The sequence below is a fragment of the Salmo trutta genome, chromosome 39, assembly GCF_901001165.1.
Source record: "Salmo trutta chromosome 39, fSalTru1.1, whole genome shotgun sequence".
In the NCBI taxonomy this organism is placed as follows: domain Eukaryota; kingdom Metazoa; phylum Chordata; class Actinopteri; order Salmoniformes; family Salmonidae; genus Salmo; species Salmo trutta.
In genome coordinates, this window is record NC_042995.1 from 17,206,485 (window position 1) to 17,348,536 (window position 142,052).

Sequence of the window (142,052 nt, forward strand, 5' to 3'; positions counted from 1 at the left end):
TTTAGAATAGATCAACACTTGCTTGTGCTAATCACAACTTTAGGATAATAGAGGATGTGGGAGGGGCTTAGGCTTTCTGTGATAGGAAATTATCAGCATAAATAATCAAGCAAAATCATCAGCCCTCACCTGTTTTGGAAACTAGACTGTCTCTCCTTGTGTGTGTGCAGGCTTTGGTTCCACCCTGGCACTAAATCATCTGGTTCAACTAATAAACTCATCATGGTAGTCAGTCTGGACCTTGGCTATTTGAATAAGTTAGTACTGGGCTGGCTTTGAACATCAGCCTGTTCACATCCCGTAGCCTTTCAGGACTGGAGTTGAAGACCCTCCTCAGCTCAACCTGATTCCCCTGACCTGCTGAACTCACATGGCCCTGTTGCGTGTGGGTTTTGTTTTCTCCGGGAACCAAGAATAATCTGTAATGTCCTCCTCAAGAATGTTAGACGCAAGTCGACAGGAGGCCTCTCGAGGTCATGTTAACCTGCTCCAGTCTGTCGGTCAGGGCCACTGTGTCCATTGGGGATATCAAACCTCTCTTTGAGCAGAGTGTGAGTAACAGGCGCGGAACACAAATCCTTTTTCCAGAGGCCACAGATGAAGTGAGCTGACTGAGGGTCATCTGTTGGAAACATTATATTTCTCTTTAGACCTATTTCGTTTTATGTAGCAGCCATTTTATTCTTATAACATTTTTTTTTAATAATAATTGTGCATGGGGTGGAAAGGGATGGTTGATCAGGTATAATCATTTGCATTTGTGGGTGTATGTGTGCTTGTGTGTGCATGCCTATCTATCTGTGTTGACAGTACGCTCTCTCTAATATACAGTGAAGCCGTAAAAAGGCCACTGTCTGTCTGATGGTGGGGAGATGTAAAGTTCTGGCTCCAGCGTAGCTCAGTAGTTACATTGTATTTATAGCCTCAGATCAAGTGGTCCGGCCCACCTCAACTCTCTGTCTGCTCTGACTCCTCTAGCAAGGGACACACAGGCTGAGGCTGCTGCACTCACAGGTAGGAGGACACTTCTCTCTCTGCTCCGGCTCTGGTCCACTGTTCTGGTAACTGGTCTACTGGTCTACTTTCTTTTGTACACTTCCTTTGGTTATTCTAGACATCTGCTTGTTGACTTCTATCCGTTCCACTGCTCTCCATCTCACTTGCTAACTTGCAGCCGCTCACACGGCTGAGGCTGAGCTGCAGATGCTTATTCAGGCTAGAGATTGTTCTCTTTGGCAGCAAATTAGCTTTTTGGATTTGTGGAACGTCGCGATGCTTCAGAGCTAACCCTCTCATCCTTTTATTTTGGAATTAGGTGGTTGGTGTTTGTTTGATACATTTTGTTTCAGATTAGTTTCAAATACTTTGATAAATACAGCTATCGGTAGCTATCAGTAACTACCCACTGGGCACACATGGGTTGAATCAACGTTGTTTCCACGTCATTTCTTTGAAATGACGTGGCACCAACATGGAATATATGGTTTTTTTGACGTCTGTGCGCAGTGGGTATGATTAAAAATGTCTATTTGGAAGTTCGTTTCAGAAGGCCTTGGCAGTGGTCTCCCCGGCAGATTCTGAAAGTTTAAAGTGCTATCTACAGTTTCAAATGAATAATTCAATAGCAGTGCATAGATAGAATACAAGCAGAGGACTTTCCACATCAGGCCACAACCTCTCAACCCTCTTAGATTTCAGATTAAACTCCAAACAGGCCTGGAATGGGGGCCCTTTTGCACATTCTTTGACTTGCGACGATGTGAAGTGGTACGAGATGGACTGAAAGCTGAAGAGTAGTCTTTGAAAACAAAGAGCGGCTGAATGCAGGAATCAGTGCCGTGTGGCTGGATGAAATGAGATGGAGGTTTGGGTGGGCTGGGCAGTTGTCTGAAGGGACCCTTTTTTTGAAGTGGGGATGGCCCTCCATGGTAGGGGCCCTGGAGTCACTCATCATGGTCTTTTATTAGCCATGGTGTCATGGTAGTGTTATGACAATTTGTATGCCCTGTAAGACTCTATGGCCCTGCAATGAGATTATGGCAGACAGGAGCTAAGGGAACAGATGGTGGTCCAGGGACCAATGTTTGGTCTGTAACAGTATAACGATGATAATAGTGATCCATTGTAGAGCTTGAATTAGACAGGAGATTGAGGGGAAATGAGACCTCGTTGGTCTTAATGTATGAATCCATGTACTGTAGTAAAAGGGTCTGAACTACTACTAACGCTTGCCAAAGGTTTTGAGCATGACTCTGATTTGGGAATGGGTGAATTGAGGTCTTTGTTGTGGTAGGGAAATGGGACAGGAAGTCAGCTGGAATTAGATTTGGATTGTTATAGGCTACTGCATGTGACAGTGTGTCACAACTATACTCATGTCTTATTCTGAAAATTGGAAGTATCTACACATCATGACAGAGATCTATCTGCATCTGCCACCCAACACTATTCTGTGATTTTTCTAGACTACGGTGGGGGGAGGGGGGGTCAATGTGCTGGTGAATAAAGACTGCAACGCAGGCTTGATTGAATTTGTCTATTTCTTGAGACTTCAAAGTTTTTCAGTTGTCCTCAACGGATCAAATGAACCTGCAAAACAAGCATAAATACTACTGTGGAACCTAGTATCTGTGAAGTGCATGTCTCTGTTCAGGGGTCACTTCCATCTTCATCACAAAATCACTCAATTCCAATTGTGGAGGTGGAGGAGTTACGTTGAGTGTTGTGGTGTGTGGAGGAGAAGGAGTTACGTTGAGTGTTGTGGTGTGTGTGGAGGAGAAGGAGTTACGTTGAGTGTTGTGGTGTGTGTGGAGGAGAAGGAGTTACGTTGAGTGTTGTGGTGTGTGTGGAGGAGAAGGAGTTACGTTGAGTGTTGTGGTGTGTGTGGAGGAGAAGGAGTTACGTTGAGTGTTGTGGTGTGTGTGGAGGAGAAGGAGTTACGTTGAGTGTTGTGGTGTGTGTGGAGGAGAAGGAGTTACGTTGAGTGTTGTGGTGTGTGTGGAGGAGAAGGAGTTACGTTGAGTGTTGTGGTGTGTGTGGAGGAGAAGGAGTTACGTTGAGTGTTGTGTGTGTGGAGGAGAAGGAGTTACGTTGAGTGTTGTGGTGTGTGGAGGAGAAGGAGTTACGTTGAGTGTTGTGGTGTGTGTGGAGGAGAAGGAGTTACGTTGAGTGTTGTGGTGTGTGGAGGAGAAGGAGTTACGTTGAGTGTTGTGGTGTGTGTGGAGGAGAAGGAGTTACGTTGAGTGTTGTGGTGTGTGTGGAGGAGAAGGAGTTACGTTGAGTGTTGTGGTGTGTGTGGAGGAGAAGGAGTTACGTTGAGTGTTGTGGTGTGTGTGGAGGAGAAGGAGTTACGTTGAGTGTTGTGGTGTGTGTGGAGGAGAAGGAGTTACGTTGAGTGTTGTGGTGTGTGTGGAGGAGAAGGAGTTACGTTGAGTGTTGTGGTGTGTGTGGAGGAGAAGGAGTTACGTTGAGTGTTGTGGTGTGTGTGGAGGAGAAGGAGTTACGTTGAGTGTTGTGGTGTGTGTGGAGGAGAAGGAGTTACGTTGAGTGTTGTGGTGTGTGTGGAGGAGAAGGAGTTACGTTGAGTGTTGTGGTGTGTGGAGGAGAAGGAGTTACGTTGAGTGTGTGGTGTGTGTGGAGGAGAAGGAGTTACGTTGAGTGTTGTGGTGTGTGTGGAGGAGAAGGAGTTACGTTGAGTGTTGTGGTGTGTGTGGAGGAGAAGGAGTTACGTTGAGTGTTGTGGTGTGTGTGGAGGAGAAGGAGTTACGTTGAGTGTTGTGGTGTGTGTGGAGGAGAAGGAGTTACGTTGAGTGTTGTGGTGTGTGTGGAGGAGAAGGAGTTACGTTGAGTGTTGTGGTGTGTGTGGAGGAGAAGGAGTTACGTTGAGTGTTGTGGTGTGTGTGGAGGAGAAGGAGTTACGTTGAGTGTTGTGGTGTGTGTGGAGGAGAAGGAGTTACGTTGAGTGTTGTGGTGTGTGTGGAGGAGAAGGAGTTACGTTGAGTGTTGTGGTGTGTGTGGAGGAGAAGGAGTTACGTTGAGTGTTGTGGTGTGTGGAGGAGAAGGAGTTACGTTGAGTGTTGTGGTGTGTGGAGGAGAAGGAGTTACGTTGAGTGTTGTGGTGTGTGTGGAGGAGAAGGAGTTACGTTGAGTGTTGTGGTGTGTGTGGAGGAGAAGGAGTTACGTTGAGTGTTGTGGTGTGTGGAGGAGAAGGAGTTACGTTGAGTGTTGTGGTGTGTGTGGAGGAGAAGGAGTTACGTTGAGTGTTGTGGTGTGTGGAGGAGAAGGAGTTACGTTGAGTGTTGTGGTGTGTGTGGAGGAGAAGGAGTTACGTTGAGTGTTGTGGTGTGTGTGGAGGAGAAGGAGTTACGTTGAGTGTTGTGGTGTGTGGAGGAGAAGGAGTTACGTTGAGTGTTGTGGTGTGTGTGGAGGAGAAGGAGTTACGTTGAGTGTTGTGGTGTGTGGAGGAGAAGGAGTTACGTTGAGTGTTGTGGTGTGTGTGGAGGAGAAGGAGTTACGTTGAGTGTTGTGGTGTGTGTGGAGGAGAAGGAGTTACGTTGAGTGTTGTGGTGTGTGTGGAGGAGAAGGAGTTACGTTGAGTGTTGTGGTGTGTGTGGAGGAGAAGGAGTTACGTTGAGTGTTGTGGTGTGTGTGGAGGAGAAGGAGTTACGTTGAGTGTTGTGGTGTGTGGAGGAGAAGGAGTTACGTTGAGTGTTGTGGTGTGTGTGGAGGAGAAGGAGTTACGTTGAGTGTTGTGGTGTGTGTGGAGGAGAAGGAGTTACGTTGAGTGTTGTGGTGTGTGGAGGAGAAGGAGTTACGTTGAGTGTTGTGGTGTGTGTGGAGGAGAAGGAGTTACGTTGAGTGTTGTGGTGTGTGGAGGAGAAGGAGTTACGTTGAGTGTTGTGGTGTGTGGAGGAGAAGGAGTTACGTTGAGTGTTGTGGTGTGTGTGGAGGAGAAGGAGTTACGTTGAGTGTTGTGGTGTGTGGAGGAGAAGGAGTTACGTTGAGTGTTGTGGTGTGTGTGGAGGAGAAGGAGTTACGTTGAGTGTTGTGGTGTGTGGAGGAGAAGGAGTTACGTTGAGTGTTGTGGTGTGTGTGGAGGAGAAGGAGTTACGTTGAGTGTTGTGGTGTGTGGAGGAGAAGGAGTTACGTTGAGTGTTGTGGTGTGTGGAGGAGAAGGAGTTACGTTGAGTGTTGTGGTGTGTGGAGGAGAAGGAGTTACGTTGAGTGTTGTGGTGTGTGTGGAGGAGAAGGAGTTACGTTGAGTGTTGTGGTGTGTGTGGAGGAGAAGGAGTTACGTTGAGTGTTGTGGTGTGTGTGGAGGAGAAGGAGTTACGTTGAGTGTTGTGGTGTGTGGAGGAGAAGGAGTTACGTTGAGTGTTGTGGTGTGTGTGGAGGAGAAGGAGTTACGTTGAGTGTTGTGGTGTGTGGAGGAGAAGGAGTTACGTTGAGTGTTGTGGTGTGTGTGGAGGAGAAGGAGTTACGTTGAGTGTTGTGGTGTGTGTGGAGGAGAAGGAGTTACGTTGAGTGTTGTGGTGTGTGTGGAGGAGAAGGAGTTACGTTGAGTGTTGTGGTGTGTGTGGAGGAGAAGGAGTTACGTTGAGTGTTGTGGTGTGTGTGGAGGAGAAGGAGTTACGTTGAGTGTTGTGGTGTGTGTGGAGGAGAAGGAGTTACGTTGAGTGTTGTGGTGTGTGGAGGAGAAGGAGTTACGTTGAGTGTTGTGGTGTGTGGAGGAGAACGAGGAGAAGGAGGAGGAGGAGGTGTGTAGCTCTGTTCTAAACTCCTCTGATTGAGTCAAGGACATCAACGCCAGCTCACCGCCTCACTGCCCCTGCCAACAGCTGCCCCAAATACTTCATCTTGTCATCCTGAGATCGTGGATCATCCAGGTCCATTCCAAAACGGAGAGAGGAGGAAGACAGGGGAGGCACAGAGGGAGAGAGGAGGAAGACAGGGGAGGCACAGAGGGAGAGAGGAGGAAGACAGGGGAGGCACAGAGGGAGAGAGGAGGAATACAGGGGAGGCACAGAGGGAGAGAGGAGGAAGACAGGGGAGGCACAGAGGGAGAGAGGAGGAAGACAGCGGAGGCACAGAGGGAGAGAGGAGGAAGACAGGGGAGGCACAGAGGGAGAGAGGAGGAAGACAGGGGAGGCACAGAGGGAGAGAGGAGGAAGACAGCGGAGGCACATAGGGAGAGAGGAGGAAGACAGGGGAGGCACAGAGGGAGAGAGGAGGAAGACAGGGGAGGCACAGAGGGAGAGAGGAGGAAGACAGGGGAGGCACAGAGGGAGAGAGGAGGAAGACAGGGGAGGCACAGAGGGAGAGAGGAAGAAGACAGGGGAGGCACAGAGGGAGAGAGGAGGAAGACAGGGGCGGCACAGAGGGAGAGAGGAGGAAGCCAGGGGAGGCACAGAGGAAGAGAGGAGGAAGACAGGGGAGGCACAGAGGGAGAGAGGAGGAAGACAGGGGAGGCACAGAGGGAGAGAGGAGGAAGACAGGGGAGGCACAGAGGGAGAGAGGAGGAAGACAGGGGCGGCACAGAGGGAGAGAGGAGGAAGCCAGGGGAGGCACAGAGGAAGAGAGGAGGAAGACAGGGGAGGCACAGAGGGAGAGAGGAGGAAGACAGGGGAGGCACAGAGGGAGAGAGGAGGAAGACAGGGGAGGCACAGAGGGAGAGAGGCCTACAAATATCCACTCCTGTCGTAAACCTCTGCCAGAAACAACCTGTGGAATGAATGCTCCCTATTATAAGAAAGAGATACGCAATGTAATACATCACTACATACCTCTGCTCCTCTGCAGTGCTGTGTTGTGGACTACTGGGTGGCTACCACAGGAGGCTGCTGAGAGGAGGACGGCTCATGATAACGACTGGAACGGAGTAAATGGAATGGCGTCAAACCATGTGTTTGATGTGTTTGATACCATTCCACTGATTCCGCCCCAGTCATTACCACAAGCCCGTCCTCTCCAATTAAGGTGCCACCATAGAAATAGAATTGCTCCAATGTCCTCCGGACCACAGCAATTTGACGGGCCCCTCAAAGTTCATTCTAACTCTATGATCTCTGCAAGGCGTCTGGCTGTCTGTCCAGGACGGAGGGGGGACACAGTGGAACTCACTGCGGATCTCCTGTCCCCACATAGGATCATGAGAGGGATAACCAGGGGTTAGCCAGGGGTTAGCCAGGGCTGAATGGGGAGACAGAGGACAGCTGCGGGGCCAAGAGCAGACTTTGGCACAGCATGCCACCCCTTCTCTCTCCTCCATCTTTAGAGCCTTGAGTCATCTTTCCCCTGTATCCCAGAGCTACACATTGTATTTTACTAGCATAGGCATACCTTGTTGTGCATTGTTCTTACTGTACACCAGCTAGGATTTTTGGACCAAATGCATGATATAAAATTCAACCGTATGAGTACACCTAGCATTTAAATAAGTATTAATTGATACAATAAGCATTTAAGGCAACCCACTGGGCATAGATGTCCATTCAACGTCTATTCCATGTTGGTTCAACGTCATTTCATTGAACCGGTGTGTGCCCAGTGGGAACTATTTACATTTCTGGCTGATTACCACATTCTACCACTTTAAATGTGAAGCTCTTACGCTACAGATGTATCCTCAGCTGATGCAACAGCAGACCTCACTCTCAAAGTCCGCTGATTGAACCACAAAGATACGTTTATTTCAGCTACATTAGTACATTATAGTAAGGCGTGTATGCCGTAGTCTAGTGCATTACGTCATTACATTACAATGACCTTTTGGGCTCATGGTTATTGAGACCAATCCACTATTAAAATACATCACATGCTGATCAAAATCGAATCAAATGTTGTTTGTCGCGTGCGCTGAATACAACAGGGGTAGACCTTACCGTGAAATGCTGAATACAACAGGGGTAGACCTTACCGTGAAATGCTTACTTACAAGAACTTAACCAGCAATGCTGTTTTAAGAAAATGTAGTTAAGAAAATATTTACTAAATAAACTAAAGTTAAAATATATATATATAGTATATATATATACACACCGAGTGCTACTCCAACGAGCAAAGGGAGAGATATAAACACGATAACAGTGAAACCCATTTTTCAGTCAGGGGAAAAACTTCAATTTAAGTCAAATTTTCACTCAGTCTCCCATTGACATAAATGCATGGAAGTTAGGATTCGCCAATCTTTACTTGAAGAAACTGGGTGACTAAATGTTTATGTCCTCTTTTACAGGCAAGAGAGCAAAGGGAGAGATTTGATCCAAAATGGCAGAACGCTTTGACTGCCATTACTGCAAGGAGTCCCTGTTTGGGAGGAAGTATGTGCTCAGGGAAGAGAACCCCTACTGTGTGAAGTGTTATGAGAACCTCTACTCTAACACCTGTGAAGAGTGCAAGATGTCCATTGGCTGCAGCAGCAGGGTAGGTGGACCACTTCCTGAATGTGGTGGTGTAGAGTTTACCAGTACCCACATTTGCTCTTCCATGATAGGTACTATTCCTTCCTATTAGTATTCACTTCATTTCTATGACCCAGGTGTTAAACAGAACTTGGAATTAGAACAGGAGTCGATGGAATTAAAACACAAATACCGCAGATCCAAATCCAGATCCAAATCCAGATCCAGATCCAGATCCAGATCCAGGCACAGTCATTGACCTAGAGGGACACAGGACATACCACTATGCACTGACTCTCAGCATCTTAGCACACATGCACACACACACACACACACACACACACACACACACACACACACACACACACACACACACACACACACACACCTACATCCAAGCTACACACACATCACAACTGCAGCTACCAGACTCTCATTATGACTGCTTAATACTGCACAGTTTAAACACTTGCGCCCCGATCCCTCCTTCCACAATGCACATGTGAATATTGGACTATACATTGTGCCTTCCTGTATTATACTTATATAACGTTTCTTCTATTCTACTGCCATTTACTTTATGTTCATATTCTTATCTTTTATTATTTCTTATCGTTGTTGCATGAAGGAACCTGCAAGTAAGCATTTCGTAGGCCAGTCTATACTACGTGCATCCTGTACATACGACTAATAAAACGTGAAACTTGTAGCTTCAGTTCGCATTCTGACAGGGCCTTGTGTGTTTTCAGCAATTAGTGTCACTTTACATGGTCATTAGTGTCACAGATGAGATGACGGTCACTTCCCCTGGATCGGCCTGGAGGGGGGCTCATCTGTGCCGAATGTCCCTGTCCCCTCTAGCAGCTAGTCAGTCATCCGCCTTAGGCCTCTTTCAGTTTATCTAACCCATAGCTGTGATTGCCACCCCTGCTCCCATTTCCTTATTCAGTCATTCATCTAAATTGGAAGCTAATTAAGCACATGTTGTCACACATCCATTGTCACCATGCCTCCAGCAGATAGGAGTTGAGTTGAGGTCACTGCCATGGCAGACCACTGCCATGGTCACCACAGTGCATGGTCATCTTACCAGACTGGTGGGCCTTAGATTCAGTCAAAACGCCCATGTCCATTGTCCCAGGAGAGGAGGCACCGAGGTGAATGGAGATGCACCTGACCCTCTGTCCCGTCCTCCTTCTTCAGGACCTGTCCTACAAGGACCGCCACTGGCATGACGACTGCTTCCACTGCTTCAAGTGTAGCCGTTCCCTGGTGGACAAGCCCTTCTCCACCAAGGACGACCAGCTGCTCTGCACCGAGTGCTTTTCCAACGAGTACTCCTCCAAGTGCCACGAGTGCAAGAAGAACATCATGCCAGGTAAGGAAATGTCTGGCCTGACAGAGGGGGGGGGGATTCAGTGAATGGGGCTTTCAGCTGGATTTGGTCAGTACACAATCTATTGGTACTGGTAAGGAAACCACTGAAGGGGAAAGAGTTGACAGATTTGCCAGACATCTAACAGAGTTGAGGTTTGAGTGGGATTTGGCTACTAGCAAATCTATTTGGTGCAATCATGGATGCCAAGTTTCTACCTCTGTCACGACTTCCGCCCGAAGTCGGTCCCTCTCCTTGTTCTGGCGGTGTTTGGCGGTCGACATCACCGACCTTCTAGCCATCGCTGATCCATTTTTCATTTTCCATTGGTTTTGTCTTGTCTTCCATCACACCTGGTCCCAATCTCATCAATTACATGTTGTGTATTTTACCCTCTGTTTCCCCTCATGTCCTTGTCGGTGATTGTTTGTTGTATGTATTGGTGTAAGTTATGTTCTGGTGTGCGACGGGTTTTGCATCCTCTTATTTTATTTTGTTTGTTTTGTTTTTCGGAGTTTTTGTATATTCATTAAACTGCTCCGTTTATACCAAGTTCACTCTCCTGCGCCTGACTTCCCTGCCACCAGCACGCACCCATTACAACCTCCTAGGACCTGTGTTAGGAGTTTATGGAATGAATGACGTGGTTGCAGCAGTCAAGCTGGACAGTGGATGGTCTGTCACAGTTTGGTGGAGCCAGCTCACGTACCACTACTGGTATCATTATTCACTGTGTCACACTGGAAGATCAGTCCGTGTGTAACCTGATTTTCCTGTTTCTCTCTCTCTCTCTCTCTCACACACTTTCTCACTCTCTCTCTCTCTCTCTCTCTCTCTCACTCTCACTCTCTCTCATTTTCTCTCTCTCACTTTCTCTCTCTCTCTCTCACTCTCTCTCTCACACTTTCTCTCTCTCACTTTCTCTCTCTCTCACTCTCTCTCACTTTCTCTCTCTCACTTTCTCTCTCTCTCTCTCACTTTCTCTCTCTCTCTCTCACTCTCTCTCTCACACTTTCTCTCTCTCACTTTCTCTCTCTCTCACTCTCTCTCACTTTCTCTCTCTCTCTCACTTTCTCTCTCTCTCTCACACTCTCTCTCACTTTCTCTCTCCCTCTCTCTCTCTCTCACTTTTTCTTTCTCTCTCTCTCTCTCTTTCTCTCTCTCTCTCTCCCTCTCTCTCTTCCTCTCTCTCTCACTTTCTCTCTCTCACTTTCCCTCTCTCTCTTCCTCTCTCTCTCTCACTTTCTCTCTCTTTCTCTCTCAAATTTTTCAAATTCAAATTTCAAATTCAAGCTGCTTTATTGGCATGAAAAACATTGTGTCAATATTGCCAAAGCAACAATGTATACAATATACATTGTAATACAATAACAAATAATAGTATAAAATGGCAGTAAATAATAATACAAAATTTAATATAATAATAACAATAAAATAGTAGTAAAATAATAGTAAAATAGTAGAATGTAATAAATATAAAAATCGAAATATGGAAAATGAATCTATAACTAACTTATAACTAAATAACGGTCATCTTCACCATTACATCAGTACTACAACTACTATCATCATTACCAATACTACTACCACCACCATCACTAAACTGTTACCATTACCATCCATACCACCCCTACTACTACCACCACCATCACTAAACTGCTATCATTACCATTACCACCCATACCACTACTATTTGGAATGATAAACAACAATAATAATAGTAATAACAATAATAGTAATAATAAGTAAGTTACTGCTTACTATGCGATGTTATTATTCAGTGTCCTTCAGGCTATGGCAGGCAAATACATATTTGGCTGCAAGAGGAGCCATTGCTCCTTCGCCCATGAGTATTTTTTGTTTTTCCTCTGGGTTTAATAAGTTCAAATTTGGAATAAATGTAGTCATTTCTGTGAATAATGAATCTCTGGGTGAGGAATATTTATCACAGTAAAGGAGAAAGTGCATCTCTGTCTCTACCTCCCCTGTCGTGCAGTGACCACATACACGCTCCTCTTTGGGTCGCCATGTCTTTTTATGTCTGCCGGTTTCTATTGCCAATCGGTGGTCACTCAGCCTGTACTTGGTAAGGATCTGGCTCTGCCAGGTGGTCACTCAGCCTGTACTTGGTAAGGATCTGTCTCTGCCAGGTGGTCACTCAGCCTGTACTTGGTAAGGATCTGTCTCTGCCAGGTGGTCACTCAGCCTGTACTTGGTAAGGATCTGTCTCTGCCAGGTGGTCACTCAGCCTGTACTTGGTAAGGATCTGTCTCTGCCAGGTGGTCACTCAGCCTGTACTTGGTAAGGATCTGTCTCTGCCAGGTGGTCACTCAGCCTGTACTTGGTAAGGATCTGTCTCTGCCAGGTGGTCACTCAGCCTGTACTTGGTAAGGATCTGTCTCAGCCAGGTGGTCACTCAGCCTGTACTTGGTAAGGATCTGTCTCTGCCAGGTGGTCACTCAGCCTGTACTTGGTAAGGATCTGTCTCTGCCAGGTGGTCACTCAGCCTGTACTTGGTAAGGATCTGTCTCTGCCAGGTGGTCACTCAGCCTGTACTTGGTAAGGATCTGTCTCTGCTTCGTATCTCTGACAGAGTAGAGATAATCAGCCAATTCATATTCTCTGTTTAGGGTCAGATAGCAATTTAGTCGGCTTTGGGATTTTGTTTCGTTTTTCCAATGTTGTAAATATGAGTCCTTTGATTGGTTCATGATTTGGTTTATTTGAATTCTTTCTTTTGAAGCAGTGCTGGTGTCAGCTTGGTTGGTGAGGTCCAACACCAGCTGACTGAGAGGGCTCGTTTCTGGGCTCAGCTCTTGGGTTTGAAGTGCTTTAAATTGCAGACTTGAATTTGTACTTGAATTTAGATGTAGCCAAAATTTTAATGATCTTTTCTGTATTTTCATTATTACTGGAAAGCGGCCCAATTCTGCCCTACATGCATTAGTTGGTGTATTTCTCTGGACTTGTAGGATTTTCCGACAGAATTCTGCATGTAGGGCTTCAATTGGATGTTTGTCCCACATTTTAAAATCCAGTTTATTGAGTGGCCCCCAAACCTCACTTCCGTAAAGAGCAATTGGTAGGATTACACTGTCAAATATTTTGGTCCAAATTCTAATTGGGATGTTGATTTTAAATAATTTCATTTTTATTGCATACAATGCTCTGCGGGCTTTTTCTTTGAGTGCATTCACTGCCATATTAAAGTTTCCCGATGCAGATATGGTCAGACCAAGGTAGGTGTAATTTTTTGTGTGTTCAATGATGGTGTTGTTCAGGGTGAATTTATATTTGTATTTCTGACATCTGTTTTTTTTTGTTGGAAAATCGTGATTTTTGTTTTTTGGAAATTTACTGCCAGGGCCCAATTATGGCAATATTGCTCTAGAATATTAATGTTCTGTTGAAGACCTTCTTTGGTTGGTGATAGAAGTACCAAGTAATCAGCATATAGCAGGTATTTCGCCTCTGTGTCAAATAGTGTGAGTCCTGGGGCTGGAGAATGGTCCGACATGTCTGCTAATTCATTGATATAAATGTTGAAAAGGTTTGGACTCAAACTGCAGCCTTGTCTCACACCTCGACATTGTGAAAATAATTATGTTCTTTGGTTTTTGATTTTTATTGCACATTTGTTTTCTGTGTACATACATTTTATTATGTCATACACCTTACCACCAAGCCCACTTTGGAGAATTTTGTAGAATAGCCCTTCATGCCAAATAGAATCAAATGCTTTTTTAAAGTCAATAAAGCAAGCAAAGATTTTGCCCTCTTTTTTTTGGTGGACGTATTTATTAATTAGTGTGTGTAAGGTGTGTGTATATATGGTCAGTAGTGCGATGGTTAGGGAGAAAGCCAATTTGACATTTACTTATTACATTTTTTTCTTGAAGAAAGGTTTGAATTCTTGAATTCAAAATGCTACAGAAAACCTTTCCCAAGTTACTGTTTACGCAAATTCCCCTGTAATTATTGGGGTCTGATTTGTCTCCACTTTTGTGGATAGGGGAGATGCGCCCCTGGTTCCAGACATCAGGGAAGCAGACAGAAGTTAAAACCATGTTGAACAATTTAAGCACAGCATTTTGCAACTCAGGTGTGCTGTTTTTCAGCATTTCATTTCTGATGTTGTCTAGACCACAAGCCTTCTTTGATTTAATAGATTTGAGCTTTTCATTTAGTTCTTGTTGTGTTATTGGGTAATCTAATGGATTTTGGTTGTTTTTAATGACTGATTCAAGGATGTTCAATTGTTCTTTAATTTCTAATTGGTTCTGTTGTAAGTCTTTTTGTGGGATGTTTTTGTATCAATTATCATAATAAGTTTTCCAAATTCCTACATCTTGTATGGCTAATTATTGTGGCTTTGTTGTGCTTAAATTGTTCCACATGTCCCAGAACTGATTTTGGTCAATTGTGTTTTCAATTTCATCAAGTGTCTTGTTGGTATAATTCAATTTCTTGCGTTTCAGTGTTTGTTTATACTGTTTCAGAGTTTCAAAGTATTCATATCGTAGCTCTGGGTTGTTTTGCTGCTTATGTTTTTCGTTTGACATTTGTCATTTTCTCTCTCTCTCTCTCTCACTTTCTCTCTCTCTCTCTCGCTCTAATTTTCTCTCTCTCTCTCGCACTCAATTCAATTCAATTCAATTCGCTTTATTGGCATGACGTAACAATGTACATATTGCCAAAGCTTATTTTGGATATTTACAATATAAAATAAATAAAAATGACAATCAAAATTATCAACGGGACAACAGTAACAACAATAACCAAGGGTCAAAATAACCATACATTCAACAATAACAATAGCCATACAGTAGAGTACATGTGCAGGTTTATTGGTCTGTCAGACACTGTCCCTCAACTTATGGCAGGCAGCAATGTAGTGCGCTGCCAACACACAGCTCTCTGCGTCCTCCCCAACAGGATGGGTAGCCTATCCTCGTCAGAGAGGTCTTTGAAACCTTGAATAAGGGTTTCAAATTTGGGAAAATGACACTCTCTAATTGTTTTATATTTTTTACATTTTGTCAGGAAATGCAGCTCCGTCTCAGGTTCTGCTGTTGTTCAGTGGTTGCACAGCCTTTCCTCTACAGGGAGCCAGGTTTTCCTGTGTCTACCCTTCTCAATGGCAAGGCTGTATTCACTGAGCCTGTACTTTGTCAAGGTTTTTCAACGGTTTTAATCAGTAACCATGGTCAAATATTTAGCCATGGTGTACTGTCGATTTAGGGCCAGATAGCACTGCATTTTACTTTGTGCTTGTGTTTCCCAATAAGCAACGTCGTTTTGTTTTGACTGTGTTGTAATATGGTTTATTCTGATTGATTGGAGGTTCTGGTCCTGAGGCTTCAGTGTGTTAGTAGAACAGGTTTGTGAACTCAGCCCCAGGACCAGCTGGATGAGGGGACTCTTTTCTTTGCTCAACTCTTGGCATTGCAGGGCTTAGTAATGATATGAGAGGGGGTCACTGTATTTTAGATGTTTCCAAAACTTAATTTCTCTTTTTTGAGTTTTTATTATTAGTGGATATTGGCCTAATTCTGCCCTGCATGCATTGTTTGTAGTTTTCCTCTGGACACGTAGGATAATCTTACAGAACTCTGCATGTAGGGTTTCAATGGGGTGTTTGTCCCATTTGATGAAATCTTGTTTTGCAAGTGGACCCCACACCTCGCTGCCATAAAGTGCAATTGGTTCAATGACATATTCAATTAGTTTTAGCCAAAATTTTAATAGGTATTTCAATTTGAATTTGCTTTTTAATGGCGTAGAATGCCCTGTGTGCTTTCTCTCTCAGTTAATTCACTGCCTCATTAAGGTGTCCAGTTGAGCTTATTTTTAAACCTAAGTAATTGTAGTGTGTACAGTACTCTATATATTTTGTACCAATTGAGAACTTTGGTCTAATTCCCTGAGATCTGGATCTTCTCTGGAAAATCATTATTTTAGTCTTTTTGGGGTTTACTGCCAGGGCCCAGGTCTGGCAGTACTGCTCTAGCAGGTCCAGGCTCTGCTGTAGGCCATGTGCTGTGGGTGTTAGCAGGCATAGGTCATCTGCGAAGAGTAGGCATTTAACTTCTGAATTGTGGAGACTAACACCAGGGGCTGAGGATTTTTCTAGAATAGTGGCCAATTCGTTGATGTAAATATTGAAGAGTGCAGGGCTCAGATTGCAACCCTGACGAAGGCCCCGCCCCTGGTTAAAGAATTCTGTCCTTTTCTTACCAATTTTAATGCTGCACATATTGCCAGTATACATTGATTTAATTATGTCATATGTTTGATTGTCCTTTATAGCTTTTTCTAATCCATTCAACTTCTCAGGAATTTGGCGTTGTTCTGCGTTTGTGTCAATTTGAACGGTGTTGTAGAGTGTTTTCAAATGGGTTGTCCATATGTCACCATTTTGTATCGCTAATTCCTCTTGTTTAGATTTTTTTTGTTTTTCCCAATTTTGCCAGAAGTTATTTGTGTTTATGGACTCCTCAATTAGTGTCAGCTGCTTGCTGTTGTACTGTGCTTTTTTGGTTCTGAGTGTACGTTTATAGAGTTTTAAAGTCTCACAGTAATGAAGGCGTAATTCACCATTATTTGGGTCTCTGTGCTTTTGGTTGATAGTGTTCTAAGTTTTTTCCTTATAATTTTACAATCTGCATCAAACCAGTTGTCATCTGTGATTTTTTTTGTTTTGTTTTTTATCAATTTCAATTGTGCTTCTTTTGCCGTTTGCCTGAATATATAGTTGATGTTTCGTACTGCTAGATTGATGCCTTCTTTACTGTGAGTGAATGTGGTATCCAGAAAGTTATCTAAGAGTGTTTGGATATTTTGGTTCCAGGTTGCTTTCTGGTAATCTTCTGTGCTGTTTTGGGCCCATCTGTATGAATTTCTGATGTTGTACAGCTTACTGGGCTGTGAATGTGTGGTTGTTTCCATGTCTGTTCTTTTGAGGAACAACGTAATTTGGCTGTGATCAGACAGAGGTGTTAGTGGCTTGACAGTGAATGAGCTGAGAGAGAAAGGGTCCATGTCTGTGATCATATAGTCTACTGTACTGTGGCCAAGAGGTGAGCAGTAGGTGAATCTCCCCAAAGAGTCCCCCCGTAACCTACCATTGACAAAGTACAGACCCAGGCTTCTACAGAGCTGCAAAAGATCCCTTCCGTTTTTGTTGACGGTGCTGTCACTGTTGTTTCTATGGGGGAGATTAAGACAGTTAGAAACAGTATGGCCTGTAATAAAGCTGTCCCCTCATGTGCTCGTTAGATCAGGTAGTGTTCCTGTGCACGCATTTGTGTCCCCACAGATGAGCACATTTCCCTGAGCCTGGAAATGGCACGTCTCTTCCTCAAGGGTGGGGAAGATCTCCTCTGAGTAACATGGAGATTCTGAGGGGGGGATATATATTGCGCAAAGGAACACATCTTTTTCTGTCAGTACAAGTTCTTTTTTTTGTTTTAATCAAATGTGATATTTGCCAATTTTGAGGGGATCAATTAGATGTTGTAGTTGGGATTTGTACCAAATGATCAACCCTCCAGAGTCTCTGCCTCTATTGACAGAGCTGTGTTTCTGTGATGGCACAATGACCTCTCTGTAGCCTGTGGGACAGTGAGTGACACTGTCAGCCTTACACCATGTCTCCTGCAGAATGATGACATCAACATCTTTAAGATGTTTGTTGAACTCCAGTGCTAAACTCTTCAGTCCAAAGGTTGATGAGTTTAGGCCCTGAATGTTCCACATGCTAACTGATAGTGATTTCATGTTGCAAAAAGAAAGAATAGCAGTCAGAAATACAGTAACTACTAACTAATAAGTTGTTAAGAGATAAACAGGATATCAGCTAACATTTTTTCTGTTATATATATATATAAATATTCCTATTCATTGAACAAGTAAATTCTAGTACAATAGGTGTGTGTGTGTGTGTGTGTGTGTGTGTGTGTGTGTGTGTGTGTGTGTGTGTGTGTGTGTGTGTGTGTGTGTGTGTGTGTGTGTGTGTGTGTGTGTGTGTGTGTGTGTGTGCATGTGTCCATGTGTGGTTAGTGCAGTTTAGTGCAGATGTATTGGAGGAGCTGTTTAATCTCACTTAATCCTACAGGGTTCTCCTGTCCTCTGACGACCTCTGCATAGCTGCGCTGGTCCTGCTGTTGGGCCCTGTGGAGTGGAGGGGGGCTAGGTCTGGGCCGTGGGGCTTCCTGTCTGGTCTGGTAGAGCTGGTGGTCTGGTGCGGAGTAGTAGGCTGGGCCCGGTCCAGTCTGGCTAAGCCGATGGAAGTGGTGATGCTCTGGTGGTGGGTGGGGCCTGTGGGGTGCGCTGGGTCTGGTGGGGCGTTGAAGGGGTCTGGTGGGGCATTGAAGAGGCCTGGGGCTCCTTGGTGGTGCAGTGGTCTGGTAGGAGTCTCTGGGTGGTCCTCTGTCCAGTGCGGCATGGGATGTTTGTCTACTAAGTGCCACGTCCTTTAGAGAATTGGCAAACATCCCTACTGTCTGCTTCCTCAGGTGGGAGTGGTCGTGCAGATGCTCTGGGGTGATTGTTGGGTGGTGAGTAACGTGTACGTTCGGGAGTAGGCCACACCCTCTGGTGATGTCAGCGTTGACTTTCTGAATGGTACGGGGATGAAAGTCTTTGCGGGGCAGCAGAGTGGAGATGGTGATGTGGGAGTTGGGGAACCACTCAGAGGCCCTCTCTGCTACTCTGTTGACCAGGCTGCCTACTCTCTCCTGCTCCTCTCGCAGGTTGTTGGGGCCGGTGTGAATAATGATGTGGCCTGGTGTGCCAAAGTCAGGCTGGGACAGGATGTGGAGTGCATCCTGTGTTTTTGGGCACCATATTTTGCACACCTTGTGTTGGGGGAAGAGTTTATCTTCTTGGATGAATTTCCCATTTGAGTCAATGAGGATGGCCACCTCAGTGGGTTTTACCAGATTAGGGTGTTTACGGTCTGTGGCTGGAGTACACAGGGCCTGTGTACATGGAGGGGTGTGTGGGGGTGTGTCAGGGGGGGTCAGAGAGCTTCTCTCTGTAGTAGGTGTCTCCATGTGAGCCTCCTTGTTGACTGGGGGTGTGGGTAAAGGGTTGTCGGTATGGGGGGTGGTTGTGGGTAAAGGTGGGTCAGTGGGGTTGTTAGGGGTGGTGAGGGGCTGCAGCTTCTCTCTGGGAGTCTCTACAGTCTGTTATCTGGGCTGCAGCACCCTCTTGATGACAGACAACTCCTTTGCCATCTCCTCCTTTACCTGCACCAGCTCTCTCCTCATGGTGGCCTTTACCTCCTCAAGCGCTGTGGTAAGGCTCTCTGTCAGCTCCTGGACAGAGTTCTTCAGCTGGGTCCTGCACTGGTTGATCTGGTCCTTTAGAAGCTCTGTGTCTGGGCTGGTGGTGGTGTAGCTGGGGGGCTGCTCCTTCAGCTCAGTAACCCATACTTCTAACAGAGCCAGCCTGTCTCTCAACAGGCTGATGGTAGTGTGGTCTTGGCTCTGGTGGTTGTAGGCAGGCAGGGGGGAGGATAGTCCTGCTGTTGGGGTGCCTGAGGTGAGGGGAGAGGTCGGCGTGCTGTCCTTTTCTTTTTTGCTTTCCGCTATCTTCCTTAGGGTGGGGAAGTCCTGCACAAAAGAGCTGAGTGCAGCCTCACTGCCCTGGACCATGATAGTGCTGTTCTGGTACATGTTTACCATCAGAAACCTGTTTTCCTCTCCCTCTTTCTCTCTCTCTCTCACTTTCTCTCTCTCCCTCTCTCTCTCCCTCTCTCTCACTCTCTCTCTCTCATTTTCTCTCTCTCTCATTTTCTCTCTCTCTCCCTCTCTCTCACTTCCCCTCTCTCTCTCTCTCTCTCTCTCTCTCTCTCTCTCTCTCTCTCTCTCTCTCACTTCCTCTCTATCTCCCCCTCTCTATCGCTCTGCTCTTCACCCTCCCCGCTTCCTCCCCTTTCTCTCTCTTCCTCTTTTCTCCTCTCTCGTTTGCAGGCTCTAAGAAGATGGAGCATAAGGGCAACAGCTGGCATGAGCCCTGCTTCACTTGCCAGCGCTGCCAGCAACCAATCGGCACCAAGAACTTCATCCATAAGGACAACAGTAACTACTGTGTGCCCTGTTACGAGAAGCAGTTTGCCATGCAGTGTATCCAATGCAAGAAGGTAATATATATTTATATTTTTTACATTTAACCTTTTTTAACTAGGCAAGTCAGTTTATAATGAAGGCCTACACTGGCCAAACCCAGACGACGCCGGGCCAATTGTGCGCCGCCCTATGGGACTCCCAATCATGGCCAGTTGTGATACAGTCTGGATTCAAACCAGGGTGTCTGTAGTGATGCCTCGAGTACTGAGAAGCAGTGCCTTAGACCGCTGCGCCACTCGGAACCCATATATAACCCACTGTAGTGGGCTGAAATGGAGTGTACTGCATCAGAATGTATGCTTTGGGTGAGTTCTGTGTTAAAATGGATTGCTCTTCTCCAGATTCACATTGATTACCATTCTTTGTCAGCATTTAAAACTGGTTCCTTGTGCATACGAAACAAAGCTTGCGATGAATAGAAGTTCAACTCAATTCAGCTGAACCCGCATTATGCAGTACTTCATTTTCCCATGGTCAAATACCTTCACAGGTATAGATGTTACCTAATTATTGATTGGTGATTGAGCTTGTTACTTCCTGTTTCTATCTCCTGTAGCCAATCACCACTGGCGGGGTGACCTATCGCGATCAGCCGTGGCATAAGGACTGCTTCCTGTGCACCGGTTGTAAGCAGCAGCTGTCTGGCCAGCGGTTCACCTCTCGGGACAACTTTGCCTACTGCCTGAACTGCTTTTGCAACCTGTATGCCAAGAAGTGTGCCTCCTGCACCACCCCTATCAGTGGTACGTATGTTGAACTCTCACTTTGTCTCCCATTGACATCCATGCATGACTAAGTGAATATCTGACATAAGTGGAAGTTATGATTGGCTCCAGAGACTACAGATATGTGTGAAGATGAGCCAATGTGAGTTATCACTCACAACTTCCACTTATGTCAGATATTCACTTAGTCATGCATGGATGTCAATGGGAGACAAAGTGAAAGTTCAACATATGAGGAAGTTAGTATCCACCCCTCTATTTTTAGTTAACTATACACTGTGTGGACAAAACATTAGGAACACCTGCTCTTTCCATGACATACTGACCAGGTGAATCCAGGTGAAAGCTATGATCCCTTATTGATGTCACTTGTTAAATCCACTTCAATCAGTGTAGATGAAGAGGAGGAGACAGGTTAAAGAAGGATTTTTAATCTGTGAGACAATTGAGACATAGATTGTTTGTGTGCCATTCAGAGGGTGAATGGGCAAGACAAAAGATTTAAGTGCCTTTGAACGGGGTATGATAGTAGGTGCCAGTTGCACCGGTTTGAGCGTGTCAATAACTGCAGCGCTGCTGGGTTTTTGATTCCCAACAGTTTCCCGTGTGAATCAAGAATGTATTTCTGATCAATTTGATGTTATTTTAATGGGCAAAAAAATGTGCTTTAAAAAACAAGGACATTTCAAAGTGACCCCAAACTTTTGAATGGTAGTGTAGGTCAACATCTGCTTGGAGCGCTTCCGACACCTTGTAGAGTCCACGCCCCGGCGAATTGAGGCTGTTCTGAGGGCAAAAGGGTTTTCAACTCAATATTAGAAAGGTTTTGTACAATCAGTATCACTAGAACCAGGACTTTTTCCTTAGTGACAATAAAAAACCTGACTGACAAACTCTGGTTCCTCATCCTTTCACGCCATACTCTCCACTTCTATTCACTCCGACTCAAAACATTCCGTAGTAACGACTCCAACTCAAGGTTGCCTTCCTTACAGTGAGGTCACACATTAACTAGTCAGGTTCTGTTGTTATAGAGACATGGCACTCAGCTCATGGGTTTTGAATTCCTTTCAGAAAATGTACTTACTATCTATTAGAGTATTATTACATTGGTGATCCGGAGTAATTTATAAGGAATTTCTCCATCCCTCCCTCTCTGTGCCTGTCTCGTCTTGCTTGTGTAGGTCTGGGTGGCAGCAAGTACATCTTGTTTGAAGAGCGCCAGTGGCACAACAACTGCTTCAACTGCAAGAAGTGCTCAATCTCCCTGGTGGGAAGGGGCTTTCTGATGGCCCGCGATGAGATCATGTGTCCCGAGTGCGGCAAAGACGTCTAAAAGCTGTATGCCAGGATGGATCGTCAAAGCCAGAGAAGGCAAAGATGCAAGAGAATATAGGCCTACTCCTACTAACATTTCATTTATTAGAATTATATATTTATTCAATAATATACGCTTCAGACTAACCAAAAGGGCTTTCTGCATGCACTGGCCTCAGATTGATACAATATGTCGTCTGATGAAATGAGCACAAATTGCGTTAGATTCTAAGAAAGAGATATCATTTTGATGTATTTTAAACAAAATAACAACTTTGTCTGTGGTTTGTTACCATTGAAACGTTTAACTATTGTATTATGTTGTATATGTTAGGATAATCATCCGTGACACATAACTACAACAGGTGTTGTACTTTTCATTAAAGCAGTGAAATCTAATGACAACATGACATGTACCTGCACTCTAAATGTGAAATAAAGTATTTAAAATGCAATTCATTGATAGAATGATGTTTCTGACATTTGATTTTGTTCCAAATCTGTAAAGACACCAATAAATCCCATGGGCTCTGGTCAAAAGTAGTGCACTCCATAGGGGTGACATTTGGGAAGCAGGCCTACAACCCCCTATAGTTCTGAATAGCTTACCTCTGGCTCCATCTAGCGGTACAAGCACCCCTTACGGGGAAAATGGACTCTTGGTCTCTTGAACACTCAAAACCACATAAAGGAGGTATGGGATGTGAACATTAGTGCCTAAGGTCTAGGGTCTGGGCCTGGATCTGTGTGGCTCTTGGCTGCAGGTTAGCGTTTTTCGTCATGAATCTTGTTCTGGAGGCAGCTCTGCAGAGGGGTCACTAGCTGGCACAGCCAAAAAGTCATTAACCCTTAATGCCTAAACCCTAACCTTAAATTACGACCAAAATTTTTACAATTTATTTTTACAATACAGCCAATTATGACTTTGCAGCTGACCTATCTTTGGGGAAATCCCTAATTTCTGCCTCCGTAAATCAATCTCTCAAATGTCTTGGTCTGGGTCTGGACGCTGTGATTTCAGGTGGGGTTGTATGACGAGCTGTCCGTGGTGCTGAAAAGGTTCAGGGTGATGCTGCAGCTTGTTCGGGGTTGCTGTCCATGGTCCTGTACAAGATGTATGGCCTTGGTTTTGAGTGAAGAAAATTGCAATTTTCTGAAATAAATGAAAATTCAAATAACTTACAGAATTATAAATCCAAAAGGCACAAACGTCTTCAAATTGAAGTCAATCTATTGGTTTATTGTAACTGTAATATAAATAATTGTATGTACATGTGTAATGTATATTGGTAGAATATTTCTGTTTTGGGTGTTTTCTTTATAAATAACATATACAACCACATGACCGGATGTACATGGAATGTGCAGCAGGAAATGCTAACCGCATTAGCTGACCATCCATATCGAGGTCTCCACACCCACCGGCACACGAATTGTGTAAGCTAGCTTTTCTAAACATACAATTCCTCTCTGAAAATTGCATTACTCTATGTGCGGTTACCAACATGATATGATAACCTGTTAGCTAGTTGTTCATATGTTAACATTGAGTCGTGCACGCTTGATGGCTTTTGTGGAAAGCTAGCTAGCTAGCTAAAGGATGCTATCCCACTAACTAGCGTGGAACAAAGGTTGTGTGTGCCTCTCCCCTCTGTGTCTGAAACGGGGGATACCCGATTGTCGTGCGGTTTACATGTAGCGAGAACTGTTAGCATAGTTTATCTTGCATTTTTTAACTCACGTTGCAACTATCTTGTCTTTTTATTATACCCCGTCAGCTAATTCTGGAATCATCATCAGCCAAAATGAGTGCTGCTCCCAACCACAGACGGACCAAGCCTGGTGGTAAGCTAGCTTGCTAACGTATTCTAGCCTCTGGCTGTAGTCAGTTAACTGGACATCTGTGCCAACTAATACAACATCCTTGCATTTAAGCAAACTCTCTTGTGTCATAAAGGGCCAGACCTCTAAGCAGAGTATTCCTAAAAAGACCCGAGAGAGTGTGGATTTATCCCTCTGCTTCCACCAAATGTAGCGATTGAGAAATGACTGAGGTGGTGCTTGAACCAGTTACCTTCTGGTTGCAGCGGCAAGTGCACCAGTTACCTCCCTTGCCGCAAATTTCGAGACCTTAGCAGAGGCTATCATATGCTTACATACAGGGAGGCTACACTATATCACTCAATATAGCTTTTACATCTAGGCCATGAATTCTCTAGCCAGCCGGGGCAGTTACATCATCTGCCTGTAAATGCAGGCTTAAGTGCTGGTGACAACACCCATTCAAAACCGAATCATTTTATTACAGGCGTGAAGACAGGCTATCCAGGCCAAGCTCCCTCCAATGGTGTTACGGGACCCACTTCCCAGATCCCCGGGCTGTGCCAGGAAGCCACTGAGGGTGCTCCTGAGGCCAGGACCAGCGGAAGGCGTGTGGGAATATTCGACTCCGACTCCGACTATGTCAAACTTGCCAAAGGAGGGGGACAGAAGGGTAACAGTGTTTTGTGTCATAGCTTTGTGCTGCTTTACAGTAGATGCATGCTTTACACTTCAGTACCTGGTCATTACTATGGCCTCATTGGACACAGATTAGTGTGGCTGTAATAATATTAGCTAGTTGAAATTATAGTGAATTGCTCTGTATATCATGCTCAACTCATTTGGTATTTTGTATTTTATTAGGATCCCCATTAGCTGTTGCGAAAGCCGCAGCGACTCTTCCTGGGGTTACACACAAAACATGAAACGTGACATAATTCATGACATTAATAGACAAAAACAGCTCAAGGACAGAACTACATGCATAGCCTACATATCAATACATACACACAAAACATCTAGGTCAAATAGGGGAGAGGCGTTGAATTCCCACATTGAATTTCCAAAGGAATTGAAAATACTTATTTTCAAAAGAGATGAATCCACGTTTAGTCAAGTTCCTACTTTTAAATACCTCGTGTTATGTGTCCTCCACAGGTTTACTGTGGCATGAGGACAACAAGGAGGATGCTAGGCCGAATAAATCCTACAACTCACCTGATTGGTTCTCAGCTGAATCTCAGCGGTAAGGACCCCACCCCCTGTTGGTTCGTTGGCTCTGTTTGATGAAAATATTATTGGAATGTCTCATTCTCTAAAGTGGGATCATGGAACAATATGTCAGGCCTAACAAAACGTTCTGCATCATGTCATGTCTGTATGTGTCTTGAAAACAGATGAACAGGTGATGTTTAGAATGGTGAAGTTACATCTTGACTCTTGGTGGTGGTGTATCTTTAGTTGTCCAAGCCAGGGTTCGGTTTTGTGCTTTACAGCGGAAGTAAAGCAGCATCCCCTGATGATTGTCAAGGATACGGCAAAAGGCAACCTCTCGCTGCTCCCTTCGGTACTGATGATATTTCAGCCTGGGAAAGGGAGAGTGATAGCTATAAAGAGAAGGTGAATTCAATGGCCCCAACAAACCCCCTAATCACTGACACAGTTGTTATCATTTACTATCATCCCCTCCCTTTATTTATTCATCAGTTCATCTCTTCAGTTGACTCCATCCTTGCGTTCAGTAATGGACTGGGCGGGGACTTCTGTTGAAATTCTTTGCCTTGTTTTTCACCAGTGTACTGTAATAACATTTAATTTGTTTGACTGCCAACCAGTTTGGTCATTATATCTTCACCCATGAATTTACTTGGTCACCCATTTCATTGTTAGAAGTGTCCCATGCGTGTGTATACTTCATACAATGAGTATTCTTGTGCTGGGCCTGACTGACTGGTTTGAACTGGTTGTATTCTTGTGTGCAGAACCCCACCGTCACTGATGCGTCCAGCCAAATGGAGAACATGTCTCTAAACCAAGGTGGTTATATGGAGATCAACAAATACAAGAAGACGTGAGTGCCTGCCTCTATTTTCGACATCCACTGTTTGTTCTGTAATTCAATTTCACTTCACGCTTAATAATACCAATATGCTGAAATATGTGTGTCAGTATGTGATATATTTGTATAACCTTTATAACCCGTGTAATATATATAATTTGTATAATGTTGGAAGTTATAAATTCGACATAACCACTAACACAATTGAATTTCCAACCTCTCAGTCAAAGTGATTTTACTATGGACAGGTCCCATGAGAAGAAAACTGCTCCCGTGAGCATGTCCAAGCTGCTGAGCTTTGGCTACATAGAGGATGAGAAGAAGTCCACCAATGAGGATGACTCCTCAAGTACGACAAATTACTTTGCCTTGTAGTCTTTCACAGACTTTTCCTCAACAAGTATTTTGGAGGAATTAGCAGTAGCGCTATATGTTTATTCTGCTAAATCAAACAATCTTTAATCAAACAATTAAAGTGTTTATTTCATACCATATGGAAATTCTGGACGTATGGGTTGGTTACGGGATTTAATGCATTTTGAATGTATACCATTATTATATATGACCAACCTGTGTGTGTGTGTTGTCTTTCAGGTGTGACCTCTGAACAGACGAGCACCATCGCACCTGAGGATGAGGACCTGGAATAGGGAGGAGAACAGAAGAGGTCCATCTGGGGTAGAAAACAACAGTGGATACACACACCCACACCTGCCATTCACTCTACTGTATGTTCTCTCTCTCGCTCTCTCTCTCTCTCTCTCTCTCTGAGTGACACACTTTCTCTCATTACTGTACATCCCGACTGTTATTATGTTTTGTAATTATGCAACGGTACCATCTCTGTTAATTTATTAATTTTATTGTCTTTTGTTTTATACTCCGTGTAGTGTTGTTCTCAGAACACCGACACAGCTTATTGATGCTTGTCATGTTTATATTATCGTTGTTGAGTTGGAGGATGAATTGTGTGACTATGAAACAGTACTGTACACTGGAGTTTCTATTTGTGGTGTAAAAAATGGTTTTGGTGGTGTGAAGATTGTTTGTGAACAAGGCCTACTGTACGGACACACAAAGGAGACGTTTGTGGCTCACGCTTTTCAGCTCTCGTGTTGAATAGGATCGGAAACCGAGAGCGCTGCCAAAAAAACATGGAAACATGGGTGCTAAGGGATTCACTTGTTATGGGAAGGCAGACATGATTTGGAATGGAAGACAGAAATGCCAATGAATCTACTTTATTCTAAAGAGATGCCCTCCCAGCCAAGATACCAACCTATCTCATACCAGGATATGGTTCAGTGTTATGAAGTTATGGTGGGCATTGATTCCATAGATAGATAGAAACCTTTTGTGATGTTCTAACAACGGTGTCAATTCATTCTACATATTTAGGGAATAGTGGCAATTGTATCATGCAATGATATTGTTTACTCTGAAGTGAAATGGTTTTGCTTTGACGTGAAGGTAGGGCTGGGCGATATGGCCAAATTATATCACTATAGTTTACAACGGTATGGTGGTATTTGACGGTATTTTATGTTCCTGAATAATACAAGATCCAAATATGTTTTATGATGAGTGGATGAGCCTAGAATGGCAACAAATGAGTTATTTTGTTAAGTTATTTTAACAGGCTTTCTCCATGCTGACGGTTTTATTCTCAACCAAACTAGGACAAAAGTGACAGTGAAGTAGTCCAATTTGTTGAACTTTTCAGTTATTTAGCACTTAATAAAAACTTTTTTTTATAGACAACATGTGGATCCATACCGGTATGCCGGTATTCACGCTATATCGCCCAGCCCTATGTGAAGGTACATGTAGCTTGGAGACATGTTCCACTTAGCACAGTAAATACACAGTAATAATCTGCCCTAGTTATTCATTGGTGGAGAGGTCCACTTTATTAACACAGTCAATGTGTGATCCTCATATCTTTCTTAAAGGGATGAGTGCACTGAGGCTATTGAGTGAAAATGTCATTAAAATAAATGAGCATGTGCATGTACCCCTCGTGCTCTTTCTTGATGAAGTGGTAATTAACTACAATGTCAGAACAGTACTAGTGTTAATAATCACGCCTATTGCCTATTAAAACTCTCACATAGCTTCGTGCAGATTATAGAACATAAATAATATCCAATCAAATGAATTCTATTCATATGGCTCAATACATACACCAATAAAATATGATAGCATATTCATTTCAGTCAATATATATTTTGGCAAAAACACCACTTTAAACGTCATCATATCTGTTGATTCAACTATTATTTTGTAAGGTGTTCCCATGGCCCCAGCGAATTACCATATAGATACCTCCGTGTTCAAACCGCATGGTGACGTCACAGATATCCTGGCGGGTGCCACAGAAGTCAATTGCACCGTAGCTGGGTAGATTTTGGACCGCCAAGGTAGATACATAAATATTAATACTGACATTCGCCAATACATGGAATATTAGATGAATCATTTCTGACGGATGAACTAGAAATGTAGTCTTAGCGGCACTGTTTGCAAAATGAAGCTGTCGCGGTCGTATGGAAAATGGATTCCTAACGGACGTATACCCTGAGCAGTACATCAGCAACATCTGGCGGCTAAGGAATCGCACCAGCTCGTGCCTGGTAAGTAAGCAGCTGTTGCAGAATTGTAAATACATGATTCCTATCATTTCAACCTAGGCAGTGTCAGATGATTCACCTTCTCAGTATCCACATGCGCCGTGTTCATTTTCTCTTGCATGTTCACACTTCAAACGTGGGGATTTTGTTTGTTACATTGTATCTATCATGGGTTTATAGCTTCAGTGTATCGTCATACTATCATGCATTGACCTCACCGTCCATTTTCATTGAACTGGCTGCACCAATGCCCAGATGTAATCCAGCAGCAGCTTGCATTGGGAGAGCTGACATACCACTGACAGTGACTGTAGTAATTGTATTGCTGTTGTTACCAGGCTTCTAGTTGAAGTGCTGTGCAGTGCTTCTAAGCCTGTCACATTGGTGGAAGTGCATGCATGCATTGCCAATAGGTCGCAAAATGACATAGCAAGCAATTGAGCTTTCCGTGCACTGCAGTCCTTGTTTGGTTTTAGTGCTGGACAGTAACATATTGTCTGTGTAATGTGTACTGGGCATGTCTTCACAGGGCAGAGAGGGTGGAGGATGCCATCCCCGGAGATGGGAGAGGAGGGGGAAGGGTCTCTGCCGGCCAGAGAGGGACCGAGCGGGCACGGCCAAGCAGACACCAGCACCAACAACCTACTGGCCTCGGTCAAAGAACAGGTGTGTATAGCTCCTCCCGATCCCCCTGTCTCTCCCCATCTCGTTCTAGTTCTGAGTCTGTTTCCCTCCCCTTTTCCCTTCTGCTGTGATGTTATGTATTTAGAGATGCTAGAATTGATCAAGCAGTGTTTTCTGAGACTGTCGCTCAATCCGAATTGTGGGAAAGTGTTGGCAGATAAAGGATTTACAGATGTGCAGTGTAGGATCACTTCTGTCCTCCTCTGAGTGCTAGTACTCAGATTTTTATAGATTTTCGTGTATTTTTTTGTTTAAGAAAAAGTCTTCATTTTTTTGTTGTTGTTGCATAAACTGTATTGCTGCATGAATATGGCAATGCTGTTTTGATGTATTTTGACCCCTAAGGCTTTAGGCTAAGTGTTTTCTAATGGGTTTGTCACTTGAATTCTAGCAGATTTTGTAAAGAGTCAGCAGAAGTACGGGGGGGTCAGCTAACGGTAGTCGTATGATGAGCCGCAGTAATAATCTGTGCAAAATCAGCGTTTTCATAGTGAATAGTGATAGGAGTCCATCAGACGCTGTAGCAAACAGAATGCTGAATGAGCAATTAGCCATTCAGAAATGTGCCAAACCCAGTTAGAGATTTGACAAAATCGTTGGATTCCATGTTAGTGCCAAAAGTCCGGAGAGAACAAGACGTTCTAGTAAGAAGGAAGTCTTCTCCGTCGAATTAGAATGATGGTGTTCTTGTTGTTGTCATGGAATGTTTGGTACCAGTCCATCTCTCATCTCTGTCCTAATCTAGATCTGGAAGTTAAAGCACCAGGCCAGCCAGGCTGGTCCAATCCAGTTACATCCCCCGCCCTGCTGCCCCGCGCGTATTTCACTGAGGTCACTAATGCACTGCGAACTGTTGAAGTTAGACAGCTGTCAGGGAGTGTGTGTGTGTTTATGGGTTTTTCCCCCTGGTATTTATTGTGTGTGTGTGTGTTTACGCCCTGTCTGTGTTTGCTTGTGTGATGTGCTTGGTTGAGCCCAGTAATTCTCTGGTGTGAGTGTGCGTGCGGTGTGTGTGTGTGTGTTGCACTCACTCTGTCTTTGGCTGACATTCCTGTGTGATTGCAGGATTCCAGTGTGTTGCAGAAGTCATCTGGTTCTCTCCAGTGTGTGTACAGTAGACAGGATCTGAGCTCCGGGGTGGACGCCTCTCACTAGACAGAGACACTTTGTGTTTGTGACCCTGTGACAACGGGCAGTCAGTCAGGGACGCCTCCAGTTCACCACTCAGCCGGTACAGTACTAGACACAACCTGGCACTGCTTGGCATGAGAGGAGGGATTATTGGCAGGACCCCATCCTGATAAGAACCCATCGTGTTCAAGCCGGTGGCTGCCTGCCACTGACTGCTTCCAAAAGAGGATGCTTCATCATTTAGCAGTTAGTCTCACCTCAAATCTGTCTAGTCTATATACACATGTTAGACATTTTAGACATGTGTAGCCTTGAAGGGTTTTTAATTGACTTCTTATAATAATGTTGACTTGTAACAGACACATTAAGAAACACCGGTCCCTGTTCAGCGTGAAATCAGACGGATGAATCTGGGTAGCTCTGACCTTAATGCCACAAAGCCTCTTTTGTTGACTTATTCATTTGGACCATAAATATTTTATACGTCAAACGACAAACTGCTCTAAAGGCGTTGCAGAGTGTGCATGCCAAAGGCTGTGTAACTTGGTCATTGTTAACACAGTGGAAGTTGTTGTCAGTCAAAGGAAATGTTCGGCGAGTATGATTCTACCGTTTGTCTCTTCCGTGTTGCCGTAGGAGCTCCAGTTTGAGCGTCTGACCCGGGAGCTGGAGGAGGAGCGTCAGATTGTCGCCAGTCAACTGGAGAGGTGCATGCTGGGAGCTGAGTCGCCTGGCGATGATGATGATGCCAGTAGCAGGTACACACACACACACACACACACACACACACACACACACACACACACACACACACACACACACACACACACACACACACAGACACACACACACACACACACACACACACAGAGCACTGACCCTGTTTCTCTATCAGCATGTCACCTACAATGGAGCTACTGATGATGAGTAGCTACAGTAATGCCTTCATCCAGGCTCACCGAACGTACAACATGCAGCACACACACACACACACAAATACACACACACAAATACACACACAGGATTAAAGTGTAAAGTGTCATGTTGATCTAGCTCTCATCTCCTCTCCATCCCTGTCCTGCCCCACCCCCTTCCCTCCATTATTTGACTACCTTCTCTTCTTTACAGTGACTCGTCAGAGAAGTCCTTTGCTTGGAGATCCACAGGTACAGCTTCTCCCAAATTCATATTGACCCCTATTGAAATCCAATTGTCTAGACACCCATAGGGTTGCCCAATGGAAGCACAAGAACAAGGGCATGTAGCGAGTCCTATCATAACCTGCTTTTGAGGTGAGCTACGTTTGTACCACAGGAGGCTGCTGAGGGGAGGACGGCTCATAATAATGTCTGGAACGGAGCAAATGGAACGGCATCAAACACCTGGAAACCGTGAGCTTGATGTCTTTGATACCATTCCACTTACTCTGCTCCAGTCATTACCACGAGCCCGTTCTCCCCAATTAAGGTGCCACCAACCTCCTGTGATTTTTAAACAATCTTGATAGCGATCACAGGACGGTTGACGTGACGCCATCTTGTTTTCCTCAGTAGATGTGTCTGGTACGGGAGAGCACCGGGCCGCTGTAATGGACAGCTCTCACCAGTCACCCTCCCGTCTCTTCAGAGCTGATCAGGGTCACGGGTCACTCTACCTGCCTGAAGCGGAGAGGGCATCCCTACATGACAGTGAGGGTCTGTTACTTCCTGCATCCTCTTTTTTTCTGTTACTTCCTGTATCCTCTTTTTCATCTGCCGCCTTCTTCATTTTTTTACAGTTCAGATTTAGCATGGAGAATATAGAGTGTTTAGGACTAGATGGAATCTGCCGGGGAGAATTTTTTTACTTGCACGAATGATGACACCGAAAAGGTTTGAAAGTCAAAAGGCAGAAATGCTTTGAAATCCCAAAAAACTGAAAATGCTTTGAAATCAAAAAGCAGAAACTTCTTTGAAGTAAAAAGTAGCTGTGGAATAACATCAAAGTATTTCAGGTACTGCGACACAGTATATAACGTAGCTATGGTTTACTAATGAAATATTACGACAACATCTACAACTAATGTAACAACAGATTTCATTTGGCCATAAAATGCACAATAAACAGTATATCATCCGAAGCGGGCACGTTCCATAACTTAGTGACAATATTTATTTAAATGGGCACTTATCTTTTACATACGGTGGCACGCTGTGTTGATTATGAATGTGTCGATTGCATAAATGCTCATTCAGCTCTGAAATAGACCTAAAGACCAATAAGCTAAACCATTATTCAAACATCATTCTGTCCTCTCTCCCTCCTCTCTTTCTCCTCCCCTCTCTCCTACATCCCCTTCTCCTCTCCTCCCTTCCCCCACTCCCCTCTTTCTCCTCTACCCCTCCCCACGCCTCCCTCTTACAGGATCTGTGGCCCACATGACGTCGTATGCCGATAGTGGCTATCAGGACAGTAGTACGAGTTACTACAGTGTGAGCAGAGAGAACGTGGTTCTGTCAGAGCCCAGACACGTGCTGTCAGGCACCAGGGGAAGCCCCAGTCACGGCAGGAGCTCCCGGGCAGAGGGACAGGCCTCCGCACAGGTAGCTAATATACACTAACCCACCTCTACTGTGAAGAGAGACAACCTATTTATATGCCCACATGTTTATATGATATAACTTTTTAAATGCCTGCCTATTTATATAATATCTTAGTTAACCTACTCAAACTGTATACAACTCTAGGTTAAAGATAACCATAGGTATCAAGGACTGCATTGGCTTTCCTGTGTGTCGTGCCCTGTCCATATCTCTCCCCCACTCACCCTGCTTCCTGCATCCCTCCTGTCCCAGGCCTTAACGTCAGGGCGGGTGATGAGGAGGATGGGCTCTCTCCCCTCCCGGGGCCAGTCTCCTGTGTGTGGTGTGGGGGGCACCGTGTCCCCGTCCCGGGTCTCTCTCCGCACCTCCCAGGGCGGCAGCGCCTACGGCTCACCCATCCTAACCGAGCCCAAACCCCTCGCCAGCATCTTCCCCGTCACCACCATGCCCCCCTCCTCCCCGCCCGGTCCAGGCACCACCCCCTCCTTCCACCGCGCCACCTCTCCTTACTCCCCCACCCACCAGAGGAACGGGAACGGCGACTCTCCTCTCGGGACCCGTCCAGGCAGCGCTAGTCATGCCACCTCACCTCACCAGGCGATGGGGAGTGTCTCCGGTCGCCTGGGGTCTACACTGTCTCTGGTGGAGGGGAGGGGGCTGTCTGACTCTCCTCTGAGGTCCTGTATGACGGCTGTGCCCCAGCACTACGGCTCCACACTGCCCCGCCAGGGGGCTCAGGCTCTCCCCTACGGACATGACGCCTACGGGCTCTATGAGAGGACCGCCCTGCCTCTGTCACGGCCTGACAGCCTCACTGGTTAGTCATACAGCAGGACTCTGCCACGAAACACACCCATGCACACACACACACACACACACACACACACACACACACACACACACACACACACACACACATGCACATGAATTAAAACAATAACAAAGCGTTAACCCTGCCTGTGTTTTGGTAAAAAGCTGAGGGATGGGCCTGGATAAATTTAACCACTCTCAAATTCAAAGCAAGACCTATGTATGCAAGGACTGACCATCCATCAAAATAATAGTTTTAGCCGTGTTTTAAGGCTATACAGCAGGGATCATCAACTAGATTTAGCCGCGGGATGATTTTTTCTTGAGCGGATGGTCAGAGGGCCGGAACATAATTACAAATCATTTGTAGACTGCAAAATGACCGCAAGAAGCCCAAACAGATATAATATTTGACCAAAACATCGTAGTTTCAAACCTTGCTTACATTCGTATACGATCACATATACAGTATCTCTATATGCGTGGGAATACTTTGGAACAGATTTGATATAAAATCCCCTGCAGTCCGCTAGTTGGGGAACGCTGCTATACAGTGTTTATTTACATTTGTTTTGTATAAAAAGTATAAAAAGCTTATATTTTGGGTTCTGATGGGGTAGGCCTAAATCAATCGAACCAAGTTCATGAGGCATTTATATAAGTTATATTCTTCAAGAATCAATGGGTATATACAGTATAATTTATTTATAAGTCCAAAAACTGATGTACCAAGTAAGGATTCTAGCTTTGAAGGGTAATTTTATGCTGGTTAAAGGGTAGGAAAAATATACTTGAAAAAGGGCAAACGTTACCAGTCTCTCTTCTTATTTACGTGCAGAGAACTTGTCTTTCTGAATCGATTTAGCTTTGTTTAGATCCATTGGTTTCTGTGTGAAAGGGATTATATGAACTAAATACTAGATCTGTAGTGTTGCTGACAGTGTGGTGACAGAGAGATGCGTTTGTCCTTTATCCTGAGCCATCCTGCAGCACATCATATCACTGAGCCTACCCTACTGACACACATAGCCCTGTTTTATAAATCCCTTGCTCAGAAGTTAACCATAGGGGCTCTGGGCAAAAGTAGTGCACTACATAGGGAATAGGGTGCCATTTGAGGCGTAGACAGAGTCATTCAGAGCACTGCTCTGCTGTGGGGGTGTTTGGTAAATGACAAAGCATCATGGATTGGTTTCCATCTATTTTACTGGGCCAGAAGAAAGGAGCCTATTGGCAAAGTGAATCAAGTGCGCCCTGGAGAACCATAAAGCATACCCTTTCACAGCTCGTTACGCTGAAGCAGAGTGATGCAGGGGATTCTTGTTGGTCGTAGGCCTATACTGCACAGTACATCTCAATAGGTTGAGCTTTCAAAAGAGGTTCCACAATAGACTGCCACCATCTAAGATGCACGCTATTGTTGTTGTGGTCACTTCAACCAGCATCGTATTTGGGACAAATCATTCGCTAAACCGTAAACCTCATCTAAATCTTATAATGAATAATGGGGTAATTGAGCACGTTGAGGAGACTAAACTGATTGGTGTAACCCTAGATTGTAAACTGTCATGGTCAAAACATATTGATGCAACGCTAGCTAAGATGGGGAGAGGTCTGTCCATGATAAAGCACTGCTCTTTCTTCTTGACATCACAATCAACTACACAAGTCCGACAGGCCGTAGTTTCATCACACCTGGACTACTGCCCAGATGTATGGTCTACTGCTGCAAAGAAGACATGGGCAAATTACAGTTGGCCCAGAACAGAGCAGCACAGCTTAAATGTACACTGAGGGCTAGAATCAAGAACATGCATGTCAATCTTTCCTGGCTCAAAGTAGAGGAGAGACTGACTGCATCACTGCTTGTCTTTGTGTGAGGTAATGACGTGTTGAAAGCACCCAGCTGTCTGTTCAAACAGCTCAGACACCCGTACATACCCCACAAGACATGCCACCAGGGATCTCTTCAGACACCCGTACATACCCCACAAGACATGCCACCAGGGGTCTCTTCAGACACCCGTACATACCCCACAAGACATGCCACCAGGGGTCTCTACAGACACCCGTACATACCCCACAAGACATGCCACCAGGGGTCTCTTCAGACACCCGTACATACCCCACAAGACATGCCACCTGGGGTCTCTTCAGACACCTGTACATACCCCACAAGACATGCCACCAGGGGTCTCTTCAGACACCCGTACATACCCCACAAGACATGCCACCAGGGGTCTCTTCAGACACCCGTACATACCCCACAAGACATGCCACCAGAGGTCTCTTCACACATTGTGCTGTGAGCTGTTGTTTTATTTGTTTTTCTTTATCTGATTTTACTGCTAGCTTGAGTTACCTGATGTGCTAGAGAGTTCCATGTAGTCGTGGTTCTATTTAGTACTGTGTGTTTCTGGACTTGGGGACTGTGAAGAGATTTTATATTGTAATTTGTAATAATAGAGTAGTAATGTAATAATGTCTTGTATGTTGTATTGATTTATTTAGTGATGTAGGCTGTTGTTGTTTTTGTTGTGATGTAACTGTTCTAACCCTGTTTGGACCCCAGGAAGAGTAGCTGCTGCCTTGGTAGTAGCTAATGGGGATCCTAATAAATACTAATCCACTTTCATCAACCTGAACCATGAACATAGATCTACTTTCACACCGTACAGCATCCTATAATTAACCATTCACAACCAACATACGACACAACTGATTACAGATTGCAATATTGTTTTAGATTTAAGGTTGATTTAAGGTTGATTCAGGGTTGATAAAGAAATTCACCCCATTTCTCCACCTTCCATCACTAACAACATTGTCCTCAAAGCCCATCATGACTATTATGTTCCCCTGCTGTGTGTGTGTCCAGGCCTGCACAGCTCCTACGCCACTCACCACAGCCCACTGGACCAGGATATGAGGATGGCCATGTCTCCTGACTGCCACATCACGCCTGTCTACGACGACAGAACCTTCCAAAGCCCCATGTATCACAGCCCCACCCACGCCCACCACGGCTCACACAGCGCTATCTACAGGACACTCAGGGGTACTGCAACACACTACCGGCAGACACAACTACACATGGCTGGGACCATTGGGACCAGAGACTTGCACCGTGTGTTATGACTAGTTTGTAATCTACAGTCAACACGATATTCATATGTGGGCTGTCTTTTCTAAGACACATGGCGATGCAGTTATACAGACTCAAAGTGAGAAGTGTGTGTGTGTGTGTGTGTGTGTGTAGGCTACGCCCCATCCTGAATATATCTGTGTCTTTGTATTCCCAGGTGCGGAGAACCTTCAGCGGACCCTCCAGAGGACCACAAGCCATTGCAGCACCCTGGCGTACCAAAGAAGCAGCTATGGGCTGAACACCGCAGGGTCATACGCAGACCCCTTCAGGGTCTCCCAGCAGGGACAGGGGCCCAATGAGACCTCTTTCTCCAGGCACTCTGGTCTGGTCGACAGGGCTGCCACAAGGTCCCCCTCCATAGACAGTATACAAAAGGATCCTAGGTACAAATACACAACGCACCATCTCACACACACACACACACACACACACGACGGGATGATTACATCCAGACATGTTATTGATGAATTCAAATCAAGTGATGTGTCGTTGATGTTGGAAGCGATAGATTGAAAATTGCTTTTAGACTCACTTTCTTTCCCTCTCACCTTCTCTCTCTCCCTCTATCTCTCTCTCTTTCCCTCCCCCCCGTCTCTCTCCCCCCCTCTCATCTCTCTCCCTCCCCACCCTCCGTAGGGAGTTTGCGTGGCGTGACCCCGATCTCCCTGAGGTGATCCACATGCTGCAGCATCACTTCCCCTCTGTCCAGGCCAACGCTGCAGCCTACCTCCAGCACCTGTGTTACAGAGACAACCGCATCAAAGTGGAGGTAACAGGATGCCTGTCTGTCCCTGTCTGTTTCCTAACCTCTCGGCTGACGTGTGTGATCAGACTATGTGGGGATGGGAAGTCCTTCCCTAGAGAGGATTTGAAAGCACAAACGCATAACCCTTTTCTGCAGTCAAGTGACCAAATCGCTCTCTAGTGGTCTGGGTGGAATGTTATTAACACAATTCACCATTTCATCATTTAAAAAAAAATGTTTTTCTTTTCAGAAAATGTCAAACAGTTTTGTTATGTTTCAGTCTTCTGTGATGTGTATATAAAGTGTAATATTGGGATGCAAACTCAAAATGTAATACATTTAAACTCTATATCTGACATGGTGCAGGGTTTTAAGCCCATAACCACGTGTGTGAGGTGTAAGCTTCTGTTTCACAGTAGATTGATTAAAGACTTCCAAGAATCACTCTGTGACCCTGAGTTATCCCACTGCAGTAACAGGTGAATTAATATAAAGGATAGTATTAAAAACATGAAAATAAACCGGGTGGTTTGAGCCCTGAGTACACACCACGTCGGTAACCACTTTATAGTAGCATTAAGGCACCTCGGTTGTTTGTGGTATATTGCCAATATACCACGGCTAAGGGCTGTATCCGGGCGTGCTGCGTCGCGTCGTGTTAGGGAACAGCCCTTTGGCGTGCTAAATTGGCCATATACCTCACCCCCTTGGGCCTTATTGCTTAAATAACTGTTATTGATTACACCTTTTTTGTCAGCTCCAGGTGTGTCTGACCTTGACCCTCTTCTAACAGGTGTGTCACCTGGGAGGTGTCCAGCACCTGGTGGACCTGCTGGACCACAAGGCTATGGAGGTGCAGAGGAGTTCCTGCGGAGCCCTCAGGAACCTGGTTTATGGCAAGGCTACAGACGACAACAAGGTGGCCCTGAGGAACTCTGGTGGCGTCCCCGCTCTGCTCAGACTGCTGAGGAAGACCACCGACAACGAAGTCAGGGAGCTGGTCACTGGTGCGTCTCTCTTCCTCACGGTCTGTCTGTCTCTGTCTTTTTTTTGCTGTCTGCCTGTTTTTATGACTGTCTAGACCAGGGGTATTCAACTCTGACCCTACGATGTCCGGAGCCTGCTGGTTTTCTGTTCTACCTGATAATTAATTGCACCCACCTGATGTCCCAGGTCTAAATCAGTCCCTGGTTAGCGGGGAACAATGAAAAAAACGTATCGGAACTGGCTTTGAGGTCCAGAGTTGAGTTTGAGAGGTCTAGATCGATCTATATGCCTGCTTGCTGGTACAGTATTTCTTGCCAATCTCTGCATTATCAAGTGAGGGATGACTGGATTCAACCTCATGGCCCCCACCTCAGCACGTGTCCCCTGCTCACTACATCCGCATGCCTATCCCCCTTTACCACTAGGGGTGCTGTGGAACCTGTCGTCGTGCGACGCGGTCAAGATGACCATCATCAGGGACGCTCTGAGCACCCTGACCAACACTGTGGTCATCCCCCACTCCGGCTGGAGCAGCAGCAACTACCGAGAGGAGACCAAGCTCAAGGTCCACTCCTCTCTCCTGCTGCGCAACACTACCGGCTGCCTCAGGTGAGGAGTGAGGAAGTCATCCCTGTCAGAACAGAAGACTGTACACCGCTTTGGATTAAAGCTTCTGCTAAATGGCATTCTTCCTCTCTCTGTGTGTGTGTGTGTGTGTGTGTGTGTGTGTGTGTGTGTGTGTGTGTGTGTGTGTGTGTGTGTGTGTGTGTGTGTGTGGCTGTAAACCTGTATGTATTCTATATGTGGTTGTATTGTTGACCTTTCTACTGTGTTTTGCTACAGGAACCTGAGTTCAGCGGGAGAGGAGGCCAGGGGTCAGCTGAGGTGTTGTGAGGGGCTGGTGAATTCACTTATCTATGTCCTCAAGGCCTGCGTTAGCACCTCTGACTTCGACAGCAAGGTGGGCTTACTATAAGAGTAGTACATTTAGGCCTCACCTGCCTGAACCCCCTCTACTTTATCTTGAATTAGACCAGTCCTCTTCACTCAGTTTCTGCCCATCCATCTCTGCTATCCCAACTTGAAGTTCCTGATCGTACCCCCTGTGTGTGTGTGTGTGTATTGTGTGCGTCACTGAAATGCTTCCCCCTCCTCTCCCAGATTGTGGAGAACTGTGTGTGTACTCTGAGGAACCTGTCCTACCGTCTGGAGATAGAGATGCCCTCGTCTCGCCTGCTGGGGACTCAGGAACTGGATGCCCTGCTGGGCTACGGGTCCCCCAGTAAGGACCTAGACTACCTCTGCTGGGGCAAGAAGAGGAAGAAGAAGAAGAGGGGCTGGCTGGATGATAAGGTGTGTATAGTAGGGGTTATCCGCTTTCCTTGGCTAAGTCACACTCTCACACCTTATGATAAAGGCGCCTGGAAATGTGTTAGAATTAACACAGAACATTAGCTAAGATACACTACGTACACTAAGTATTTGGACACCTGCTCGTCGAACATCTCATTCCAAAATCATGGGCATTAATATGGAGTTGGTCCCTCCATTGCTGCTATAACAGCCTCCACTCTTCTGGGAAGGCTTTCCACTTGATGTTGGAACATTGCTGCGGGGACTTGCTTCCATTCAGCCACAAGAGCATTAGTGAGGTCGGGTACTGATGTTGGGGCCATTACGCCTGGCTCGCAGTAGGCGTTCCAATTCATCCCAAAGGTGTTTGATGGGGTTGAGGTCAGGGCTCTGTGCAGGCCAGTCAAGTTCTTCCACACTGATCTCGACAAACCATTTCTGTATTGACCTCGCTTTGTGCACTGGAGCATTGTCATGCTGAAACAGGAAAGGGCCTTTCCCAAACTGTTGCCACAAAGTTGAAAGTACAGAATCGTCTACAATGTCATTGTATGTTGTAGCGTTAGGATTTCCCTTCATTGGAACTAAGGGGCCTAACCCGAACCATGAAAAACAGCCCCAGACCACTATTCCTCCTCCACCAAACAGAGTCCAAAGGCGGCGAGCTTTACACCACTCCAGCCGACTCTTGGCATTGCGCATGGTGATTTTAGGCTTGTGTGCGGCTGCTTGGCCATGGAAACCCATTTCATGAAGCTCCAGAGGCAGTTTGGAACTCGGTAGTTCGTGTTGCAACAGAGGACAACGTTTCTTCCATTCTGTGGTGTTTCATTCATTATGCTCTTCTTTATGCTTTCAGTGGGACGGCGTGGGACCCATCCCGGGGTTTGGTAAGCCTCCGCGGGGGGCAGAGATGCTGTGGCACCCGGCCGTGGTGAAGCCCTACCTCAGCCTGCTGGCAGAGAGCTCCAACCCTGCCACCCTGGAGGGCTCGGCCGGATCCCTTCAGAACCTCTCCGCTGGAAACTGGAAGGTGCCCCGCTTTGTTTCATTGTAACCTTTGTTTATACAGGTTAGTCTCATTAAGACATCTCATTGAGATCAAATCTATTTCACAAGAGACCAACAGCCCACACCTGACCCTCATGTCTGTTATGCATTGCTGTTTATCTGGTATTACTGTAATGTTACATCAGTATAATGGTACTGTAATAACATAATTGGACTTCCTGGGTAAATAAAGGTGAAATAAAAATCCAATAATCCCTGTGTGCAGTTTTCGGCCTACATCCGTGCAGCGGTGCGCAAGGAGAAGGGGCTTCCTATCCTGGTGGAGCTGCTGAGGATGGACAACGACAGGGTGGTCTGCTCTGTGGCCACCGCTCTGAGGAACATGGCCCTGGACAGCAGGAACAAGGAGCTTATAGGTCAGACACACAAACACGGAAACTCGCTCTCTTTCTCACACGCACACACTTAAGTTCTTCATGCCCCCCGTCTCCCCTCTCAGGAAAGTATGCGATGCGGGATCTGGTGAACCGTCTTCCCGGGGGAAACCCCCCCCTGCTGTCTGACGAGACGGTGGCGTCTGTCTGCTGCACGCTCCACGAAGTCACCAGCAGGAACATGGAGAACGCCAAGGCCCTGGCGGACACGGGGGGCATCGAGAAGCTGGTGGACATCAGTAAGGGCAGGGGGAAGGGGTATTCTATGAAGGTGGTGAAGGCTGCTGCTCAGGTCCTCAACACGCTGTGGCAGTACAGGGACCTGCGGACCCTCTACAAACAGGTCAGATCACTGTGTCTTCGCAAGTTATTGGTTTTGGTATAATCGCTTAACTAATATCAAAAGTTGCAGACTTGGCTCCATTTTACCTTGGAAAAACGGAACTAATCTCTGATTAAATACCTTAATATCCAGTTTTGCAAGGCTGAAATATCACTGTCCTGAGAGCAGCAATTATCTCTGTTGTAGGACGGATGGCACCACGGTCATTTCATCACTCCCGTGTCCACTCTGGAGAGAGACAGGTACAGGTCTCAACCAACCCTGCCTACTAGCACCTTACAGATGTCCCCCGTGCCTCGCCAATCAGGTGAGAGCACTCAACTATCATGTTCAAACTACTCATCAACACACACCACCAATGGACCTTCCCTCCGGGTCTGGTTCCTCTCAAAGTCTGTTCCCTGCCGCTATGCTTCCGTTTGCTCTTTGAGGTCTCTGCCCGGGTTACTGTCAAGCACTTTCTGACAAGTGGTTTCTGAGTCTAATGTTGATTGAATGAATGGAATGTCTTCTCAGGTGGAAGTGCAACGTCCTCTCCTGCCATGTTAGGGATCAGAAGACACAGCTCGAACTACCAGAGGGCTCAGTCATCTATGCAACTCCATACATATTATGGAGACAACAGTTTACATAAAAACCAGTACACAGGTAAGCCATGAGGAAGGTCTTTTTGTTCGCCAGTACGTTTTCCGTGTACATTTTATATATTTTGAATGTTTCACACACACAGCTGAGTTAACAATGCCCCGCGCTTGTATCTTTGTTTTCACTTTCAGGGTCAGAAAAGCAAACACCGTATTTTATCGGGTCCTATTCCTCACCATCAAGAGAGGACTATCCAAGGTCCCAGGTAAGACAAGAATATGTTGTGGTTCTGGCGTCTTAAAGGTCCAATGCAGCCGTTTTTTTTTATCTCAATATCAAATCATTTCTGGGTAACAATAAAGTACTTACTTATTGTTTTCAATTAAATGTGTCAAAAAGAAACAACAATAGCTTCTTAGCAAGAATTTAGCTAGGACTGTCTGAGAGTGGTCTGAGTGGGGAAAACTAGCTATTATTGGCAGAGAGGTTTGGAACCCTCTTTCTTATTGGTCTATTAACTCATTTACCACCCGGTGACATACCGGGCACTCAAACTCCATCTCACCCAAACAGGCTGAAATTTCAGGCGTTCATTTCAAACCGCTCTTATACTAAAAGGGCATTATCATAATTGTTTTCAATTTCACAGTATTATTCCAAACTCATAGTGTGGAAATGTATATAAAGCACAGGAAAATCTCAATTCTGACTGCACTGGGCTTTTAAATTCTCTTTGTTACCTAAAATAAGATTACATAGCCCTATTGTCCTTTATTGGGTGTAGTGGTGCCCACTGAGTTCCCACAGAGCCTTTCTTGTGTTCAAGGGATTAAATGTATCTTAAAAGTTTGGTATTTCATTGTGTTCGGTGGTGTAGTGGATAGTACATTTTTGATTTTGGAAGAGGGTTTACCCACCTTTTCTGGAAAAATGCATTGAAAGTATAGGACAACGGACTGCGATCAGAGATTACCCACCTACATCACTGCTTGTGTCTAATAGTCCCTCCACTCTCATGTAGGACTCATGTCTGTTGTGTTGAAGGGAATGACTTTGTCTTTTGTTTTAACAGCAGGAAGATGTGTTCTACTCCGACGAGCCGGATAGGAATACTTACAACAACTACAGAATGTATCTGTCGTCACCGCAAGGTTACGGGGAGGAGGAGCCTGGGCCTTACCAGGACGAGCCAGAGAACCTGACCTCCACAGAGCGATACAACACCTCCCAATCCAATACCAACGCCACTAACTACGTGGACTTCTACTCCACCACGAGGAGGCCTTCTCAGAAGGCTAACCAGTACACTGGATCCCCTGACTCCTGGGTGTAGGGGTGGAGAAACCATGTAGAAACCATGGACTGACTCATCCGTTTAAGCTACGTCTGTGTGTGTGTGTGTGTGTGTGTGTGTGTGTGTGTGTGTGTGTGTGTGTGTGTGTGTGTGTGTGTGTGTGTGTGTGTGTGAGATGTGAGATGTGAGAGACAGAAAGAACATGTGTGTGTGTGTGTGTGTGTGTGTGTGTGTGTGTGTGTGTGTGTGTGTGTGTGTGTGTGTGTGTGCGCGATGTGAGAGACAGAAAGAACATGAGTGTGTCTGTATGTGTGTGTGTTCTTGTGTGTGTGGTTCCAGTGGGAAAGAGCCTGTTGTTTTCTGGAGTGGTGTGATGTCAGCCAAAGAAGAAAGGTTTGTTGGCTTTATGATGAGGTTGGTTGGATACGAGCCAGGCATCCGCTTGGTTGGAAATGTGGAGAATGGAGAGAGTGCTGAAGAAGTGTTGCCTAAAAATAAACATAAAAGGGATAGTTTACTCAAAATAGAAATTAACATGATGTTCAATATATGTTAGCTGTTATTGATAAACTAAGACAGTTATGGATATAGTAAAGGCTGCAAATATCTCCAAACTAGCTTGGTGAATCGACTACAGCCAAATGGAAAATAATGTGAATTTGGATTTTGAGTCAAATAAATAATTTGTATGTTGGCCAAATATATATCATGAAGTCATATCTGTGAAATGTCAAATAGTATTTGTACAGAGAAATATAAACGTTACACTGTGTTGTTACAGAATGTTACTGTATTCAATGTGTAGACTGTGTATGTATGATATGGTGTCTAGTGACATTTTGATGATTTATTTATTTAAGTGTGTGAATTTCCCCCAAAACGCCCTGATGTAGCTTGTCCAACACTGGCGATCATGTGACATATGGGAGTGTATGAAGATTTAAAAAAGAGTGCATCATAACACTAAAAAAAGATTCAGAAGTTGTGAAAATGAGGCTTGGTGAAATAAATCAGCTGTGGAATGGAATTGCAGTTGTTGGTGATTTTTAATGTATTTTCATTTTGTCATCCAAACGTTCTTCACTCGGAGGGGGCGCGCACCCAGCTCCCAGAAAGCGCACGATAGAGCGTCTTTTCATCAGCTCCACCAACTTCCAGGACGGACCACACAAGCTCCGCTCATGCAATCAACATTCCCATAGCTATGGAGGGAAATGCGTTGTTTTGAAGAAACGTCGACGAACTAAACTTGACTCTTCTTTTTTAACAGGTATATTTTGCTTGTACTGTTACGTGTGAGGTTGTCGGCTGTTTTGTGAGCCAACTTCTAGACGCGTGAAGTGTCGGGGCATGACAAACCGTTACATTGTTTAACGTTACAGTTTACGTAATCGTTCATGTGCCGCGTCAAAGTTATTGCAAGAAAAAAAACGTTTTTTACTGTGTCGTGTATGAATTCATTCGTAAGTAATAGATTAAATAACGGATTTCAGCATGTGCCTCGCATTCGCTTTCAAGTCGAATTGTCTGCTATTCACCTTTGCTAATCTGGAATCCATTTCACATTGAGCTGCTTCCATTCATTTTTTTTACCATTCTCCACATTTCCCTTTCTGTCAGGTTTCATTCCAGACCACTGTGCCCGATGAGGGTACGTTAGGGCTCATTGTAATCCATATCTTCCCATGACTAGTGTTGCCTCATTTAGGAGTATATGGCCATGTTACTGCAATAGCACTTTTTGCAGAGGGAATAATATATTTGTATTGACTATTTTTCACAGAACTCCCTGTGATCAGTTGAACATGTTCAAAGCAGTATTTGGGAGGAATAGGAAAGAAGAGAAGAGGAGCAGGAGGGATCCAGGTAGGAAAGAGAACAAACACCATCTACAACACTGCACCCATTACAGTTTGAGCCAGGTAACTAGACCTCTTTTCACTGACTATAATAGTATCATATGATTTTGTTGATTAAAGGCTGGGTTGAAATTTTTACCAATAGGTAACTGATGGATTTCTGTTTTTTTTTTCTGGGAGCCGTGGGGATGTTTCTGGAATCTGGGTACTATCTCTGTTGTATCAGTCTCAGAGCAGAGATCGTTTCTAGCGAAGTGAGACCGATCCTCGACATTAGTAGCACTCGCCCTAATTGAAGACTGTAGCTACTTGGCTGCTCTGAATTTTTTGTCCCCGGGTGTTTGAGTATAGAGCCATTTCAATTAGCCTCATTATGGAGTGAATGCTGCGTCCCACTGCTGTAAAATCCTCTCAGACCTAAAGTGTGTCACGACAAGTTGGAGTGGGTTAAACAAACAGCCCTGACCCACAAAAAGAAGATACTGAAATGGTAAATAACCTTTTGGGTCATGAGGGATGTACACTGACTATACAAAATAGTAAGAACACATGTTTTTCCATGACAGACTGACCAGGTGAATCCAGGTAAAAGCTATGATCCCTTATTGATGTCACTTGTTAAATCCACTTCAATCAGTTTAGATGAAAGGGAGGAGACAGCTTAAATAAGTATTTCTAAACCTTGAGACAACTGAGACATGGATTGTGTATGTGTGCCATTCAAAGGGGCAAGACAAAATATTTAAGTGCCTTTGAACGGGGTATGCTAGTAGATGTCAGGCGCAACGGTTTGTGTCAAGAACTGCAACGCAGCTGGGTTTTTCACGCTCAATAGTTGCCCGTGTGTATCAAGAATGGTCCACCACCCAAAGAACATCGAGCCAACTTGACACAACTGTGGGAAGCATAGTAGTCCAAATGGGCCTGCATCCCTGCGGAATGCTTTCAACCCCTTGCAGAGTCCATGCCCTGACGAACTGAGGCTGTTCTGAGGGAAAGGGGGTGGTATAGCTTTTTCTTACCAGTTCTAAATCATTTTTGTCAACCCTCTTTATTTTGGTAGGCTATAATCTATTATTCAGATTGATGCTAGACCTCGTGTGCTTCCGCTGTAGGGTCGTGCCTCTTTTCAGTAGTTATGTAGCTACTAGCAAGCTCCATTCTGTGAGGTAACAACAAGGGTGTTGTCAGTATCTCGTAACGTGAGTGTTCACCCCTAGAGAAGTCTGGGGGAAATCAGAAGGCACTGTAGATATATGGGTACAAAGTCTATATATTGCACATGAAATATTTAACGCGTCTAATGTTGACGAGCTACAGAACTCAGAGAAGTGTGTCAGTCTCATCTACCATCTACCATCTACCATTAATGCCTCTAGGTTCTTAGATTTAGTACAAAAGGTGGACTACCATGCTAATAATGGCATGTACATTTTAAATACTTTTCATTGTTTGACATAAAAGTCTGTAAAATCACCAGGAAATCAATCAAGTGATTTTAATGTAGGAAATCTGTTCCCAAGTACTCCCACGCATAAGTAGAGACATATGTGATCGTACCCCAATATAATCAAGGTTTGAAATGATTATTTTGTTGTCTAATACTATATCTGTTTGTAATTATTGCAGTCAGTTTGTAGTGTACAAATTATTTATAACTATGTTCCAGCCATCCGACCATCCGCTCAAAGACAAATTGGCCCACGGCTGAATGTAATTGGCGACCCCTGGTCTAAGCCTATGGCCTTACATTGTGTGAAGCTGACTGTGATTGGGTTAAAAGCCTTGAGAGAGAAAGTTGTTCCCTGACTACATGATGAGCAGCATATGTTTCCCATAAGGCTGTGTGTGTGGCCTGGAGGCTCGCTCAGAGGCATCAGAGAAGGAGAATGGAAACTTTGCAGCACGATTAGGGGCCCTGAGTTTATAACTAATTATAATCAAGTTATAGCAACTCCCTGCCTAGTAATGTTGGTTTTGTCCATAACCTGTAAGTTCTGCTTTTTAAGGCTGTGTGTATCCTTGCAGATTGTCATTCAAATACATTATATAATGTAGATGGCCATCTGTCTCTCTTCTTGTCATCCACGGGAATGAGGTTACTGTATAAACCATGCTACATTTCAATGGGCTGATTTAATGTAATTTTGTTGTAGCATTACATAATACTCCAGCCCCGTTAATGCTGTGTTATTATTACACTCTATGCATCAGGCGTAGTCAGAAACTGCAATGCACACGCACATCATTGCACCTGTGCAGTGATTACATTCAGCATTGAGAGGAGACAAAAGCGGAACACACTTTCCTCAACGACCTGAGCTGCCAGTAGGCCGTCCGCTCTTCAAAGGGCCACTACTAGACTTGAAGAATCGATCCGGTCTCTAATGTAAGGGGTTGTCGTCCACTTATTAATGCTCCAAAACATGTATTTGACGATCCTGTTTAAAGGGATAACCCACCCCCAGAAATAAAAATCATAAAACTCATGTACATTTGTTGAAAGCCTATGTTCTATCAGTAGGTAAATGTTGTTTTTTTTACCCATGATTTAACTTGGAAGTGGTCCATCTGTGAAATCAGGAAGTGGTGTCGGAACGAGTCGTAGCTACATGGTCCGCGTCATTGGAGATAGAGGATAACACACTATCACATTTCATAACGCTTTTTTTGTGCTCAATCTAAACAGTGTAACAAATGATTCAACTCAGTTTCTCTTTCAAGTAGCATCCCACAATGCGCCCTGTCTGTGGGAAAGGTGGGAAAGGGCCAGTGTTGCCATAGCAACATGCTCTGCACTCACTCTAGTCAGAGATGAACTGCAGGTTAAACTCAGTGAGATAGACTCCTGAATTGCTAGTTCAGTTTGTTTAGCCCATTTTACTGATAGCTACCTACTTCACATGCTGATATTGACTTTGGTATTATTGTATGTAGATACGTTTGCTACTTAGCTAGCTAAATAGCCAGCCAGCCCAGTGAGCGTTGCATTGTGGGTTTTGTAGTCGACTTGAGCTGCAACAGATTTCCACTAAGGTTTTCACATGTTGCTTACAACCTTGTTATAACGACAAAATGAAACATTTGTTCACAAAAAATATTGTTTTCACATATTAGTGTTGTTTAACACTGTTAATCATAGGAATTAGTGGTTTGGGGTGGATTGTCCCTATACGTTTCCAGATACACCTTTTGATAGGCCCTATTATTGATTACAGTTTAATTTGTTCTCTCTCGCTCTCTCTCTCTTCTCTTTTCCAACCCCTTTTAATCTCTCTCACCTTTCCCACTATATCTCCCTCTCCTCTTGCTAGCTGTAGTCACTGATTACCACAGCCACAGTATCCAACGAAGGGGTGCTGGTGCTTGGGTGACCCACTACCAGGAGCCTAGCCATGCCCACCCCCCCAACCCCTCTAGGGGCAGGCCGAGGGGGAAGCTGGCTAAGGGCGAGTCCATCTCCCTGCCTTCCTCACCACTGGTCCATCGCCAGTCCTACATAATGCCCTCAGATATGGGCATTAAGTCCCCAGGTACTGTAACAGCCATCCACCAGGCTTTTGTTCTTCTAATGAACACACACACACACACACACACACACACACACACACACAAAAGGAAGGGCACATCTATAGATCATCTGTAAAAAACTAATATACTTTCATCATTCTCTTTTTTGCAGGTCATCTTGTTCTCGTTGCTATGTTCGTTGCTAGCCTAGCGACGAGTCTCGCTCATAGCATATTGATCACATGTTCTGTTCAGTATCTCCCACGTTTCTGACAGGCTCTTGTGTGCTCTTTGTGGAGATTAGGTTATGATTGCTCTGCCTGGTTTTTAAGCCCAGTGTGTTTATAGCACAGCCAGTACATGCCTAATGATTGATTAAGGGCTATTCACACAGCTAGCACTATATTTCCCCTGGGAAATATAGGAGATTATGCTCAAATATCATTGTCAAATGTACATGCTGTCCAGGATACAATACATCAATAACAACAACTCACTGAATCTCCAAGGACTGAAGGCTGGGGAAGTTTAGAAAGCAAATAAACTAAAGTAACTTTGTCTTTAGCTTTTTGAGTGTTTCTTCCATGCGTGATTTCTCAGTGGTAGGCCAGGGCTATGTAGTAACTGTGTTTCTACCTCTTACTCACTGACCCAGCGTAGCTTTGGAAAGGAACTGTTTACCTTTTTTGGAAGATTATGCTTGGATGTCTTCAGCGTTTTAGCTGAGTAACACTAGGGGGCAGTGCAGTGTGCATCAAGCTGAAGCTCTGAGTTTACTGTAATAGTGTGGACCTTTGCCTCACACAGACACACACACACACACACACACACACACTCATGTTGGTGATTTGAGCTGTTATCATCACAGGGATTAGTTTATACTGTACTGCATGTATCTGAGTTCATGTTGGCTCCTCCCAACTGGTGGGAGAAATTCAAATTCCCCACTGCAAATCCCATCTGGAAGAGTTGAATTTCTCTCTCGCTCTCTCTCTCTCTCACTTTCTCCTCCCTTTCTCATTACCCCCATCTCACTCTCTCTGCTGCTCTGACTGAAGGTCTGTACAGGAAGCTGGAGTATGTGGAGAGTCCTTCTTTTCCTGGAGACGCGTTCGCTTTCGCTCTGAACAACAGCAAGACTTCCCAGAGAGGTGAGTGTGAGCGTGTCTGCACAGAGAGTTGTGGATGAGAGATGAGACGAGGGAGGGGAGAGAGAATGATATACAGTACAGTACATTTGGAAAAGGAGGAAGAGAGGTACAGAGGATAGAGAGAACAAATCTTCCATAGTTTTGAGTTCTCTGATTTGGTGCCTGCTGTAATATTTTTCAAATGCACATGTACAGGCGTATTTGTGCGGGTGGATGCATGCGTGCATGCGCACGTGTTTAATTGACCTGCCAAACCTAAGTTGTGCTGAGGGTAACAGTGTAAATGCCAGCCCTACCCTGCACAGCTGTCTATGTGGAGAGGCTGGGGGCTAGTCCTGAGGCGGAGCAGCCTGTCTCCAGCATCCTCATGTCCTCTTGTTGCCAAGCACCACTCTTCTCCCTCTGCTTCTCATAACCAACGGCGACAGCGTGCTGGTGTGTTTACTGTGCGTTTCAATCATTCCGAACCCCCTGACTAGACCTTCCTGGGATTTGTCACGCAGAGGTCAGAGTTAGATTGATGAAGCTTTCAATGTTGTCTGGTTGTTTAAGTTGCGAGGTGTTGTTCTTAATAGTAGCATGGAGGGCTGAATGCTTAGATCCACGGATTATAGCTTCCTGACCTCAGGTGGGGAATCTGTTGAGCACTTAGGCAATGGATGGAGAGTACATCCTCACTCTCTCTCTCTCTCTCTCGCTCATTCTCTCTCTCGCTCTCTCGTTCTCTCCCTCTCCCTCTCTCTCTCTCTCTCTCGCTCATTCTCTCTCTCTCTCTCTGTGTCTCACTCTCACACCCTCCCTCTCACTTTTTCTCTCTCTCCCTCTCGGTTTGTCTTGTTTAGTTTTAGCCACAATTGTGTGATTTGAGGGCAGCTTTTTTTTTTAAACAGTAACCACCATTTTTCACTGCCCACACAGACCCATCGTGTATCTCCAATAACCATTATGAATGTACAGTAAATATAGATCATTATAATATACATTTACTAACCATTTCCTTCTAATGTTTGTGGTAATTTGCAATACTTTTCAATGTGACGTTCTCCATATTTGCTTTTCCATGTACTTTTCTCGTTATGAATTTTAATGAAACCCGAATGGAGCAGAGGTATAATTTGAATATCATATAAGATGATTAGGTTTGCCTTTCAAAACCACCTCAGCAGACTTAAACAAATGAATGATTAGAAATGAATAGCTGTAAAATACATTTGAGTGTATTGAGTGTAGGGTTTGGTAATGACTTTGGTAATGACTTTGGTAATGACTTTGACAGGCCACGTCATTTTTCTCTTTTGCACAAAAACCAAGAATACTCCTGTCGGATAAGAATGATGAGGAATGAATTTCTCCCAGAATTTGAAGGTGTGTTTCCTTGAGGCGGAGGGTGCAGAGCCAGATCTTGTTCTCAGTTTTGGTGGATCTCTGCTTAACCAAAGTGCCTTACCACTGAATCAATGTGGTTCCCACCAACGGAGGCTGCTGAGAGGAGGAAGGCTCATAGTAACGGCTGGAATGGAGTCAGCGGAATGGTATCAACCACATGGAAACCACATGTGATGCCATTCCATTTACTCCGTTCCAGACGTTATTATGAGCCGTCCTCCCCTCACCAGCCTCCACTGGTTTCCACGTCATTTCAACCCAAAAATGTCATGTGACGACGTCGAATCAACGTGGAAAACCGATTGGATTTCCAAAAAGTCATCACCTTAAGGGAAGTTTGTCTTTTTTTCACCCAACTTTTAACCTTAATCTGACGTCATGGTGACTTTGTTTGTTGATTTCACATTGAATTCACGTTAGTTGACAACTCAGCCAAATATAAGTCAAAAGCGTTGAACTGACGTCTGTGCCCAGTGGGTTGAAGTGGGCTAAGATTTGATTGAACAACATTCTGCCAGGAAGAACCAAGGGTGCTCCAGCTCCCAGTCTATTGCGCAACCCAGTGTGGACCAAAACACTTCAGATCCATGTTTTTCACCGGAAGAGAACGTGTATCAGAGTGATCATTTAGAAGGGAGCTGCTAATGTGACAGTTGCTGTGCCTCTGGCTGGTTTACTACTTCACTTCCATTAAGCTGGATAATGGAGGGTGACATTACAGGATTCATTTAGTTCAGGTGATACCCTGTTTTGAGTTCTATCCAAGATGGCACCCGACTACCCTGGCATTGACGGTCTCTTTTTCTTTCCCATTTGTAATGTACACCCTTGAATCAGACTCTGCGTTGAACTCTGGTTATCTGAACGTACAGGAGCCCCAGTCAGACAGTCCAGCCCCGTGTTCCACCAAGCGTCTGTTTGTCCTTCTGTCTCTCTCACTGTCTGTGATTAACAGCTCTGCGTGTGATCTCTGCTGTGTAGGAAAGGTGCTGGTGCCTGCCTTTCGTCTAACCAGTCAGCTCGTTTCATCACCACCCCTTGTCTGAGAGATGGGGGAAGTTGTGACTTTAGGGGAGAGAAGAGAGGAGAGACATGCAATAGTGAGGTGGTAGTGACTGTTTACCCTTATTTGCTTACTGTGTATTGCATCATTTCTACGGTTCATTGGAGAGAACAATGGATTATGTGGAGGCGGGGAGAGGATATCGACAGTGAGAAGGAAAGAATGGGGCGATCCTGAGCGCTTGAGAGAGGGGGAGAGGGAAGGAGGGATACACTCTTAGAAAAAAAACGGTGCACTCTAGAACCTAAAACGGTTCTTCGGCTGTCCCCATAAGAGAACCCTTTGAAGAACCCTTTTTGGTTCCAGGTAGAACCCTTTTGGGTTCCATGTAAAAAACCTTTCCACAGAGAGTTCTACATGGAACCCAAAAGAGTTCTAACTGAAACCAAAAAGGGTTCTACCTGGAACCAAAAAGGGTTCACCTTTGGAACCTTTTTTCCCAAGAGGGATTGAGGGGAGAGATGGATGAGAAGATGTCTAACCCCAGAAGGGTTGAGAGTAACTAACGACTAACAAGTTGTGTCTTGGCCCTCCCACATCCCTTCCCTTCTTCCTCATCTCTCTCAATAGGAGCTCCGTTTCCTAGACATAATCATATTTTCCAACTCACTATTGTATGTAAACAGGATATAGAGGTTCCGTGTTGAACACCCTCTCCTCATTGTCCTCTGCGTCTGTACAGTGGTGTAGATGACCTAGAGGTGAAAGGCATCACGCCCGTCTCAGTGATGTATCGACGCACCCTATTGCTCATCTCAGCCCAATCTGTCCGGGCGGGGCAGCCAGTGCCAAAGACGACGGTGCAAAGGCGCCTACCCTCTGCTGGAGGCCAGGGCTGAGCTGAGCTCATTGAGATTCTACGCCCGTCTCCTAACCGACCGGGAGCGCTGAGCAGGCACACACACACACATATGGACACACACACACACAGAGCTGCTTCAGTCGTGCAGCCAGGGACTGAGAAAGCCACAGCCTCTTCATTGGTAATGAGGCTGCTGCTGCTACTGCTGACCTGTGGATGCATACATTAACCTATCCTCCGTCGGCATAGTATACATAATCCTCCATCCAATCGACGGAGCCAGGTAGGAGGAAAGGCAGGAAGGTGGAACTGAGCTGGACTGAGCTGAACTGAACTGGGCTGAGCTACAGAACGTGTGTGTTTGGTGTGGCCATGTCGTGCTGTTCACAGTGATCCGCTCGTCTGTCATCTCTTTCCATCTGTCCTCCAGAGCTGCACGCGGAGCTCCAGCCCAGCTCCTCCTCCTTCTCAACCCAGGAACTGATGACCAGGCTGGGCTTCTTACTGGGAGAAGGGACCCCAGCCTCGCCTAGCACCCCCATGGAGGACTGGAGGGAAAAGAAGGTATGTGAAATGAGAGATGGTGGGAAGGATGGGTAGAAGGAAGGAGGGAGAGTGACTGAGAAAGTCAGATGTCAGAAATATGAAAAGGAGGCTCGTGTGTATTCTTTGCAGATGAAGTGAGGAGTTTTTGTATCGTTTCTTTAATTAGATTTAAAGGCAATGTTTTGTATGATAACCAAGACTGAGAGTTTGTTTTGGTTGAGCTGCAAATTTAGAAACTACAAGGTAAATGACCAGTGGAAAAGAAAATCCGAGACACTCTTGACTTAATATTTGAAAGCATATACTGTAATGTCATTTTGTTTATGGAATGTGTACGTAAGGTGGTGTCAGTTGAATATCTTGCTTTTAATCTTGTTGCATTGGCTCGCCACATGCTGTTGAGCCTGCAGGAGGTTTATATACTGGACTGAATCATTCTATCACCGTTTGAGCATTGCCCCACTTTCCTAACCTCCTTCCTCCACCTGAGCTCTAGATGAAGCCAGTTTTATGGAGACAATGTGTCGGCTGTGAGCAGTGTACCGTGTCCTGGTTCAGATAAATGATGGGGTGGGAATAGCAGTGAGCTGAACGTTCTCTAACGTTGCAGAAACGCTGGGTGCTGGGGTGAGTTGAGACATGTAGAGTTAGGGTGTTGTTGGAGACATGAAGAAGGATGCAGATATTGGGGTTTGGGGACATTGGGAGGAGAGGGGGATATTGACTCACACAGGCCTGCGCGCACACACACACACACACACACACACACACACACACACACACACACACACACACACACACACACACACACACACACACATACATATACAATGACCTATATACCATACATTAACCTGGGGACAGCTGGAAAGGGGGCCAACAGGGTCTATACCTCTGATAATACTTGTCCATAGACAGAGCTTTAAATAAAACACCTCTTTCTCTCTCTCTTCTCTCTGCCCCCTCTTTCTATCCCCTCTCTCCTCTTTCTCTCTCATCCCTCTCTCTCTCTCTCTCATCCCTCTCTGCCTACCTCTCTCTCTGTCTGTCTGTAATGTAATGTCTCTGGCCAGGCGGTGAGCCCATGCTCCACATTGACCTGCAGCACTACGTCTCCATGCTCAGACAGCCCCTGCTCCACCATGGGTAGTAGCAGTACCGGGGGGCCACCCCCCTGTCTCCCCAATCCCAGCCCAGGTGGGACCCTCCTCAGCCCCAGTCCCTGCCGGAGTCCCAACTCCACGCTTGAGAGCCAGGATAGCGGAATCATAGGTGAGTACTTATATCGACCATCATCACCATAATTGGATCAATTTAAATTCAGATATTTTCTCTGGATTGTATTTTTTTCTCACCTCCTGATAAATAATGGATGTGTGCACATGATTGTGAGATCTACACTACTGGTCAAACGTTTTATAGCACCTACTCATTCAAGGGTTTTTCTTTATTTTTACTATTTTCTACATTGTAGAATAATAGTGAAGACATCAAAACTATGAAATAACACATATGGAATCATGTACTAACCAAAAAAGTGTTAAACAAATCAAAATATATGTTATATTTGATATTCTTCAAATAGGCACCCTTTGCCTTGATGACAGCTTTGCACACTCTTGGCATTCTCTCAACCAGCTTCACCTGGAATGCTTTTCCAATGGTCTTGAAGGAGTTCCCACATATGCTGAGCACTTGTTGGCTGCTTTTCCTTCTCTCTGTAGTCCGACTCATCCCAAACCATCTCAATTTGGTTGAGGTCAGGGGATTGTTGAGGCCAGGTCATCTGATGAAGCTCTCCATCACTCTCCTTCTTGGTAAAATAGCCCTTACACAGCCTAGAGGTGTGTTGGATCATTGTCCTGTTGAAAAACAAATTATAGTCCCACTAAACTAAAAACCAGATGAGATGGTGTATCACTGCAGAATGCTGTGGTTACCATGCTGGTTAAGTGTGCTTTGAATTCTAAATAAATCACTGACAGTGTCACCAGCAAAGCACCCCCACACAATTACACCTCCTCCTCCATGCTTCACGGTGGGAACCACACATGCCCACACCACGTCTCACAAAGACACCGCGGTTGGAACCCAAAATCTCCAGTTTGGACTCCAGACCAAAGGACACATTTCCAAAGGTCTAATGTCCATTGCTCATGTTTCTTGGCCCAAGCAAGTCTCTTCTTATTATTGGTGTCCTTTAGTGGTGGTTTCTTTGCAGCAATTCGACCATGAAGGCCTGATTCACACAGTCTTCTCTGAACAGTTGATGTTGAGATGTCTCTGTTGCTTGAACTCTGTGAAGCATTTATTTGGGCTGCAATTTCTGAAGCTGGTAACTCTAATGAACTTATCCTCTGCAGCAGAGGTAACTCTGAGTCTTCCTTTCCTGTGGCGGTCCTCATGAGAGCCAGTTTCATCATAGCGCTTGATGGTTTTTGCGACTGCACTTGAAGAAACTATTCAAGTGCAAACTATTCCGTATTAACTGACCTTCATGTCTTAAAGTAATGATGGACTGTCATTTCTCTTTGCTTATTTGAGCTGTTCTTGCCAAAATATGGACTTGGTCTTTTAAGAAGAAGAAGAAGAAAAAATATATCGTCCTTACATTTGTCATCTATATATCTCAATAATATACAGTTGAAGTCGGAAGTTTACATACACCTTAGCCAAATACATTTAAACAGTTTTTCACAATTCCTGACATTTAATCCTAATAAAAATTCCCTGTCTTAGGTCAGTTAAGATCACCACTGTATTTTAAGAATGTGAAATGTCAGAATAATAGTAGAGAGAATTATTTATTTCAGCTTTTTTTTCTTTCATCACATTCCCAGTGGGTCAGAAGTTTACATACTCTCAATTAGTATTTGGTAGCATTGCCTTTAAATTGTTTAACTTGGGTCAAATGTTTCAGGTAGCCTTCCACAAGCTCCCCACAATAAGTTGGGTGAATGTTGGCCCATTCCTCCTGACAGAGCTGGTGTAACTGAGTCAGGTTTGTAGGCCTCCTTGCTCGCACACGCTTTTTCAGTTCTTCCCACAAATGTTCTATAGGATTGAGGTCAGGGCTTTGTGATGGCCACTCCAATACCTTGACTTTGTTGTCCTTAAGCCATTTTGTCACAACTTTGGAAGTATGCTTGGGGTCATTGTCCATTTGGAAGACCCATTTGCGACCAAGCTTTAACTTCCTGACTGATGTTTTGAGATGTTGCTTCAATATATCCACAACATTTTCCCTATGATCCCATCTATTTGTGAAGTGCACCAGTCCCTCCTGCAGCAAAGCACCCTCACAACCCGATGCTGCCATCCCTGTGCTTCACGGTTGGGATGGTGTTCTTCGGCTTGCAAGCCTCCCCCTTTTTCCTCCTAACATAATGATGGTCATTATGGCAAAACAGTTATATTTTTGTTTCATCAGACCAGAGGACATTTCTCCAAAAAGTACGATCTTTGTCCCTATGTGCAGTTCCAAACCGTAGTCTGGCTTTTTATGGCGGTTTTGGAGCAGTGGCTTCTTCCTTGCTGAGCAGCTTTTCAGGTTATGTCGATATAGGACTCGTTTTACTATGGATATAGATACTTTTGTACCTGTTTCCTCCAGCATCTTCACAAGGTCCTTCGCTGTTGTTCTGGGATTGATTAGCACTTTTTGCATCAAAGTACGTTCATCTCTAGGAGACAGAACGCGTCTCCTTCCTGAGCGGTATGACGACTGCGTGGTCCCATGGTGTTTATACTTGCGTACTATTGTTTGTACAGATGAACGTGGGACCTTCAGGCATTTGGAAATTGCTCCCAAGGATGAACCAGACTTGAGGAGGTTTTTGAGGTCTTGGCTGATTTCTTTTGATTTTCCAATGATTTTCCCATGTCAAGCAAAGAGGCACTGAGTTTGAAGGTAGGCCTTGAAATACATCCACAGGTACACCTCCAATTGACTCAAATGATGTCAATTAGACTAAAGCCAAAACATAATTTTCTGGAATTTTCCAAGCTGTTTAAAGGCAGTCAACTTAGTGTATGTACACTTCTGACCCACTGGAATTGTGATACAGTAAATTATAAGGGAAATAATCTGTCTGTAAACAATTGTTGGAAAAATGACTTGTGTCATGCACAAAGTAGATGTCCTAACCGACTTGCCAAAACTATAGTTTGTTCACAAGAAATGTGTGGAGTGGTTGAAAAACGAATTTTAATGACTCCAACCTAAGTGTATGTAAACTTCTGACTTCAACTGTATCGCATTACTCTCATTGTCAATAATCCTGATTAAGATAAGGGCCTCAGGACTGACTGAAGAAATAGAGATAGATGATACTTGTTTCACCTTGATTTGAGTTCTCAGTCAAGTCTTTCTATCTCCCAACTCTCTCTCTCTCTTTTTGCCTGTGCCACTTTAGTCGAGGGGCTTTCAGGTCCCTTTTGACAAAACTGGGACGTTGCTGTCTTTGCTGCGTATGGGTCTGGACTATCTAAAATAGGACATCTTTCTCCCTAAATAGAGCTTGTATTTATAGGTAAATACAAAAGGGCAAGGGGTGCACAGTACAAGCGTTTGATTGTGTTGATGTCGATGTGTGACTGATGCCTCGCCACTGTTGATGTGATGGATGATCAGCCTCTTACTCTTTAACTCAATACAGTGTCACTGACAATAACATACCAGACTGGAAAAGTACAGTGAACTGGTCTAAATGACAACTATTCCTAACTTGATCTCATCCCAAAGGCCTTTAGTCAACAGTTTACCCCTGTCTACTCCCTCTGTGCCTCAGCTACCATCACCAGTTCTTCTGAGAATGAGGATCGCGGCGGCTCCACTCTGGATCTGAGCAAAGATGGCAGCCGGAGGGGCGCTGGGCATGGCGGACACAGAGGTGACTACTGCCCTCCCGTCGCCAAGGACGACCTGCCAGGGCCCAGCGAGGCCCCGCCCAGGTCTGAAGTCACCATCCTAGGGGAAGCCACAACTCCGCCCCCAGCCAAGCGGCCCCTCCCACAACGCCACACGCACAGCACTTCTTCCCTTGTGATGCCACGCCCTAACTCTGTGGCAGGTGAGTGGCCATCTCATGCCTCTTGACTGGTGGTGTCTCAATAGTCTCAACTAGTCTCCTTTCCTTGTGTCCTTTCTTCTATGATTACTGGCCTGGTAGTGCATGATAGAAGAAAGCAGTCCAGTCCTTTTACCTTTTAGTGGTGATGAGGGAAAGGAGACGAGGAAAGGAAGCCATGAAAGACAATCAAACAGCTCTACCTTGACCAGGTGTCTAGAACCAATCGTTTTTGTGGTGAAGTTCTCTTTCCTCCGTTCATTTGTGTAGCTACAACAGCTGCAGCTGTTTCTGACCATGTGGTTTCTGTGACGCGGAAGAGCCGTTAGACAGAGCTGCTTTCCGTCTAGTTTCTATCATTAGACGAGGACGGATACGGTACTACGTCTCTGGAGGATGGAGACGGTGAACGCTACCGGCTACAGTATTCCAGGAGGGTTTACCTTGTTATCCTACATCTGTTTCTCCTCTGTGTTTGAGAGAGCAAGAGACAACTTTTCCTTCGTTAGATGTCACTCCATTTGGAGAGCGGGGGGGAGGGCGGCCTCTCAGGGGAGTGGATCCACTGAAATGACTGACAGACTCTTCTGTTGTTAGGGATGCTGCTCGTGAAGAACTTTAATTGCTAGAAATGAGCATGCATGGTATTATTTGTTTAACTAGACCTCACTTTCAGGTTGTGATGGGGGGAAAGAGAGATGGGAGTAACACAGGACATGTTTGGTATCCACGCTCTACATGGATTTCTGTCTGTTATTGTGCTGCAGTGGCCCGAGCATACAGGAAGTGTTATTCCCACGTATGCCTGCTGATTTCAGTACAGCTTGAGAGTTAAGTGGCGCCGTGTGTGAATAGAATGCCGGTATTCCTGTGGTGCTATTGAAAGAGGGTAGACCCACCCCCACCCCCAGAGAGCTCTTGCCATTCAACTGCCGCTGTAGCTTTCATCATGGTGCTCCGAGATTATCATCATACCTAACAACATGTATTTGAGGTGGAAGATTGTGGGAAAGAAAATGTGTACATTGTTTAACAATAACCTGGCCCTGGATTGAATAAGATGTAGGTTGTCTCAGCAGTATAATGGACATGATGGTGTTGGGAGGTGTGATGTGAAGTGTATCTCTGAGCTCAATGGTTCTAACGCTGAACAATAGCCTGGTCCAGCCTCCAACTCCTTTCTCCAAGATCCAGGTGTGACTCACCACTAGACTGGGGACGATGGGGGTGATGTTGGGGTTGTAACGTGGTGTTCCAGTGGGTGAGGTGAAGTTTCCTGGTCCACTTCCACTCCTGTCCTGTGAGCTGGGCAGTACGTGTCACAGAGCAGAGCAACGGGACGTTCCCCTTGTGGTTCCACTCTGAGGAGATTAAAGGTCTCATGTAATGTCAGATTATACGCTAGTACAGGAGGCTAGGCCGCGCACTATGGATTTATGTGCTGTATAAGGTGTAGAGATCAGTCTGAAATGAGAGAGAGAGAGAGAGAGAGAGAGAAAGAAGGAAAGAGACAGAGAGAAAGGAAAGAGAGAAAGAGAAGGAAAGAGACAGAGAGAGAGAGAGAAGGAAAGATACAGAGAGAAAGGAGAGAGAGGAAAGAGACAGAGAGAAAGGGCCCTGGCAGTAAACCCCAAAAAGACTAAAATAATGATTTTCCAGAGAAGATCCAGATCTCAGGGAATTAGACCAAAGTTCTCAATTGGTACAAAATATATAGAGTACTGTACACACTACAATTACTTAGGTTTAAAAATAAGCTCAACTGGACACCTTAATGAGGCAGTGAATGAACTGAGAGAGAAAGCACGCAGGGCATTCTACGCCATTAAAAAGCAAATTCAAATTGAAATACCTATTAAAATTTGGCTAAAACTAATTGAATATGTCATTGAACCAATTGCACTTTATGGCAGCGAGGTGTGGGGTCCACTTGAAAAACAAGATTTCATCAAATGGGACAAACACCCCATTGAAACCCTACATGCAGAGTTTTGTAAGATTCTCCTACGTGTCCAGAGGAAAACTACAAACAATGCATGCAGGGCAGAATTAGGCCAATATCCACTAATTATAAAAACTCAAAAAAGAGCAATTAAGTTTTGGAAACATCTAAAATACAGTGACCCCCTCTCATATCATTACCAAGCCCTGCAATGCCAAGAGCTGAGCAAAGAAAAGAGTCCCCTCATCCAGCTGGTCCTGGGGCTGAGTTCACAAACCTGTTCTACTAACACACTGAAGCCTCAGGACCAGAACATCCAATCAATCAGAATAAACCAAATTACAACACAGTCAAAACAAAACTACATTGCTTATTGGGAAACACAAGCACAAACACAAAGCAAAATGCAGTGCTATCTGGCCCTAAATCGACAGTACACTATGGCTAAATATTTGACCATAGTTACTGATCAAAACCTTAGAAAAACCTTGACAAAGTACAGGCTCAGTGAGCACAGCCTTGCCATTGAGAAGGGTAGACACAGGAAAACCTTGCTCCCTGTAGAGGAAAGGCTGTGCAACCACTGCACAACAGCAGAACCTGAGACGGAGCTGCATTTCCTGACAAAAAGTCAAAAATATAAAACAATTAGAGAGTGTCATTTCCCCAAATTTGAAACCCTTATTCAAGGTTTTAAAGACCTCTCTGATGAGGATAGGCTACCCATCCTGTTGGGGGAGGACGCAGAGAGCTGTGGGTTGGCAGCGCACTACATTGCTGCCTGCCATAAGTTGAGGGACAGTGTCTGACAGACCAATAAACCTGCACATGTCCTCAACTGTATGATTATTGTTATTGTTGAATGTATGGTTATATTGACCGTTGGTTATTGTTGTTACTGTTGTCCCGTTGACCATTTTTGATTCTCATTTTTATTTATTTTTTATATTGTAAATATCCAAAGTAAGCTTTGGCAATATGTACATTGTTACGTCATGCCAATAAAGCGAATTGAATTGAATTGAATTGAAAGGAGAGAGAGAAGGAAAGTGACAGAGAGAAAGGAGAGAGAGAAGGAAAGAGACAGAGAGAAAGGAGAGAGAGGAAAGGGACAGAGAGAAAGGAGAGAGAGAAGGAAAGAGACAGAGAGAAAGGAGAGAGAGGAAAGGGACAGAGAGAAAGGAGAGAGAGAAGGAAAGTGACAGAGAGAAAGGAGAGAGAGAAGGAAAGAGACAGAGAGAAAGGAGAGAGAGAAGGAAAGAGACAGAGAGAAAGGAGAGAGAGAAGGAAAGTGACAGAGAGAAAGGAGAGAGAGAAGGAAAGAGACAGAGAGAAAGGAGAGAGAGGAAAGGGACAGAGAGAAAGGAGAGAGAGAAGGAAAGAGACAGAGAGAAAGGAGAGAGAGAAGGAAAGTGACAGAGAGAAAGGAGAGAGAGAAGGAAAGAGACAGAGAGAAAGGAGAGAGAGAAGGAAAGAGAGAGAGAGCGAGTGAACGGCCACTGAGTTTGTAGTATAGCTCGATCATGACAACTATAGTTCCTTGCCTTGCCACGCGGAACAAAAGGCACTACAAAATAACTTAGAGATGCTTCAATCACAGCTTTACTACAAATAGAGCGATTAAACTTGAACCTAGAAGCCTCAATCCCCATCTAACTCTGGTCCAAGCTACTATACAACAGTTACTGCAGATTCACTAAAACAACATGCACACACCCATATGCCCACACACCCACGCATGTGCGCGCGCACACACACACACACACACAAAACATCTGTATATATCTATCTACAACCTTCCTATCCAGATATTACTGTACTGTTATATCACATCCAGACCCCGACAAGCAGATTGTTTCCTGTAGGAAATGACTGTAATCTAGTTAGCTGCTTCTTTGCCAGAATTCATAAGCCACTTCTATTGGATCTCCTCTCACTCACTCAGAGCAGAGAGAACTAGGTCTGGTGGAGCGGAGCAGAGAGAACTAGGTCTGGTGGAGCGGAGCAGAGAGAACTAGGTCTGGTGGAGCGGAGCAGAGAGAACTAGGCCTGGTGGAGCGGAGCAGAGAGAACTAGGTCTGGTGGAGCGGAGCAGAGAGAACAAGGCCTGGTGGAGCGGAGCAGAGAGAACTAGGTCTGGTGGAGCGGAGCAGAGAGAACTAGGTCTGGTGGAGCAGAGCAGAGAGAACTAGGTCTGGCGGAGCAGAGCAGAGAGAACTAGGCCTGGTGGAGCGGAGCAGAGAGAACTAGGCCTGGTGGAGCGGAGCAGAGAGAACTACGCCTGGTGGAGCGGAGCAGAGAGAACTAGGTCTGGTGGAGCGGAGCAGAGAGAACTAGGTCTGGTGGAGCGGAGCAGAGAGAACTAGGCCTGCTGGAGCGGAGCAGAGAGAACTAGGCCTGGTGGAGCGGAGCAGAGAGAACTAGGCCTGGTGGAGCGGAGCAGAGAGAACTACGCCTGGTGGAGCGGAGCAGAGAGAACTAGGTCTGGTGGAGCGGAGCAGAGAGAACTAGGTCTGGTGGAGCGGAGCAGAGAGAACTAGGTCTGGTGGAGCAGAGAGAACTAGGCCTGGTGGAGCGGAGTAGAGAGAACTACGCCTGGTGGAGCGGAGCAGAGAGAACTAGGTCTGGTGGAGCGGAGCAGAGAGAACTAGGCCTGGTGGAGCGGAGTAGAGAGAACTAGGTCTGGTGGAGCAGAGCAGAGAGAACTAGGTCTGGTGGAGCAGAGTAGAGAGAACTAGGTCTGGTGGAGCAGAGCAGAGAGAACTAGGTCTGGTGGAGCAGAGCAGAGAGAACTAGGCCTGGTGGAGCGGAACAGAGAGCACTAGGTCTGGTGGAGCGGAGCAGAGAGAACTAGACCTGGTGGAGCGGAGCAGAGAGAACTAGGTTGGTGGAGCGGAGCAGAGAGAACTAGGCCTGGTGGAGCGGAGCAGAGAGAACTAGGCCTGTTGGAGCGGAGCAGAGAGAACTAGGCCTGGTGGAGCGGAGTAGAGAGAACTAGGCCTGGTGGAGCGGAGCAGAGAGAACTAGGCCTGGTGGAGCGGAGCAGAGAGAACTAGGCCTGGTGGAGCGGAGCAGAGCAGAGAGAACTAGGCCTGGTGGAGCGGAGCAGAGAGAACTAGGCCTGGTGGAGCGGAGCAGAGAGAATTAGTGAATTAGGATGGAAGACATCAGGTCCTACAGAGCATACATGGACGAGTGTGTATGTCTCATGTTGGTGTACATGTTAAACGGACTTGTCCTTACAAACACAACATTCTGCTACAGAACAGGTGTAATTGGAGCTGGTCTCTGGACCTGACTATGTTCCTGACCTGTAGTGAGCTGTTAATATCCCAGGCTGGATGAGGATTCACTTAGATCATCACCACCATACAACATGTACTGATCTGGTGGTCAACACCCATTTTTATGAGTTGCTGAAGAGTGAGCAAATGAGAGAGACAGAGAAAGAGAGGCAGAAAGAGAGTGGGGGGGACAGGGGACAGAGGAGAAGTAAAATGGAAACCGAGAGTGAGAGGATTTACTATATGATGCTTTCGAGTGTGCATGCATGGTGTGTGTGTGTGTGTGTGTGGGGGGGCTGCAGCTGGCTCTCTGTGTGTGTCTTTGTGTTTTATCCTTGAGCGTCTTTCTCCAGAATATTTGACGTCACAAAACATGGGCAGCATAAGGGGAGAACTATGACCGATTTGTTTCCCGTTTTACTCAAGGACAAGAGTCTTGAATCGCTCTCCCATAAGGCTGAAATACACTACAGGCTACCGGGGTTAACACCCCTACTCTTATGATAAGTACCATGGGATCTTTAGTGACCACAGAGAGTCAGGACACCCGTTTAACGTCCCATCCGAAAGACGGCTCCGTACACAGGGCAATGTCCCCAATCACTGCCCTGGGGCATTGGGATATTTTTTATTTTAGACCAGAATAATGAGTGCCTCCAACACCACTTCCAGTAGCATCTGGTCTTCCATCCAGGGACTGACCAGGACCAACCCTGCTTAGCTTCAGAGGTAAGCCAGCAGTGGGATGCAGGGTGGTATGCTGCTGGCCAATACATTATTTCTGTTCCGCTTTTTTTGTTTTGTTCCTACCACCCGCTCCCCTGGTTGGAGGACCTGGTGGAAAACATACAAATTAAATATTAAATATATATACAGTGCATTCGGAAAGTATTCAGACCGCTTGCCTTTTCCACAAAAATGTTCCTCATCAAAGGTACACAGCTGTCTATATAAGGTCCCACAGTTGACAGTGCATGTCAGAGCAAAAACCAAGCCATGAGGTTGACGGAATTGTCCGTAGAGCTCCGAGACATAATGTGTCAAGGCACAGATCTGGGGAAGGGTACCAAAACATTTTGGCAGCATTGAAGGTTTCCAAGAACACAGTGTCCTCCATCATTCTTAAATGGAAGAAGTTTGGAACCACCAAGACTTCCTAGAGCTGGCCGCCCGGCCAAACTGAGCAATCAGGGGAGAAGGGTCTTGGTCAGGGAGGTGACCAAGAACCAGATGGTCACTCTGACAAAGCTCCAGAGTTCCTCTGTGGAGATTGGATAACCTTCCAGAAGGACCACCATCACTGCAGCACTCCACCAATCAGGCCTTTATGGTAGAGTGGCCAGACGGAAGCCACTTCTCAGTAAAAGGCGCATGACAGTTTGCCAAAAGGCACCTAAAGACTCTCACATGAGAAACAAGATTATCTGGTTTGATGAAACCAAGATTGAACTCTTTGGCATAAATGCCAAGAGTCACGTCTGGAGGAAACCTGGCACCATCCCTACTGTGACGCATGGTGGTGGCAGCATCATGCTGTGGGGATGTTTTTCAGTGGCAGGGACTGGGAGACTAGTCAGAATTGAGGTAGAGATGAACGGAGTAAAGTACAGAGAGATTCTTGATGAAACCTGCTTCAGAGCGCTCAGACTGGGGGCGAAGGTTCACCTTCCAACAGGACAACGATTCTAAGCACACAGCCAAGATTACACAGGAGTGACTTTGGGACAAGTCTCTGAATGTCCTTGAGTGTCCCAGCCAGAGCCTGGACTTGAACCGACTAACATCTCTGGAGAGACCTGAAAATAGCTGTGCAGTGAAGCTCCCCATCCAACCTGACTGAGTTTGAGATGATCTGCAGAGAAGAATAGGAGAAACTCCCCAAATACAGGTTTGCCAAGCTTATAGCATCATACCCAAGAAGACTTGAGGTTGTAATCACTGCCCAAGGTGCTTCAACAAAGTACTGAGTAAAGGGTCTGAATGCTTATGTAAATGTGATATTTCAGTTTTGTATTTTTTATAAATATGCAAACATTTTGAAAAATCGTTTTTTGCTTTGTCATTATGGGGTATTGTGTGTACATTGATGAGGGGAAAAAACTATTTAATCCAATTTCGAACAAGGCAGCAACATAACAAAATGTGGAAAAGTGAAGGGGTCTGAATACTTTCCGAAGGCACTGTACAGCCTCCTACCATTTGTACTGGACTCTAAGTGCATCGTCAAGTCAACCAATCCCTCTAATCTTAATTCCAACCCTCAGATGTCGACAGACAAACCCATCTTTCCCAGTATATTACCATTTTACTATTTCCTTTTGAAATACATTCTTCTATTTTACTTTGACGTCTTAAGAGGGTCTCGAACCTCTCTATTTGTACAATTTCTACCGAGATTGGCCTAAAAGTAAATACTTTAACTAAAAGCATAATCATATTTTCCGTTGATGAATCTTGTTTTTTTTTGGATCTCCTAACAGTACTGTTTCTACATCCATCTGAACACAGACATTTTGACTCAACAACCCTCACCCCATACATTGAGCATTCTTTTTGTGGCGAGAATATTATATAATAGTTTAAATTGAAAAGAACGGATCGATGCGTCAAAATGTTTTGTATAACAGTTCATAAACCCGATGCCGTGGTATTGGGACATCAAAAATCTCATCTCAATTATCTTGAATTATATGCAGAATAGTTGTCAAACCTCTCGACTTTAAGTGAAACTGAAATATTTTACGATGTATACTAGTCATTTTAAGCCATGCATGGTTTTTGACTGGCGGCAGACAAACGAATTCATTCCTTTCTCTTTTGAGTAATTGCCCCTTACATTTTTGTGGCAGAGCTGTGATGATGTTAATTGCTTGTGTAACAAAATTTTACTGTCCTTATTTTCAATGTAATTTCGTATAATTTCTTATATTTTTTGTTACAATAAAATAGTTATTTCCTTCATCAGTACATTGTAGTTTAGCCATGCTATTTGCTGTAATATTTGTTCAGCCTCTTCTGGAGGAGGAAATTGGAACGGTAACCATCTCTGTATGGCTTCATTTCAAAAGGATGATACTTTAAACAGGGTTCCATTGTCAATCCACCAGTAAAGGTTGGTTTTAATCTACATAACGCCAAAGAGACCCTTTTTGAACATTGAATGTGCTTCTCTTAGTAGCCTGCTGGAAAACCAGTTTGGATTTAGATATTATTTTGGTATAATGGAGGCTTTAAGTGAGAGGTTTAATGTCTTAATATTTAATAGTTGTAACCCTTCAAACTCATGTTTGTTATACAAATATGCCTGTTTAACTTTCTTTGGTTTGCCATTAAGGACAAAAAAAATGAAATTCTCTGCTTTTATTCTCCAGAATTAGGCTGTAACGTAACAAAATGTGGAACAAGTCAAGGGGTCTGAATACTTTCCGAAAGCACTGTATATTTTACACAAAGGGTTGTTGTACATTACTTTTACCCATCTTATGAGAGATTCTCAAAAGTTGAAAGAAATCTAGGCACTTATAAACTGATTCTAGATCTGCTGTATCGAATTCTGTCTTCAAATCTGCTATAAAGATTATACCAGGTTTCCATGTATTCTCATAGTCTAATGTTGTCTCCTATATATCTTCCTTTTAAGAATCCCGTCTGAATGTCCGGTAGGACCTTTTTCATTCTATGAGCAATACATTTTGCCAATATTTTTGCGTCGCTACATTGAAGGGCCTCCAATTTTTTGGAGATACTGGGTCTTTGTACTGCCCCCTGGCTCCTGCTTCAGTAGGAGAGAGATCAGTCCCTCTTTTTGTGTGTCTGATAGTTTGTCATTTACAGTATATACGGGTAATTAAAAGATGGTAGTAGTGGATCTCTCAGTAGATATATCTCTATTGGAATGCCAGCGAGACCAGGGGTTTTCCCCGTCTGAAGGGAATCATTTGCCAACCGTAGTTCGTCCTGTGTAATTAGGTCATCACAAGTTTTTTTTTGTTTTTTTTTGGTCGCAGCCAGTTGAACATGATTTTTTTTGGGAGAAGGATTTCACAAAACTCATTGTGAATTGAGATTGTAAGAACTTGACAAGAGAACCTGTGTTTAAAATATTTTACTTAGGCCTCCCGAGTGGCGCAGAGGTCTAAGGCACTGCATCGCATGCAGTGCTAGAGGTGTTACTACAGGCCCGGGTTCATTTCCCGGGCTGTGCCACAACCGGCCGTGGTCGTGAGTCCCATAGGACGGCGCACTGGTTAGGGGAGGGTTTGGCCAGTGGGGCTTTACTTGGCTCATTGTGCTCTAGTGACTCCTTGTGGCGGGCTGGGTGTCTGCGGGCTGACCCTGGTCGCCAGTTAAACAGTGTTTCCTATGACACATTAGTGCGGCTGGCTTCTGGGGTAAGCTGGCGGGTGTTAAGGATCGCCTTTAGGCGGGTCATGTTTCAGAGGACGCATGACTCCACTTTCGCCTCTCCTGAGCCTGTTGGGGAGTTGCAGCGATGAGACAAGATTGAAAATTGGGGAGAAAAACGGGGTAAAATAATAATAATTTTACTTCATTAAAAATCTCCTTTGGTGAGATAAGGATTTCTCCATTGTTTGTAACTATTTTCTGTAGATTATGTTTGGTTGTGTTTCTATATTGACTGTTTAAGGAAAACTAGGTGCATTTGTCGCCGTTCTCCATCAATCAATCAATCACATTTTATTTATAAAGCCCTTTTTACATCAGCCGATGTCACAAAGTGCTATTTGCTCTAAGTGGGTCCGCTGAATCTGTATTGTGCCTGAAGAAATCTGTTATATATTTCCTTTGTTTTTGTTAAGAATGTACTGTCTTCCAATAAACCCTGGTTCAATTTCCAATATCCCCATCCTCGTGGAAAGTCTCTCATAGTTATCTGGAGGGACATAAGTTGATGGTCTGATCGCATTCCATCCTCAATCAATACTTTGTTTACTTTTGGCTCCATGGAAAATAAAAATTATCAATCCGGCTAGCTTGATTAAGCCTCCAAGTATTTTTTACAAGGTCCACATTTTTTATTAGCCTCCAAATATCAGTCAATTCCAACGTGTCCATAATATTCGTGATCACTTTGAGCGTCAGAGGGTGATAGTATGATTGCCTTTACGGTGTGGATGTACATAAAACTGTATTGTTGTCCCCTATCATTAAAATATAATTATTTGTATCTTGGAGACTAATGAGATTATTATACATTTTCTCAAAGAAGTTTGGATCGTCATTATTCGGTCCATATACACTGCTCAAAAAAATAAAGGGAACACTTAAACAACACAATGTAACTCCAAGTCAATCACACTTCTGTGAAATCAAACTGTCCACTTAGGAAGCAACACTGATTGACAATAAATTTCACATGCTGTTGTGCAAATGGAATAGACAACAGGTGGAAATTATAGGCAATTAGCAAGACACCCCCAATAAAGGAGTGGTTCTGCAGGTGGGGACCACAGACCACTTCTCAGTTCCTATGCTTCCTGCCTGATGTTTTGGTCAATTTTGAATGCTGGCGGTGCTTTCACTCTAGTGGTAGCATGAGACGGAGTCTACAACCCACACAAGTGGCTCAGGTAGTGCAGCTCATCCAGGATGGCACATCAATGCGAGCTGTGGCAAGAAGGTTTGCTGTGTCTGTCAGCGTAGTGTCCAGAGCATGGAGGCGCTACCAGGAGACAGGCCAGTACATCAGGAGACGTGGAGGAGGCCGTAGGAGGGCAACAACCCAGCAGCAGGACCGCTACCTCTGCCTTTGTGCAAGGAGGAGCAGGAGAAGCACTGCCAGAGCCCTGCAAAATGACCTCCAGCAGGCCACAAATGTGCATGTGTTTGCTCAAACGGTCAGAAACAGACTCCATGAGGGTGGTATGAGGGCCCGACGTCCACAGGTGGGGGTTGTGCTTACAGCCCAACACCGTGCAGGACGTTTGGCATTTGCCAGAGAACACCAAGATTGGCAAATTCGCCACTGGCGCCCTGTGCTCTTCACAGATGAAAGCAGGTTCACACTGAGCACGTGACAGACGTGACAGAGTCTGGAGACGCCGTGGAGAACGTTCTGCTGCCTGCAACATCCTCCAGCATGACCGGTTTGGCGGTGGGTCAGTCATGGTGTGGGGTGGCATTTCTTTGGGGGGCCGCACAGCCCTCCATGTGCTCGCCAGAGGTAGCCTGACTGCCATTAGGTACCGAGATGAGATCCTCAGACCCCTTGTGAGACCATATGCTGGTGCGGTTGGCCCTGGGTTCCTCCTAATGCAAGACAATGCTAGACCTCATGTGGCTGGAGTGTGTCAGCAGTTCCTGCAAGAGGAAGGCATTGATGCTATGGACTGGCCCGCCCGTTCCCCAGACCTGAATCCAATTGAGCACATCTGGGACATCATGTCTCGCTCCATCCACCAACGCCACGTTGCACCACAGACTGTCCAGGAGTTGGCGGATGCTTTAGTCCAGGTCTGGGAGGAGATCCCTCAGGAGACCATCCGCCACCTCATCAGGAGCATGCCCAGGCGTTGTAGGGAGGTCATACAGGCACGTGGAGGCCACACACACTACTGAGCCTCATTTTGACTTGTTTTAAGGACATTACATCAAAGTTGGATCAGCCTGTAGTGTGGTTTTCCACTTTAATTTTGAGTGTGACTCCAAATCCAGACCTCCATGGGTTGATAAATTGGATTTCCATTGATTATTTTTGTGTGATTTTGTTGTCAGCACATTCAACTATGTAAAGAAAAAAGTATTTAATAAGATTATTTCTTTCATTCAGATCTAGGATGTGTTGTTTAAGAGTTCCCTTTATTTTTTTGAGCAGTGTATATTTATGAGCCACATCTGTTTATCATCAAGTAGTACATTCAAAGCAATCCATCTTCCTTGAGGATCCATTTTAACGGATTGCACCTCGGGATCTACAATGTTTTTCAGTAGGATTAGAACACCTTTTGAATTGCTTAGCCCATGACAGAAAAAGATTTGACCATCCTACACTTTTTTCCCAGGCCACTTCGTCAGAAGATATTGAACGAGTTTCCTGTAAACAATAAATATGGTAATCCTTCACTTTTAGCCAGTTCTATCCTACCCTGTCTTTCTAAGGTCTTCGAAAGCCAAGTTAATAAACAGATTACCGACCATTTCGAATCCCACCGTACCTTCTCTGCTATGCAATCTGGTTCCAGAGCTGGTCATGGGTGCACCTCAGCCACGCTCAAGGTCCTAAACGTCATCATAACCACCATCGATAAGAGACATTACTCTGCAGCCGTATTCATCGACCTGGCCAAGGCTTTCGACTCTGTCAATCACCACATTCTTATTGGCAGACTCGACAGCCTTGGTTTCTCAAATGATTGCCTCGCCTTACCAACTACTTCTCTGATAGAGTTCAGTGTGTCAAATCAGAGGGCCTGTTGTCCGGACCTCTGGCAGTCTCTATGGGTGTGCCACAGGGTTCAATTCTCGGGCCGACTCTCTTCTCTGTATACATCAATGATGTCGCTCTTGCTGCTGGTGAGTCTCTGATCCACCTCTACGCAGACGACACCATTCTGTATACTTCTGGCCCCTCTTTGGACACTGTGTTAACTAACCTCCAGATGAGCTTCAATGCCATACAACTCTCCTTCCGTGGCCTCCAACTGCTCTTAAATGCAAGTAAAACTAAATGCATGCTATTCAATTGATCACTGCCCGCACCTGCTCGCCCGTCCAGCATCACTACTCTGGACGGCTCTGACTTAGAATACATGGACAACTACAAATACCTAGGTGTCTGGTTAGACTGTAAACTCTCCTTCCAGACTCACATTAAGCATCTCCAATCCAAAATTAAATCTAGAATCGGCTTCCTACATCGCAACAAAGCATCCTTCACTCATGCTGCCAAACATACCCTCGTAAAACTGACCATCCTACCGATCCTCGACTTCGGTGATGTCATCTATAAAATAGCCTTCAACACTCTACTCAACAAACTGAATGCAGTCTATCACAGTGCCATCCATTTTGTCACCAAAGCCCCATACACTACCCACCATTGCGACCTGTACGCTCTCGTTGGCTGGCCCTCGCTTCATACTCGTCGCCAAACCCACTGGCTACAGGTTATCTACAAGTCTCTGCTAGGTAAAGCCCCACCTTATCTCAGCTCACTGGTCACCATAGCAGCACCCACTCGTAGCACGCGCTCCAGCAAGTATATCTCGCTGGTCACCCCCAAAGCCAATTCCTCCTTTGGTCGTCTTTCCTTCCAGTTCTCTGCTGCCAATGACTGGAACGAACTGCAAAAATCTCTGAAGCTGGAGACTCATATCTCCCTCACTAGCTTTAAGCACCAGCTGTCAGAGCAGCTCACAGATCACTGCACCTGTACATAGCCCATCTGTAAACAGCCCATCTATCTACCTACCTCATCACCATACTGTATTTATTTATTTAGCTCCTTTGCACCCCAGTATCTCTACTTACACATTCATCTTCTGCACATCTACCATTCCAGTGTTTAATTGTTATATTGTAATTACTTCGCCACCATGGCCTATTTATTGCCTTAATTTACCTAATTTGCACTCACTGTATATAGACTTTTTGTTTTCTTTTGTTCTACTGTATGTTTTGTTTATTCCATGTGTAACTCTGTGTTGTTGTATGTGTCGAATTGCTATGCTTTATCTTGGCCAGATCGCAGTTGCAAATGAGAACTTGTTCTCAACTAGCCTACCTGGTTAAATAAAGGTGACATAAATAAATAAATGTGAAAACTGCTCTTCTTTTCCTAGTATCATCCAAACCATTAGAATTATAGCTAGCTGCAATTCAATTAATCAATTACCATGATAGGTTACATGTCAATTACCATGATAGGTTACATGTCAATTACCATGATAGGTTACATGTCAATTACCATGATAGGTTACATGTCAATTACCATGATAGGTTACATGTCAATTACCATGATAGGTTACATGTCAATTACCATGATAGGTTACATTTCAATTACCATGATAGGTTACATGTCAATTACCATGATAGGTTACATGTCAATTACCATGATAGGTTACATGTCAATTACCATGATAGGTTACATGTCAATTACCATGATAGGTTACATGTCAATTACCATGATAGGTTACATGTCAATTACCATGATAGGTTACATGTAAATTACCATGATAGGTTACATGTCAATTACCATGATAGGTTACATGTCAATTACCATGATAGGTTACATGTCAATTACCATGATAGGTTACATGTCAATTACCATGATAGGTTACATTTCAATTACCATGATAGGTTACATGTCAATTACCATGATAGGTTACATGTCAATTACCATGATAGGTTACATGTCAATTACCATGATAGGTTACATTTCAATTACCATGATAGGTTACATGTCAATTACCATGATAGGTTACATGTTAAGACACTTACCACTATCCTTACCACTTTTATGAAATACTTGTTGTCACAAACGTTTAAAGGAGCAACCAAGGCGCAGCGTGAGTTGAGTTCCACATGCTTTATTATATATTGAAACTGCCAAAACAATAAACAAACATAAAACAAACGTGAAAGCCGTAGTGCTAAACACACTAACACAAACAATATCCCACAACCCAGGTGGGAACAATGGAGAACTTAAGTATGATCCCCAATTAGAGACAACGAACATCAGCTGCCTCTAATTGGGAGCCATACCAAGAGCACCAACATAGAAATGAAAAGACTAGAACACCCCCTAGTCACGCCCTGACCTACAACACCATAGAGAACCAAGGGCTCTCTATGGTCAGGGCGTGACACTTATCCATGCTTACCAGTACCACCAGAATCAATACCTGTCGATTATCCACATTTGTACCATGACAGACGGTACATACATACTGTAGCTCCAATTTCCCTCCCGAAAAAATCTTCCCCCATCCCAGGTAGGGATGTAATCCCTGTGACTGGCAGACCACCCCTATACACATGGATCCTAGAACCCATAAGAAATTGGGACCCATTCTTTGAAAAGAGCACGAAGTGCCACAACCAGCTTAGCAGCACTAAGCAGTTCTAACCCTGCCTCAGTTGTACTGTATAACTTTTGTGTTTGTATTTATTTTTTCTGAATACCTTCATTTCTTTCACATTAGACGGACAGTATGCATAGTAATGTAGGCACTTCCTCCAAAAGGATAGCTACCTCTGACAAAGCAACCGGCAGTAGAACATGTATATTTAGAGGAAGCCGATATTATTTGATGTTATAGCTTGAGATTCCATCCCATCCTTATTATCAACACCCTATAGCCTCGATTGTGGGATGCATACACCCCCCCCACACACACATCTCTACACCTCTCCCCTTCCACTCGTACATTCACCTACAAACACACACACACACACACACACACACACACACACATACACCACACACACAGACACAACTTTAAGCTCATGCACACGAGTCTCCGACGGACCCTCAACACAGTTTTGTGTCTAGTCCTGGCTGATGGAGCCCGGAAACCCCCCTCCCCCTCAACACACGCACGCTGTTCCCCAGAGGAGACCCTTCTTCCCACGGCACTTCTATGCAGTCAGACCGCTAAGATTGATGCTGTGCGGCCAGGACAACAGTATTACTCCCTGCATGTCCACATGCGACCCCTGACCCCCACGGGTTACTGCAGCCAGTATTGCCATCGCTGGTACTACCTGGGAGGAGGTCCCCACCAGAATTCCCCCGGCTAGATATGAGGTTATCAAGGTTCTCTTTGCGGCTTTGAAAATGTCCTTGTATTTTATGATCACCCATATGGGGCTTAGTTGGAACCTCTCGCATTTAACGATTCGGTCGGGCCAAATCGCAGTGACCTAGTAATCGGTATAGTACACACACCTGGCGGCACCTCCACGGCAGTATAAAAATCTGTCTATATTTGCTGGGCAGCTTTGTGTATGTGTAGGCCTAGTGAGGAAATCAACATGGCAACCGAGGAAGCATAACAATGTACATACAAAGAGCGCAGCGTCTGTGCGGGAGGGCTACTGATGATGAGGGAAGATGAGGAGGACCGGAGGAGAGCTTTGATAGCTTTCTAATTCGAGAATTGATTTTAATGAGAGAAAAAAATGTGTTGCCCATAATGAAGCTATTTTTCATTGTTATTGACCTCGCAATAAGCCAGATTTCAGTAAATTACATAACTTACATTACGTTGAAGCGGCAATGTAATACTTTCAACATGGGTGCTGAAAATAGGCTGATTTGAGAAAACCTCATTCATTTAAACAGTCTTCATTTAAAATGAGGGCTTTGTGTTGAAACCAATTTCTTCCTATTTAAGAAATAGGAGGTTGGCCAACCTGTTTGACAGACCAAATTATAGGCCAATTCCTTCAGTCATCATTCTCTCCTTAAATATCTCTGTGTCAGCGAAGGGCTTGGGGTGTTAAGTTAAAACTAGGGCATGAATTGAGGGGGTAGGTTATACTTTTGGTGCCATTGTTGTGATGAACTTGTGAGTTAGTTGAAGAGAACCTTTATAGCTGATTGGCTGACGGTGGGACAAGCCTTGCGTCTGCTCTTCGTATTGCTCACACTTGGCGATAATGGCCGATATGAGGCCCAATCAATATATTAAACATGTTTGAAAATAATCGGGATGCCGTAAGTGCCCGTACAACAGTATGTTGAAATGGGGACAGAGCTCCATAGTTATACTTTTTGGCGATGAAGGGTTTTATTCATTTTATTCCCAAATGTTTAAGATTTTCTACCTTGAAGGCAAAGACGAATGAAGCAACTCTGTAAAAAGCTCTTTCCTGCTTTCCCTCATTCTTTATTTTCTACTTCTCTACTTCTCTTCTCCTTCATTCTGTCTCTCATGTCTTCCCCTGCAGCCACTAGTTCCACTAAGCTGGAGGATCTGAGCTACCTGGATGATCAACGGAGTGCTCCCCAGCGAAGCTCCATCAAACAGCCCTGGAACAGCACAGGGGGAAGGGATGCCAAAGGTATGGTACTGTTTGTGTTTCTGTGTGTGTGTGCGGTGGGTTGATGGTGTTTGTGTGTGTGTGTATATACGTGCATGCAGGCGTTTATGCAGGCATGTGTGCGTGCGCAGGGCCGGCACTAGGTTTTTGGGGGCCCTAGGCAATATTTGGTTGGTCCCCCTCCCCACCTCACAGGCAAAACCTTTTAATGGCCCCCCTCTTGACTGAGGAGAGAAAACATTTTTTAAGTAAGTTTTCTGCAATTCTACATATTTTACCATGGGGTGGAGGGAAATGTGTGCAATTTTAAAATTAATATAATTCAATTCTACTTGTTTTGCAATGGGGCAGAGAGAAAAAAGTTCAGTTTTACAGCTAATTTCCCAAAATTGTACACATTTTGCCATGACTTATGCCGTGTTAATATGATACACTGCATGAAAAAAGTATGTGGACACCTGCTTGTCCAACATCTCATTCCAAAATCATGTGCATTAATATGGAGTTGGTCCTCCCTTTGCTGTTATAACAGCCTCCACTCTTCTGGGAAGGCCTTCCACTAGATGTTGGTACATTGCTCCAGGGACTTGCTTCCATTCCTGCCACGAGCATTAGTGGGGTTGGGCACTGATGTTGGGGGATTAGGCCTGGCTTGCAGTCAACGTTCCAATTCAAAGGTGTTCGATGAGGTTGAGATCAGGGCTCTGTACAGGCCAGGCAACTTCTTCCACACCAATCTCGACAAACCATTTCTGTATTGACCTATAGAAAATCAGGAAAGGGACTTCACCAAACTGCACAGAATCGTCTAGAATGTCATTGTATGCTGTAGCGTTGAGATTTTTGCGTTCAATGGAACTAAGGGGCCTAGCCCGAACCATGAAAAACAGCCCCAGACCATTATTCCTCCTCCACCAAACTTTACAGTTGGCACTATGCATTCGGGCAGGTAGTGTTCTCCTGACATCTGCTAAACCCAGATTCGTCCATCGGATTGCCAGATGGTGAAGCATGAAGCATCACTGCAGAGAACGCGTTTCCACTGCTCAAGTGTCCAATAGCAGCGAGCTTTACACCACTCCAGCCGACACTTGATCTTAGACTTGTGTGCGGCTGCTCGGCCATGGAAACCCATTTCATGAAGCTCCCGACAAACAGTTATTGTGCTGACGTTGCTTCCAGAGGTAGTTTGGAACTCGGTAGTGAGTGTTGCAACCGAGGACAGACGATTTTACGCAATACGTGCTTCAGCAGTCGATGGTCCCGTTCTGTGAGCTTGTGTGGCCTACCACTTCGTGGCTGAGTCGTTGTTGCTCCTAGACGTTTCCACTTCACAATAACAGCAATTTCAGTTGAAATTGCTCTAGCAAGGGCAGAAATTTGATGAACTGACTTGTCGTCAGTATGGCCATTCTACTGTCAATGTTTGTCTATGGAGATTGCATGGCAGTGTGCTCAATTTTATACACCTGTCAGCAACGGTTGTGGCTGAATTAACGCGAATCCACTAATTTGATGGGGTGTCCACATACTTTTGTATAGTACAAAATCAATGGGGGACCATGGAGGGCAGGGACCCTGGGCACGTGCCCTTCGTACCCAGTCGGTAATTCAGCCATGATTACTACAAGTTTAGAGAGCTGGGTAGACTTCCTTACCAATCTAAAAATGTTTTGCTGACATGGGCTAACAAGAGGAAAACTTCTGATGCACAACCACATTTCAAAATTGCATCTTGTATAGTACTATTCTAACGCTTGTTACGAAACCGATTAACTAGCCTGTTAGCACTCGCTAAGTCTAGGGGTCCTATGTCTAGTTGCATGGTCTGTAACCTGAATGAATGAATGTGTACCTTAGGTCCATGGCCAGCTCTGCCTTGACTCCTTTGGGTCGACGAGCCGAAGTGGATTATTATGTTCAGATGGTGACAGGAACAAATATATACAAAAAGGAAAACTACAAACAGGCATGCCTAAACTAAAGATTCAAACCCAAACGAAAGGCCTCATGGCCATCAAACCAGCCAGCAGCCTCACGGCTCTCCAAACTGGCACTCTGACTGACGATCATCTTAATTGGCAGTAATTTATGTGCTTATCAAGGCTAAACTCAGCATCTAGACCCGGTTACTGCCACCTGGGGGATGAAGTGTGGAGGTGGATCCTGGATTGTGTGTTTGTCTATGTCCTAACGTTAACCTTCACCCCATATCATAACACGCTCAACAGTAAGCTGAGACCCCGACTGAGATCCTGCCTTCGTGCATGCAATTATTGTGTTACAACACCATACACAACTATATTATTGTTGTATACCACAATACTCTTTAAAATGAACAGGAAGTCATGTTTGTAACACCTGTGTTCTCTCTTTTCTCTTCGTCCAGCGCGCTTCGCTGCCTTCAAATCAGGCGACATCATGCTGAAGCCGTTGTTGTTCGAGGTTCCCACCGTCGCCATGGATGCACCGTTCCAAGGCCGTGATTGGCTGTTCCATCGGCTAGAGGAGGTCCTAAAGAAGAGTGACACCTGCGAGGGCCGTGGGGCCGTTATCGTGGGCGATGTGGGCTTCGGCAAGACGGCCATTGTCTCGCGGCTGGTGGCTCTCAGCTGTCATGGAGGTCACATGCAACAGGTCCCCACCCAGAGCCCCTGCACCTCCCCCAAAAGTAAGAGACAAAACTTCCCTTCTCTGGAGGTACTTTGTTTGAAATGATAAACAGGATGAACCTCTTGAGATGCAACAGCTCTTTTATGAGGAAGCTGCCAGTTCCCTGTGCCCCAGAAGGGAAGGACGAATGGATGGTTACTCATTCAGCGAAGGGTGATTTAAACATTCACATTTTTCATTATAAGTTTAACAATTTTCTAACTAGGCAAGCCAACCTGTCTACCTTGAGATCAGTCATACGTTTACAGAGCCATCACTCTCAAGTAGCAGGGTCCATCAGATATTTTGGTCCTAGCGGATGAGCCACACAAAGTCACAGGAATAAAACCTTTGACTGATTGTGTGGTGATTGATGTTACACAAACGCATGCGTTGCTACGTCAGTAGCTAGGTACAGTACCACACTTTTCTCCCACCATCAATGGCCGTGAATGCACACCGCATATCATTTTCTCGGCCCCCATCCAGCAAATGGATACAGTGCACCATACCGCACGTCAGTAATGACATCAAGTAATGACATCATTTAGGTTAAGAGTAGGAATCTGCTTTGATGTGCCTGCTCAGGGAAATGCATTATAGACAGTGATCTAATTATAGTACATGATGATAAATGCCTGACAGAGACTGAAGTGATTTGCCATTGTGACTCAGGGCCTTATTTAATTAACATTGTTTACTGGAGATATGTTTTGGGTCCATTATAGAAACCAGCCCACAATGATGCGTTTAACATGCTCTCTCGTATTCACAGCACAAGAACAAAAAAAAATAAATTCTAGCCATGAGTGCTGGTTTTCCAAAAAATATTTCATTGAATGATTATTATTCTCCTCCAACTTCTCATGAAAAAGTAGTGACAGTCCACGTGTGTGCCTTTGTAACAGTATAGCTTCCGTCCCTCTCCTCGCCCCTACCTGGGCTTGAACCAGGGACCCTCTGCACACATCGACAACCGTCACCCTCGAAGCACCATCACCCATCGCTCCACAAAAGCTGCAACCCTTGCAGAGCAAGAGAAACAACTATCTCAGAGCGAGTGGCGTCACCGATTGGAACGCTATTAGCCTGCATCCCGCTAACTAGCTAGCCGTTTCACACCGGTTACACCTAGCTGTGTCCCTCTTGCAGTTGGGGAAAGGGGGACAGACGGAGCCTCCAAACAGCCGCCCCAGCCCAGCACCCCCACCACAGACCCCCAGCCCAGTGAAACAACCTGCCCCGGGACACCAGAGGCACACCGAGACGAGGCTGTGAAACGCCTGGCCAGCAAGGTACGATACGCTACACACACATGCACACACTTCATGCGCGCACCTTTGAACGCACACACACACCTGAATGGCACACACAGGCACACACACACACAGAAACACACCTCTGGTGGAGAAGAATCTTGGGACTATAAGGTCCATTTGGGTCAAAAAATGTGTTATTCACATAGAGTTGCTCTTCAGGTGGTCCTTTACATGTCAGATATGTCCGTTTTTTTTTGTTGTTATTTTACAATGACGAACAAATGATAATAATCTGAAAACACCTTTTAACTTGGTGCTATCAGGATCTATGTTCAATCCAATCACACAATGCTGGATTGTCAATCAACAAAAATAATTGCATGTAAGGTGATATACTTATTGAGTCATTTTCATAGAAATTTTAGTCATTTAATGGACGTGAAAGAGGAAGACGTCACAAAACAGTTCTGAGAGCTGTAACTTCAAAAATACTCATCTCAAAACTATGCATTTTTCTGATAGAATCTTATAGTCCCAAGTCCTTGATTCTTCATATCATAGGTTCTGGTCCTCTTTGTAAATTAGATTTAAAAAATGTAGAATAAGAATGGCCATAACGTAAGCTCTTTATGGTAAAAACTAATAAATACATGCAATAAATTTAAGGTCCTTAGGAGTGGCATTGGTATGTTTGTCTTGTTCTACAGTATTAAACTTACCGAATTTTATTGATAACTAGCAAGTAGTTTACTGACTTTGGGTGTCAGAGACCCGAAAAATATGTCCGTTTACTCATCCAGAGGATATAGTTTATTTGTCATTTTAATTAATATATTTGATGATGTGATTGGAAAGAAGGAAGGGTATTTTCTTTATTTCATCATTAAATGTCTGTACTTTTCTATTGAAATGTAAATAATTGTAACATTCTGTGCCAGATAGAACATAAGGTTCTATATACGATTGCACGCCCCCCAAAAAAATGATTTTTGAAGGTCTTAGTATTTTGATACTCTGCACTTTAGGAACTTTCAAGGTCAGGACCTTAATGGGTTATGAAAGAAGAATTCACTTCAAAACAGTTCTGAGATTGTCACGTCCTGACCATAGAGTGCTCTTATTTTCTATGGTAGAGTAGGTGTTTTTTTTAATCTAGTTACATTTTTCTACGTTGTGTTCTAGTTTCTTTTTTCTATGTTGGGTTTTTTGTATGATTCCCAATTAGAGGCAGCTGGTCATCATTGTCTCTAATTGGGGATCATATTTAAGTAGTTGTTTTTCCCACCTGTGTTTGTGGGAGATTATTTTGAGTTAGTGCATGTTGCACATCTTTCGGCACGGTTTGGTTGTAGTTTGTTTGTTTTGCAAAGTTTCACATTAAAAATAAAAGATGTGGAACGATACCCACGCTGCGCTTTGGTCTCCTTCCTACGACAATCGTGACAGAGATCTGGGATGTGAAAACATTCATGCTTAGTATCTCAGAACGATGCTTTGCACAGATAGTCTAGTTTCTTGAATCACTGCCAATAGACCACCTCCTAATTCCTCTATAATTGGTCTCAGAGATGAAGAGTCTTGCAGCTTCACCTAGTAATACTAAGAGGGAGGGTTTAGTTTGACAAATTGGGTTCCAAGGCAACTGGAGAAGGTTTATGACTGTGTTTGCCATCCATCTGTTTGCCCCTTTTGATGAGTTCCTGAATTAAAGATGACCCCTGGGTGTATGGATACTTCTCCATCCTCAACAAAATTAACAAGATGGTTCTGTTAACTATATGTTCATGTAATTACTGATGTGGTGAATAATGAATAAGGCCATCGAGTCCCAAAGACTCGTGTGTTTACTCTTGACATCCATGCCCTGTTTTTCCCCTGTTCCATTAAGTGGATCCGTCATGGCTGCTTGATTAGCCAATCTGTTAATTAGCAACTCATCGCAGACACTTTAGCCTCATGGAGAAAATCAAATGCTGATTTGTGAGATGGAGATATTCAATGTTGGTTGAGGACTCACTTCTCTGGAAAGTTCAAGACACTCATGGCAGTCAAAACATTGAAAAAGCATTATTGAAGTGCTCAATTAGGGAGCCTCTCTTTCTCTCACGCTCTTTCCAGGTTGTGTCCTACCACTTCTGCCAGGCTGACAACACCTACACCTGCCTGGTCCCAGAGTTTGTGCACAGTGTCGCCGCCCTGCTGTCCAGAGCGCCACAGCTCAGCGGCTACAGGGAGCTACTGCTAAAGGAACCTCATATACAGAGCATGCTCAGTCTGCGCTCCTGTGTCCAGGACCCCATCGCTGCCTTCCGCAGGGGAGTCCTGGAGCCCCTCGTCAACCTGCGCAAGGGTAGCTACTAACTTACTCCTGCAGTCTCCATGTTCTCACCCATGCTTCAAAACCCCCCCCCATCCCCTTCATCCACTTTTGTAAGTGTAACACCTGCAGCTGCTACTCACCAGCTACACCTCACCTCCAACCCTTCCTCCTACAGTTTGCTAAATTGTCATGCGCCCCCTGAAACAGTTGATTAGGACTCCCTGGTGGGCCGCTGGATCGTTTAGGGATAATAAGGTCACTGGTTAAATACGCTACAGACCGTGACACAAATCTAACTTCAAAAACAACATCACTTCAAACAACAACCTTTGTCACTGTAGGAGTATCCATATCAATCAATATCCCTCAGGCTGCATTTACACAGGCAGCCCAATTTTGATCTTTTGCTCAATTTTGGGCAAAATAGCTCATCTGATTGGTCAAAAGACGAATTAGTAAAAAAAAAAATGCAGCCGTAGATCAGTATTTTAGCAGTGATCAGCATTATATGGCTGCTTATACACAGGCTGCCCAATTCTGATATTTTTCCACTAATTAGTCTTTGGACCAATCAGATCAGCTCTTTTGCCAATAATTGGACAAAAGATCAGAATTGGGCTGCCTGTGTAAACAGCCTCAGTGCTTTAATCCAATGTATTATTCTTACTGTACAGGAAAAACAAGAGGGCAGGCCATATCAACGTAATAGACCACCTATGGTAGCCAGTGTGTCTCAGTCTATCTCATGATATAGTAGCCAGTCAGCCTGGTCAATAGGTTGTTAGTTCAGTAGCCTCCGCCGCAGGCTCGTTCTAGAGGAATCAACACGTCCTCCATCTTTATGATGTGGATTAGTAGACGCCTGTGGCAGAGTGTATAGAGTGATATAAGTTCCACACAGTCAGGAAGGGCTGTATCAGGCTGCATCGACGGCTCAGGTAGACTGGAACAGGATAGATATGCCTCTCCTGTCTTATTAAAAGTAATGGTTGCGATGATGAGGGCCCATACAGGAGACTGAGGAGGGGTGACTGGTGTTCTCACCCTCCATCTGAGGTGCAGTCCCTCTGTGACATTACTCATGAAGTATAACATGGGGTAAGGGAATGGAAGCAGGGCTCTGGTCAAAAGTCTAGTCCCTACTTAGGGACTAGGGTATCATTACTAGGGTATCATTTTGGACTGACCCCGGGTTAGATATTCCAGAGCCTGCACACGTCGATCTCTTCCCTCCTGCCTGATAAACTGCACTGTGTCTTTTCGTCTGGTATTCCATTGAGTACCACAACTTCCTGTCTTTGTATTCTGACAGTAAGGGTGGCATTGTGACAATGCAACATTGTGGAATTCAACCATATCACTTCAAACAGTTGCTGCGACATGTACAGTATTTCAAAATACATTTGGAACGCAGCAGTTATGTGCATTACATTTGCGTCCTAAACCTGCTTCAATTATTGCCAGTATCTTATGTACTTGTTCTCTCTCTCACTTTCTCTCTTTTCCTCTCACTCGCTCTTACTCCAACTCTCGCTCTCTCCTCTCCCCACTTCCCCCTTTCTCCCTCTCCACCACCGCTCTGTTTCCCTGTGTAGAAAGGAAGATCCCGGAAGAAGACTTCATCCTCCTGGTTGATGGTCTGAACGAGGCAGAGTTCCACAAGCCGGACTACGGAGACACCGTCGCCTCCTTCATCACCAAGATCATCTCCAAGTTCCCCTCCTGGCTCAAACTGTTGGTCACTGTCAGGACCTGCCTACTGGTGAGGAGAGGACAGTCACGAAGCACAGATAAACCATCCTAGCCAGTGTATGTGAGTGATGCATTGCCTCTACCCAGGGACCTAGGCTTTTGTGGCATAGTACAGTCTGTTAGACTCTTGTCTGTGCACCGTAGGAGCTATGGTTCGAGTCTCTGATACAGGTCTCACTTTCTCCTGCTACACTTTAGCTAAAAGAAGCTTAGTAAATCTGGGTTTGCCCATAGTTCGCTGGCCTTCACCTGTGTGTCTCATACCGTATGGCTTTGCTGGTCTGACCCAGAGGGACAGTATCTCAGTCTAGCTGGTCAGTTTACACCGCCAGGGCCCGTTGGTGGTGGTTTCCTCCAGCATGTTGGCTGGCCACTGATCCCTCCGGCTGCCTAACGCAGCTTTCCCATAATCCTCCTGGATTACCACTCCGGGCTGTAATGCTCCTGGGAGCCTGCCTGACGTTATGTAACAGGAGTGCTGAGGACACGACAGGCCACTACAGTGTGTGTGCGTGTGTGCGTGAGTGTGTTGGCAAGGGATGTTAGACGTTGATCCCCCTGCCTGCTCTCTATCCTCTCTCCTCTCCCAATTGGTCCTTTCACAGGAAGTTGCCAATATCCTGTTTTAGGCATGGTCCCATCGAGGTTGCTATGCAACCAGGGCACTGTGAAATCTTCGGATCACCGCACTTTAATGAAATCGTGCATGCAGAGCAAGGAAATGAAACAGCAATAATAATCTCATATTAACTTAGGTATTGCATTTGATTTATTCGTTCATGGCTGTAATTTTCTTCTCTTGCCTCAAACGTCACCATTTCTGATGGCATCTGTCATCTGAAGAGATGATGTGAATCGGTGAGAAAGCTGGCAGAATGTGAGTCAGTGGTTTCGTGGCACCCTATTCCCTATATATACCTGTAGGATCGTAATTTGATCACGCCTTTAGTGCTGAGAATTTTCATGCACCACAGGAAATGCAGATAAGACTTGTGATTTACATAAATTCACTGAAAACCCGCAGTTAAACACGGTTCTAATAATAGCATTGCACTTTTCATGTAGCCTAACTTTGGCCGGCACACGTTTGCCTAACCACCAATCAAGCAACATTATGGACTAAATGTTCAAATCCAGGATTATTTTGCTGCCTCAATACTGGTCAAATGAAGATCCTACAAAAGAAGTGCACGCATACAGTGTTACACGGCTACTGTATTTCATGTTTCTGAGTCAGAAGAAGCAGCAGCTTGAAGAGATGTGATGGGTGCCATCCTCTCCCTGACTAATCTGTTGTCCTGGCACATACAGTACCACCATAGTGAGCCAACACTGTTCTCATCATCACTTGTATTATTCAGTGTTTTTCCCTCTTTCATGATACCTGTCACAACTAGAAGAAAGGGTTCTCTCTGCTGCGATGCAGGAGCTGGAGGATAGAATTGTACTGTGTTGTATGGTAGTGATTTTGTACTGCAGACTCTTGGGTGGGAAGTTGCGGTGTGCTCCTGGGCTCACGGTGGCAAGGCGTGTGGGCTAAGTTCAACTCTGAGATATAGCCGAGCTACAGTACACTTTGACTGAGAATGCAGTGTATGATATATATACGCTTCCAGGAGGCCCATTTTGGTCAGACATAAATCCACAACATATACAATTCGACAATATAATCGCTGTCTCCTGTCTCCCCAGGAGATCACCACCCTCCTACCCTTCTCCAGACTCTCACTGGACGACTTCCCAGAGAGCAGCGAGATCGGCGGGGACCTTAGCGACTACATCCAACACCGGGTCATCGTCAGCCCCGAGATTGCCGCCAACGTCACCACGCCCAACGGCACCGTCCCCGACCCCCTCCTCCTCAGCAAGTTCAACACCCACCTGGCCTCTCGCAGCCAGGGCTCCTTCCTCTACCTAAAACTGACCCTGGACCTGTTCCAGAGGGAGCACCTGGTTCTCAAGGGAGGCAACTACATGGTAGTGCCCGTCTCTCTGGCTGAGGTGAATGAATGAATACATTTTATTTGACAAATCTTTGACAAATATTAAATACATGTAGGGCTGGTTTCCCAGACAGATTAAGCCTAGTCCTGGACTGAAAAGCATGGTCAATGGAGAATCTCCACTGAAATCGTTTTTTAGCCCAGCACTACACTTAATCTGTGCCTGGGACACCAGCCCATAGAGTTGCTCCAGCTAAGGAAGTACAACACACGGGATTCAATACACAATCAAGTCAACAAACGTATTTCTATTCTGGTCCTCTTTATCATCAGGTGTACCTGCTGCAGTGCCGTGCGGGGTTCGAAGGGGACCAAACCTTCGAGCGGGTGCTGCCCGTACTCAACGTGGTGCTGGCCTCGTTACACCCGCTGACGGACGAGCAGCTGTTCCGGGCGCTGAACGCTGGGGGTGTGAGAGGAGAGATGTCCTGGGAGGACTTCCAACAACGCCTGGAGACCCTGGCCTGCGTCCTGGTGAGGAGAGAACCTGTGAAAGACTATTGAGACACGGCCATACCGTACGTTGTTAGCTAGATCAGGAAGTAGGCCAGGAAGTAGTATACAATCATTGCATTGAGTTACGTTCACTCTGTGGGAGTTGCATTTGGCTCCCAGTGATAGTAACTATCTCAGCCACTTGTGGATTTATGACAACAACCTCTGTCTGATCTTGTGTCATGTCCCTCTAGGTGAGACGCAGGGACGGCACCCGCATGCTCTTCCACCCCTCCTTTAGAGAGTGGCTAGTGTGGAGGGCGGACGGAGAGAGCACCGACTTCCTCTGTGACCCCAGGAGTGGCCATGCTCTGTTGGCCTTCATGTTCTCCAGACAGGAGAGCAAGCTGAACCGGCAGCAGACCATGGAGCTGGGACATCATATCCTGAAGGCACACATCTTCAAGGTACCAGCTAGTGTGTCTGAATGGACTAATGGGACGTTAATCCAAAGACTATCTGAGTTCAAATATTACAGTGCAGTAGCCTCTCTCCTCTTCCTGTCATGCACTGGGGGGGTCGATGGTGGTAGTATTGAACCAGTGTCTCTCTCTCCCTGTCTCTGCCTCCCTCTCTCTCAGGGTCAGAGTAAGAGGACAGGCGTGTCCTCCAGTGTTCTGCAGGCTCTGTGGGTGAGCTGTAGCACCGACAGCCTCTCTGCAGCCCTGGCCTCCCTCAGAAATCTCTACACACCCAACGTCAAGGTGAGACACACACGCACGCACACACAGCACAGGCACGCGCACACACGCACACCCAACGTCAAGGTGAGAGACTCGCACGCACGTACACATACGCACACCTTTAAAAAAAATCTTACCTGCAGGTGAGTCGTCTGCTGATGCTGGGCGGGGCGAGTGTGAGTGGGCGTTCAGAGGTGCTTGGCCGTTCCCCTGTGCTGGGTGTGCACGCCCACCTGGGTCACCTTGAAATGGTGTCCCTGCTGCTGGAGCTGGGGGCTCCCGTTGACAGCCCCTCGGACAGCGGCATGACCCCCCTCTGTCTGGCCGCCGCAGCAGGACACACAGGACTGGTCAGCCTGCTCTGTAAGAAGGGAGCCAAGGTCAGTGGTCAGTTGTTGGTCCCATGCTGTTATCTCACCCTGTTGACAATTCAATCTGCTGTTGTTGTTTCCCAGCTTTACCGTTTCATAAGTTATAACTTAGTCATGTATCATAATTATCTGCTTCTGTTTGCTCTTTGGGGTTTAGGCTATGTTACTGTAAATACGGTTGTGACAACTGTTGATGTTAAAAGGGCTGTGTAAATACATTGGATTCATTGATTGATTGATCTGTGTTTCTCCCTCTAGGTGGGCCATGTTGATAAGAGTGGTCAGTGTGCCCTGGTCCATGCTGGGCTGAGGGGCCACCCAGACATCATCCACTACCTGCTGAACCAGGACTGGGGCCCCACAGAGGCCCCTGAGGGCCAACAGCAGCACGGTGTGAAGAGCAGTGTGAAGGGCCAGGCCTTACAACAGGCCCTGACGGCCGCCTGCAGCATGGGACAAACTCACGTAGGCTACTGCGTACACACACTGACGAACACACACACCGCGCGCTCTCTTCAGATTCAACCTTTGTGTATTGCTTATAATAGTTATGATGTATAATTATTGTGCAGAATATTGTCTCATTGTCAGGTTGCAAAGAGCTTACTGGAGCTGAAAGATGAAGATTTGGCTGTGCAGATAGACGCTCCCGACACGCTCTGGGGAGAGACGGGTACAGTGCACTTTACCTTTGTCTGTATATTCATGTTTATTTTCTTTCCTCATCCTCTGTTTTCGGTTGCTTGTTTTCGCTGCCTCTCGAAAGGTGGTTGGGCATTCGTTTTACCAAGCGGAGATCATTTGTTGTTATTCACTTCCTAGTGAGCTTCTCAGGTGGTCTCCACTTTCCCACTGTACATTTACTGTTTACTGTCGCGTAGGATGCAAGCGAAGGGATATTGGAGCCCGTGTGCTTGTTCGGGACTCAGAGATGTAGGTGAGCTCACTGGGGAAGAGAGGCTTGAACTGAGCTACTTTTAACCAACAGGACCTATTAAGATGGCAGGTTACACCGACGGACTCTTCTGATCCGGTCGGAAGCTGAAGATTTAAGTAATAGTTTGAACTGGGTCATGTATTCCAGGTAGCCTAGCGGTTAAGAGCGTTGGGTCAATAACCGAAAGGTCGCTGGTTTGAATCCCCGAGCCGACTAGGTGCAAAATCTGTCGATGTGCCCTTGAGCAAGGCACCTAACCTTAATTGCTCCTGTAAGTCGCTCTGGATAAGAGCGTCTGTGAAATTAGTAACATGTTAAAAAAGAAAGATCTGGTAATATTAGATTATAATAGTCTTACAGTGAAGCTGGTGTAGACAAGCAAACTTGTCTTGATTCTTATACCCGTTAAACTCTAATACAATCATAGGTGTTTCTGTGCTCTCAGTAAATACATAGGCTGGGGGATAGACAGCGCTCAACCACTGCCAATTGGAAGCATACATACAATTGCTGGCTGCTGGTACCAACATTTGTAAGCCAAACCTGAATGAAAACAACCTCGCTAATGCAAATATAGAATACTAAATAGGCTATTTAGAGGTAAATTGAAGGAAATCATGTATTTATGTTGATTACAGAGACCTGACTGAGCGATAAAATAAACAATAGTACCAATTTAATGGCCTTCATTTGTTTTATTGTTGGGATTTACCATTCAGTTTAGCATTGATTCATTTTCATAATTATTGGTTTTACATCGACAAATCCTCCCATGGTAGAGAATCTTGATACTCTACTATATACGGAATGATTTCACTTCAGCTCTTCTAATCTATTCGGTGAAAGAAGTCCTTGAATACTTCTGCCTGTGAAATTGTCCTCTCTCTATGCAAATGTGTTCCCGTGCCTGGTGGCTTCTCATTAGTGGAGAATAATTACGTTTTTCTCCCTGGAGGGCAGGCTACTGTCTGTCTGTCTGTCTGCCTGTCCGTGTCTACCTCCTCTGTGGGTGAAACGCCAAAGGTTTACTGTACGTGAATGAAATAACATGGAACGGATAAATAACTATCGTAGCTGTAGCAGCTGTCGTCCACACAAGGTCAGTGACATACGTGAGAGTTGTCAGAAGTAGTATTTATAGCTGTGGGAAGTAGTTGATAGAACTGGACATTATCAACAGATCATGTTTTTAATCTTGTTGGTGAACTAGGAGCCATTCAACTCATTGGCCCTTATTAAAAAAAAGACTATTTTCAATATGATAACCTCCCTTTTGGATCAAAACATTTGATTCCACAACCAAGGCCCCAGCGAGAATTGAACTCGCGACCCCTGGTTTACAAGACCAGTGCTCTAACCACTGAGCTATGGAGCCTTACCCATTCACACCTCACTGCAACAGGATATTTACATATCACACCCAGCTTACTCAAAAACAGACAGAGGACCACGCCCATAGGCATATTTCTAAATATATGTCTCTGGCCACACCTAATGTGACGTCACTGACTCTACCGCACAGCTGTTGGTTGGAGCAGTCTGGCCAAACCCGGCTGAGCTCGGCTGCCGGCACGAGGCCTCACGTCAGGGATTTAACCTGAAAGCCACATACTCTTTGTCTGGTAAAAGCAACTGACTCTGACTGACAGACTCCTCCACGTCTCTCCAAACTCTCCTCAGATATTTGACATTGACAACAGAAGCACAGCTGTTCAGGCATGAATCCGCAATTGCGTATTGATTTATGAGTCAGTGGTGCACGTCTGCCTTATCTTAGATTGAGAAGTGTTGAGTCACAAGACAAAATATTCCTAAATGTATCAATCATAGCCACAATGTATTTTTTTATTATGAAAGTATTTTGTTATCTCAACTTTTTGCTCTGGCGTGAAGGGAAATGAGATAAAGGAAATGAAATGAGTGAGGTGATTTGTAATTGCGTATGTGCTCATGTGGAACCATCGGTGGGACAGATGGGGAGGGCGTACCCTACATGCTCCCACAGATGTCATTCATGTCGTCATTCCCTCCCCACTGGCTTCCAGAGCCAGCTGGGTGATGTCACCTCTCCTGTGAGTATTTCATCATCCCAGCCAAGGTGAAACAGGAGGCTGTATCAAAGAAAAGAAAATGGCATTGGTCGCGTACACATATCGAACACATATTAAACACATAGTGAAATGCTAGTGTTTCTAGCGCCAACAGTGCAGTAATACCTACAATACAAAACAATATACACAAATCCAACAAATCCAAATAAAGGAATTAAGAGATATCAGGACGAGCAATGTTAGAGTCCAGATTATAAATATATATGTACATGATGGTGTGTATAGACTGTATGGCCAGTATATGAATAGAAAAGGTGTGTACAGCAGCAGTTCTACAGAATGAGCCATGACTAGAATACAGTATATACATATAAAAAGGGTAAAACAGTATTTAAACATTATTAAAGTGACCAGTGTTCAATAACTCCAAGGTGCAAGGTAGAGTAATGGGTGCTAGCCGGCTAGTAACAGTCTCTAAGGTTCAGGGTAGAGTAATGGGTGCTAGCCGGCTAGTAACAGTCTCTAAGGTGCAGGGTAGAGTAATGGGTGCTAGCCGGCTAGTAACAGTCTCTAAGGTGCAGGGTAGAGTAATGGGTGCTAGCCAGCTAGTAACAGTCTCTAAGGTTCAGGGTAGAGTAATGGGTGCTAGCCGGCTAGTAACAGTCTCTAAGGTTCAGGGTAGAGTAATGGGTGCTAGCCGGCTAGTAACAGTCTCTAAGGTTCAGGGTAGAGTAATGGGTGCTAGCCGGCTAGTAACAGTCTCTAAGGTGCAGGGTAGAGTAATGGGTGCTAGCCGGCTAGTAACAGTCTCTAAGGTTCAGGGTAGAGTAATGGGTGCTAGCCGGCTAGTAACAGTCTCTAAGGTGCAGGGTAGAGTAATGGGTGCTAGCCGGCTAGTAACAGTCTCTAAGGTTCAGGGTAGAGTAATGGGTGCTAGCCGGCTAGTAATAGTCTCTACGGTGCAGGGTAGAGTAATGGGTGCTAGCCGGCTAGTAACAGTCTCTAAGGTTCAGGGCAGGGTAGTGGTGACTGTTTAACAGTCTGATGGCCCGGAGATAGAAGCTGTTTATCAGTCTCTCAGTCCCAGCTTTGATGCACCTGTGCTTTCTCTGCCTTCTAGATGGTAGCGGGGTGAACAGGCCTTGGCTCAGGTGGCTGAGGTCCTTGATGATCTTCTTGGCCTTCCTGTGACCGCATTAGTACCTGTCTGATCTCAGCTTCCCTGGTCTGCACTGTCTGCTTGTGTCCCAAACAGCACCCTATTCCCTATATAGTGCACTACTTTTGGCCTAGAGCACTATGGGCTTTGGTCAAAAGTAGTGGACTAATTAGGGAATAGGGTGCCTTTTGGGAGGTATATACTGTCTGGATGCTCCATACCCAGGACTAGATGGCTGGTTGGGCAAGCTGTGGCCAATACCCATCAAATCTGTCTCTCTCTCTGCCAGGCCAGCTGTAAGACTTTTGACAGCCTCAGCTAAGAGAGAGCATAGGGAGATATGGGCCCACTGAAGTGTGGCCAGTCTAAAAATAGTATTTGAAAGTCCTACTCAGGGATGTGACATTTTCTGTTCACAGTGTACTGTAGCTCACATTGCATGTGTGGTGCCAATATTATACTCTCATTATTAACTGTCTCAAAACAATCAATAACACAAAAACAACGATTACTTTCATTCAGCGCACAGTGGTGAAGTAGGTAGTTGACCACTGTTCTGGGGGTCTCTCTCTCTCTCAGCTCTGAGTGCGGCTGCAGGCCGGGGCAGGACAGAGACGTGTGTTTTCCTGCTGGAGAGGGGTGCAGGGGCGGAGCAGCCCAACCGGAGAGGGGTGGTCCCACTCTTCAGCTGCATCAGGCATGGACACCCCCAGGTGAGAATCATTCTGATGAGTCTTTCTGTTACACTTCTAATTTTCCTGCTTTACAGCACTGATGGCTGTCCTTTCACTCATGCTCTCACTCTCTCTGTCTCTCTTCCCCCCCTCTCTCAGGTAGCAGAGCTGTTGCTGCAGCGCGGTGTGGACATTAACACCATTGATAAGCAGGGCCGCAGTCTGCTGATGGTGGCAGCCAGCGAGGGCCACCTCAGCACTGCTGACTTCCTGCTGACAAAGGGTGAGAGGTCCAGGGTCAGATCATGGTACATGTCAATTTTCAGTGCACTAAGGGGGATAGAGTGTTATTTTAGATAATTTTTTCATTTTGTAGCTCTGAGATATACAGTATAGACTGAGTGGTCAGTTTATTAGGTACACCACCCCGTTCACGAAAATGGTTCGCTCCTATAGACAGTGAGTCACCTGGCCGTGGCTTGCTATATAAAGCAGGCAGACAGGCATCCAGTTACTGTTCGTTTGAACGTTAAAATGGGCAAAACTAGTGACTAGCAGAATGGCACCTCGGAACGCAGAACTCGTCGGTCCTTGTCACGGATGGGCTATAGCAGCAGACGACCAAACTGGGTTCCACTCCTATCAGGTAAAAACAAGAAGAAGAGGCTCCAGGCTCCAGAGGCTCCAAGAAGAAGAGGCTCCACAATCACCAACACTGGCCAATTGAGGAGTGAAAAAACCTTGCCTGGTCCAACGAATCCCGGTTCCTGTTGCGTCATGCTGATGGAAGAGTCAGGATATGGTATAACCAGCATGAGCCCATGGTCCCATCCTGCCTGGTGTCAACGGTACAGGCTGGTGGTGTAATGGTGTGGGGAATGTGGTCCGACCCAGTACTAGATGGGTGTACCTAATAAACTGAGTATATGTCAGACTGAGTTGCAGTGGCGTGAGCGTGTTATTTCTGATCTGGTTCCAGGCGCGTCTTTAGCCTCCGTGGACAAGGAGGGCCAGACAGCTCTGAGCTGGGCGTGTCTGAAGGGTCAGAAGGGCGTGGTGGAGCGCCTGGTGGAGAAGGGGGCAGAGATAGACCACCCTGACAGGAACGGACGTACCCCTCTCCACCTGGCAGCGTTCAACGGTGATGCAGAGATGGTGGGGTTCCTTCTAATACTGCAAACTGGAGAAACAAATAGATCCACAGACATAATTCTGATTTTGCTGCAACTGGCCTAGATTGTAGATTTTTTAAAACAGTACTGAATTTTCACAATTCCCTCCAGCACCTTTGGCCTCGTTTGAATCCTTTTAAAAATGCTGTTTGTTTTGTGGTGTCCTCTACAACCACAGGTTCAGTACCTGGTGGAGAAGGGTGCGGTGGTGGAGCATGTGGACCACAGTGGGGTGAGGCCTCTGGAGAGGGCTGTGGGCTGTAGGAACGCTGCTGTAGTGGTCACCCTACTGAAGAAAGGGGCCAAGCTGGGTGAGTTAGAGTTGACCTGATCTGTCGGTGTTAAAGCCCTGCAGGGTCTTGAGGAAGTTGCGATCAACACCATGTATTTCACCCCTCTTTCTCTTCACTCCTTTCTACCTGCTAAAAGGCTACAGAACATCCCCTTATGATCGATCAGGTACTTTCTTTAGATAACTTTTAGAGCGTTGTGAGTGTGTGTGTGTGTGTGAGTGTTTAACCTGTGTTCTCTTACCTCTTGACCAGGTCATGCTACGTGGGCGATGGCCACATCCAAACCAGACGTCCTCCTCATCCTCCTACAGAAACTCATGGAGGAGGGCAACCTGCTGTATAAGGTGGGTTAACAACAAAAGGAAAACCTGATCTCTCACGCTGTGTGTGTGTGTGTGTGTGTGTGTGTGTGTGTCATGAAAGTGTGTCCAATTAGAAAATCTGCTAGCCCTCTTCTCCAAATCAATGTCTGTATTTTCTCTCCCTCTCCATCTCTCCTCTCTCCAGAAGGGGAGGATGAAGGAGGCAGCCCAGAGGTATCAGTATGCCCTGAGGAAGTTCCCCCGAGACGGCTTCGGAGACGACCTGAAGGGCCTGAAAGAGCTCCGTGTCTCCTTGTACCTCAACATGTCACGCTGCCGCAGGAAAACTAATGTGAGACACACACACACATTACTCTATCAGTTGCTAATATAACTGAACATTTAATAAAACTGAAGGTATTACGTCGTCTGATATAGCTACACACTACTCCATTAGCTATTTTATAGGATTTAATATTGAATGAAATGTCATTTCATGTTAATAGTATAGCAGTAGGTATAATGGATAGATCTTCATCTCAGCAGCCTGGAGGGTGTGATCTAAAACAACCTTGTTTTACCAGACAATATAATAAGACTGTTATACTAGAGTGGTGGTGGTAAAATGGCATCCTCCGGCAAATGAATAATGGAAAGATGCTATAATGTGATACGGTCATCCTCTCCCATATACTGGAGGAATCGCTCACTCACTCACACACACACGCAGGGTGGACGCGCGTGCACAAACACGTGCGCACACAAACCCACATGGAAAGAAGGGATCCTCCCTCCATTGTTGCTGGTGGATATTGGGTCAGCGGGAAGAGAGAGCTGGCTGGGCACACATCATCCATATTTCATCATGCTGCAGGTGAACAGAACAGGAGGGGAGTGGGAGTATAGAGGCCATAAAAACTGTTATTAAACATTGAACAGTTATTCAGAGCTGTGGAATTCAAGGCTGTGGTGTAATGCCCACCTCCATCTCAAGGACGGAATCACACTGTGGTTTGCTTCATTAAATATTCACCTGAGAGGAATGAGGGGAGCAGGGAAACTCGTTTAAAAACAAGCCAACCGCAAGCTCTCTAGGCATACAAAGAGATGGATGGATACACTGTGTACGCAGGCATGCATACACACACACACACACACACACACACACACACACACACACACACACACACACACACACACACACACTAGGGCCACTAGAGGTGCTTATGAAATTACCATTAAAGGCCCAGCTCAGTCAAAAACATGATTTCTCTGTATTTTATATACACTACTGTTCTAAAGTTTGGGGTCACTTAGTAATTTCCTTGTTTTTGAAAGAAAAGCACATTTTTTGTCCATTAAAATAACATCAAATTGATCAGAAATACAGTGTAGACATTGTTAATGTTGAAAATTACTATTGTAGCTGGAAACGGCTGATTTTTTAATGGAATATCTACATAGGCGTAGAGAGGCCCATTATCAGAAACCATCACTCCTATGTTCTAATGGCACGTTGTGTTAGCTAATCCAAGTTTATAATTTTAAAAGGCTAATCGATCATTAGAAAACACTTTTGCAATGATGTTAGCACAGCTGAAAACTGTTTGTCTGATTAAAGAATCAATAAAACTGGCCTTCTTTAGACTTGTTGAGTATCTGGAGCATCAGCATTTGTGGGTTCGATTATAGGCTCAAAATGGCCAGAAACAAAGACCTTTCTTCTGAAACTCGTCCGTCTATTCTTGTTCTGAGAAATGAAGGCTATTCCATGCGAGAAATTGGCAAAGAAACTGAAGATCTCGTACAACGCTGTGTACAACCCTATTGAGCTGTTGTGGGAGCAGCTTGACCGTATGGTACGGAAGAAGTGCCCATCAAGCCAATCCAACTTGTGGGAGGTGCTTCAGGAAGCATGGGGTGAAATCTCTTCAGATTACCTCAACAAATGGACAACTAGAATGCCTAAGGACTGCAAGGCTGTAATTGCTGCAAATGGAGGATTCTTTGACGAATGCAAAAGTTTGAAGGACACAATTATTATTTCAAATAAAAAAATATTATTTATAACCTTGTCAACGTCTTGACTATATTTCCTATTAATTTTGCAACTCATTTCATGTATGTTTTCATGGACAACAAGGACATTTCTAAGTGACCCCAAACTTTTGAACAGTAGTGTGTATTTCCACACTGAGGTTGCAATAATACTGTGAAATTGTGAAAATGATGATAATGCCCTTTTATTGTAAGATCTGTTTGAAAAGATATCACCAGGTGTTAAATTAGTTAATGAACCAATAAGAGTTCCAAAGCTCTCTGTCAATAACAGCTAGTTTTCAGTTTTCCCCTCCACACTCAGACCACTCCCAGATAGTCCTAGCAAAATTATTGCTTGAGAAATGTTTCTTTGCTAAGAAGCTGTTTTAGTTTATTTTTGAAAATGTTTATGAAAACAATGAGAGTAAGGTACTTAGTTGTTACCCAGAAATGATTTCATATTGAGATAAAAACAGCTGCATTTGTACCTTTAAGAGTCAGTAGTTTTCATTTCCGACATCTGATTGAAGGAGTTATTTTTTTTTTTGCGGTTTGGAGAGAAGCTACGAGCACCCGTCTGGAGAATCCATTAAGACACTGGGAGAGAAAGCTGCTCTACTCTGAGCTGCACACAGATGAATAATTCTCCAGTTAAACAACGCTGAATTCCTCATTCCAGTCACTTACAGTAATTGCAAAGTGTGGAGCTGTGTGGACTACCGCTGGATTCACACTGCACTCATTAACGCTCACAAACACATTACCCTGGCTAATGACCTCAAGGCGTTGGTTTTCTCCTTGAGAAATTCAGGGTGGACTGAATTTAACAGTAAACATTCATAATTAACTGTTGAGTTTCTGTCCTCTTTTCCCCGACAGGATTTTGGTATAGCGGAGGAGTTTGCCACCAAAGCCCTGGAACTGAAACCCAAGTCTTATGAGGCGTTCTACACCAGAGCACGAGCCAAGAGGAGCAGCAGGTTAGTACAGATCGCTTCTCAGTTAATACTGATAACAAGGGGGGGGACTAGAATGGACGAGTACAGTTTTGTCTAAGGACAAGACACACTCACCTCTCACTATGTTGGCCTCATGCGTCCATCCAGGCAGTATGCAGCGGCGCTAGCTGACCTCCACGAGGCGTCTCGGCTCTGCCCCACCAACCGGGAGATCCGCCGTCTGCTGACGCGTGTGGAGGACGAGTGTCAACAACAACAACAGCAGCAGTCCCCCAACACACCACAGGGCCAACAAGCAGCACACAGCCAGACTCCTGACGACCTCACAGAGAGGAGTTGTGATACACAGAGCCAGGATGAACTAGATGATGATTATGAAGAGATAGAGGAAGAGCCCTCACAGAACCCCTATGGACCCAACAGGCCCAAGAACCCCTATGGACCCAACAGGGCTCTCCCACCAGTACCAGGCGCAGTGGGCTTAGCTCCCCTGGACCCCAGGCCTGGTTCCCCTCTGGACGGGTCCACACAGACCAACCTGTCTCTGGACAAGCAGGGTCCTAGACAGAACCAAAGCATGAAGACCAAGCAGCAGCACTGTAACTCCCTGCAGGTAGGGGGCAGACCAGGGGGCAGGCCTATGTCTCTGTGTGGCCCCTCTAGCCCCCTGCCAGGCAGACACATCTCCACCTCCCTGAGACCCAGCCCTGGCCTGGGCATCGACATCAGCCCTCTGCCCTCCTCTTCCACAGACAACCACCCGGGGCTCACCCCTGCCAACCACCACCACCTCTCCTCCTCATCTGTCCAGCCCTTCCAGGGCCACTCCTCCAGCCTGGCTAGGGGAACAGACAGGCTCTCAGCCCACCCCGGCACCACGCTGGACGGGCAGGCTGGGTTCCTCACCCCTGGGGTTGGTAAGGAGGTAAAGAGGGAGGGTTCTGGGGGGTCGGCTGGCCCCGGTCTGTGTTCCGGTGGTCAGACGGGCAGTATGAAGGCCTCCAGCTCTAGCAGTAGCCTAGCCTCCAGCGGGACCCTGTCAGACAGCAGCAGGGCCCAGGCTCCTCAGGGGCCCGACGTGCCTCGCCCCAAACCGGCTAAACCAGAGCTCAAGCCTCGGCCCTTCATGGGGGTGAAAGACAAGGCAGTGCGTGTCCAGGGGCAGCCCCCACCTGGACTGGGCTGGCAAGGTCAGCCTCACTCCCAGCCACTCTCCCCTGAAGGTCTAGAGAACCAGAGACACAGCATGGCCCCTACGGACAACATCCAGGGGTTGAATAATGAGTTCAAGCGGAGGTCCTCTTACGCTGAGCCACTGCAGAGCCAGGCTCCCCTCCAGGTGCTCAACGGGGCCCAGGCTCAGGCCCAGCACCTGGCCCAACAGGCTCAGGCCAAGGCCCTGGCCAGGGAGTTTGGAGACAGGTTCCACCACAGGGAGCCAAGACCAGGTCCAGCTTCAGGCCTACATCACTCCTCTCAGTTCCCAGACGGGAACCACCGGCAGGCAGGGCTCACCAGAGATAACCCAGCCATCCTACCCATCAAACCTAAACGCTCCTTTATAGAATCCAACGTCTGAACTGACCATGTTCATTCAAGCACAAACACAGGTGCAGACACTATAATAACCTTCTCTGTATTCCAGAGAAACGGTGGCAAGAGAAGGGTTTCAAAGTTTCTTTCTTAATCTGACTCTTGTAAAGTGACAGTGTATGTGATGCACTGCGTTTAGACTTAAGCAGCATTTGAGGCTTTTGTGCTTTTGCGTAAGCATGCCTAGAGCAACTCCAGTAAGCCAACAACACAGTGCACATAATCAGACCTGGGAAACACCATATAGTACCAGCCCACTAGCTGAACAGTAGCACAGCATCCTACTATGTGCCATTATAACAACGTAACTATGATGTAGTTTGTAAAGAACAACGCTAAAAGGGTTTCGATGCTAATGGACAAGAAGCCATTTGATTAAACGATTGGCTAATGATCGGCACGCATATCGAATAGGGATGTTTATACATTAGATTTGTACGTGTTCTATTTATAGATTATATAAGTGGTGATAGCCTTTGTCAGTGTAACAGAGCCCTCGATGCAAAGTGTTTCACAATGCATGGAGGGTTCTATACCTTTGTACATTTTATAAATAATCCTATTTAATTAAGTGTACATATAATCCTATGGACATTGTTGTAACTGCTTGTTGTTGCGGTCTATGTTCATTTATTTACTGTGCCGAGGGCTTGGTCAGTTGTAAGAACAATATATTTTATATAGTTATTTTTGCACAGCTAGAGAAATATTTGAAAAGTTGATGGATTTATTTTGTTTGTGTGCACAACATTAACAGTTTACAGTAAGGTACAGAATAGCTTGTAAGGGTATTATTGGTGAGATGATACAGATATATTATACATGTACATTGTTGCCATCTTTGATTTGTGAGCTATGCGACACATTATACAGACTATGCTCAAGCACTACTACCATAATCACGGGGAAATAAAATCTCTTTGGAAAACTACAATGACAATGGTCTTCTCTTTGGAAATGACATCCCTCTTCCTCTCATTTGAAACACCCCGGTGTAAAATGGTGTGTGTACCGATATCTGCTATCCCTGTTATAGAACTTCAGCCATAGATTGAACACTTCTGTTGCTGACACCAGTATCCCTTCAAAAATGCCTACAGTGCATTTGGAAAGTATTCAGACCCCTTGACTTTTTCCACATTTTGTTACATTACAGCCTTATTCTAAAATTGATTGAGGATAAAAAAATAAAAAAAATTAAATCTACACTCAATACCCATAATGACAAAGCGACAATTTTTGGGGGGAAATGTTTGCAAATTCATTACAAATAAGCTGAAACACTTAATTTACACAAGTATTCATACCCTTTGTTATGTGACTCGAAATTGAGATCAGGTGCATCCTGTTTCCATTGATCATCCTTGAGATGTTTCTACAACTTGAAGTCCACCTTTGGTAAATTGATTGGACATGATTTGGAAAGGCAAACACACCTGTCTATATAAGGTCCCACAGTTGACAGTGCATGTCAGAGCAAAAACCAAGCCATGAGGTCACAGAGGCACAGATATGGAGAAGGGTACCGAAACATTTCTGCAGCATTGAAGGTCCCCAAGAACATAGTGGCCTCCATCATTCTTAAATGGAAGAAGTTTGGAACCACCAAGACTCTTCCTAGAGCCGACCTCAAGGCCAAACGAAGCAATCGAAAGAAGGGCCTTGGTCAGGGAGGTGACCAAGAACTCAATGGTCACTCTGACAGAGCTCCAGAGTTCCTCTGTAGAGATCCGGAGAACCTTCCAGAAGGACAACCATCTCTGCAGCACTCCACCTATCAGGACTTTATGGTAGAGTGGCTAGACAGAAGCCACTCCTCAGTAAAAAGCACATGACAGGCCACTTGGAGTTTGCCAAAAGGCATCTAAAGACTCAGACCATGAGAAACAAGATTCTCTGGTCTGATGAAACCAAGACTGAACTCTTTGGCTTAAATGCCAAGCGTCACATCTAGAGGAAACGTGGCACTATGACGCATGGTGGTGGCAGCATCATGCTGTAGGGATGTTTTTCAGCGGCAGGGACTGGGAGACTAGTCAGGATCGAGGGAGAGTTGAACGTAGCAAAGTACAGAGAGATTATTGATGAAAACCTGCTCCAGAGCGCTCAGGACCTCAGACTGGGGCAAAGAGGATCTGCAGAGAAGAATGGCAGAAACTCCACAAATACAGGTGTGCAAAGCTTGTAGTTTCATACCCAAGAAGACCTGAGGCTGTAATTGCTGCCAAAGGTACTTCAACAAAAGTAAAAGGTCTGAATACTTGTAAATGTGATATGTTTTTATTTTCTTATACATTTGCAAAAATGTCAAACCTGTTTTTGCTTTGTCATTGTGGGGTATTGTGTGTAGATTGAGGAGGGAAAAAACAACATTTAATCCATTTTAGAATAAGGCTGTAACATAACAAAATGTGGAAAAAGTCAAGGGGTCTGAATACTTTCCGAATGCATTGCACTATCATCATCAATGAAATGGTTTTGGAGCTAAAGCAGCAGAGTAAATAGCAGAGTTAAACATGGTCAACATGCATGAGTTTGAGAATATATACATTAGAATTTCATCCCAACAGATATGTGTAAGTGCAGACACTTTAAGGGGTTGAATCGAAGCTCAGTATGGTCAACCTGAAAACATAATTTATAGCTTAATGTACTATGAGCCTACTTTTGGTCAGAAGTTAACTGAGGGATAGGCCATCTTTGGATTGAAAGGGATGTAGAGACGCCCTTGCATCCCTCTTTCTCACTGGCTGGTCCTCCAGCGTCCAATAGCCATCTTCAGGGTTCGGTTTGGGGTCAGAAGTGTTGTCCGTAAGGGCAGGTTGGTCATGGGGCTGGAACGATTCTTGGTTGTGATCCAGCTCTCAAATCGCTTCCCTCTCATAGCAGTACCCATCTGTTCAGAAGAAAAAAAGTAGACAAGATGGATAGCGTGTTTTGCATCCTTTAAAAGCACGCCACTGTATTGCAAAAAATGTTGTAGCATAGCTACAGATAAATAGATATCTAAAAAGACAACCCAGAAAGACAGATTGCCGTGGGGGCGTGTCCCACCTGCAGCAATAACAGGGTCCTTCATCAGCTCTCTGGTGATTGGACAGAAGAACTCATCAGGAACACCGGTACACACACAGCCCGCCTTCAGCTCCCCCACCTTCCTCAGGACCATACTGTGCAGCCCCACAGACTCTACAGTACACCAACAGGAAACAACCAGGCAGAGATATGGGAAAATGGTACATTGGCCAAAGGAGCTTGCATCATTTGTGGACATGATATCCTGGCTTGAACACACTGCGTACATGACCCAGTTCCTGGTCACCATGGAGACTACAGTAAAGTGAGGTCAGTCTGTGTGTGTGTGTGTGTGTTAGACACACAAAAAAAACAAAAAGAGCCCTCCATCCCTGAGAGGAAAAAGGATAATCTCTCTCCATCAGGAAGATAACAGCCTGGCATGGCGCCATCCCTCACTCTCAGAGACAGTACAGAGAGACACCCATGTCTACTAAGAGATTCATCTCTTTTAGAGAACACGGCTGTTTGGTTACCATGGTTGCTATTGGCGTGAGAGACCAACAACAGACCCCCCCCTCCTTCAGAAAAATAGTTGGGAAAACTGGCTTTCCTCACTAGGGTGAAAGATCTGTATTTAAAAGAGAAGGTATACGGATCAACCAAAATCTGTAAGTGACATTTTCAGATAGATTTTGGAATTGTTTCAGACAGAAATGGTATTAGGTGTATACCATTTTCTATGTTACATGATATGTATTTTGGGATGAGTAATTGTGTTATGTAATGGGGCAGAAATCTTAAAGCAGATTACACCCGCGGTGCAGAATACACATGGCCTAATCGAATTCTGTACAGTTCAAATGTATGTAATCCTGAGTAAATCTCATTAACATTCATTCCTCAATGTCCACCTTGTTTTTCATTCGTCCCTCCCCCTACTTAAAAAAAAATATTCCAGCCTGAGTATGTGATGACGCTCTGTTTCCAGCTACTGTACAAAATGTTGATCTCAGACACCAGACTGACAAGTGGGTAACGTGTATAATATGATAATGCATGTTATTATGATAATGTGTCTAGTCGATGGTGTGATGTGCCGTCCCCACCTACGTTGAGTTCTGAGGCCAGTGTCTCCTTGGTCAGACTGACGAGCTCCGCTCCATCTATGACGTTTGCCTTGAAGTTATCCCGCCAGCGTCTCCAGCCCTTCCTCACACAGCCACGCCCTCCTCTGACCAATCACTGACCAGAAGTCTGGAGTGACCCAGAAACTTTCTGCCTGATAGGTCGGAAAACAGGAAGTGACCGCACATTAGTATCTCTCAATGACATGTTGTTACTATAGTTGTTAATGTGTAATCCATCAGAAGTTTCTATAGTGCTTTTTAGTCACTTTCCCCACCTCCGCATGAGAATGTTGCAGTTTCAACTGGATAACAAGATGTGAAAAATGTAGTACATTACAAAGAGCACAGTAAGACTCCACTTAAAAAAAAAAAATACCATTGTCAACCTAAACAATGAACATTAATGTATTTACAATTACAGTCATTGAATTGCAAGCATTTTATTGACAAGCCTCTTTAGAAAGAGCTGTGTATAGGTTCTTGGAAAGGTGTCAGGTGAGAGGAGGGGAGGAGGAGAGGAAGAAAGCATTGAGCCTATATAACTACTGGGTGTACAAAACATTATGCTCTTTCCATAACATAGACTGATGAATCCCTGATGGACTGAGGCTGTTCTGAGGGCAAACAGGGGGATGCAACTCAATATTAGGAAGGTGTTCTTAATGTTTTGTACACTGTGTACACTAATACAGTGAATACACATGAAAAGTGAAAAGCAACTCAGTTCTCGCCAGGCAGTGCTTCAAGGAAAAAGTCACCTGGAAACAACAGGCTATGAAAGAAACAACAGGCTATGAAAGTTATATTAGCAGAAGGCATCATCACCTGGTTAGAAGTATTACTCTCAATAAAGCCCTCTTTGATAGCAGTGGGACTCCTAGGTTTCACAGAGATCCTCCATCCCTCACTGCTTTCAATGAGCAGATGGGACGTGAGTGGTGCAGATAAGGAAGAAAATGTAAAACTCACCAGGTAAAGATTTCCCTTTTTTTTTTTTCCTTCCCATGAACCATGCAGAGAGAGGGATGGTGATTGGCAGACTAAAAAACATAATTAAGCCATAGTCAATAAAGAAGAGCTTATGCAAAAACAGCACATAATCACCAGGCTGTCATCATCATTAAGTCAACAGGATCTTTGTTTACATGAGAAAATAGTGAAACAGTACGTAGGAACCCCACACCGTGACTCAGAATGCTAATGCCATTCTTAATGCCAATAACACTGGCAGCTTGTCAATACACCTCCTATCTTAAACTTCTGTCCATCTTTGTGTGTGTGTGTGTGTGTGTGTGTGTGTGTGTGTTACCCACCATGGCCACTGCGCGTGTCCTCTACTCACCATATAAACCGTGGCGATCAGGGGTGTGCTGGGAGAGAAGGCACACGCCGTCACGTACCTACAGCAAAGGATCATGGGAGGGAGGACGGATAGGTACATTTTAAAAATGTATGCTACTCGAATAAGGCCATTGAGATGTGACTATGTCCCAAGGGTAAGAAGGAAGATTACCTCTCATGTTGGTTCAATGTGCAGAGCAAAGCCCCCTGGCTCTGAAAAAGCAACAACATTCAAGTTCAGATGGGAGGTGTTTATGGATTTCTATGTGGAACATTAACATGGGGAGTTAAACTGAAATGACTTCTATGGTAATGAAAAGAGCTCGAGTGTCTTACAGCATCATACACCTGTGACTGTTTAGTCCACTGAGCTGCAACAGAAAAGGCAATGGTAAAAAGCAACACTTCTCCCCCTTGTGGCCAGTTGGAGTAAATGTACAACTTTATCATTAACTGTGAGAGCGCTTTGCCTTAGATCACCCATGGGCTGACTTACCCAGACACAAGCAGCTGTCCGTCTGCAGAGAAAGCACAGGAGAGCACCGGGGCAGACCGGCCAGTCAGGGTGTGCGGCAGCTGCATCTTACAGCCTACAGGCCAGAGGGGACGGATGGACTACACCTTCAGATCATTCATTGTGAACACACATCCACCACATCATTTGATTACCAACATATGCACACAGTTTGACGTTAAACAGGGCATTTGCATAACCGTAGCGTGTGGTCAACATACTGCCTGTGTTGGACCTGGAGTCGGTCTCAACAAATTCCCATATATGGAGACTCCAAGATAGCCTGGTCCCAGATCAAAATGTTGTGCTGTATAGACAACTCCTACGATCGTTGTCATGTTTGTACAAACAGATCTGGGAACAGGCCAAACTCAAAGACAGAGGGAGGAAAATATCATCATCATCATCACCACCACTGAGGATCTTGGGGCCAAAGCAGTAGCAGGTGACCCCCAATTCGTGAGTGTTCTTCTCCGCGTGGAGCTGGTTCACGTCCAGGTCCCACAGCCTGAGGTCCCCATACGTAGATCCAGTGACAAACATCTGGCCACAGGGGGTGAAGGAGCAGGCCACCATAGTGGTGTCATTCACTGTTGACAAATAATCATTTAAGAACACTATGCAAGAGACAACGCATAACATCAGTCTGCAGAGGCCAACAAAGCCTCAATTGATATAGGCAACACACGCAGGCCTATTTATGCTTCGATAGCATGGAGATAAACGATATCAATCAATCAAGTTCACCCGTGGAAAGTTTTCGTAGGGAAATCCCAAAGCCCTAAAGTACCATCAGACGCCTCCAAAACCAGGTGTGAAGAGTCGGGCGAGAAGGCGCAAACCCTGACGGGGTTCCTGCCCGGATGCTCCAGCACTGCCTCTATCTCACCTGTGTCCGTTGACCACACAACTGTTGAACACGAGCCTAAATGCTGAACACAGGCGCTGAAGCAATAACAGTGGACGCCATAGCCGTGGCCAGAGAGTGGGGATTATGGGACTTCGGGAAAAGTCTTGGGTGTTGTAAATTCGTAAGGTTTTGTCAGCTGAACAGGTGGGCAGCAGTGTGGGGGAGAACGTGCACCAGTTGACATCGTTGCGATGGTCTTGCAAGGTACAGAACAGGGACACCATTTGAGTTGGTCTTGATGAATCCCTTTGACAATAGAGTATAACTATTAACTATGTGACATTACAATGATTACAAGACAGCTAGCTAGACTCGTTGTTATGCAAACAGCTTGCCACACCTGGAAACCATCTGAAGTTGCCACAGCAGAGAAGTTGCAATCGCACGCATTTTAGCAAATAGGCTACTTACTACCCACTGGGCAAAAACTGTTTGAATCAACATAGTTTTTTTGGCTGACCTCAATTCTGACCTCAATTCAAGGATGAAAAAGAACTTGATTTGAAGCTTTGAATCAATTGTCCCATTATCCCAACTGTTACACCGACAAGATTGAACGACTGCTAGTTTTTCCAGAAAACTGCACTTTTTGTCCTCATGCTAAACAGCAGTTGCCACATCAGCCATTTTAGAATGGCAGTGTCAGCCAATCAGCTCCTTTGTTGTTCAGCGCAATGTGCCATTCCATAATGGCTGCTGTGGCTACTGCTAGTTAACATGTAGCCAATAAAACTCCACAAATGATGTTGCGTACCTAGTGAAACTAGTTTCAGCACCCAAAGACTAGCCCACAATTACACACGACATTGCGGGCAAGTCTTTGGGTGTTGAAATCAGTTGTTTTATATAAAAAAGGGCCGTTTTTCAAACACTAGCAGTCTTTCAATCTTTTCTGTGTAACATTTTGGAGTATTCGAAGTACAACTTATCCTTGGAATTAGATATGTTTTACCGAGCCATATCCACTGTGTCTTAATTTAAAGCTGCAACATGTAACTTTTTGGGCGAGCCAACCAAATTCACATAGTAATGTGAGTTATAGATCTATCATTCTCATTGAAAGCAAGTCTAATAAGCAGTAAAGCTGTTCTCTGTGCGTTATTTCTGTACTTCCCGTTCTTAAGTTTCGTTTTTGCATCTTTTACTTTCGGTATTGTACACCAGCTTTAAACAGCTGAAAATACAATATTTTTAGTTTATTGAAAATATATTTCCCAGCAGTGTAGATGGTACAATGATTATCTACACTATACTTGCTTTTTATGTCCCATACATTGGAATTTGACGAACTGTTCGACATTTTAGCAACCAGAAATGGCGGAGTGATTTAAGCATAGCGCACCTTCATGCAAACGGCCTGTCAAACCCTGTAGTGCAGCTATAAGCAAGTATAAGGTGTCGGATCTGCTGGCTAGCTAGTTAACTAACCCTTTAGCTATTCTAGATGTTCGCGCAACAGCATCACTCTATGCTCCTGTTGTTTAGTTTGTATTATAACAAATGCATGTAAATACAAAGCCAGTATTATTTTATATTCTAACTAAAGTGGGATGTGTGTTTATTTTCTTACCTCTTTGCGTGTCATGTTCAATGTTTACTTCCTGGTCATGCACGCTGTCATATGGTCAGCTGACCATGATGGCCTTCCCCCATACTTCAGTGCGTTCAAGACAACTGGGAACTCGTGAAAAAACGAGCTCTGACTTGGAAAAGGTGTTTTGAACGGTCATCCAACTCGGAATTCCAAGTTGGGAACTCGGACCTCTTTCGAGAGCTTCGACTAACCAACCTTAAGATCATTGACGTCATGATTTGACCTCGTTTTTATCCGAGTTCTCATTTGTCTTGAACGCACCATATGGCGAGTAGGTGTGTCGAAAGGAGTGGGTGAATGGACAGGGAATCAGCTAATTGTGCAGATTTGCTGCCACTCAAAAAAACGAAATTAAAAAAACAGTTCAATCAAAACCGTCTAACGTAAAGCAGAGCGCTTTCGACACACCCACTACTTTCCACACGCCCACTACTCTCATTTCGACACACCCACTCGCCCATGACTCCCGTCGTAATTTTGGGATGCTGCTACGTCCTTCTCGAAATGTCAGCCATGGAGCTTGTCAACCTGTAGTAATAAAAGCCGGAAATGAGTTCGTTCAGCCATTCATATGGGGGAAAATTCATGGGGAAGGAATAGGTTTTTGGGATAAACGTCGAAAATATGTTCTGAGGTTAACACAGGCTTAGGGGGGATCTCATACATTTTGTTCTATGAGATAATATCAGTCAGTTAACGTAAACTTAATGAATTATGAAGCCATTTATGTGCTTTTTTTGATGACATAAATGCTTAAAAGGATCTCATAGAACAAAACATATAAGATAGTTTATCCAAAAACCATACTAAAGCTCCATTCATTTTCTCATAGGCTTTGTCCAACGAACCAATGTCTGAGTTAGTGCCTACAAAAAGATACCATTACTATTTCTCTCTATTGACGGTGTCAGAGGAAGGCCCTAAAAATTGTCAAAGACTCCAGTCACCCAAGTCATATGCCGCGTTCACGTGCTAGTTGTAACTCTGAAATTTCCGACTTGCTAATTGGTTGAGCGGGCACGTGTATAACTACAACCAGTTAACAAGTCGGAAATGTCAGAGTTTCCTAGTTCCGACTAGCACGTGAACACGGCAGTAAACCAGGGATGGGCAACTGCTTGCCCTCAGTCGGAGTCACAATTTACTGTTGCAAATTAGAATTGTAGAATACACAAGGTGCAATTTCGAAATGTGGCTTTGCATCAGCAGTTTTTCTCTTGCTATGTCAGTCACTGATAGTCACTCAATTAGCCCATGTCAGCTAACATTTTTTAGATTGGTAAGTTAGTCTAACGGCCAGCTATCTGAACTTAGTAATCATGGTCAGGGGCCCACAAGCCATACCCCCATTAATTTTGTTGGTCAGTCTCTCTCAGATCTCATATTAAAAACAGCACCATTTCTCTCCACCTTATGGCAAAATGTGTAGAATTGCAGGAAATTTGCTGTAAAACAGCTCATCTTCCTCTCCTCCCCAAGGCAAAATGAGTAGAATTGCATGTAATTAGTTACACAATTGCAATATTTTCTCTACGCCCCAAGGCAAATTGTGTAGAATTGCACAAAATTAACTTTAAATCTTTCTCTCCACTGTCAAGAGGTGGGATGCTAACATGTTTTGCTTGGCCCCTCATGATGAGTTCAGATTTTTTATGGCGCCCATCCCCATCCCTGTCTTACAGCACGGCAAGTCAGGAACCAACAGGACCCTGAACAGCTTCTACCCCCAAGCCATAAGACTGTTAAATAGTTCATTAAATAGTTAACCAACAACTACCCAAGGTTTCTGAGTGGTGCAGTGGTCTAAGGCACTGCATCTCAGTGCTAGAGGTGTCACTACAAACACCCTGGTTCAAATCCAGGCTGTATCACAACTGGCTGTGGTTGGGAGTCCTATAGGTTGGTGCACAATTTGCCCAGTGTTGTCTGGGTTTGGCTGGTGTAGGCTGTCATTGTAAATTAGAATTTGTCCTTGACTGGTTAAATAAAAATATCTGCATTGACTCATCACATATGCTGCTGTTACTGTTTTATTATCTATCCTGTGGCCTAGTCAATTTATCCCTACCTATATGTACATATCTACCTCAATTACCTCGTACCTCTGCACATGGACTCGGTATTGGTACCCTGTGTATATAGCCATGTTATTGTTACTCATTGTGTATTTATTCCTCCTGTTGGCCTATTATTTTTCTAGTATTTCTCATTTTTTCTCTCTGCATTGTTGGGAAGGGCCTATAAGTCAGCATTTCACTGTTAGCCTACACCTGTTGTTTACAAAGCATGTTACAAATGGAATTAGATTTTGAATTGATATCTGGTTTTAATGTCTATGGTGTGTATATGCGTATGGATTGTCACTAGTTACTACAGCCACAAAGTCAATATTCATGAAAAACTAAAATTAGCTTTTTGGTCTTAATTTAAGGTTATAGTTAGGCATAAGGTTAGCAGTGTGGTTAAGGTTGTGGTTAGGTTTAAAATCAGATTTTAAGAAGCGAAATTGTAGAGATAGGCAGGTTTAGCCATAATTATGACTTTATGGCTGTGGTCTCTAGTGAGAACCGTGTATGTGAAGCCTTGAGCCCCCAGTAGGCCACAGAGCCAGTACAGAGATGTTCCAAACAAACCTCTTTATCGATGATAAATGTGGATATTTAGGTAAAACATAGGCATCGTCGGCATATAAGTGAATATAATATTCCAGAGGGCTATTTTGTCCCCCCAACGCCAAAAAAAAATGAATGTGCCTCTTCGTTCATAGAGCCGCGGTTACGTCAGTAACCTCTGATACCTGCAATTAATGTCTGTGATAAAAAGAGCTGTTTCTGTTTCCTTTCTATAAATTTGCATCTAACTTTTGAACGACTGGAGCTATTATGATCCCTTTACTGAAAGATCAGACTCTCAGGAACACTTGTGTGTATTCCGTTTCCCTCCATGATGACACGTTTCGCACAGGACACGTTAGAAATAACTGTGACAAAATATTTGAACGCAATCTCTTTTCTAAACCCACAATAATTTGCCTACCAGGTGATCCCAATACCTTTGATGCATTTTAGTCACTACAAACCAAACATGTATTTATTTACCCTTATTTTACCAGGTAAATTGACTGAGAACATATTCTCTTGTTGTCACGACTTCCACCGAAGGTGGCTCCTCTCCCTGTTCGGGTGGTGCTCGGCGGTCGTCGTCGCCGGTCTACTAGCTGCCACCGATCCTTTTTTCTTTTTCGTTTGGTCTTGTCTGTTTTGATTGTGCACCTGTGCCTTGTTTAGGTTGTTTCGTTTGGGTATTTATTTTCGCCCTACCCGCTTTGTTTTGTGCGGGTTTATTTCGCTTTCCCTGTTTGTATGTTGGGTGACGTGATTTTTGTTCATTTTGTCATTCAGGTGTTTTCCCTAGACTTTGTTCTAGTGGTGTTTTTTGGACTGTATTATGGTCCTGAGCCTGTATGTTTTGGATGGACTTTATTAAACACTTTTGATTGAATTTACTCCTCTCCTGCGCCTGACTCCTACACCCACCTCTCGTAGAGAGCCGTGACACTTGTATTAATACTTCATATTAAATTTGGGCTACCTGATATGACATATCTTTGTGTATTATTAAAGTGCACTTATTGAGGTAATGGCAGTAAGGCAAAATTCAAAAGTTTCATCAAATAATTTCTACACATTAGTTTCTGATATTTAAAAAAAAGTATATTTAACCAGGCAAGTCAGTTAAGAACAGCTTCTTAGGAATGATGGCCTACCCTGGGCCAGTGGTGTGCCGCTCTACGGGACCCCCAATCGCAGCCAGATGTGATACAGCCTGGATTTGAACCAGGGACTGTAGACACCTCTTGCACTGAGATGCAGTGCCTTAGACACTCGGGAGCCCTAAGTGTTGGGACCCCCCAGGTGTCCAATAGAGAATTGAATAGCTTGATGGTCCATGTTATTGCTATCTTAAAACAATTATATGTGTTAACATAGGCCTCGTAGGCCTAGTTATAGAGAAAACACATACAAAAATAGGTATTTTGAATTAGAGGTGGTTGTTAATCATGTTTTACCCAAGCACTCCCCGGAGGAAGAAGGCCATGTCCCTGGCACAAAACAGTTTGAGAAACAGAAAGAAACTATGTTGCCTTGCCTTGAAAGCAGTGTAAGCAGATAGAGGCCAGTTATGGACCTAAACCACTGGAGGCTACTGAGGGGAGGACGGAGCAAACGGAATGGCATCAAGCACATGGAAACCATGTGCTTGATGTATTTGATACCATTTAACTTATTCCGCTGCATCCATTACCACGAGCCTGTCCTCCCCAATTAAGGTTCCAGTGACCTAAACTCAAACACTCATGAAAATATGAAAGTTATTGTCTATCAAATAATGTCCTTTTGGCCATACATTTTTTTTTGTTATACAAATGGATAGATTGATTTTATTCAATTTGTCATTTTTGTTAGTGAGATTGGAAGGTTGGAGGTTCGATCCCTGGTCAAGTCCAAACAAAGACCTGATGCCTCTCTACTTGGCACTCAGCATTAAGGAGATGGATTGGGGGTAAGGCCCTGCAACAGAATAGCATTCTGTCCAGGGGGTGTACCTGTACATCAAGTTGCCTCATGCAAAGGCTTACTTGTCCAAGGTTTACTTACTTAAAGGAGTAGTTCATGATTTTTTAACTTGTTGTTACATGGTTCCTCACCCTGTAAGTAGTCTATGGGCCAGGAGAAATTGTAATCCATGGTTCGGTTGTCTTTAAACAAACACTACAAACTTAGCTAACTTTAGCCATCACTAGCTAAAAATCAATGGAAGGGATAGGGCCATGTGATCCCTGTGACCAAAATAACCTGAAATCAACTCAAATCAACTCCATATTTAGTTTGATGTTCACATGCCCCTGTCACTACCATTGATTGCTTAAAAACTATTTTAGTTTCTTTTTGACCATTTTCATAGAAAGCTATTACAGTAAAGTACTTAATTGTTCCCCAGGAATGATTTGATATTGAGATAAAAACGACTGCATTGGGCCTTTAAAATGCAGGAAATGCGTTATCAATTAAAAAAAAATAATCTGGAGGACCACCCATCAATCATTCTCCAGACAGCATTAAACCCATTCACAATGACAGCAAACTGCAAGCTCTCCTTGTAGGCTACCCTTTCAGTAATTGACAGATCTAAAATGACTCGATCTCCAAAGTCTAGATTCTAATCTAAACCCTATCGGTCATTAACATATACTCATAGGCTAGATGTATCAAATAATTTTATATTTGTGTGAACAAAAGGACTAGTAGAAGTAGGTGATTAGCGGGGCCAAAATAGGCCCTAAATTGAATGGGTACTACATTCATGTGCTACCCAAAAGCATTGCAAAACTAAAAAGGTATTCTCCTCCCCACTCACATCATCCAAATGAAAATGTCATGACTCATGACGCAGGGTAGGTAGAAGGGGGAAAATAACACACCCAGAGTGAAACTAGATTGAAAAACATCCTTTAATAGGTCCGTGCCACACACTAGTGAAAAATAAAGCTCCTACAAAAAGAATGATACTTTTTTTTCCACAATATCTTAAATAAAGTAACTTCAAGTACTCTGACTTGGGTACAAAAAATTCTAGCTGCCTCCATTAGGCCACGACACACAGCAAGATTCAAACACAGTGGTTACAAATGGCCTTACGTCCTCTGTACTGTGGCAAGGCAGATATGGGGAAATGATTCATGGGAAAAAAAAATAAAAAATACTTAAACGTTGTTTGTTTTTCTCTTTCTGTATGGAGAGGAATGATTACTGTGTCACTGTCAGACTTTGGAGGCCATGTTGGATTGAAATTATATAAAAAATAACGTCATCATAAAAATGGAAAAACCCAAAAAATTCTATCCCCTACGCCCCTGTTGAAAGGGTAGGCACTACCAAGATTAAGGATACCACAGTGTTTGCAGAGGATATGTATATATTGTACAAACAATATTTATAATGTTTTTTTTTTATCACTTTCACTAAAATAGAATAGAATGCTACAATCATTCTAAGGCATAAACAATATCTGATATTTTAAACAATTCGTTCCAAACAAGACTTGAATATTGACATTAATAAACAGTATATACACATGTATCACCATTGTCTGACTGTTTTTCTGCAATTTTTGTAATTAAATGCAGTTGTACAGTTTTAACGTAATGATTACAGTCCTCTGGTGCCCAAAAGCATAGAACAGTGTAAACAGTGATTTTTTTTCTTGGCTTTGTTTCATATTTGGGAAAAAAAATCGAATAAAAAGTCAAACACAAAGACAGACATTCCTTTCGATTCAAAGCAGTTGAGCTGATTCTTCCTTTTCATAGAAAATGATGTGGACCTTTTTTATTTTATTTATTTATTGATTCATAAATAATTATTAAAAAATTAAATACATTCACTATAATACGATTAAATAAAAATAAAAAGTCTATTTACAAGTAGTGGAAAGTATTCTACCGCAGATGCATCTTGGGTGGTTGAGCAGGATGAGGATTCAGTGCAATGATCTTGAACAGGAAATGGTATTGCACTAAGACACCCGGTTAACATTGTGTGGGACTCTTTGGGTGTTTGGATCCCTGTTGTACTGTAGCAACACCAGCCTTACAAGTCTGTCTGTTGACATTTCACTTTAACCGCCCGGGTTCGTCCCAAAGTACAGACGGACTAGCATCATCATCTTGTCGTTCCCAAAGCGTGGTGCCTCTGCTATGAAATGTCAAATAGAACTTTACTGGAGGTCTGGTTTGAGACAGTGACGATGATCGGTAAAACAACACCCAAACTGATATATTAGTTTATTTGCTTGAGAAGCTCTGTCCATCTCTTATCAAAGAACTTCCTCATGTTGTGTCCCGCTCGCCCAATGTCTGAATTGTCTTCATTAAACTTTTCACAGTTATCAAAAACCAGGTTGACGTCAATGATGAAAGTCTCCAGATTCTGATACCTGAAAGGAAGAGGAACAGATCATTTCGAGTAAATGAGTAAAACACTCGATTGTTATGTTATCTTTTCCTGGTTACGTGACTAGATCAGAAAAAAAACTCTGGGTTAGTCATAGTATGACTACTTGGGAGTGGATAGTAATAGTGTCATATTAATAGTGAACTCACTGGCTGCTGATGAGCTTCTCTCTGATGGTGGCGAAGTCCATGGGCTTCTTGATGACCTTCCTGTAGCCAGGGATCCCCTTGGTGTTGACGGGGTTGAGGAAGGGCCAGGCATCCTGGTGGCGCTCCAACTCAGCCAGGAGCACCCTGTAGAAGAGACCACACACACACACGTCACAAAGGGAATGTTAACAGTACATTGGACCTTCGATTATTTAAAGATGCTGAACGCAATGCCCCAGGCAAATACATTAACAACCTGCATCTACATTTCCATCAGCAACTCACTGATTAAAGTGCTGATACTTGTGCTTAGAAAATGACTCCAAGGTTTATGGTGTAGTACAGTACCTGCACAAACCCAGGTCTCTGTTGTTGTCTCTGGCTGTCTTGGCTCTCTTCACACACACCACAGGGCTCTCCTTACTGGGCGACTGGGGTGTGGGCGGGGCCTGGGACGGGGCGGGGCTCTCCTCTCCTTTCCTCTTCCTGCTGGGGGGCTCTTTCGCTCCTCCTCCTTTCTTCGGGGTGCTGTTGGCGCTCGCCGAGTCGTCCTCTGACACCTCCACGTTGCCGTTACTGTTGCCGGCCTGCTTCCCGTTCCGCTTGGCCTCAGCAGCGGTGGGTTTCTTCCCGCTTCCACCCGCCACCGGTTTGCTCGGCAGCTTCTTGTTCTTGGGAGATGGGCCGCTCGCCTGAGGGGAGAGTGGAGGAGGACAAATATTCATGCAGATGTACTTACAAAGCAATGGCACTTAGCATATTTTGTACAGTGTTGTTGAATTACCTACTTTGAAATAATATATGATATGAAAATGACAGGTACATGATGTACTTTGAAATATTGTAGAGGTACATGACTGATACGCATGGCTGACATACTTCTACAGTAAGGTAGGATATGTAAATGTTGAACAGTGGCTAGGACAGTTTGGGTCACCTTGGATATGCAGGCGGGGCAGTACCAGTCCCCCTCGGGGATGGTGGTGATCTTGGGTTTGTGACAGTACGTGTGGCAGCCTTTGTCACAGCCATCACACAGCAGAAGCAGGTCCTCGTTGTCACCCTTCCTGCAGATCTGACAGTACTGAAAGCAGGCAACACAGTGTCACCTCAAACCCAAGGGATGGATTTCGAATCAACATTTACCCAGATTTACATTGGAATCCACTCCAGAAGGGACTTGAAATGGCCTTGGGATTCAAATGCTCTCCAATGACACACAGACTTCCCTAGCGTATTGAAATTCCGTGCCAGCCAGTTACAGTCATTGAGGTTTTACTCACCACTTTCATGATGGACCTCTCCCAGGCGATGGACTTCTGGAGCTGCTGGAGACACATGGCCAGCTGGGCGGCACTGCGGACGTCGCCCAGGGCCTTCCTCCACACCTTCATCCCATGGGCCACCTCCTCCTCGCCCCTGTGGAAGGCAACGCAGATGTCAGAGGGATGGACGCATACAAACAGGAAACGGAAAGTCGGACTCGGACGCATGCAGGCAGGTACACATGCTCAATCATTCGCTTTCCAACACAAACACCTGCCCATACACAGACACACGCCCACTGTCAACACAGCTAGCTGAAACTGCAGCTGTGCAGACAGACACAGGTATGAGAGTGAGTGAGTGAGTGAGGGGGGCAGGCAGGCAGGCAGCAGGGATATATGGGTACAGATACACACACCGCCAGGGAGGAGTGACGCCCATGCAGATGCCGGGAGAGGACGCAAAAGAATGGTAGGGGGGGACGAGGTGGATGATTACTGACGCATAACACCATGCAGACGGCCAGAAAAAGTCAACGGGAAAAAACATTCACCACACTGTGAGTCAACCCCAAACCAGAAGACAAACATAAAATGCACTATAAAAGAGGCAAAACCAAAAAACAGACAGCATAGGTAGATGTCTTTTTGAAAAATGAAACAAAAAAAGCACACAGAAGTGTTTGGTTGAATGCTGAGTGGATGACCTACCCTTCCCTGTCAGCACTACTGGAGGGAGCGGGGACAGTGACGGTACCGACAGCCCCCACATTATCCAGCCTGATCTGAATGGTGGTACCTAAGGGGCTCCTCAGGTACCTTCTCTCGATGTTCCTCTCCAGGTCCGCCAGCCGCGTCACCGCTATGTCCAGAGGGTTGTCCGCGTGACGCACCACGCCGCCCGCCTTGTGGTCCGCCTTGTCCTCCGGTTGGTCTTTGTCGGCAGCGCCGCCCGCCGCTGGTCGGTGTTTGGGGAGGGGCTTGTGCTCGTGGTAGACCAGATCCTCCCTCTCTGATTGGGGCTCGGGGTACATCCAGCCCTGTGCAGAGAATGTTGGGTAATGCAGTCTTTAGGATAAAACTCCTACGGTCTTAAATAACAACCCATTCCCTGGCTACTGTCAGTAGATCTTAGTTAACATTTAGACTTGAAAATGTTAGTGAGTGGCCCCCGCTACTATTCATTACTTTCGAAAAGAGTCCTATATTTTCTCCAATGGATAAGGATGAGAGCTGTAATAAAAGGAAGCTGCCCATTTGTTGACGTCGTCGTTGTTGTTGTTTACCTTGACCTGCAGGCTGGCGGTGGTGACCTTCCTCTCCAGCTCCTCCACCTGCTGCAGCACAGCGATGTCCATCTCCATGGCCTGCTCCTCCACACACCACCCCCGCACTGACTCCACACTCACCTGGCTCTCCTCCAGCTCACACAGCTCTATCATGGCCGCTGCAGATTGGGGAGGCAGGACGGCATTAGAGACCAGTCACACACCCCATAGACAACGCATACATATTATTCGCACATCAGACCCAACACGGCCTTGCTTCTGTCGCTCGCTACTCCCTCCCCAACGCAACAACAAAACCACACACCCTCTTACCACACACACACACACACAGAGATTAAGAATTCAATATCCAGACACAAAGAGCTGTTCAATCAGAAACCACACGAACGTTAACAAATCTGGCTTTGATGTCAGACTCATATTGAGCAGTCAGTCATGCGTCATGTACCAAATGTCAAGTCATTGTGAAGCGCAGGTGCTTGGAGTGTGCTCAGTAGGGGTAGAACTACTCAGGGCTGTCATAACACAGTGCTCAATCAGACTCCAACGCAAAAGTCTTTGTGAAAGTCTGGGCCTGCCAGTCGGAGTGCTGCTCAGTTTCACTGACACAAAATCAAAGCTCCTTTATTCATCGGGATCTGTTGACTAAATCTACTCTGTAAAGGCTATGCAGATTGCTAAAGATTGGGTAAGTGAGGGACCTACCAGTCACCCAACTGAGTGACCTACCGCCTGTGTTTGTGTCTGAATTAGTACTCACCGTCTCTGTGCTTGGTGCAGACCTGTGGGATGAGCTCCATGTATTTGTGCACCTGTCGGTGCAGAACCTTCTCTCTGACTCCCCGGCTGTGGAGGGACTCCACCAGAGAGCGCAGCTCCTCAATGTCTGACACCCGCCACCAGCCTGACAGCATCTCTGAGCGCGCACACACACACACACACACACACACACACACAAATAAATAAACATATAGACATTATTCAGAAAAATAACTTAAGACAATATAATGTCCCCATGAAATAGATGTACAGTATTCTGATACAGAACACACTCCAGTACTGTTCTCTCTCCTCAAGAGATTCCTTTCTTCCACCCAGTAGAACAAAATCAATTATTCATTCTTATGACTCAGTGAATTAATAAAGGTTAACTGAATAAATAGATGACTCATCCCACACACGCGCTCGCACACACACACACACACACACACGCTCACCCTCGGGGATGGGCCGTGGTGTGGGGTGGTCCGAGTGCTTGGGCACCTCCATCATGGCGGGAGAGGGCACCGTGGACGAGAGCTTCTCGCCGGGAGGAACAGGCGACTCGCTCTTGCTGGAGACGCTGGGCGCCGCGTTGGCACTGCCCTCCACGGAGCTGAGGCCTGATTGGCCTGGCAGGGGGCTGCTGCAGAAGGGCAGCTGGCTGGGGCTCATCATTCCACTGGGCCAGCCACCGCAGAACGCTGAGAGACCCAGCAACGACCCGCCAGCCTTACCCTAGAGGGGGGAGATACATACAGGATTTTCCATTATCAGCTTCTACTACCAGTATAAATCATTAGGACAAGGGGTCTGTCCTGGCAGCCTACTGACCTGCAGGGCTGACAGAGGGTAGTTGATGAAGCCAGCTGGGTGGTGGGGGCTGGCTGAGGCCGACGCTGCAGAGGGGGTGAGAGGCAGGGCGGGGGAGGCCGGGGGAGACCTGGCCCGTGTGAGGCTGGAGGAGGGCAGCGGGGAGGACTGGAGAGGGCCGGGCCCTGGGGAGGGAGAGGTGGTGAGGGAGGTGTCGTCACAGGGGGAGCGGGGGAGCAGGGTGAACCAGTGACCGCTCCTCTCTGTCAGGACCCTGAGGAGCTGGTCGCTGGGGAGGTACTGGAGCTGTGCAGGGGTAGGGGTTAGGGTGGAGGTCTTCATAGGGCTGAAAAGCTGGGGTGGGGGGCTCAGGAGGGAGGAGAACGAGGAGGGAGACGAGTTGGAGGTGGGGTAGCCGGGTTTGGCCTCCTCGCACGGCAGGTTGGGTGCCGTCGACGCACAGGGGCTTGTAGGTAAGGCGGGCAGGGAGGCGTTGTAGGCGGGATATGATGGTGGTGTTGTTATTGTTGTCGTGGTAACAGACGGTGGCGTGGGGCTGCCGTTGTATTTGGGACGGGGGTCTGCCTCGGCTTCGCGGGTTTCCTTGGCAACGTCCTTAGCGACGTCGAGGAGCGTGGTCAGTTTGGAGAGAGAGGCTGACTGCAAGAGGAAAAGACTGTGAGAACCTTTCTTCTCCTCCTTCCCTTCCTCTGACCCCATGGGGGTGTAGACGCTCCTCTGCTCCCCGCCGACGCCCCCAGGTTTCTCCTTCTGCACCTCCTCCTCCTGCGGCTCCTCCTTGATGTGCACCTCCCCTGCTGCCGTCCTCCTCCTCTCCCTCTCTTTCTCCAGCTCCCCCGCAGCTTCTCCGCTCTCCATGGCCTCGATGAAGACCCCTCCACAGTGGGGCAGAACCCAGTAGCGCCGGCGGTACCGGTCCTGGCCGTACATCATGGAGCGCAGGGAGTGGGACGCCTCAAACAGCTTCCTCCTCACCTGGTGTTGTTGCTGTGAAACCAAGCAAGACCGCCATGACCTGAGTTATAACTAAATCAATGAATCAATAATATCTCACTATTTAGTATTGTTCTTTCATAGAGATGGAACTCTCAGATCTCCGGAAGGAAGGACTTACCTTGGCTAGCTTCTCTATCTGTTTCTCCAGCTCCTCCACACTAGTTGATTGGTCCCCATCGTCCTCGTCACACGTTTCCACTTTCTTCCCCTTCTTCATCTCCTCCTCCTCTTCCTCGTCCTCTTCATCGGCCAGGTCGTCGCTGTCTTCGTCTTCATCATCGTCGTCGTCGCTTTCTGCCCCGGCCTTTCTCTTGCGTTTGAGGCTAGAGGAAGGCGTACCCAGGGGCTGGGTCTCCTCCCCTCCCATGCTGGCATCTCTCTTCCCGGTCCGTTTGGCATGGATGGTCCTCAACCTGGAGAGAGAGAAACACACAGGTGAGCTTTCAGATGCACACACACACACACACACACACACACACACACACACACACACACACACCCATCAACACACACACCACTTACTTTTTGAGTTTGCCCTCGATCAGCCACTTGTCCTTCCTCATGTTGGTCATGTGATCAAGGTTCTTGTCGATCTCACTGTAGAAAGAGAGTAAGATTCAGGATATGTCAGTTCACACGTACAGGTAACTATGGAGACAGTGAGTAAATGAGGGATACAAAGTATATTGAAAGCAGGTGCTTCCACACAGGTGTGGTTCCTGAGTTAATTCAGCAATTAACATCCTATCAAGTTTAAAATGATGTATAAAAACGCTGGGCATGCCATTATTTTGCTACCATGGCTATGTCCCCATAGGATGACAATGCCCCCATCCACAGGGCACAAATGGTCACTGAATGGTTTGATGAGCATGAAAACGATGTAAACCATATGCCATGGTCGTCTCAATCATCAGATCTCAACTCAATTGAACACTTATGGGAGATTCTGGAGCGGAGCCTGAGACAGCGTTTTCCACCACCATCAACTAAACACCAAATGAAGGAATTTCTTGTGGAAGAATGGTCAGATTCCTCCAATAGAATTCTAGACACTTATAGAATCTATGCCAAGGTGCATTGAAGCGGTTCTGGTTCGTGGTGGCCCTAAGCCCTATTAAGACACTTTATGTTGGGGTTTCCTTTATTTTGGCAGTTACCTCTAGTTAACACAAACAGTACAATTTTCTCTCTCTCCGTAGAGTGAATAGCCTGCAGCGCTAGTATCCCTCCATTCTAGTGAATAATTTATGTATTGGCTTCTCTCTCTATCAAAATTGAATCCCACTCCAGATTAGCTGATCTATCCAGAGTCTTACACAGCATTAATAAAACACGAGAGCATTAGCAGCTGAGTGAAGTCAACTGAACGTCATTATTTGTAAGGAGCTAAAAGGCAGTAGGCTCACAACAGTACGGAAGCCTCCTGTACACTAAACCTCTCACACTGGCTCCAGCTAATACGACAGGAAGGGATGACGATGCCTGATCTACAAGGATGTTCTCTCATGCTTGTGAAATGTTGTCTGCATATCCTATCAGTAAAACCAGTAAAAACATTTGATCTCCTTACGCCCAATAATCTATTCCCTTGTGGCTCCACTGGTATGAGGCCTGTGTGATGTACAGCACTGGCAGGTCAGCATCTCTCCTCCTACCTGACGACACTCTTGCTTCAGAATTATCTATTTAAATGTTTGGCGTCTCCTGTTCTTTACTCCTACCTGACGACACTCTTGCTGCAGGCCAGCTCATTGGCCAGGAAGCCTAGTATGGAGGCCTTCTGGGTGGGGGTGTGGGCCTGGAAGGCCTTGGTCTTCAGGCTGAGGGCCAGCTCAGCCAGGTCAGTCTGCCCACAATGGGCCCCCATGTACATCTGCAGCACCTCCGACACATTGTCCCGGTTGATGCCCACGTTGGTCAGATGGTCCCCCAGCATGGTCTTGGTCTGGGGGGAGAGGAGAGAGACAGGAGGGGTGAGTCATGGAAGATAGAGTGAAAGACAGCAAGGTCTTGGTCTGGAAGGGGGTGTCAGGAGGGTTGGGTCGTGATAGAGTTGTTCCATGTACACTTTCCAGGGGAGTGTTGACTCATAGACAATGGACTGGTTTCCCAGACACAGATTAAGTCCTAGACTAAAATGCATGTTCAGTGGAGATTCTCCATAGAAAGTGCTTCTTAGTTCTTAGTCTAAGACTAGGCTTAACCTGTGTCTGGGAAACTGGACCAATGCGTGTAGGTTTTTATTCCACCTATGTGAGAACATGATTGTACGTTCCTGTACATGTACAGTATGTCACCTTGTGTCCAGGGGGCAGTCCAGGGTCACACACGGCCAGGGAGAGGAGTCTGACCAGCAGGTCCTGGACGTGTCCCATGCTGTCTCCCACGTTGAGCAGGCCCTCCTGCAGCATGCCCAGGGTGGGTACGTCCACCCCCACATCGAAGCCCAGCACCTTCCCAAAGCCGCGTAGGAACTGCATCAGCATCAGGCAGTCAGACACCGCACCCCCCGGCAAGATCAGGCCAGGGATTCTGGAAAACTCTGGAAGAGGCTGGAGTGAAAGGTAAGGAGAGGGAGGGATGTTTAGGATACGTCTCACATGACACCCTGGGACTCCTACTGTGCCCTATGTGGACGGCAGTATATGGGGAGTAGTGTGACTAACATATTGCAATGCCAATGACTGAATCACATGGCTCTGAATGGCAACTTTTTGTTTAGGTTTTCATTAGTGTACATGTGGTGGGCTATTATCTCGTCCCTCCTTATGCATTACTCTCCTTAGCCACTTGATGGCAGTGTACAGCACAAACCGTGTCCAGTACTCAGGTTTCACATATGATACATAACAGATATACTGTACATACATACCATTGTGATGATACAATGCCCTTAACCACCCATAACCCAAACCTAGACAATATTAACTTGTCAGTTCAAATATATATCATGTAAGAGAGATGTAACAACATTAAACGGCCACCTACAATTTGGAAAGCTAGGTCCCTTTAATGATGTCACCCTTCAGACATCACACAGGACTGAATCATGGGCAAGATGGGTCATTTATTACCTTATGATCGGCCAGACACATGTCTTCATTTGGCTTCTTCAGCTCCCTGGCAATCTCCAGTTCCAGCCTCCTCAGCTCCAATTTCCGCTCCTTGTTCAGGCGTTTCTCATCCCTCTTTTCCTGCCGCAAGCGCTCGCGCTCCTGAGGCCCCAGAGAAGGAGAGAGGAGGGGAGAGTTAATGGGCTCACGCCAGTGGAGGTAAAACAGACAAGAATGTCAAGCCGAGTCTGCTGAGTAGTTTTAGAATTCAGCCCGGCGCCCCTGCCTGCGCTCTCAAAGAAAAAGCGCCCGAGGGCCATTCTTTTGACTCAGTTAGTGTATTGAAGAAATGAAAAGTAGAGGGAGGAGAGAGGGATTGGATGGGTTCAGGAGGAGTGGGACCTTCTGGCGTGTGTGTATGTTATGTGTTGTGTGTGTGTGTGTGTGTGTGTGTGTGTGTGTGTGTGTGTGTGTGTGTGTGTGTGTGTGTGTGTGTGTGTGTGTGTATGTTATGTGTTGTGCGTGTGTGTCACGTACCTCTGCTTTCTTGCGAGCCTCCACCGCCTTCATGAGCATCCCATGTTGCCGTCTCCTCTCCCTCTCCTAGCAGAGCAGAGAAAACACACACACACACGTTACACACCGGAGAAGGTGTAACCTCCACAGGTGAAGTCAGAGAGGTGGACAGAAGGAGGAAAACCCCCATTCGCCTCCATCGTGGCGAGGTTTTCACATACAGCAACACGTACAGTTGAAGCTGAGGTTAAGAAGACAACGGTACGAATGACGACAACCAGAAAGCATCAGAGGGAGAATGCGGTAGATGGTGATGACGGGGTCAAAAAGAGAGGTTAGGGTCAAGCTATGATGCCTCTAGGTAAAAAGCTGACGGAACACAAAGCAAAATGACTGAGTCATCATAGCCACAAGCCAGTGGGATGAAAACAAACATTGCTCTGTGTATCATCCATCTGTTTAGCTGAATGCCGTTCCAGATTGAAAATAGCCTAAACCTATGGGGGGATATTGAGTGAAGGTCTTACAAGGAGACTTCCCTGGTTGAGGATAGATTGTCTCAAAATGTTTTATTGTAAACAAATAGGATTTGATCAAGGCAAAGCGAGGACAGTGACTGTCTGTCTGAAAGGGGTGGGGAACTCAGTGATGAGATAAACAGAAGTCAATGAAACAAATCCTCTGGAGTCAGCTGCTTACAGCATGTAGGGCCAGGAGTTTCTCCTGCTCAAGTTTATATTGTTAGGAAAAACTCCTGGCTCTAATCATGTGCAACAGACACGCACAACAAGCAATAGCCAGCCAGCCAGTCAGGCTGCTGGAGAAGACAGGCAGGTACAGCAATAGCCAGCCAGCCAGTCAGGCTGCTGGAGAAGACAGGCAGGTACAGCAATAGACAGCAAGCCAGTCAGGCTGCTGGAGAAGACAGGCAGGTACAGCAATAGACAGCCAGCCAGTCAGAAGACAGGCAGGTACAGATACAGAACAGAGCAGCAGAACGACTCAGGCTTGCATTCCAAATGGCACCCTCTTCCCTATGTAGTGCACTACCTTTGACCAAAGTAGTGCACTATGAGGTAGTGCACTATGCCATTTCAGACGCAGCCTCAGAGACTCAATGGGACGTAACAGGTTAAAGGGCAGCTCTTTGTGGATGGAGACGGACACAAGCTCAATGTCTGGAACTGGAAAACTCAAGCACTCACAGCCACTCAAAAACAACAGCTAGACGATGGATGTGATGGATGACTCATCGAGAGGAGCGTACTTTCAGACAGTAAGAGTGAGCATGGCAGGGCATGGCCGCCTTTTGCAATGCATTCTGGGGAGTGCGGGGGGAGCTACCGAACCACCGCAGGCGGAGCGAGGTCAGGTGTCTCAGAGCAGATGGAGGCGACACACTGTTGTGTTTGTTTGTTTGTATGTTTGTTTGTTTTGCTGAAAAGCCATGCAGAATAATGTAGTATGACTGCAGCCAGTGCTACACTTAATGCATTGCTATGACAACCATATCACAACCAGGAAACACGATGCGGTGTTAGATGTACAAAAATAAACATACCCATACCATATCTAGTCTATGCCTCTCCAACTCCTGGCAGAAAGAGTTGGCAAAGTATTATGGAACAGAAATGACAGCAAAAAAAAACAGATTGTTTAGCAGAAAAATACCCAAAGTTCAGAAATAACCCAATAGAATGGAAACTGACCAAAGAGAAACGGTAAAGGGTTTAATAAAATATCTAGTTACACACAACCTTGAAACACACACACACAAACACACACACACCCTGTAAACACTGATCTAGCTGAAGTGTATTTAGTATCATTTCAATGATGTCAGTAGAGAAAAGGTGTGCTGCTAAAAAGCGCTGCGTACCTGGTGCTTCAAAATGACTGCATGCTGTCTTCGCATTTCTTTCTCCTTCAGGGGAAGACAGAAAAGATGAGGGGAGAAAATCAATACACTTTCATACAGTCACCATCATGAAAATCACTAGGGCTGATGGGATTTCAGACCATTTTACAGAGGAGCTACAGCTCATGCCTAATCTCATTGTCAGACACATCTCATCTGGAAAAAGCTTTGACATTTTGGTTTATATTGAGATGCTGTGTGTAACACAAACTCTCACCTTTATTCGTTTCTCTGCCTCCATCATTTTGGCATTCGCAACCTCTTCTTTCTTTCTCCGTTTAGCCTGCGAATGCAAATCAGGTCAAACGTCATTTCACTGCCAGACATCTGAACAGACAGACTGACGGACACATGCCACTCCGCAGTTTCGCACCGAGCACTCAAAATATGATATTTTCCCTGTAACAGATAATGAAACGCATGCCTCACGTGCCAGTCAAATGTGTAGAACACAGAGAGTGAATCATGTATCATTTAAATATGTAATTGCAAACAGCAAAAAAATCCTGTTAAGAGTGGCTTGCCAACCATGTCAACTCAAATTTGATTTAGTCCTGCTAAAATACTTGAGCTCCTACAGTGTAATTGTGTGTGCAAGGGAAAGATATTTTTTTCCCTACCCACTTATGCTAAACTGTTGCTGTTGTCTGATAAAATAGGAAAAAAATGATTTCTGTCTAATTTAAATATGGTCTGACTCTGAGACAGCTAGCAGAGACAGAGATTTTAATATTCAACAGCTGTCAACCAAGACCAATTTAGCATTAGTTCCATGTGGAATTATGCCTGAGACATTACTCCTTCCAACACTACGGTATTATTCAGTAATAGGCTTGGGTAAGATTAAAATACTATGGACAGAGTAGACTGAGGCTCTGGGATGCATTTGAGGAGTGATGTTCTGTTAATTCAGAGGATATGTTCGGTATTGGGTCAGTTGACTGTAGTACCTCCAGGATCTGCTGTGCCCTCATCTCCTTCTCCAACCTGATCTGCTGAATCCGCTTGATCTTCTCCTGGAGAAACACAGAGGTAGGTGGATCAATACACTATGCAAACCAAACGGTGGTGCAGTGGTAAAACAAGGATACCCTCCATAGTCAAGACGGGAGACGGTTTGACAGGAAGTGGTGCCACATGAAGAATGCCCTACCTGCTGCTTGATGATCTTCATTTGCTCCTTCTGCTTCCTCCTTTCCTCGGCCGCCATGATGGCTGAAAGAGAGACTTTAGGGACTTAGGTGTTAAGAAATGATTTGCAGCAGTGGTACTGTACATCTCTACAATAGGACAGTGGGGAATGGTGTATGCACTCAGATGTAGTGTAGTGTACCTTGTTGCTTCCTGGCCTCTTTGGCTGCCCTGGCCATGGCCTGCTTCTCCAGCTTCCTCATCATCTTCATCTGGGCCGCCTGCCTGGCTATCTCTGCAGAGAGAGGTGATGGAACGTTACTGTGGGACCAAACATGTTTGGTGGGTAGCATTCATAGACTTCAAAATGGAAATCTGTTTATTTTTTTGGACTCCTCACCTTGGGCCTCCAGTTTGCGTAAGAGTTTGGCCTCGCTGGGGCTAGGCACCTCTGCCCCCAACCCCAGACCCTCTCCCACGTTGGGCGGCCGGCCCTTCCTCCTCCGGGAGCCCTTGCCCCCCTCGGCCCCGCGCTGGCGCTCTGAGTTGGGGGGCCGTCCCCGCCGGCCCTCCATGGCCAGGATATGAGGGATGACGTCCTCGTCCTTCAGCAGGCTCCACTGCAGACCCTGGGGGTAGGACGGGGGCGAAACAACAGGGTAGAGGGGCTGTTAGTGTAGTGTGGGTAATAAACGGCTTCAACATACTTCAGCTGCTTTTATTACTCTACTGTTACTGTAGGTTTTACTCTTTAGATCGATCACTCATGACAGAAAAGAGGGCAGATTAAAGATCAAAATATGCAATGCATGGTGTTATTACTGGACTACAGAGCTAAGAACCGGATATCGGTCCAATTTCTACCTATGATAAGAACACCACTACAACCCACTCCATTCAGCATTCAGCTAGTTAAACTATCCTACTGTACTGTATATGACTGGTCACCTGTAGAAGTCATGTCAACTGATTATTACATGACTCCCTAGACAAAGGAGGCTAGGGGGTAGGACTACTGGAGTCTATAGCTGATTTCTATCAATGTCCCTGAACTGCTTAAGTCACTATACACTCTCTACTGTACATGAAAAGAGGAAATAAAAAAATGAGACGGGCAATAGATAGATGAAAAGACATCACCTGGGGTCCTTCTCTGGCTTCATAGAAGTCACCAACCATTATCTTTGCACTGAAGCTAAAATTATCGCGTGTGATGCCACTTATTCCATTTCTGGATAGATACTACAGAAGAGAAAATAATGACGTTTGGTGAGACAGGGATATCCAATGTGAAAGTATGTAAAAGTGTGACATTGAAAGCCATCTAGCTACAGAGGAGGAAGCTAAAAACGAAGGATTCTACTACTAAGCATCAAAGGAATGAGGGGGAAATTGAGCAAACGCACAGTGAGAATCAGAACGCTCTAACGGAAGGGATTGGGGAAATGAACTAAAAGGATTTCAGCTCTTCTCATGTTAAGGTTACAGGTTGGCGTGGATGCTAAGTGAGCACTAGCGTGAGGGTGAGGCTAGTTGCTAGCGTAATGCTCGTCTAAGGGGTAGCGTTACTGTTACCTTCATCACATCTGGGTACTGCTTCAACTTCTTCCCGCATGGCGCGTAATACGCCACGTCGCCTTGCATCTTCCCAGACACGCTCTTGATCCGCGTTTCTCTCTGCCAGCTGGAAAACACGTGGACGGAAGGAAACTGTGGGTGAGTGACCGAATGCCCGAGGCTTTGCCATTGCTAGAGAGAGCTTATCAATTCAAGTCTCCACTCGACCTACCCCAACTCCAGAGGTATCCTCAACTCCTGCTCATCCATCACCCTCTTTCTTTTCCCTGCGCCTGGAGAGCGAGCGAGCGAGAGAGCGAGAGAGAGAGAGAGAGAGAGAGAGAGAGAGAGAGAGAGAGAGAGAGAGAGAGAGAGAGAGCGAGAGAGAGATAACCCATTAGTCAGACTGAACAATACACAGTCACAGCATTCTCTCCATAGCCCTAAACACCCACCCATAGCCACAGCAACACAGTACTGAATATGAGCAGTGTTTCGTTGTGTGAGACAAACGGGGCTGCTGGGGCTCACTCCACTATGCAGGCCTTTCAGATCAAAGGTGTGCCTTCTATTGACTGGAGCGCTGCCCACAGCGTGTCCACTGTGTCTCCAACCCAACACCTGTTGCCATGAGGTGTGCCTTATTGTTTATGCGTTCCCTTTATTCAACCAGGTAGAGTATTGAGAAACTCCGTGCTCTGAAAGCAACTTAAGGAAATTACTCAAAATATGTCCTGAAAAATCACTGACATTCCTATGTGAATTTGATGGGCAGCGAAGCATGTTGAATTGAAACGTTCTTAGGAAGATCGGTATCTCTGTGTGTGTTCTTTCCCTTCCTAAGCTGGGTAATCTCCCAGTGCTGAGAGAGAGAGGGAGGAGAGGAGAGGGGAAAGAAAGAAAGAAAGCTTGGGCACGGCAGAAGTGCCAAACAAGTTGTCAGGCCTGTTAAGCCCAAGGCGATGCACCTACAGGAACCCAGGCCTGTTAAGCCCAAGGACATGCACCTACAGGAACCCAGGCCTGTTAAGCCAGCCAACCACCCGGCTAACTAAAAATAGACCCTCCTTTTCCTCTCCCTGTTTTCCCCCCACAGCCATCTGAAGATGATAGCATATAATGCCATGTGTGAGCTCAGCTATTCCAGTGTGGTTACGTGTCCTCAACAGTTAAAGGTACAGCTAGGTGGTTTTGCAGACTGGTTTTGTGTTTGAGCTGTATGAGTAGCTTTGGCAGAGTAGGTAAAGAAGTTTGCCATAACAACTGCTACAGGGTCAGATACTTTGTCATCCCCCTAATGGTTAAGGTTAGGATAGGGGTTAGGGTAATCTGATGCTAGATTTGCAGCTATGGGGCAATATAAAACTTGAGCGGCTTTGACAATGTACCAGGCGTTTAAGGTGTGTTGCCTGCGGTTACCTGGGGGCATGGCCAGGGAGTAGGAGGAGGAAGGAGAGCTGTGATAGGCCAAGGCACTGGAGCTGGTGACGATGTTGGGCGTCTTGATGACCTGCAGGTTGAGCGGGGAGCAGCTGGTGGCTGTGTGATTGGTTGAGTTGCTCAGTAAGGAGGCGTGGCCTTTGGTTAGCTTGAGTGGGGTCTTCTCCCGCTTGGAGGCGGAGCCTGAAGATGGCAGCTTCACCTTTGGGTCCTTCAGTTTGCCACCCGAGACGTCCGTGTCGCTGTCCGAGTTACTGTCAGAATCTGAGAGGAGGGTACCAGAAAGAGATGGGTTATCACTGGGAGACTCAGCAATGGTTGAATAGTGTTCACTATTGCACATCACCGTAACCCCAAAAATACTGTACACTACAAATATTGCATGTGCCTTCCATTAGGACGGTCAGAACGGTAGGTATCTAACCTGACAAGCTGTCATCCGAGTCCTCATCATCCTCCAAATCATCCAGATCATCATCATCATCGTCGTCGTCATCCTCAACAGAGTCATCAGAGTCCTTGCTGCTAGGGAGACCGGGGAGACCTGGGAGGCCGGCCTCGGCCCCTCTGAACAGGTCCACCAGAGACTGCACCAGGTGACTCTGAGAGAGGCCCTTCCAGGCTGCCATGGGGGCCAGAGCATGGGCCTGAACCTGGAGGTTAGGGGCCTGGAGCTTAGGGGCCTTGGGGGCCTTGATCTTCCTGGGGCCCCGTGCCACGGCCGGTGAGGGTGAGGTAGCGGGCCGTGCCGGGGGGCCCTGAGAGGAGGCCGAGTGGGCCCTTCCGCCGGTGCTGAGGTTGACGGGCAGCGAGAGGGACGCCCCTGCCCCAGAGAGGTCCTTGTTGGAATCATTGCGGGGCTTGGTGATAAGGGCCAGCGGCGCGTCCTGAGCGGTGGTGCTTTGGATAACTCCGTTGGGGTGGGCAGCCAGGCCCAGGAGAGCGCTGGACAGGAAGAGGTTGGAGTGGTTGTTCTGGGGGGGAGGGGGGAGGGGAGCAGGGGGCAACTTGGTGCTTCTGCCACCGCCACCCGGACTCTCCGAGGAGGACAGCTTGGGGGGCGGCAAGGAGGATGACGTCACCCCAGCAGCCTTCCGAGAGGTTTTGTGACCCTGCTGCTTCTTGGGCTGCGTCGCCGGGAATGTCTGGCCTTGCGAGAGTAAAGACTGGAACGGAGGGAGCGCGGGAGGGAAAGAGGGAGGCCAGGAAGGGGGGAGGGGGATAAAACAAGGGAAAAGAAAAGAGAAAATAGCATAATTGTGCCAGCTGTCAATTTGCATCTACGTCGATTATTCAAGCTGGTGATGAAGCACAATGCCTGGCTCACTGTCTCACTGTGCCTAGGACAGAAGCCTGGAGACAATTGCATATAACAAGGCAATAACCACAGCCATTGTACTAAGTAAAGAGTAAAACCGCTGAGAAGCGGCTTCCAGTTCCCATATCTCACTTAAATGACTACAGTTATGAGCCTGTGAAAAGTGTTAGCGTCATGCATCCGTGTTTTACTTTAAACAGCATAACGGCAGATTTTATAGAACGACAGTCACGTTTGGCGTTGCACCGTGTTTCAGCAAACACAGGTAAGGACTTTGACATGTACATTCAACTAGATGTGATATCAAGTGAAACAAATCCATTTCACAGACCATGTAATACAGTAGCAGTTCCTGAACCACTGGGGGACTGCAGAGGCCTCTGGTTAAAACATAACCTCTCCACCGGTAAAATAGAACAGAGGAAAAGACCAGATTTCCACTCCTAGCGGGCTGGAGCAATAGGAATTAGCTTCATCAATTAACTACTAATTCAATTACCATTTCGACTATATACGAGAGGTCCACAATGTAGAAGGTGATACATATGTATATGTTCTATCTAGTTGTGAATGTATTAAATCGAGCGTAAAACCGTAATAAATACATACAGTAACTATATGTGCCGTCTGCTTTGCTGAGGTAATGAGGCCAAAAGCATTGACCTTTTGGTTGACCTTTTGGTTTACAGGCTGAGCAGCACAGCAGGAGACCCAATCAAATGACTCAGACAGGACTGCCACTTCCCTCTCTGACTCCCTCTGGCTAGAAGCAGCCCTCTTACTGCAGCTCATCTACAGTATGTTACCACGAATACCGACAACCTAACTGTGAAAGGAGAAACGGTTTCATGTTCGACCGCTTTTAGATTATCCAAATGAGGTGAAAAGCTAAGCTAGCCAGTAACCAATCTGTGGTATTATTTGACCATGGGGAAAAAGAGCTACTGTGTGAATAATGGGATTTTTTATTTGTATTTATTTGATTTAACCGTTATTTAACTAGGCAAGTCATACTTGATACCATATTCCTTGCTAGTGGCTGGGCAGAGAGGACACTGCACCAACCTGTTTGAGCCTGAATTCGTTGATTTGAGAGAGTGATTCCTCCAGCAGCTTCCTCTTACTGGCCTTCCCACTGCCAGGTGTCTTCAGAGGCTTGGGCTGCTGGGAGTTGGCCATGGGCGACGTGAGGAGAGGGAAGGATTGAGGCGAGGAGGACAGGGGTATGGCGCGGGACAGGGAAGTGCAGAGGGACAGTGGCAGCTGCTGCAGCGAGGAGGGCAGTAGCTTGGGCGGCTTGGGGGAGGATGTGGTGCGTCCTTTGGGCGAGGTGATGAGGGGGATTGGAGAGGCAGAGAGGGGTGATGGGGAGGTTTCCCTGCGGGGTTGGGTGAGGAGGGCCAGGGGCTTGGAGCTGGCTGCTAGGCCCGTGGACTGGATGACACTGAGGTGCTGCTGGAGACCCTCCTCCCTGGGCCGGGAGGTCTGGAGGGATAGGGGAAGGCTCTGGGACAGGGTAGGAGGAGAGGGGCAGTGCTGTGAGGGGACCAGGGTGGGGGGGTTGGAGGGTAGACTGTGGGGCAGGCTGTTCCTCTTGTCTTGGGCCTCCTTCATGCCCGAGCTTAGTGTCCCGATCTGGGGAGGGAGGAGAGGAAGCCCGCTGTTAGCTCACCCCAGAGCACATCACATAAGTAGCTACACACTACCAGTACTATTCACGATCACTGTACCTTCATTTTTTTCTTCGCCCGCCTCGCCTTCTCCTTCTCAGAGTTCCACGCCTCACACTTTCCATCCTCTTCCTCGTCTTCATCATCGTCGTCATCATCATCGTCGTCGTCCTCTTCCCCTCCAAGGTCCTCCAGGTCGCTGCTGATGGCTCCGTTGCTGGAGCTGTCCGAGGAAGAGCCTGATTCGCTGTCACTGACCCCAGCGACCTCTGCTGGCTTTTTACTGGGCTTCTGCATTAAGGCAGAGAGGCTGTCAATCAATAAAGCACCCAGTGTACATTTCGACCACTTGATTTTTGTTTCTAAACTGGAAATGGAAAACTTAAAACTTTCAAAATAGACCCCAAGTCAGATACTTCAGGCTTTACTATCGCTATAGACAGGTTGGCTTTTACCAACACAACCGACGTGTGCAAAACTGTTGGCTTAGACTGTTGACAACATGTAAACTATATTTCATCTCCAAATGTTTATTGAAAACACAAATACAATTGTATAATGACCACTATTGAATTTCTTTGCCATATTAGCATTGACATGAAATCCGGCAAAACACCTCAAAACAAGACATGGTATCAATAACAAGATACAACGAGCTGAAACGAGCTACCTACGACATGGCAGCTTCTTGTCATTGTTGCTAGCTATCTGAGCGTTCAGAATCATAACAACGCGGCTTCCGGCCACATCGATGTGCGCGCATCACTTTCGTGACGTTGTCATCAGTAATCTAGAGCCACTACATCATTGAGCTGACCTTGTCTTTAGGTTTGTGGGCTACTTTCTCCTGCTGTAGCTCTGCTGTGTGGCTCTGGCTGTGAGGGCTGCTCCTGGGGCCCCTGGCCTTGGGGCCCTTAACAGACTGGGAGGCACCCAGAGATGGGGACGCGTTCATGGAGTAAGACCCCTGCATGGTTGGGGAGGAGACCCCACTTCCGTTCACTGCCCCGTTCACCCCTGAAATCGCACAGAAAGAGGCACAGCACACTGTTACATATCATCTCAATCTCATCTGAGCAACGAGACATCGCGAGTAAAAACGCTAATGAAATATCAGGGGTTTTTCTGAATGCGGAAACAGAATAAAAAACCTTATGAAAATATAGATTTATGCGTATCTCATTTAGGCATGCTGAACATGGCGTGAGCACAACATGAGTGGTTTACATAATAAAAGTTAAATTAAAAGATAGCATCAAATGAAAAAAGTAGATTGAGAGAGAGAGAGAGAGAGAGACAGACAGAGTGAGGGAGAAAAAATACAGAGAGTAGAAGAAAAAAAATAAAGCCTACACATACGCCATTAACTGAGACTGGAAGTCATTATAAGGTTCTCGACGGGAGAAATCTCATCACGGAGCCGGAGACTGCCGAGACTAGGGAGCCTCTCACTTAATCCCTGTGAACAGTTTCCACCACCTGCTTACAGGAATGATTCATTCATTCACATGTCTCGCAATTGCCAGAGGGGTAAAAAAAAAACGTTGCGCTTTAAATACCTCACCCTCTTAAGGGTACCTTTTATTTCCTGGCGGTAAAATCATTTGCTGCTTTTGAACAGGTGTGAGAAGCTCCTTCACACTCTGTGCCAATATACAGGTACAATACAATACAATACATATTTCCCCCTGATGAGCACAGGAAGTGTCGCAATTATCACCTTTGTTCTAAGTTGTTGTTATCTGTTTAGGTCAGAATGAAGCATCTGGAACGGTTCAATGTAAGAAGGATGGGCGTAGCTGTACCTTTGGGGATCTGTCCGTTTTTGCTGGGGGTCCTGGAGGGGGGTTGCAGGGGGCTGTGGTTCTGCTGGATATGGGGAGTGAACATTGTGGGGAGGCCCAGGAACGGGGGGAGGAAGGCTGCTGCCCCCCTACTGTGGGCCTCTGCTGCTCGCCACCATTCTGATGAAGAGAGAGGAAAAGGAGGAGGACAACGACATGTCAGTTATAACTTCAGTACTGTATATCAATTACAATCACCTAAAGAGTATTAGAAGTTAGCACACCCTTAAATACTGATTAGTCATGCTGTTTCATTCATCTGCTGTTCAGGTCAAGTAAATCTCCTGGACCCAGTCATGTTACATCTGTCCAAGCGCCACACCCGGGCCCCTCCTCTTACCTGTCAGAGCTCCCAGCTGCGGGTGTGCGGCCAGGGCAGCAGACATCCCCAAGGACCCCAGAGAACCCAGGGACCCCAACGACCCCAGGCCTCCAAACTCTGGGCGTCCTGAGCTGGTGGTGTACAGGCCGAAGGCTGGGTGGCTTGACAACGTGTAGGGCTGCTGGTTGCTCATCGCCCCATACAAACGACCTGATGGACAAACAGTACAACAAAAAACTATACATCAATCCAATGTACTTATTAAGTCCTTTTCACTTCAGTAGTCACATCAGCAGTTGTCACATTACTCGTTGTGTATCTATTATTACTTTTATTTTTACGTGTTTTACTTTTCTATTATTTCTCTATTTTCTTTCTCCCTGCATTGTTGGGAAGGGCTCATGAGTCAGCGTATCCCTGGTAGTCCACACCTGTTGTTCACCAACCATGGGACAAATTACATTTGATTTGATCAGCAGTGTGCTTCTGTTTGGGGTATAAATAAACTGAATTGAATTCAGAGATGACGCGAGGGTTCGTCGTGCCCTCAAAATACCCCGACTCGCTGGCTTCTTAGGTATTCATCCCTTCATCCCTTCAAGTTCAATGACGTTTCCTCTTCTCCCCCTACAGGTTTTCTGCTGGGTAAGGTGATGTTTTATGTATATTCAACAAGACATTAGGCAGCCTAAAGGACAACGATTGCCCTGGATTGGAGCTTGACAGGATTACACATGCTCGTTTCAAACACAGAACAGAGCAGCTCAGATCGGAGTGACCGAGACAGAGACACTACTCAGAGGGGAGACGCGCATCCTGCGCGTTCTAGATCGACGGAGCTCTAGGCTGTACTTCATTAGGGGAGAGAGAGAGAGAGAGAGAGAGAGAGAGAGAGAGAGAGAGAGAGAGAGAAGAAGACAAAAAGAGCAATCACAGTCGACAATTCACGTGATATTTTCTGACGGGGAGCTGATTCGTTTAATTAGGCAACAAAGAGAACGTTCGTAGGGGAGAGTAAAAAAACTAAACCGCGAGAAATTACCATAAGTATTCGAGTTTGTATTTACCAAGAAACTTGAAACTGATGCGGGGCTGAGCAGCGGGACATTTGGACCGCTGGGAGTGTAATTGAAGTGTTTCTGCAGGTACTGTATAGGACTGATCCTTCAATGCTACTCCATTATGTCTATCACCATGCAAATGAAACGAGCTCAAATAGGCTAAATCAGTGGTAGAGCGAATAACAAGCGAGTCGCGGTCCTTCAATACGTCAGTGTGTGGTGTTTGAAAGGTATACCTAATACTTTCCTCCAAACCTTCTCTGATTTAAATTTCAGCAGCACACTGCCCAAAAAAAGAGGAATACTTCAACACGATCGTCATCAAGCTTTCCCCTAAACCTGAGTACAATCATTTCTGGCAGGGCAACCAGAGCGCATTGTCTCCTCGCACAGTCAGATGCAATTTGGTCTGAGCATATTTCATGCAAATTCAATTTCCATTACAGAAGGGTGAGAAAGAGAAAAAGAGAGAGAGGCTGGTAGAGGGAGGGAGGGAGGGAGGCTGCGGCGGGGCGAAGCCTAGCTCTCTTTGAGCCAGGTAATACGTATGCATAAAAAGTGATGACAGGAGATGTAAAGTGTTATTCACTGAGCTTGTGAAAATGTCAACCTACAACACGCCCAGTGAGTGCTGTGTGAGTGTGATGCCCCCAAGTCCTACAGAATCAGATGATGGAGTTGAGACGCACAGAACAGAAGCAGAACATTTGAGATTGCCTGTCTGGCTGTCATAACTGCAGAAAAAACAACAACTAAACATAATTAGGCCTAAGCTAAAGCACTTTCATTTTGCGTGCCCTAAAACAGCTACATATAATCAACAATATAGTGATGGGAGCATGAAGTGAAAATACAATGTTGAGGGTAAATTGCTGAGATGATCAAGGGAATTGAATTAAAATGTCCATACAGCATCATGTTACATAGCATAACTGTCTGTCTGGTTAATCCGGAGTTTGAATTACATTATCTCACTTACAGAAGAGAGGGAAGTGTTCATGTTCCAACTCTTCGACATTAGGCCGGACTGTGCACCTACAAAATCATAAAATGTGCACAAAGGGCACCGTAGGCCTAATGCTGGGAGCATCTTTTCAACAGCAATTTAGGACTAACGAAATGTAAAAGTGTGATTTCCCTAGAGACAGATTCCTAAAATGGCCTAAATGTTATCACCATATTGTAAACCAGTAATATGGAAGTCGAAGGAGACCGAGGAAGACATCGTCGAAATCACAATAGGCTAATAAAAAGGTTTATTTGCATGTGGGAAGCGGAGTTTAAATGCTTAGTGGGAGGTGGGGAGGGAAACAAAGACTGCCAGCCAGCGAGCCACAGGCAGAGTGGTGTTGGCGACACATGAGAAAATGCCCTTTGAGCCGGCTTCAAGGCCCCAGTCTTCGCAGTCTGCTGCACCACGACAGAGGAGAGAAATACCTTGTGTACTTCATTAGAATATACTGAATATGGAGTGCCTTGCCTTGCCAAAGTCAGCTAGTGGATACGGAGACAAATGACTGAAAATACAAAACACAACCCCCGAAAGGCCAGCAGCAAGCTGCCACTTCCGTTGCGTCTCCCTCCCGCCAAAACCCCGCCCGTCACTCTCGCCTCGACCGACCTTCCCCGAGCAACAGAGTGACATCTGCAAATGCCTTTTCAATATTAATGCGCTTCCAGCTGGAGAATAATTTAATCAGAAATTTGGAGAGAAGCGAGCAGCAGAGCAGAAATACAGGATTACCTGATATCCTCTCTCTCTCTCACTCTCCTCCACCCTCCTCCTCCACTCTCTCTGACAAACTCACTGCATTCTCAAAAAGCGCTGGGCCTTTTTTTTTTTCATGTTCGGAGGATGCTAGCCGAAGGGGGATTAATTTGTTGTTTGCTGCAGTCAATCAAATTTCCATGGACAGATTTAAAGTTAATTGCATCCGTGAGCTGATCCCAGTAGGAAAGAGTTCTACATGCGCCCGGGCTTTTTCAAAGTGATATCCTCATCAATGACACACTGCATGCCCCCCCCCCCCCCCTCATCTCCTTCCACCACTGTTCTTGCTCATCTGAGATTTCTTCAATGTTTTTCTCAAGTAGTATTGGCAGGTTGGCAAAAGACCTTGAATTAATTCCTCTCTCTGCTCTGCTGATACCTCTGTGACAAGAATCCGCCACGACAACACATAGTTCCAACAGCTATCATATGACAATAGAGGAGTGTTATTACTGTTAAAATGGCTCCTAGTTACCGAATCTGAAGTCACAGGCACATGTTCCATTAGCACAGAGTGGCTATTCCTTTAATTGTGACTAGTGTAGGTGGCAGGAAGGCAAATTTACCTTCTCCATCATGTTCCAACAGCTTTAAAAGCGTGTTGAACGAGTACTGTACGTCAGGCTATGAGAAATGAAAAACTACAGAAATGCATCTCAATATGAAACCAAAACAAAGCTGTGGAATGAACTACATGTGAAAACAATTCAACCAGTAGACATAAAACAATGTAATTGCAATGTAGACTAACAATTGGGGATTTGCTGGTGGTGGGGGGCTCTGCACTCAATTTAAGCATTTCAACATAAAAATAAAATAAATATTGAACCTTTATTTAACTAGGCAAGTCAATTAAGAACAAATTCTTATTTACAATGACGGCCTACCAAAGAACAGTGGGTTAACCGCCTTGTTCAGGGGCTTAACGACAGATTTTTACCTTGTCAGCTCGGGGATTTCATCCAGCAACCTTTCGGTTACTGGACCAACGCTCTAACCACTAGTCTACCTGCCTCCTCTAACCACTAGTTTACCTGCCTCCTCTAACCACTAGTCTACCTGCCTCCTCTAACCACTAGGCTACCTGCCTCCTCTAACCACTAGGCTACCTGCCTCCTCTAACCACTAGGCTACCTGCCTCCTCTAACCACTAGGCTACCTGCCTCCTCTAACCACTAGGCTACCTGCCTCCTCTAACCACTAGGCTACCTGCCTCCTCTAACCACTAGGCTACCTGCCTCCTCTAACCACTAGGCTACCTGCCTCCTCTAACCACTAGGCTACCTGCCTCCTCTAACCACTAGTCTACCTGCCTCCTCTAACCACTAGTCTACCTGCCTCCTCTAACCACTAGTCTACCTGCCTCCTCTAACCACTAATCTACCTGCCTCCTCTAACCACTAGTCTACCTGCCTCCTCTAACCACTAGTCTACCTGCCTCCTCTAACCACTAGGCTACCTGCCTCCTCTAACCACTAGGCTACCTGTCTCCTCTAACCACTAGTCTACCTGTCTCCTCTAACCACTAGTCTACCTGCCTCCTCTAACCACTAGTCTACCTGCCTCCTCTAACCACTAGTCTACCTGCCTCCTCTAACCACTAGGCTACCTGCCACCCACATCAGTGGGTATATAATAGGTATAGTATATATAATTCATAATTAATATGAATCCTCATCGTTAGATTCCGCTCCGCGCGGGAACAAGACGTCTCATATGAAAGAACTCTTGCTTGGCTTGATCAAACTCGGCACAACTTCAGAGCTAGAAGCCTGCCTCTCAGCATTTCATTTGACGCTCGGCCCAAAATCACTTATCTAGACAATCTGAGAACAGGTTATGGCGCAGAGGGATACGGGCAATGTATAATGCATGAGAAGATGGCCTAATGGCTGCTTCATTGGAGCAGCACAGGGGAGAGAAGAGAGAGAGAGAGAAATACTGGGGGCTTTATTTTGTCGCTTTTCTTATCATGAAAGAGAAAGACAACAACTAGTGCAGTGTGAAATTTGCATGCTATTTGCTGGTCAGTGTGATCTGTCGACTCCTGTGTGTGTGTGTGTGTGTGTGTGTGTGTGTGTGTGTGTGTGTGTGTGTGTGTTCCTCATGCTGCATAATGGCTCTGAGAACACAATTAGAATGCAGAGAAAGGGTCTGGGTGTTTGGAGCTGGCACGAAGACACTGAGTGGCTGACAGACATGTTAAATCACGCAGGCACAGCCTGAGACACACACACACACACACACATCAGTGATGCAGCCACATAGCAAGAGGTTGTCAGGAGACATGGGCGAGCATATCTGTGTGTGTATGTGTGTGTGTGTGTGTTCCGTATTACACAAAAGAGGCTTTCTAATTGTTTGGGCTTCATTAATGCAGCAGCTTTCAGCAGCAACCCAAGCTGTCATAGGAAGGCAGAGTCTGGGAGAAAAGGTGTTTTCACAGGCCTAACAATAACTACATCATTAATGCTGGGGGGAAGTCAGCAACGCATTAAACTCATCCTTCCCTGTGCTGAAAAAAGGAGAACTTTGAGTTAAAGGTGAATCTTAAGGGTTTTTTAGTTTCTACGCCACTCATTACACAGTGCGCAGTCAATATGCTTGACAGTAGTTATGGAGGGTTGTTCTATTCTATATATACAGACAGTAGTTATGGAGGGTTGTTCTATTCTATATATACAGACGGTAGTTATGAGGGGTTGTTCTATTCTATATATACAGACAGTAGTTATGAGGGGTTGTTCTATTCTATATATACAGACAGTAGTTATGGAGGGGTTGTTCTATTCTATATATACAGACAGTAGTTATGAGGGGTTGTTCTATTCTATATATACAGACAGTAGTTATGAGGGGTTGTTCTATTCTATATATACAGACAGTAGTTATGGAGGGGTTGTTCTATTCTATATATACAGACGGTAGTTATGAGGGGTTGTTCTATTCTATATATACAGACAGTAGTTATGAGGGGTTGTTCTATTCTATATATACAGACAGTAGTTATGAGGGGTTGTTCTATTCTATATATACAGACAGTAGTTATGAGGGGTGGTTCTATTCTATATATACAGACAGTAGTTATGAGGGGTTGTTCTATTCTATATATACAGACAGTAGTTATGAGGGGTTGTTCTATTCTATATATACAGACAGTAGTTATGAGGGGTTGTTCTATTCTATATATACAGACGGTAGTTATGAGGGGTTGTTCTATTCTATATATACAGACAGTAGTTATGAGGGGTTGTTCTATTCTATATATACAGACAGTAGTTATGAGGGGTTGTTCTATTCTATATATACAGACAGTAGTTATGAGGGGTTGTTCTATTCTATATATACAGACGGTAGTTATGAGGGGTTGTTCTATTCTATATATACAGACGGTAGTTATGAGGGGTTGTTCTATTCTATATATACAGACAGTAGTTATGAGGGGTTGTTCTATTCTATATATACAGACAGTAGTTATGAGGGGTTGTTCTATTCTATATATACAGACAGTAGTTATGAGGGGTTGTTCTATTCTATATATACAGACAGTAGTTATGAGGGGTTGTTCTATTCTATATATACAGACGGTAGTTATGAGGGGTTGTTCTATTCTATATATACAGACGGTAGTTATGAGGGGTTGTTCTATTCTATATATACAGACAGTAGTTATGAGGGGTATTTCTATTCTATATATACAGACAGTAGTTATTAACGAGGAAGTAGAAATCTAATATATATGTAAACCAGTCTCTCTGTAAACCGGTCTCTCTGTAAACTGGTCTCTCTGTAAACTGGTCTCTCTGTAAACCGGCCTCTCTGTAAACCGGCCTCTCTGTAAACCGGCCTCTCTGTAAACCGGCCTCTCTGTAAACCATTTCCTTGTAAACCAGTGTCTCTGTAAACCAGTCTCTCTGTAGAAAGTGTAAAGTGCATTTTGTGTATTTAGTCATGTGCAGTTTAACAGGGTGTTGACAGTGTGTGTGTGTGTGTGTGTGTGTGATGCACGGCGTGGAGTGATGAAGCAGTCTTACCAGAGGTGCTGAGGGTAAATCCCAGTGAGGCTGCAGGGCTGGGGGCCAGACTGCTCTTGGAGTGGGGAGCCGGGGAGGACGAGGAGGAGGAAGATGACGAGGAGGCAGCAGGGGAGGAGGTGCGAGCGGTGGGCAGGGTGGGGGGCGCAGGGGAGGCCAGCCGCTCTCCAGACTCCATATCTGTCAAACACAATCCAATCAGCACCGTTACAAAAGCAGAGGAGAGAGAGAAAAGAAAGAGAGAAACAGACACTGCTGCCCGCCACTCTCCCTTTCACATCTCACTTCCCCAGAACAATATTTCTACACACCCCACACACACCCCACACACACCCCACCTCCCATTCAGAGCTCATGGGCCGGGAGGATGGCATCTTTTGGGGGGGGGGGGGGGATTTCACTAGTTCTTAAGGAGGGGGGTTGGTGTGGAATTAGTGACCATTATCACTTTAACATGACAGTAAATGACAAGTGTTCAGCTGAGAGGGGAGAGAAGAGGCTGTCTGACATTTTGGACGGACAAAACACACACATAGACTTTCTCTCTCTCACACACACACACAAATTCACGTTCTGTCTTTCTCACACACACAGTTCACACATGCACACAAGCACATAGCGTGAATCTCTATTTGATTTACGAGAGTGTTCCCAGCTCTTTTTCATAAAACAGTCTCCCTCTCACAGTGTGAAACAGTCCCCC

The 142,052-nt window shown here is 45.5% G+C and overlaps 5 protein-coding genes, 1 non-coding gene and 1 pseudogene across 25 annotated transcripts in view; 4 read left to right on the plus strand and 3 right to left on the minus strand.

Moving 5' to 3' along the window:
* The first annotated feature begins 997 nt into the window (after positions 1–997).
* LOC115179707 (four and a half LIM domains protein 2-like) lies at positions 998–22,417 on the plus strand. Its single transcript, XM_029741390.1, has 6 exons — positions 998–1,014; positions 8,234–8,421; positions 9,603–9,777; positions 19,752–19,921; positions 20,464–20,650; positions 21,817–22,417. Exons 2-6 carry the CDS (start codon positions 8,266–8,268, stop codon positions 21,966–21,968), a joined length of 840 nt encoding a protein of 279 aa, XP_029597250.1. The 5' UTR covers positions 998–1,014; positions 8,234–8,265; the 3' UTR covers positions 21,969–22,417.
* Positions 22,418–23,309: 892 nt separating this feature from the next.
* LOC115179661 (uncharacterized protein C7orf57 homolog) lies at positions 23,310–27,843 on the plus strand. Of its 2 annotated transcripts, none has more exons than XM_029741312.1 (8): positions 23,310–23,386; positions 23,728–23,794; positions 24,258–24,443; positions 24,929–25,016; positions 25,267–25,390; positions 25,753–25,841; positions 26,054–26,178; positions 26,424–27,843. In XM_029741312.1, the coding sequence occupies exons 1-8, from the start codon at positions 23,324–23,326 to the stop codon at positions 26,477–26,479; spliced, it is 798 nt and encodes a 265-aa protein (XP_029597172.1). In that variant the 5' UTR covers positions 23,310–23,323; the 3' UTR covers positions 26,480–27,843. The 2 variants fall into 2 exon arrangements, with proteins under 2 accessions (XP_029597172.1, XP_029597173.1); XM_029741313.1 differs by having other exon boundaries at positions 26,078–26,178.
* A 282-nt stretch (positions 27,844–28,125) lies between these two features.
* On the plus strand, positions 28,126–43,747 carry LOC115179632 (plakophilin-4-like). 2 transcript variants are annotated; one of them, XM_029741273.1, is made up of 21 exons: positions 28,126–28,462; positions 28,989–29,125; positions 30,911–31,032; positions 31,403–31,440; positions 31,828–31,968; positions 32,678–32,856; positions 33,109–33,673; positions 36,545–36,724; positions 36,969–37,197; positions 37,451–37,583; positions 38,353–38,566; positions 38,972–39,155; positions 39,390–39,507; positions 39,708–39,899; positions 40,759–40,932; positions 41,176–41,326; positions 41,410–41,687; positions 41,874–41,994; positions 42,204–42,335; positions 42,464–42,537; positions 43,345–43,605. In XM_029741273.1, the coding sequence occupies exons 2-21, from the start codon at positions 29,006–29,008 to the stop codon at positions 43,603–43,605; spliced, it is 3,606 nt and encodes a 1,201-aa protein (XP_029597133.1). In that variant the 5' UTR covers positions 28,126–28,462; positions 28,989–29,005. The 2 variants fall into 2 exon arrangements, with proteins under 2 accessions (XP_029597133.1, XP_029597132.1); XM_029741272.1 differs by having other exon boundaries at positions 28,127–28,462; positions 31,825–31,968; positions 43,345–43,747.
* Positions 43,748–43,844: 97 nt separating this feature from the next.
* Positions 43,845–99,836, plus strand: LOC115179119 (protein TANC1-like). 5 transcript variants are annotated; one of them, XM_029740394.1, is made up of 29 exons: positions 43,845–44,836; positions 45,187–45,217; positions 45,350–45,432; positions 48,740–48,937; positions 49,994–50,086; positions 53,768–53,901; positions 54,957–55,155; positions 58,674–58,955; positions 76,095–76,208; positions 78,577–78,858; positions 79,992–80,134; positions 82,217–82,448; positions 84,014–84,180; positions 85,863–86,171; positions 86,447–86,647; positions 86,863–87,075; positions 87,250–87,372; positions 87,495–87,731; positions 87,981–88,187; positions 88,314–88,395; positions 92,449–92,582; positions 92,703–92,826; positions 93,523–93,698; positions 93,894–94,026; positions 94,145–94,174; positions 94,261–94,352; positions 94,516–94,662; positions 97,230–97,330; positions 97,457–99,836. In XM_029740394.1, the coding sequence occupies exons 3-29, from the start codon at positions 45,372–45,374 to the stop codon at positions 98,886–98,888; spliced, it is 5,646 nt and encodes a 1,881-aa protein (XP_029596254.1). In that variant the 5' UTR covers positions 43,845–44,836; positions 45,187–45,217; positions 45,350–45,371; the 3' UTR covers positions 98,889–99,836. The 5 variants fall into 5 exon arrangements, with proteins under 5 accessions (XP_029596254.1, XP_029596253.1, XP_029596255.1 ...); XM_029740393.1 differs by lacking the exon at positions 45,187–45,217; XM_029740395.1 differs by lacking the exons at positions 45,187–45,217; positions 94,145–94,174.
* trnat-ugu (transfer RNA threonine (anticodon UGU)) lies at positions 89,962–90,034 on the minus strand. Its single transcript has one exon. It is a non-coding gene; the product is annotated as a tRNA-Thr (tRNA).
* A 1,542-nt stretch (positions 99,837–101,378) lies between the features above and the next one.
* Positions 101,379–107,435, minus strand: LOC115179120 (WD repeat, SAM and U-box domain-containing protein 1-like; annotated as a pseudogene).
* Positions 107,436–112,900: 5,465 nt separating this feature from the next.
* The window catches only part of LOC115179602 (bromodomain adjacent to zinc finger domain protein 2B-like), a 70,077-nt gene continuing 40,925 nt past the window's right edge, over positions 112,901–142,052 (minus strand). For 2 of the 14 annotated variants that reach the window (XM_029741215.1, XM_029741216.1), the window contains exons 3-36: positions 141,350–141,529; positions 134,502–134,693; positions 134,123–134,281; positions 133,135–133,334; positions 132,378–132,608; positions 131,713–132,282; positions 129,754–130,495; positions 129,309–129,593; positions 128,122–128,182; positions 127,908–128,016; positions 127,473–127,574; positions 126,733–126,961; positions 126,535–126,627; positions 126,355–126,428; positions 126,152–126,217; positions 125,419–125,484; positions 125,163–125,207; positions 124,845–124,877; positions 123,305–123,370; positions 122,789–122,929; positions 122,012–122,266; positions 121,436–121,659; positions 120,234–120,308; positions 119,830–120,124; positions 118,716–119,702; positions 118,340–118,619; positions 117,883–118,038; positions 117,120–117,280; positions 116,545–116,873; positions 115,852–115,987; positions 115,506–115,652; positions 114,917–115,260; positions 114,569–114,712; positions 112,901–114,402 (exon numbers count right to left, since the gene is read on the minus strand). In XM_029741215.1, coding sequence (XP_029597075.1) covers positions 114,246–114,402; positions 114,569–114,712; positions 114,917–115,260; positions 115,506–115,652; positions 115,852–115,987; positions 116,545–116,873; positions 117,120–117,280; positions 117,883–118,038; positions 118,340–118,619; positions 118,716–119,702; positions 119,830–120,124; positions 120,234–120,308; positions 121,436–121,659; positions 122,012–122,266; positions 122,789–122,929; positions 123,305–123,370; positions 124,845–124,877; positions 125,163–125,207; positions 125,419–125,484; positions 126,152–126,217; positions 126,355–126,428; positions 126,535–126,627; positions 126,733–126,961; positions 127,473–127,574; positions 127,908–128,016; positions 128,122–128,182; positions 129,309–129,593; positions 129,754–130,495; positions 131,713–132,282; positions 132,378–132,608; positions 133,135–133,334; positions 134,123–134,281; positions 134,502–134,693; positions 141,350–141,527 — 7,332 coding nt within the window. In that variant the 5' untranslated portion in view covers positions 141,528–141,529 and the 3' untranslated portion in view covers positions 112,901–114,245. The remainder of the gene's footprint in view (positions 114,403–114,568; positions 114,713–114,916; positions 115,261–115,505; positions 115,653–115,851; positions 115,988–116,544; positions 116,874–117,119; positions 117,281–117,882; positions 118,039–118,339; positions 118,620–118,715; positions 119,703–119,829; positions 120,125–120,233; positions 120,309–121,435; positions 121,660–122,011; positions 122,267–122,788; positions 122,930–123,304; positions 123,371–124,844; positions 124,878–125,162; positions 125,208–125,418; positions 125,485–126,151; positions 126,218–126,354; positions 126,429–126,534; positions 126,628–126,732; positions 126,962–127,472; positions 127,575–127,907; positions 128,017–128,121; positions 128,183–129,308; positions 129,594–129,753; positions 130,496–131,712; positions 132,283–132,377; positions 132,609–133,134; positions 133,335–134,122; positions 134,282–134,501; positions 134,694–141,349; positions 141,530–142,052) is intronic. The other 12 variants (XM_029741224.1, XM_029741217.1, XM_029741219.1 and 9 more) reach the window with 12 other exon arrangements.

Excerpts from the sequence above, each read along its gene's own strand:
- LOC115179707 (XM_029741390.1), top strand. The coding sequence starts at position 8,266 with ATGGCAGAACGCTTTGACTGCCATTACTGCAAGGAGTCCCTGTTTGGG. Across the intron at positions 9,778-19,751 it reads CAAGAAGAACATCATGCCAG|GCTCTAAGAAGATGGAGCAT; the intron begins GTAAGGAAATGT and ends TCTCGTTTGCAG. Across the intron at positions 19,922-20,463 it reads AGTGTATCCAATGCAAGAAG|CCAATCACCACTGGCGGGGT; the intron begins GTAATATATATT and ends TATCTCCTGTAG.
- LOC115179661 (XM_029741312.1), top strand. The coding sequence starts at position 23,324 with ATGCTAACCGCATTAGCTGACCATCCATATCGAGGTCTCCACACCCAC. Across the intron at positions 25,842-26,053 it reads ATCAACAAATACAAGAAGAC|TCAAAGTGATTTTACTATGG; the intron begins GTGAGTGCCTGC and ends CCAACCTCTCAG. Across the intron at positions 26,179-26,423 it reads CAATGAGGATGACTCCTCAA|GTGTGACCTCTGAACAGACG; the intron begins GTACGACAAATT and ends GTTGTCTTTCAG.
- LOC115179632 (XM_029741272.1), top strand. The coding sequence starts at position 29,006 with ATGCCATCCCCGGAGATGGGAGAGGAGGGGGAAGGGTCTCTGCCGGCC. Across the intron at positions 38,567-38,971 it reads AGTCAGGGAGCTGGTCACTG|GGGTGCTGTGGAACCTGTCG; the intron begins GTGCGTCTCTCT and ends CTTTACCACTAG. Across the intron at positions 42,336-42,463 it reads ACATAAAAACCAGTACACAG|GGTCAGAAAAGCAAACACCG; the intron begins GTAAGCCATGAG and ends TTTCACTTTCAG.
- LOC115179119 (XM_029740394.1), top strand. The coding sequence starts at position 45,372 with ATGTTCAAAGCAGTATTTGGGAGGAATAGGAAAGAAGAGAAGAGGAGC. Across the intron at positions 45,433-48,739 it reads GAGGAGCAGGAGGGATCCAG|CTGTAGTCACTGATTACCAC; the intron begins GTAGGAAAGAGA and ends TCCTCTTGCTAG. Across the intron at positions 48,938-49,993 it reads GTCCTACATAATGCCCTCAG|GTCTGTACAGGAAGCTGGAG; the intron begins ATATGGGCATTA and ends CTCTGACTGAAG.